This window comes from Trachemys scripta, chromosome 1 (genome assembly GCF_013100865.1).
Source record: "Trachemys scripta elegans isolate TJP31775 chromosome 1, CAS_Tse_1.0, whole genome shotgun sequence".
In the NCBI taxonomy this organism is placed as follows: domain Eukaryota; kingdom Metazoa; phylum Chordata; order Testudines; family Emydidae; genus Trachemys; species Trachemys scripta.
In genome coordinates, this window is record NC_048298.1 from 286,922,561 (window position 1) to 287,066,739 (window position 144,179).

General features: G+C 43.3%; 2 protein-coding genes and 1 long non-coding RNA gene across 5 annotated transcripts; 1 reads left to right on the plus strand and 2 right to left on the minus strand.

Annotated features, from left to right (window-relative positions):
* Positions 1–14,331: 14,331 nt before the first annotated feature.
* Positions 14,332–41,673, minus strand: LOC117871631. Its single transcript, XR_004644310.1, has 3 exons — positions 41,541–41,673; positions 15,350–15,498; positions 14,332–14,851 (listed from the first exon to the last, which is right to left on the minus strand). It is a non-coding gene; the product is annotated as an uncharacterized LOC117871631 (long non-coding RNA).
* A 5,677-nt stretch (positions 41,674–47,350) lies between these two features.
* NUFIP1 (nuclear FMR1 interacting protein 1) lies at positions 47,351–80,093 on the minus strand. The gene is made up of 10 exons (XM_034758448.1): positions 79,818–80,093; positions 78,945–79,033; positions 75,608–75,712; positions 72,833–72,895; positions 72,409–72,485; positions 59,394–59,486; positions 55,053–55,318; positions 52,888–53,022; positions 50,964–51,205; positions 47,351–47,756 (listed from the first exon to the last, which is right to left on the minus strand). The coding sequence occupies exons 1-10, from the start codon at positions 79,993–79,995 to the stop codon at positions 47,421–47,423; spliced, it is 1,584 nt and encodes a 527-aa protein (XP_034614339.1). The 5' UTR covers positions 79,996–80,093; the 3' UTR covers positions 47,351–47,420.
* A 120-nt stretch (positions 80,094–80,213) lies between these two features.
* Positions 80,214–110,474, plus strand: GPALPP1 (GPALPP motifs containing 1). 3 transcript variants are annotated; one of them, XM_034758451.1, is made up of 8 exons: positions 80,214–80,366; positions 87,722–87,854; positions 89,748–89,846; positions 100,789–100,897; positions 107,209–107,343; positions 107,517–107,681; positions 108,074–108,172; positions 110,141–110,474. In XM_034758451.1, the coding sequence occupies exons 1-8, from the start codon at positions 80,282–80,284 to the stop codon at positions 110,354–110,356; spliced, it is 1,041 nt and encodes a 346-aa protein (XP_034614342.1). In that variant the 5' UTR covers positions 80,214–80,281; the 3' UTR covers positions 110,357–110,474. The 3 variants fall into 3 exon arrangements, with proteins under 3 accessions (XP_034614342.1, XP_034614340.1, XP_034614343.1); XM_034758449.1 differs by having other exon boundaries at positions 80,215–80,366; positions 87,716–87,854; XM_034758452.1 differs by lacking the exon at positions 80,214–80,366 and having other exon boundaries at positions 87,728–87,858.
* The last annotated feature ends 33,705 nt before the right edge of the window (positions 110,475–144,179 follow it).

Genomic DNA, 144,179 nt, shown 5'->3' on the forward strand with positions numbered 1-144,179 from the left:
GTCAAGCCCACGCGCTAGCTCAGGGCGGGCAACACACAAGGGTTCAGGGGGGGCTCAGAACCTTCCTGAAGGCTGAGCACTCACACAGTTAGTAGCTAAGGCCCGGCCCTCAATCAGGGCGGGGCGGCACACAATAGTCCAAGGGGGCTCAGGTCCGTGCCGTAGGAGCTGAGCACTAACAGTTAGTAAGCCCAGGCCCTTAGTCGGGGCGGGGCAATAAACAATAGTTCAGGGGGGGGCTCAGATCCGGGTCGCAGGAGCTGAGCACTAACAAGCTCAGGACGCCCCAGGCCCTTAGTCAGGGCGGGGCAACAAACAATAGTTCAGGGGGCTCAGAACCTTGTGTCAGGAGCTGAGCACTAACAGAGTCAGTAAGCCCAGGCCCTTGGTCAGGGCGGGGCAACAAACAATAGTTCAGGGCTCAGGACCTTGTGTCAGGAGCTGAGCACCAACAGAGTCAGTAAGCCCAGGCCCTTAGTCAGGGCGGGGCAACAAACAATAGTTCAGGGCTCAGGACCTTGTGTCAGGAGCTGAGCACCAACAGAGTCAGTAAGCCCAGGCCCTTGGTCAGGGCGGGGCAACAAACAATAGCTCAAGGGACTCAGGTCTGTGGATCAGGAGCTGAGCACTGGCAAACTCAGGACGCCCCAAGCCCTTAGTCAGGGCGGGGCAACAAACAATAGTTCACTTGCGATGCCGGAACGCTGGCTGGAGAGGGAGGCTGCCACCCGTAAGTGGGGTGGCAGGGGGGACACAGGCCCACCCACTCCACTGTGTCCCAGCCCGGGGCCCTAAGAGCGGCAGTCAGTCTGCCGCTGTGTCGGTGGGGTCCTGACCGCAACACACCGACATTGACTCCTCTGTTGTAGCCAGACTGGGGTTTGTGCTGCCTAGTTTCTCCAGCAGCACAGCTTCCTCATACCGCTCCTGACACATGCCCCCACCTGACTAACTGGGAGGCTTTTAACTAGTTTCAGACAGCCCCTGATTAGCATCAGGTGTCCCAATCAACAAGGATTTGTTTAGCCTGGGGCTAATATATCTGTCTCCCACTACTTTCCTATAGCCATCTGGCCTTGCCCCGTCACATAAGCAAGACTGCCATCAACAGCCAATATTGAGGGTGGCTTTGGCAAAGTGAATGCCTGATCTCCCAAACTATCACCTGGTCACTTGCTGAGACACAGGTTTGATACAGGAATGGGTGGGTGAGATTCTGTAGTCTGCATTGTGCAGGAGGTCAGACAAGATGATCATAATGGTCCCTTCTGACCTTAAAGTCTATGATTCTATGATTTCACAGATACTGAAGAGTCATCAAATTATAGTGACTTTTAGTCATTATAGACCTGGGCTGAATGAAAATCAGTAGCCAAGGGGTGAAAGGCTCAGTATTCCCAATCCATCTGCTCTTATCATAGTGATATTGCAAGAAGATTACAGGCATTTAAAAGAACTTTTAAGTAACACAGTTCCATTGGCTAGTATACATTAACTACGGAATATTAATTATTGTTACCTTTCTCCTCCCTAAGCCTACAGTTTTGGTCATATTCACATCTTGCATTGTCTTAAATTAGATTGTCAGCTCCTTGGGGCAAAACCAGTGTCTTTTATTAATTTTTATAGTGCTTAGCACAGTTGAGCCTGCGTGCTAAATGCCCCCCTTATGCATTACCATAATATAAATATTTAAATAGAACCTACTGCTGATTTGACCCAAAACAATCTATGAGGTGGAATATTTCTAATGTAATTAATAAATATAATATGTTCCCTCTTAATCCCCTTCCCACAAAAGGAACAGAAGGCCAAATTGCTGAATAATTTCAATCACTTTTTTCATGAATTGTGGTGATTTTACACTAGCAGAAGCAATTTATCCTACTAAACTTCACTAAAGATAGTTTCTCTCATTGGTTTTTCCAGTGGCATAATGTTTCATATCACTAAAGCCAATGACTAGCTTTAATACTCTCTCTGTCTCTCTCCTTTTCTTATTGAGCTGACTTGTGCTGCTTCTTGGATTTAAGATCAGCTGCAGTTTGAATGTAGATTCTGAGCAAGGAAACCCAGCAGGCACTGTGGGCTGGTGTCTGGCAGGATTCCTGTCATTGTAGTTTGTAGCTGTAGAATGCCCAGTAGGTTTTGCACTCTTAGGGAAAAAAGAATCATAGAATATCAGGGTTGGAAGGGACCTCAGGAGGTCATCTAGTCTAACCCCCTGCTCAAAGCAGGACCAATCCCCAGACAGATTTTTGCCCCAGATCCCTAAATGGCCCCTCAAGGATTGAGCTCATAACCCTGGGTTTAGCAGGCCAATGCTCAAACCACTGAGCTATTCCTCCCTCATGTGAAATAGCCAAGAAATAAAGATTTCTGTCTTGGTGGTTTCAGTACGGGCTCAGTTAAGAAGTGAAAGATTTTATTATTCATATTTTCTTCTGATCATTATGGCCAACAATATAAACATTAGCAGCTCAAACCAATGTAGGTGCTAATACCCACTGCTGGACCAGTTGCACTTTGTTTCACTTAATGCTTGGCTTCCTTGTTTGCTTGGCTTCTGTTTAAACACAATGACACTTTTTTCCCTAGCTGCATTCATATGCTATATTGTTATGCTGGTGGGGGAGAGTGAAACAGCTGCCCTTCATTTAGATCAAAGGTAAGAAGCAGTTACTCTGTAAAATATAAAGAGCTTAAGATGGCTGAAACAGCAGGAACCATCACCTAAAACACAGGCCACATGCATGACCAGTCAGAAACTGAGTTATGTGGGCAGAGGAGTTTCACTGGGTATTATTTTGCAGGAGGTGGATGGTGTGTAAGCTGACAGACAAGGCAGCAGAAAGCTAAGGCCAACCAGAGAAACACTTGTAGCATGACCTGAGAGAAAGCTAAGAGAGGGGGCTTTTTGGGTAGAGCGCTGGCTGGCATAGGTGCTGACTCCATGGGTGCTCCAGCCCTGGAGCACCCAAGGAAAAAAATCAGTGGGTGCTTAGCACCCACCAGCAGCCAAGCTCCCCTCCTCCCCCAGTGTCTCCAATCTGCTGGTGGCCCCACTGATCCCCCCTCCCTCCCAGCACCTCTTGCACATCGCAGAACAGCTATTCCGTGGCATGCAGGAGGTGCTGGGAGGGAGGGGGAGGAGCGGGGATAGGGTGTGCTCAAGGGAGGGGGTGGGAAAAGATGGGGTGGGGGCAGGAAGAGGCGAGGGTGGAGACTTGGGGGGCAAGAGTGGAGTGGGCATGGGTCTGGGCGTGGATCAGTGGCGGGAAGAGGCAGGGTTGGGGTGGAGGATTGGAGGGAGGCGTGGAGTGAGGATGGGCCTGGGGCGAGGGGGATTGAGCACACATCCCTCTCCCCGGGTAGAGGAAGTCAGTACCTATGCTGGCTGGAAAAAGAGGCTTGGAATATTGAACAAGGAAACTGCCTCCTGTTGGATTCTTACTGCATTTAGGGAAGTAACTTTATGTACTGTGGCAAAGCACCTCCTCCGTTTTGCCAGACTTAGCAGTTCCCCCTCTGGTGGTGGCAGGCCTGGAGTAAACCAGCTCCAGTCTGGACAGTCTTTGTCTTCCCTCTCTGTGTTTACTTGTCAGTATTTTCAAGGTAGGCCTCAGAGCAGGCTTAAAGAGTACTCCTCCACCAAACAAAGAGAAACAAATTTACAAACACAAAAACAAAGGGGGATACCTTTCCCTGCCCCCTTGCTGGGGTGGTGTTGTCCTGCTGTTGGCCCCGGGGTGTCAGTCTTTCCCCTAAGCATGCACTTAGCTTTGGTTGTTTCCCCCTGTAGGGGGGAGAGCAGCCTCTAACCTTTGAGAAGCCTATCTCCCTGATGCCATTAACCTTGCAGCAACTTGTCACTCCTCCCTCTCTCACCAGAGGACAGGTTTTAAAAGGTCTCAGGCAGCCCTTAATTGAATCATAGAATCATAGAATATCATAAAATCATAGAATATTAGGGTTGGAAGAGACCTCAGGAGGCCATCTAGTCCAACCCCTTGCTCAAAGCAGGACCAATCCCCAACTAAATCATCCCAGCCAGGGCTTTGTCAAGCCTGACCTTAAAAACCTCTAAGGAAGGAGATTCTACCACCTCCCTAGGTAACCCATTCCAGTGCTTCACCACCCTACTAGTGAAAAAGTTTTTCCTAATATCCAACCTAAGCCTCCCCCAGCCTTTGGACCTGAGGTAGCCCCATCTCAGCTTGTAGAAAAAAGGGCCTTTATCATTCTAGGACTAACATACCTGCTGTCCATTCTCGCATCCGGGCAGAGTTCCTCTGGGCAGCATCCGCTAGTTCCCTTGATACCTTCGAGGAGCAGTGGGCGCTGTCCGGGGTTCTCTGCTCAGTATCCCCATCAGGTTGCTTTCGTTTAGCCCTGTGACCTCACTCCTGTCCCTGTTATATCTTTCGTTGTCCCCTGTAATTAATTGAGATCCCGGACCTTGTGGATCCTCCCCTGAGGCCTGGTCTACACTATGAGTTTAGTTTGAATTTAGCAGCATTAAATCGAATTAACCCTGCACCCGTCCACACAACAAAGCCATTTACTTTGACATAAAGGGATCTTAAAATCGATTTCTGTACTCCTCCCCGACAAGGGAAGTAGGGCCGAAATCGACATTGCCATTTCGAATTAGGGTTAGTGTGGCCACAATTCGACGCTATTGGCATCCAGGAGCTATCCCACAGTGACCACTCTGGACAGCAATCTGAACTCGGATGCACTGGCCAGGTAGACAGGAAAAGCCCCGCGAACTTTTGAAATTCATTTCCTGTTTGCCCAGCGTGGACAGCACAGGTGACCATGCAGAGATCATCAGCACAGGTAACCATGAAGTCTGAGAATCGAAAAAGAGCACCAGCATGGACCGTACGGGAGGTACTGGATCTGATGGCTATATGGGGAGAGGATTCTGTGCTAGCAGAACTACATTCCAAAAGACGAAATGCCAAAACATTTGAAAAAATCTCCAAGGGCATGATGGAGAGAGGCCACAATAGGGACTAACTACAGTGCCGTGTGAAAGTTAAGTTGCTCAGACAAGCCTACCAGAAAACCAAAGAAGCAAACGGAAGGTCCGGGTCAGAGCCATAGACATGCCACTTGTACACTGAGCTGCATGCAATTCTAGGGAGGGCCGCCACCACTACCCCACCTCTGACCGTGGATTCCAAGGAGGGGGTAATCTCAGCCATGCCTGAGGATTCTGCAGACGGGGAAGATGAGGAGGAGGAGCTTGCGGAGAGCACACAGCACTCCCTTCTCCCCAACAGCCAGGATCTTTTTCTCAGCCTGACTGAAGTACCCTACCAATCCTCCCAAGGCGTTATCCCAGACAATGAGGCCATGGAAGGGACCTCTGGTAAGTGTACCTTTGTAAATATAAAACATGGCTTAAAAGCAAGCGTTTTTTAATGATTAATTTGCCCTGAGGACTTGGAATGCATTCGCGGCCAGTACAGCTACTGGAAAAGTCTGTTAACGTGTCTGGGGATGGAGCGGAAATCCTCCAGGGACATCTCCATGAAGCTCTCCTGGAGGTACTCCAAAAGCCTTTGCAGAAGGTTTCTGGGCAGTGCAGCCTTATTCCATCCTCCATGGTAGGACACTTGACCACACCATGCTAGTAGTAAGGAATCTGGTATCATTGCATGATGAAGCCTGGCAGCGTATGGTCCCGGTATTTGCTGGCATTCAAGCAACATCCGTTCTTTATCTCACTGTGTTTTCCTCAAGAGAGTGATATCATTCATGGTAACCTAGTTGAAATACAGGAATTTAATTAAGGAGACAGAGGTGGCCGTTTGCCTGTGGCTGAAAAGAAATCCTTCCCTGCAGTTAGCCAAGCGGTGGGTGGGGGGGCATTGGCGCTGAGCTTTTCACGTTTGGCTAGCAGGGATCTTCCCTGATACCAGTCACGCGGTCGGGAGGTGGGGGTAAAGCGATCATCCCAGAGAATTGGATGGGTGGTGGTGGGGTTTAGTTTGGTTTCTGCTGCTGCACATTAACAGGAAAACTGCAGCACTCAACGGGCTTTGCTTGGTATGGGAAAGGAGGGCATTGCTTTAATGAAGGTTGCAGAAGCCGAAAGACAATGGCTTACCATGGCTGCATGCAAGCCGAATTCTGTTGGCCGGCCCTGTGTCTGTGATCTCTAACACCAAAGCCACAGGCAGTCAATATAAGATGCAAAATGCGACCTTGTACCAAAATCACATATGCTATGTAATGTGAATAGTGTTGTTCACCGTGAAAGAGTATAAGCATTGTTCCGTAAAATGTATCTTTTTAAATACTTCTCTCCCTTTTTTCCCTCCCTCCCATGGCTGCAAATTTTTCAAGCCTCCCTCCTCAGTCCTGAAAGCTATCTCAGATAAGGCGGCGAAAAAAAACACACGCGAGACAAAATGTTCTCGGAAATCATTCAATCAACCTGCGATGAATGAGCTCATCTGAATGAGTGGAAGGACACAGTATCAAAGTACAGGAAAGATGCCAGTGAACGTGAGGACAGGAGGGACCAATGTGAGGACAGGAGGGACGAACGTGAAGAGAGGAGGGACGCTCGAGATGAGAGGTGGCGGCAGGAAGATCAGAGGTGGCGGCAGGAAGATCAGAGGAGGCAAGATGCAATGCTGGGACTACTGCGGGATCAAATGGATGGTCCGGCATCTGGTGGAGCTTCAGGAGTGGCAGCAGGATCACAGAGTGCCGCTGCAGCCCCTGTATAAGCGCCCTCCCCCCTCACCATGTTCCATAGCCTCCTCACCCAGACATGTAAGAACACGGAGGGGGGAGGCTCCGTGCACCCGCTCACTCCACCCCAGTGGACAGCCCAAGCAAAAGGCTGTCATTATTTTGAACTTTTGAAGTGGCCTTTTCCTTCCCTCCTATCCTCCTCCCAAACCCCACCCGGGCTACCTTGTCAGTTCTCTCCCTATGTTTATAATCAATTAATAAAGAATACATGATTTTTAAATGATAGTGACTTTATTTCCTTTGAAAGCAAGCTGTGATCGAAGGGAGGAGGGTGGTTTGCTTACAGGGAATGAGTCAATCAAGAGGGCGGTTTTCATCAAGGAGAAACAAACAGAACTTTCACACCGTAGCCTGGCCAGTCATGAAACTAGTTTTCAAAGCTTCTCTGATGCGCAGCGCTTCCTGGTGTGCTCTTCTAATCGCCCTGGTGTCTGGCTGCACGTAGTCAGTGGCCAGGCGATTTGCCTCAGCCTCCCACCCTGCCATAAAGATCTCCCCCTTACTCTCACAGAGATTGTGGAGCATACAGCAAGCAGCAATAACAATGGGAATATTGGTTTGGCTGAGGTCTGAGCGAGTCAGTAACATGCGCCAGCGACCCTTTAAACATCCAAATGCACATTCTACCACCATTCTGCACTTGCTCAGCCTGTAGTTGAACAGCTCCTGACTACTGTCCAGGCTGCCTGTGTATGGCTTCATGAGCCATGGCATTAAGGGGTAGGCTGGGTCCCCAAGGATAATTATAGGCATTTCAACATCCCCAATGGTTATTTTCTGGTCTGGGAAATAAATCCCTTGCTGCAGCCATTTAAACAGATTAGTGTTCCTGAAGACGCGAGCGTCATGAACCCTTCCCGGCCACCCCACGTTGATGTTGGTGAAACGTCCCTTGTGATCCACTAGTGCTTGCAGCACCATTGAAAAGTACCCCTTGCGGTTTATGTACTGGCTGCCCTGGTGCTCCGGTGCCAAGATAGGGATATGGGTTCCATCTATCGCCCCACCACAGTTAGGGAATCCCATTGCAGCAAAGCCATCCACTATGACCTGCACATTTCCCAGAGTCACTATCTTTGGTAGCAGCAGCTCAGTGATTGCTTTGGCTACTTGCATCACAGCAGCTCCCACAGTAGATTTGCCCACTCCAAATTGATTCCCGACTGACGGATAGCTGTCTGGCGTTGCAAGCTTCCACAGGGCTATCGCCACTCGCTTCTCAACTCTGAGGGCTGCTCTCATCTTGGTATTCTGGTGCTTCAGGGCAGGGGAAAGCAAGTCACAAAGTTCTATGAAAGTGCCCTTAAGCATGCGAAAGTTTCACAGCCACTGGGAATCATCCCACACCTGCAATACTATGTGCTCCCACCAGTCTGTGCTTGTTTCCCTTGCCCAGAATCGGCGTTCCACGGCTATAACCTGCCCCATTAACAGCATGATCTCCAAAGCGCCAGAGCCCGCGGTTTGAGAGAATTCTGTGTCCATGTCCTCATCACTCTCGTCGCCGCGCTGCCGCAGCCGACTCCTCCTCGCCTGGTTTTTCAGGTCCTGGTTCAGCATAAACTGCACGATAACGCGCGAGGTATTTACAATGTTCATGACTGCTGTCTTGAGCTGAGTGGGCTCCATGCTTGCCGTAGTATGGCATCTGCACTGTTCACCAGGAAAAAAGGCACAAAACAGTTGTCTGCCGTTGGTTTCCCGGAGGGAGAGGGAGGATGTACCCAGAACCACCTGTGACAATGTTTTTTGCCCCATCAGGCATTGGGATCTCAACCCAGAATTCCAATGGGTGGAGGAAACAGCGGGAACTATGGGATAGCTACCCACAGTGCAACGCTCCGGAAGTTGATGCTAGCCTCGGTACATGGACGCACACCGCCGAATTAATGTGCTTAGTGTGGCCACATACACTCGACTTTATACAATCGGTTGCCAAAAATTGAATTCTGTAAATTCAGAGTAATCCCATAGTGTAGATGTCACCGAGTATGGGGGACTCAGGGCCCTGCACCCCCAGCTTCCTGTGATTCACCATGACTCTCAGCCAGCCAATAAAGCAGAAGGTTTATTTAGACGACAGGAATACAGTCCAAGACAGGTCTTGCAAGCATAGACAACAGGACCCCCCTCAGTTGGGTCCATCTTGGGGTCTCAGGGCACCCCAGTCCTTTGGGAGGTCAGAGCCTCATCTGCCTCCCAGCCATCTCACCAGCCAGTTTCTGAAACTCTCCCTTCAGCGACCCCTCCCACAGCCTTTGTTCAGTTTCCCGGCCAAAGGTGTCACCTAGCCTCTAACCCCTTCCTGGGTTCTCATGTTACATGCTCAGGTATTCTCCGTCGGTCAGTCTCCCATCCCCCAATGCAGACTATCCTAGCCACACTCCCCTGTCAGCATTCAAAGACCACAGTAAGAACAGGCCAAGTTCGTCACAGTAGACATACCCTGAGTCTGGGTGAGGTCTTTTAGCTAGTGGGCGGGCTTCAGCCTGCCCACTTCCCAGATCCCAACAGGACCACCCTCTTGCAGCCATCCGGCCTGACTTTGTCACAGTACATTCTGTCTAAATAAACAGGATTTCATCAAAGGAATACCTGACTATCATCAATTTCTCCTCCTGATGAATACAACCCACAGGATCCTGAATATTGGCCTACTGCTTAAGTCAAAGCAGGCAACAATGTCTATTTATAAAGAGATTTTTCCCCATAGCACAGAGTTAATATAAAATATATTGCATAGTGCCTTTGTAGATTTCAGAGCACTTGGGTCAGATTCGTCTCTTAAAACCAGTCTAACTCCACTAGCTTGACCAGAGTAACTCCAGGTCTACAGCCACACACAAAATCAACATCAGGTCTCCTCTCTTTTACACCGTGAGCCCCACTCCAATGCCTGAGAAACCCATTGTGGATTTCTGAACTATTGGTGAAATTCACCACAGCTTGGAGGGCCCACACAAGTCCCTCGAGAACATTTAAACCCCACGCATATTGCTCAGTGCAGAGGGAATCCCTGTGCCAGCTCTGAATAGATCAGCATGGGAAACCCAGTGGCAATAAGGCTATTCCGTCTGTGCTTACCTGAATCTACATCCAGCAGAGAAGGACTCCCCCATTTAAAGGGTATGAAAGTTGGAAGCTCTCCAAGAGTGGCAGTGACCCTGCTGCTCAGCTTTCTGGGGACCAGTCTTCACTAGAGAAATAAACAGCATTGACTGTCAATTGCACGTGAAAGAGGCAGACCAAAGTTCTAGGGCTTCCAGATAAACAATACAGAGATAGCTATTAGCCTGTTGTTACTAATGATATTATATATATTGTTATGATTTAACTCCTTCTCTACCAATCCTGGACATCTCTTCCCCATTCCGCCAGAGTTTTCTTGTACTGTGCTTTAACATGCAAATTTCACTGAAATTAATGGAATGAGAAGATGGTACAAATATGAGGACTAGATGAACAACTTCAATGGGTCTAACTCACATGACTAATGGATGAGTTAAGGCTTACTGGATCAAGCCCATGCCATTCAATATAAGGGTATTTGGAATATTGGTACCATAGCTGTAGTGATGTGGCTAATATTCCTGTTGACCTAATTGCTTATTACTTTAAATTATTTATTTTATTTTAATATAATTTTCAAGCTTCATTACAGCTTGTGGGTTAAGAACTAAGAGTGGCTGCTTATCAAGAAGGGGAGGAAGAACAAATGGGAAGAAGGAACAACTTTTGTGATGTGGATGTCATGTAAGTCTCTGAGCCCAACTTTCATGCCGCTGAACATTTTATTGCATGCATTTCCCATTCTTGATGGGCTGAGCCCAAACTGTCTAGGGATAAAGGATTTTGGAAACTGATTGAGTCTCCAAAGACTTCTGTTACACTGACAACTTTGGGGGTGCTGTCAGATTTTTCATTCATAATCTCCATTTTTTTTCTGAAGTGAAATTTGGCATCTAAAACACATCACATCCCTAAATCTGTGTATGTGCACCCAAATATCTAAGTGGTTATTACAAAGTTATTTGTTTTTAAAAAGATGGCCCATTTACATTGCCTTCTTGCATTTTTACAAGCATTTCTGATTTTAGCCTTTTATAAAAGCTATGTTGCCAAGCTGAAGAGAAAGCCATGTTTAACAGTATTTGCTGTCTGAAGAAAACAAAATCCAAACTGACTCTGATTTGGAAGCTGAAAACCATCGGGTGGTTGGTTAGATAGGATTCTGAATTAATAATTCACTAACTAGCCTTGCATCTCCAAAGATTTGGGGTCTGATCCAGCAGCCTTTACTTTCATGAGTAATCCGAGAAATTTCAGAGAGGGGGATGGGAAATTAGTCATGCTATCAAGAGCTGAATTTGGGGCCTGGGGATCAAGTCTTGCTTATATCAAAAGTACAAATGAGTTCAGCAGTGCAGTTTTCTCTGAGTTGCCCCAACACTAACCCATTCTAAAAAGAACAAATCTTGTTTGCTATGATCATTTATCCAACCCTTTCCTATTCTTTTAGTCTCTAATTTTAAAATCAAATTTTCTTTCAACACATTCATATCTAGTGGGGTACTGCAGGGGTCAGTCCTGGGGCTGGAACTGTTCAATATTTTCATCAATGATTTGGACAATGAAGTAGAAAGTATGCTTATAAAATCTGTAGATGACCCCAAGCTGGGAGAGGTTGCAAGCACTTAGGAGGACAGGTTTAAAATTCAAAATGACCTTGACAAATTGGAGAATTTGGTCTGAATTGAAATTCTATCAAGACAATTGCAAAGTACTTCACTTAGGAAGGAAAAATGAAATCTCTACTCGGCACTGATGAGGCCCCAGCTGGAATCTTGTGTCCAGTTCTGGGCAACACAATTTAAGAAAGATGTGGACAAACAGGAAAAAGCCTAGAGGGGAGCAACAAAAATGATAAAAGGACCTATGAGGAAAGGTTTAAAAAAAATGGGCATGTTTAGTCTCAAGAAAAGAAGACTAAAGAGGGACCTAATAACCAGGACCGGCTCCAGGCACCATCTTCTCAAGCAGGTGCTTGGGGCGGCCGCTCCAGAGAGGGGCGGCAGGTCCAGGTAGTCAGCGGCAATTCGGCGAACGGTCCCTCACTCTGCCTGGGAGTGAAGGACCTCCTGCCGAATTGCCGCCGCAGATCGCGACCGCGGCTTTTTTTTTGTTTTGTTTTGGCTGCTTGGGGTGGCCAAAACCCTGGAACCGGCCCTGCTGATAACAGTCTTCCAGCCTGTTAAAGGCTGTTATGAAGAGGACAGTGATCAATTGTTCACTGAAGGGAGGACAAGAACTAATGGGCTTAATCTGCAGCAAGGGAGATTTAGATTAGATAGTAGGAAAAGGTTTCTAACTATAAGGGTAGTGAAGCTCTGGAATAGGCTTCCAAGGGAGATTGTGGAATCCGCATCCTCGGAAGCTTTTAAAAACAAGTTGGACAAACACCTATCAGGGATGGTCTAGGTTTATTTGGTCCTGTCACAGCGCAGGGGGCTGGACTTGATGACTTCTTGAGGTCCCTTCTAGCCCTACATTTCAATTTTATTTTTTCAATCTCAGATTTTTTAAAAATTCCTCGGGGGGGGGGTGGATTTTTAAGGCTCAGGAGGAAATAATGGGTTTTACTTTTGATGATTTTCATCTCGGAGATGTGTCATCAAAGGATTTCCAAGTCTGGATCTCAATAAATGTGCACTTTACAATCAACACCAGTGCTAGGAAATTTACACACTAGAGCCACCAGCCTGTTAATTAAGTCTTCTTTCACAACAAAGAAATAATGTAATTAAGTCACTGCTTTTATTGTGGGCATTTCCAGTAGTGCACTACTAAGCATCTTGTAAGAGAAAAGACACATTTGCTGCAGACTCATTAACACTTCAAAATTCATTTCATTTGAATGGGCAACATTTTTCAATGTATAGGCAGGATAGATGTTCATTGGGTCATTGTGATGTCAAACAGTTTCAATGTATTATTAAAATCCAATTTAAACTTCATATCACCTCTGAAGCCAACTGATTGATTTATGTTTTACTGGCATTATGCATTAATCTGTCACAATTATAGGATATCACTAGGGTGGGGTTGAGATTGTAGCTACCCAAGTTTAAAAAGAAGTCAATACTTGGATTTTGATAGCAACTTCCATTCTAGGGTCTCAAAGTTCTTTACTGGCATTTGTTACATTTCACAACACTCCAGTGAATATGGAGTACTATTGTACTGACTAGCTAATTCTCAGAGTTTAAGTGATCACCCAACAAATCAATGGTAGAACCAGGACTAGAAGCTAGGAATCCTTGCTCCTAATCACCTGCTGTATTTACTGGGCGACACAAAACCATTAGTATCTCACCAAAGAAAATGCACAAACAATGAGACCATACTTTCAAGGCCTTAACAGACCTTTGAGTTACTGGGTGCAGATGAATTTCTCATGGCTCTTCTGGGAATCCTCTCCAATTTATCAAGATCCTTCTTGCATTGTGGGCACCAGAACTGGACACAATATTCCAGCAACGGTCACACCCATGCCAAATACAAAGATAAAATACTTTTCTACTCCTTAATCAAGATTCCCTTGTTTATGCATCCCAGGATCGCATTAGCTCTAGATGTGTGGGTCTAGAAAAACCTGTAACATTTCAGAAAAACAAACAAACTTTTTTTCCATTCCGCTCCCACCCCCTCATCCCTCAAGGCCTGGTATGGAAAAATTGGAAATTTTGGGAAAAGTTTAAAAGAAACTTTTATGTGAAGAATTTTATCTCAGAATGAACAGTGAAATAATTTTTAGAGTTACTTTTAAAAGTGGTATTACTGCTGCACTCGAGTCCTTCAGAATGCTAATAATTAAGACTACGTTTTAGTCAGAGGTATTTTTAGTAAAAGTCATGGACAGATAACAAAAATGCACGGCCCATGGCCTGTCCATAACTTTTACTATATACCCCTGACTAAAACTGGTGGGGGAGGGCGGCCCTGGGGGCGCCACAGGTGCTGGGGGGGATGGCCTGGGGGGAGCGGCCCATGGGACGCGGCCTGGGGTGTGTGAGCCACGGGTTCTGAGGAGGCGGTCGCGGCCTGGGGGGTGCTTGGAGGGGTGGGGGGGGTGTCACGTCCCAGAGGGGCACCATGGGTGCTCAGGGGAAGTGCGGGTGCTGTGGGGGGTTGCGACCTAGAGGGGGCGCAGGTGCTCGGGGGGGGGGCATGGGTGTTGGGAGGGTTGGTGGGGGCTGGGGCAGGCTCCTGGGAAGCGGGGACCCCAGCTCCTAGCTCCAAGCTCCATGTGCTGCCTCCACTCTACCCCAAGCCCCAGTTCTGCAGCTCCCATTGGCTGGGAACCACAGTCAATGGGAGCTGCAGGGGCAGTGCCTGCAGGCAGAGGCAGCACGTGGAGTTAGGAGCTGAGAGAGGGGAGTTCCTGTCGCCCTTCCGGGAAGCCCTCCCCCCCCCAGGTAAACACTGCCCTGAGCCACAACCACAGCCCTGAGCCTTCCCCCCCCAACTCCTGCTGCTGGGGAATGAGGGGGGGCCGTGACTGCCCTAGCCACGACTGATGTGCCTGACCCAGGGGCTGCCCGAGGTGATCAGGTGACCCCTGGGCCAGGCGCTCTGGCTGCTGCAGAAGTCACGGAGGTCATGGAAAGTCACAGAAGCTGTGACCTCTGTGACAAACATGGAGCCTTACTAATAACTAATAAGTATTTCAAATGAAGTCACATTATTTCAAAACTTATAATATTAGCCAATTACAAGTTCCTATATTCTGAAGATCTATATACCATATATTTATCAGTGTAAACCCCGGAGGCATATTCTTACAGCCCCAATAAGCAGCGGGCACTGCCATCTCTACTAGAGAATAGGAGTGAGTACAAGGGTCCTTTTTGTGGATTGCTGCCTGCCGTCCTCTGGTGACTTCTGTCCTAGAAGTGGAGTTTGGTGTAGGACAGCTGCTACCCTGAGGCTGCTGTCCTCCAGACTTGTCCCAGTGAGCAGACCACTCATCCCAGAGATATCACTTCTCCTCAGTGGACTGGGAGATTGACACCTGCTGTCAGAATAAAATGATAACTTTAAAATTCTCTAGCAGAACAAGATGGGTAAGTGTGGTGATGTCATTTGAAAGTTTATTTAAAAACAAAGAAGTTCTTTATGAACCAGTGCTAATTGAACATCTTAAAGTAGTTAAAGGTGTACGACACACTGTACTTGGTTCACCTGCAGAACTCTCTGAAGATTCAACAGCCAATTGTGTCTGCAATCACTCTAGCTGAATCAGACAAACCACTTTTGTCAGACATTCCTCAACATACGGCCAAGACAAAATCAATTGGTTTTGACAATCTACATGCATTTGCACTCACAAATCAGGATGTAATAAAAGTGAAGGACTTTATTTATAGGTGAGAAGAATTTTGCTGCAAGCCAATACAACCTGCTGTAAACCTTTTAGATTAAAGGTAGTAATGTTAGTGATGACAGCATTTTACAGTATCTGACTAAACTATTAAACAAGCAACATACTTAGGACTAAATATTGGCAAAGTACCTTCGAATGTTGCAGAATACAGAATCTCTTCAGGTGTTTGGTCCAACAATGCAATCTGTGAATCTGCCAAGCACATTGCTCCTACAACATGGTGGCAATACAATCACTGGCTCCTCTTGCTTCCCAATTGCTTCAGATTCCTCCATCTTCTGCAGCATGTGAAAGAAACTGGTCAATGTTTGGAAATATACACACAAAAATCAAGAAACAGACTAACATATGAAAGACTTGAGAAACTTGTTTCAATTCATGCAAATCATCAGTTTAATTAAGTACATAGTGAAAGCTCAGAATCAGAAGTTGTGGATCTTTCACACGCAGATTCTGATTAGAGAAGCCACAAGTTAAAATTTAAGCTAGCATTTCCATGATTATATTAGTAACTAAACTGTTTTAAGTTATACTACACTTGTTTATAGGATGGTTAATTTTGCCTACTGTTGTGACACTTACAATGATAATGCTCTACTAAAGAGCCTGGTGTTTACTATAAAGTTTGGATGTTTACCCAGATTCATTGCTGGTCCTTAATATTGTGCTGTGTTAACAACATTACATTGAATATATATAGGATGTTCATTTTCTGAGCTTTTTCTCTAGAAACATGAGTGTTTTTTATATCTGCATTATAAATCAAGTCTCTTTTTACTTACTGTTTCTGGGTCTTGTAGATATAATCTTCCTTTTTGTTTACAAGTCAAAGTATTGATGCTTTCTATTTTCAAAAAATTATTTCCCCCCCTTGTTTAAAGATATGTCAACAGGCAACAAAATACACTTAAGTACCTGAGCATGAAGCTCCATCTCTAATACTAGGTATATTTGTTGTTATTCAAAAGTAAAGAATGTATACTTATTTCATAAATATACCTAACAGTACTTTATGTTCTAACTAAATTATGCATAACACATTCCTCATTCTTAAAGAAGTAATTAATGTTTACCTTAGATAAGCAAATAAGTACTGCAGATATTTCTATTTTTTTTGCCAAATTTCCATTTTTTTTTCTGAAAAAAATAAAAAAGGCTGTTTTTTTCTGCATGCCTTCAAAATTTCCAGAAATTTTATTTCTCTCTTTTGGCCACAGTACATACAGGGAGCTCATGTTCAGCTGATTATCCAACATGCCCCCCAAATCTTTTTCAGAGTCACTGCTTCCCAGCATAGTTTTCCCCTCCTATAAGTATGGCCTACATTCTTTGTTCCTATATGCTTACATTTACATTTAGCTGTATTAAAATGCTTTGTATTTGCTTGCATCCACTTTACCAAGTGATCTAGATCGCTCTGTCCTTCATTATTTACCACTCCCCCAATTTTGGGGTCATCTGCAAACTTTGTCAGTGATGATTTTATGGGTTAAGGTCTTTTCTGCCAGGAAACATTTCTCTCTCAAACTCTTTTTCTATATCTATTGCTCCATTATATTGTCTATGCTCCATTACATTTCCTATTGCATTGTAATGGAGTATAAAAAACAAGTAACCTTTCCAAGCTGGAAAGGTTGTTGGAAATGTGTTGGATGCTCCCCTCTAATTGTGTTGACTGAGGGGCAAATAAAGGGGCCATAGAAGGGAAGGAATAGACTGCACACTGCATACTCCAAATGCTCCCCTAGCCAGTCAAAGCCCCAAGCAGACATACCATGGAGTAGAGTCTGTGCAAGTTGGCATGGGGAATATTGGGCCTAGAAGGGGGTGAAGCCAGGAGAGTAGCCACTCTCTATGGTCTGCTTTCCAAGGATCCAGTGGATTTCTGAGTGAAAATTCCTACAAAGGGCCCAGAAACATCCACATTGACAGTACTGCAGGGCTTCAGCTCCCTGAATGTTGTAAATAAGACATGAGATGTTTCCATTTTAACCACTTGAGAGCAACTGGGAAACTTGGCAAATGCAAAATGAAATCAGGAACAACAAATTGTGTAGCAAAACTGTCAACACATTTTCCTTCATGCTTTCCAGAGACCACGGCTCTACTCCTCTGAGTCAGGTTCTGCATAGCATACATTAATCTAGCCTAAATAAGATCCTGTTAATTCCGCTGCCAAGTATTTACTTTTGAAGGCCATATTCACTTTGGATGACACTTGTCACCATGATACCTATTCTTGAAAATAGGCATTGTGAAGTGCATTGGCATTCTACCGGATTTTCTGTGCTCGTGTACAAAGAAAGCAGTTTAAAGGTTTTGGTCATGGTAATATAGATAATTCCCCCAAACCAAAACTTGGTTAAAAGCTATTTTAGGCTGCTACTGCTCAATGTCACCCAATTCAAAATCAATACTGAAATTTGCATGAATATGTATTGTATGGATTGCCCATTGGTCCACTTCTCCCACAAAAAACCCTCTACACCGTACTGCCCTCTGAATGAGAACCACACTCTCCACCAAGATTACACCTACTTCTGTATTACAGCCTTTCTTCAAATCTGCTTTTGCTGTGATGCCTGCAAATCACTCTCCTTTGGCATCAGTTAGGCAAGCGGTGAGCTGAGATGTCTGCTTTTCTGCTCAATTGTTTTACCTATCTTCCCAACCCCCAACTTCCAAACCCCACATTCCTGTTAATCTCTTTCCTCTTCCTGCTGCATCTGATGAGAGTGACATTTTCTAAATGGTTGTGTAAGTCCAATGGGGCCTAAATTGGAAACACATTAGTCCACTGTTCTGACTCCATGTGGCAAAGTCAGGAGTAAAATAGGCTGATGTTGAAGCTTGAGACATGACAGCCTCAATGTTGTCTGATATTTGCAGGTAGGTGACAGTGCATAATGCTCAGATATGATCAATGTTAGGTAGTACATCTATTCAGTGCAGCTGTCCAGTGAGTCTGAAAATGGAAAGCAGATGAGGCCAAAGGGGGAGTCATGGCTGCCAAGGTGGCCAAGTCATAGAATCATAGACTTGTAGGATTGGAAGGGACCTCGAGAGGTCATCTAGCCCAATCCCCTGCACTCATGGCAGGACTAAGTATTATCTAGACCACCCCGACAGGTGTTTGTCTAACCTGCTCTTAAAATCTCCAATGATGGAGATTCCACAACCTCCCTAGGCAATTTATTCCCATGCTTAACCACCCTGACAGTTAGGAAGCTTTTCCTAATGTCCAACCTAAACCTCCCTTGCTGCAAATTAAGCCCATTGCTTCTTGTCCTACCCTCAGAGGTAAAGAAGAACAATTTTTCTCCCTCCTCCTTGTAACAACCTTTTACATACTTGAAAACTGTTATCATGTCCCGCTTCAGTCTTCTCTTCTCCAGACTAAACAAACCCATTTTTTTCAATCTTCCCTCATAGGTCATGTTTTCTAGACCTTTAATCATTTTTGTTGCTGTTCTTTGGAATTTCTCCAATTTGTCCACATCTTTCCTGAAATGAGGTGCCCAGAAGTGGACACAATACTCCATCTAAGGCCTAATTAGTACAGAGTAGAGCAGATGAATTACTTCTTATGTCTTGCTTACAACACTCCTGCTAATACATCCCAGAATGATGTTTGCTTTTTTTCAATGGTGTTACATTGTTTACTCATATTTATCTTGTGATCCACTATGACCCCCAGATCCCTTTCTGCAGTGTTCCTTCCTAGGCAGTCATTTCCAATTTTGTATGTGTGCAACTGATTGTTCTTTCCTAAGTGGAGTACTTTGCATTTTTCCTTATTGAATTTCATCTTATTTACGTCAGACCATTTCTCCAGTTTGTCCAGATCATTTTGAATTTTCATCCTATCCTCCAAAGCACTTGCAACCCCTCCCAGCCTGGTATCATGCACAAACTTTATAAGTGTACTCTCTATGCCATTACCTAAATCACTGATGAAGATATCGAACAGAACCAGACCCGGAACTGATCCCTGCGAGACCCCACTCGTTATGCCCTTCCAGCAAGACTGTGAACCACTGATAACTACTCTTGGGGATGTTTTCCCAACAATTTATGCACCCCCTTATAGTGGCTCCATCTAGGTTGTATTTCCCTAGTTTGTTTATGAGTAGATCATGTGAGACAGTATCAAAAGCCTTACTAAAGTCAAGATATAACACATCTACCGCTTCCCCCCATCCACAAGTCTTGTTACATGACATGACACCCAACATTATTGTTAGAAGAAAACCACGTGTCCCAAAGTGTTGTCAATATTGCTGCCTCCTCCCCAGAGTTTCAATCCATGTACCACGCCTGTCTATTACAACATCAGCCACTAAACTTCTGAGCACATCTGTGCTAGGGAATCAGTTACTGCTATCTTTTGCTAATTTTTATATAGCAACTGTGAAAGCTTCCCAAATAAGATGCAATGCCACAATTAAACTGAATGCATTTAATAGGCAAATGCATTGAAAATTGCATTCTTATTTCCCTGGGGCTTGCTAGAAAAATAGCTACTATTAATGAGCTATATTCTGCACCCATTTACATTCAGTCAATTCCAGTGAAAGCAACAAATTGTCTGGGTGTAAATGAGAACTAAATTAGGCCTATAATTTTCCATTTAGCCCTATTTTACAGCCTGCCTTGGTTCACTGAACCAATCAATTAATCATTATAAAAGCTCCATTTATATTTCACTCTTCGCCCTGGTACTTCAAAGCACTTTGCAAATATTGCCCAAATAACAGCTGTGCAGCCACATCTGGGCTAGAACAAGCTTGCAGCTTCAAGGACAACAGCCAGCTGCTTTCTGACTCTTCTGACTTATTTTTTCCTGACATATTAACTGGAAAATAGATGAAGCTATGGGCCACAGAAGCGTAGACCAGCACAACTCATTTCACACAAGTGTTCCAGCCCAAAACCAAATCAGGGTCCCAAAGATTAAAGGTAAACATGTGAATCATTCCACCCTCTGCCCCTAAACTTTAATGGGGAAGCATTACTCAAATATTCAGAAACAGTTTAAATAGGGCACAGATGTAGCGATGGATCACCACACAAAGCTCCAGTCCACTCCACAAGCCAGGAACCAAAGGAATTGTGACAGGCTCTTTCTGCAGTTGTAGAACGAACTTTCACAAATGTTAGTATTTTGGAAAGAGATACAAATAAAAATCATCGGCCACTGTGCAGAACGTCCTGTGAAACATGACTGCCTGTTGCAGCACTGCCAGCACCCGCTGGTTTCACTGACCCATTTGCTACTTGAATTTAACCATCACAAATGACAGATCACTTCAGACAAATTCCCTCGATTTCTGTCACTTGAAAAACCAAGGAACGTAACATTCATCTGGTCGAGTGCCCACTGCTGTCCATGGGAGTCTTTCCATTTGTTTCAATGGGCATTGGATGAGGCCCATTGCTAGATTTAAACTTCAGTATAAGCTTCTCATGCTAAAAGCCCTGTGAGAGAAACAGCGAGGCAGCTCTTACCTACAACACAGGAGAGACACACTGAACTATGTACTCCAGATCCAGAATTTTGAGTCAGGGAAACCAGGACAAAATCCTTACCCCTCTATCCCTCAGACAGGTGGATAAAATAACATGAAAATAGAAGAGAGTGTCTGGCATGGTGAATTGGCAGGATACAGGGAGGGAAGGGAGCCCCTCTTGCTTAGTACTAGTAAAAAATGTTCCTTTCAAACTTTTTAGGTTGGAAAATCTTTTTTCATTGAACATTTGTTTGGATTTTCCTTTAGAGGGGCCTTCCACACATTCTCTTTATTCCACCCCTCCCCCACATCTTCCCCTTTGCAGCCACATAATCCCCTAAAATGATCTAAGGCTTTGGGCATGGAGCATGCTAGAACAGAAGTAGGGGGAAGCAGAGCCAAGAAGTAGTTAGACTTCATATTGTGCTCCCCTCAACTGCCATGCTTTACCCATGTACAAAGAGCAAAACACAGTGTACATGAAGGATGGGAAGGGATGACAGGGGAGGAAGAGAGAGCGTAGCTGTGGGCCTGGATTAGGACAAGTGTCACCACCAGCTGTGAGGCAGAGGCACAGACGAGGGAAATATTAGGTACTACACCTCTACCTCGATATAACGCTGTCCTCGGGAGCCAAAAAATCTTACCGCATTATAGGTGAAACTGTGTTATATCGAACTTACTTTGATCCACCGGAGCACGCAGCCCCGCCCTCCCGGAGCACTGCTTTATCGCATTATATCCGAATTTGTGTTATATCGGGTGACATTATACTGGGGTAGAGGTGTATATAAGTAATATCGACAACTTAATGCTCAACTGTCAAGTGTCTCTCTTCCCTTCCCTGCACTTTGGAAAGTTCCTCCCAAAAGAAAGATTCAGACCTGCCCTTCTCATGGACACGGATTTCTCTGACGAACCCAGCCCTCAGTTGCAAGCACATTGATGTACAAGGTAAGAGAGCAGTTCCATAGCAGACCTGCATTTAGATGCTGTATAAACGGGAGCCAAATATTCTGACCAGTAACACACAATATAAAAGATATTCCTCCCTCCTCCCCAGAAAAATCAAAAACAAATTTGTTGCGGCAGAACTCCACTTGTCACACAGAACGTATTTGGCCTCATCCCTAGTGATTCCGAGCATTCTGGTAAGGAAATTTAAAGTAATCATGTGGGTGGGAGGTGGAAACAGACTCAAGAATTCACCACATATCCCATTTCCTTGGGGAATAGCATTACAGTTAGACCTTGGTAAGTCCATATGTCGGAGGATGGAGCCAAGTCATGAGGTCTAGCTTGAATCTGTAATCGAAAACATGAGCCAAACCATTGCAGCTGACTATACACATCTGAGAAAGTAAAAATACCCTATAAAAGGTCCCTGTGGCCACCTTTTAGATAATGCCAGAATAGTCTTATTGGGTTGAATCTTTGTCAACCACAGACAAAAGGTCAGCCAGAGACATGAGCTGAATCCAAGCTTCGCTTAAGCCTCCACTACTTTAGCCATTTTAAGTGATGCTAGCAGCAAGATGGAAACTTTACTGTACTAGCACACAGTCTATAATATATACCATATTGATAGTCACTTTTACTTCCAGGATATTAAATCACAGACAACTAATCATTAGTTAGTTGCCATCATACTAAACAAAGAAACAAAATAAAAATCACACAAAGCATCTATTTCTCTTTCCCAGTACAATTTGAAAGCACTTTAAAGTGTGACACTGACACCCTCTGGGGAAAACTTTCCAATTAGAAACATATCTGCTGATACAAATTCCCCCTCTTCTTTTTAAATCTGCGCCTATATATTTATCAACTGGAATAATAATCGTCTCCAGTGGTAATCAGTTGTGATGTCACAAATAAAGGATTCTAATTTCAGGCGATGTCTCAGGAAGCGCTGATCAATAGAGTGTTTTCATGCAAAAATAATAAATAAAACCCAATAGTGAGGGAAAGATTTGTGCAGTATAAGACTGATCTACAATACTGTATCTCAATAGAAGGATTTTCTATCTACCTTAAGAAAATCCAGAGAGCCCATAACTGTAGAATATAGGCATTAATCTTTCTCAAAATTTCACGAGACATCACTGGCTCTTTAAAGACTTATTAAAACAAAATGAGGACGGTTATACTGTTGTGTTGTATGGTCAAAAGAAGATTACCAAATACTATACTGTTTTTCTGCAGTGGGTTTTCTCCCTGCACTGAACTGTACGTCTCATCTAGTAAAACTACAGTTGATAACATGGCAATCAGATTGTTTCGCATGGGTTCTATTGGCCTTTTGTTAAAATTTCAACTGGAAAGTGCATTTACATTTGTAATGTGTGTCGTGCTGCCTTGTCAGTGCTGTCCTTTGGGATAATCAGGATTTGAGGAGAGCGGTAATAGACGGATGGGGAAGAGAAATAATTCCCCTTGTTAAAATAAATGAATTAGTTTAATATAAACATGAAAAGGACCAAAGGGAAAGGAAACTACCATTGTTCAATGTTTTATTACTTGAGCAGTGGGCAAGAAGCCATTAAAAATAAACTGCCAACCTGTTCTAGAAAGCCTTATAAATTTAATCAGACCTTTGGGATGTCTTCCTTCTTATAAATTACAGCATTCTACAAAATCTCACTTTTGCAGAGAAATACAACCCATGGAAGGGTTGGCAAAAATGAATGGAAAAAATATTGCTTTTCACTGCTGATGTGATGCTTTACAAAATACTCAACCGTTTGTGTGTATACAGCAATTAAGCAATAACATTAATGGAATTCAATCCGCACCAGTAACAAACATAGTCTAATACTGACTGATAAATACTGAGAGACAAATCAAAAAGCTTTATTTTTAGCAACTTACACGCCTCAGAAAACATCACTATTATGACACCTCATTAGGGGGAAAGGAAGCTTGTAAACGGAATGAAGCAGTTACTTGGACCCTGTCCTCCAGCAGAGCTAATCCAGGGTGGTTGCTGTAATTGAATCCATTGTGGCCATTGTAGATGCTCTGAAAGCTCATTCTGGTTCCAAACAGTCTTTGTGAGTGGTGTACTTGCCCCCCCCAAAAAATATTTTAGAATTCTTTACAATGGGCTTGATCATCTCAGTGCCAACATGGAATCCAGACAGCTGTTTTAGAACTTTTAAAAATGTCGTAAAGAGTAAATAAGTGGTCCCCAAACCACGGTCCATGGGCAGCTGGCTGCTCAGATGGTTCTGGCTCTCCTCTGCTTCCAGCTCGATACACTGTTACTTTTCCAAGTATACAGCTACTATAATTGTTCCAGGGACGTTACCCAATGGAATTACGAACAGGAGAGGTGGTGGCCCACCAGATCAGCTCTCTGTCAAGAAGAGATCCACATGCTGAGGAAGTTTGAGAAGCCCTGGAGTGACTCCATTAGAGTAAATAATGATGTGCTATTTCAGACCTGCAAGTTATAAATGATGATGATACTGTCCAGACAAAGAAATGGTAGCCACTGACACCATTATGTGAAAACTGCAGGAAAATGCCGCATTTTAATGGCAATCGCCATCAGTGTGTTGGACAGGAAAACCTTCTTGCCTCATTTTGCAATTGATACCTTTCAGGGAAAAGCCTCGTGAGAATTTGTTCTCTACGACTCAGTTGTAATAAGTAATTTTTTTCTAAGAAATCCACCACCAACAAAAAGACACATTGACATCAACCCTAAATCCTAATTATATTCTGTTTAGAAGGGGGAGCAGCTGAGAAAGCAGTAGAGCAACTTACTATTTTACTGTGCTTTGTGCCTTGTTTTTCTTTATCATACCTACTTGGGAAGCTTAGTGAATTCATATTTGTGAAGTGCTTAGAGACCCGTTTATGAAAGAGCCGAAACAGAGAGAGAGCACAGCAATTGAGTGAGCTGCCAAAGTGAGGCGATTTGGCTAGAGGGGGAGGAAGATGAGGGATTAGACCAATTTAAAAAGACACCAACTCCTCAAGCCAAGCAACCGACAAGAAAAATAAATACACCTAAACTTAGCCCTGGTCTATACTACAAAATTACTTCGGTATAACTACGTCGCTCAGGGACATGAATAATCCACACCCCTGAGCGACGTCGTTATACCCACCTAAGCACCGGTGTAGACGACGCTATGTGGCGGGAGAGCTTCTCCCACTGACATAGCATCTGCCTCTTGCAGATGCGGATTAACTAAACCAATGGGAGAAGCTCTCGCCTGTCAGTTTAGAGCATCTTCATTAAAGCGCTACAGCGGTGCAGCTGCATCAGTGTGATGCAGCATTTTAGGTGTAGACCTGCCCTTAGGTCACATCATAAAAAGCCACAAGCATGAAAAAACGCAGCCAGAAGACCAGCAGAGGGTGGGGGCTATCCAGTTTATTTCATTGAGTCTAACATGTATGGTTACCTGCTCTGTGTGTGTGTGTGCCTGCATGCAGTGCAAGCTATTCACAACCCTCAGAGACAGCGTATGGGCTCTGGGGGCCAAAGTGGCTGAACTGGAGTATCAAAGGGAGACAGAAAAGTAGAGGAGACTTTTGAGGATGCAGTAGAATAGTCCCACGTCCTGTCCAACAGCTCCTATGCTGTTAAGGAGGAGGAAAGTCTCAGGGGCTGGAGAACATCAAGCTGGAGTGGAGGCAAATGATCCCATAGTTGGGTCCCACCTTCCAGATGTCATGATATCCTCTCACACGGATGATATCCCTCTGGGGACAGGGACCCCAATTACTAGGAAGAGACCTGGCAATAGTAGTGGGGGATTTGATTATTAGAAATATAAATAGTTGGGTTTATGATGACCAAGATTTTGCATCGTGAAGTGCCTGACAGGTGTGAAGATAGTGGATCTCATGAGACACCTACATAGTTTTATAGGCGGTGCTGGGGAGGAGCTGGTGGTCATAGTACATGTAAGTACCAATGACATACAGAAAGGTACAAGAGGTCCTGAAGGCTAAAGTTAGGCTGCCAGGTAAGAGATTAAAGTCCAGGAGCAGTGACAGTTAGCTAGGCAGAGCTGCAGGGTGTCAATGCGTGGATGAGACCATGGTGTAAGGAAGAGGGATTTAGGTTTATCAGGAACTGGGGAATCTTTGGGGGAAAGAGTGGCCTATGTAGGAGGAATCAGCTCCACCTTAACCAAAACGGAACCAGACTGTTGGCACGTAGAATTAAAAAGGTAGAGAATTTTTCAACTGAAGGCTGGGGGAAAACCAACAGCTGCGGAGGAGCACACAGCTTGGGTGGAGACATTCCTTAGGGCTGAATGTATTGAAGGAGGAACTCTATATCCAGGGCCAAAGACTGTATACCAGAAGCATTGCTGCCCCATGTCCAGGCAACCCTCCGTTAAGCAAAGGGGAGGCAGGAGGGAGGGAACTAAACAGCAGCCTCAGATGTCGTAAAAAAAGGAGAGCTCTGATTGGTTCTTTACCCCAGCGACCAGATGCCTGGGAGAGAGGAGGTCCCTCCTGCTCCCCAGGTGTCAGCTTGAAGGGAAGAGAGAGGGCTAGAGAAGAAGGGAGTATCCAGCTCCCCGATAGATTGTTTTTCCAGTTTTCTCAATCTCAGTTGGGAAACTCCATCGAGTTAGGCCCTGTCGGAAACTATCACACCACTGCGATGGAAGTGAGTGCCCGACACACCATACGGTTTGCCTTTTTGACCGCTGCTGCACATTGTGTGGAAGTTTTCAGAGAACTATCCATGGCAATGGTGGGCTGCGAGACAGTTTGTTTACATTAACCATCCGTAGGCACGGCCGCCCGCAGCTCCCAGTGGCCGCGGTTTGCCGTTCCCAGCCAATGGGAGCTGCGGGAAGCGGCGCAGGCGCCTTGCCTATGGATGATCAGTGTAAACAAACTGTCTCGCAGCCCACCAGTGGATTACCCTATTTGAAAACTTCCACACAATGTGCATCAGCGGTCAAAAAGGCAAACCAGGCATGCCAGATATGCTAAACATTCATATGCCCCTTCATGCTTTGGCTACCATTTTGGAGGACATGCTTCCATGCTGAAGACGCTCATTAAAAAAAAATGCATTAATTAAATTTTTGACTGAACTCCTTGGGGAAGAATTGTATGTCTCCTGGTCTGTGTTTTACTTGCATTCTGCCATATATTTCATGTTATAGCAGTCTCAAATGATGACCCAGCGTGTTGTTCATTTTAAGAACACTTTCACTGCAGATTTGACAAAATGCAAAGAAGGTACTATGCAAGATTTCTAAAGATAGCTATAGCACTCGACCCAAGGTTTAAGAGTCTGAAGTGCCTTCCAAAATTTGAGAGGGACGAGGTGTGGAGCATGTTTTCAGAGGTCTTAAAAGAGCAACACTCCAATGCAGAAACTACAGAACCCAAACCACCAAAAAAGAAAATCAACCTTCTGCTGGTGGCATCTGACTCATATGATGAAAATGAATATGTGTCGTTCTGCACTGCTTTGGATCGTTATTGAGCAGAACCCGTCATCAGTATGGATGCATGTCCTCTGGAATGGGGTTTGAATCATGAAGGGACATATGAATCTTTAGCACATCTGGCACGTAAATATCTTGAGGTGCCGGCTACAACAGTGCCATGCAAACACCTGTTCTCACTTTCAGGTGACACCGTAAACAAGAAGCAGGCAGCATTGTCTCCTGCACATGTAAACAAACTTGTTTGTCTGAAAAACAACAACAAGGAGTCTGGTGGCACCTTAAAGACTAACAGATTTATTTGGGGATAAGCTTTCATGGGTGAAAAACCTCACTTCTTCAGACACATGGAGTGAAAGTTACAGATGCAGGCATTATATAATGACACGTGAAGAGAAGGGAGTACCTCATAAGTGGAGAACTAGTGCTGACCGGGCCAATTCAATCAGAGCGGATGTAGTCCACTCCCAATAATAGATGAGGAGGTGTCAATTCCAGGAGAGGCAAAGCTGCTTTTGTAATGAGCCAGCCACTCCCAGTCCCTATTCAAGCCCCAATTAATGGTGTTAAATTTGCAAATGAATTGTAGTTCTCCTGTTTCTCTTTGAAATCTGTTTCTAAAGTTTTTTTTGTTCAAGAATAGTTACTTTTAAATCTGTTATAGAATGTCCAGGGATATTGACGCGTTCACCTACTGGCTTTTGTATGTTACCATTCCTGATGTCCGATTTGTGTCCATTTATTCTTTTATGTAGGGACTGTCCAGTTTGGCCAATGTACATGGCAGAGGGGCATTGCTGGTGCATGATGGCATATAGAACATTAGTAGACGTGCAGGTGAATGAGCCCTTGATGATGTGGCTGATGAGGTTGGGTCCTCTGATGGTGTCACTAGAGTAGATATGGGGACAGAGTAGGCAACGAGGTTTGCTACAGGGATTGGTTCCTGGGTTGGTGTTTGTGTGGTGTGGTGTGTAGTTGCTGGTGAGTATTTGCTTCAAGTTGTGGGGTTGTCTGTAAGTGAAGACTGGCCTGCCTCCCAAGGTCTGAGAGAGTGAGGAATCGTTTTCCACCACTTGCCACACCAACAGCCCAGCAAGTCCCCTTTAATTTGAATGTGAGTGGCTGCATTTACCTCCCACTGATAAGTAAGAGCAGTGTTTTATACTAGTTCTGTGAACAACTATTTGATAATCCTACATTTGTGAAGGTCTAATGATTGTTGTGCAGTAACCCTGACAGGGGGTTGGGATTGCTGAAATGGATTAACCTATTGTTTAAAAAACAAAAGACAGTATCCAAAGCTAAGAGACGGACCGAGGATGATCGGTTCATATTTTGGGGTGGGTTTTTTAAATTCATTCAGCAAAGCCTTCTTACCAAGAAAGCTATGTAAATATAGATATTGGAACTTCTTTGGTCTCTTGTTTCAGCTCTTATCCTAATTTTTGAAGTCACCAGCTTGCTGTGCAATAAGAACACATTTAGCTGAATGCCGTCATGGCATATGGTGCAATGTAAGCACAAAACTTGGAATACAATCTACCGATGTTCCTAAACCACATCCCATAACCTACTTCCTAGGCCTGCCGCCAGTGTTGTGCTATGAGTCACGAAGGGAAACAAATAGAATGTGAAATTAAATAGGACAAAGCCCCTTTGCAGCATTTCAGAGCAGGACAATCATTGCACTGCAACACACAAATTAAGCCAGGTCTGAGTGACTCTTCTCCAACAGATCCTCATGTTTGTAATAAGAAACATCTCTTTAATTAGTTTCACCTAATGAAATTTGTGTACTGTAAAGTGGGAGTTTTGCTCCTGGGCAGAAACTAAAAACTTCTCTCAGCTCAATTGGGCCATTTTTTTGTAGCAGTCATTAGCAAATTTTATTGAATCCTTGTGTCAAAACAGTAACAACTATTGTTTGCCTAGAACACAGGTCCATTTATAAGCTGCAATATGACACATCTTGGAAACCCCCCACTGAAAAGCACTTCTACAAAATCCATTACTGGCAAAAAAGAGTAATTTCAGATTCTCCAAAACACACAATAGAGAAACTTCAACCTGATTTTTAGTTTGCTGTGATCCGACATTCATTTATCTGTGCCATCTTTCCAGGCATGGCTAAAAAAAAACTTTTAAAAAATGAAATAAAAAGGAGGAGGGAAAGCAGGCACCTCATTTTTCATCTCTCCAACTGAAAGCTCGGGGTTGCTCATTTTCATTACATCAAGGCTCTGTAAAATGAGTAGAATTCCTAAGATGTACATTTGCTCTTATGGAAATATTGACCCATAAGTTTCTGTTTAAATCCTCTCTGATGGCCTCCAGAGACAAACCAATATCCATGGTAACAAACAACTTCACTGCAGAACAGAGAACACATCCAGAAAGGGTATAATAGCTCTGTGTATTGATGACTAAAAGTCTGAAAGCTTTAAGTCTGAAGCATAATGGAAGAGGACTCATATTCAGCTGAATCGCAGAGCTTTAATATCAGAATGCTGTTTTGCAAACATGTCAGAGAGAACCTAAAGAAAAATCAGAGTTTTGCCCAATAGTTTGATTTCACAACTATTTTATAGAAGGAGAGAGAAAAGGTGGTGCTCCATTCTGAGTTTATGGTTCTCCATTGAGCAGCTAAAGAAAAAAAAAGGATCAGAATGAACTACAATGGAGAGGCGGCACAATGCGCAAGAATAAATCACCAATAAAGACAAAGTGTTCGGATCAATAGTTCTTATTGAAATCCTGTTTTCTGCATATATTCACTCCCTTCAGGGGGTTTGTAAACTTCGGCCAAAAGGCCATGGTTCAACATTTCAGACTCTGCTGTTCCACGTTAGGCACTTAAATCCACATGTAGGTACCTTAATGAAAGTAGTCCAATTTTCAGAGCTACCGTGCTATCGTGTGTGTAGGTGCTGCTCTGAGAAGCCACGATACTGTGGGCTGGGAAATGTAAGTTGCAACGGTCAAGCTCTGAGCAGTGGCTCAGACCATTTGCTGTTGCTTGGCCCTTTAGCCCAATGAGTGAAATCCTGGCCCCAATGAAGTCAAGCGACTTCAAGAAAACCAGGGTTTCATCTAATGAGTCTATCTTCTCGATGGACTGACGCCTGGCAACCAACTGGGAGACACAACAGGCTTTCCTGTAGCCCAAATGGCCCACTCTGTTTCTCTGAGGTTAACTGCACAGTGTAGGGTAGCTTTGTCAATAGGCCACCACCCCACTGCCTGTCTCACTGAGCCATGCTTCAAACGGGACCCAGCAGCACTCACTTCTAGACCAGAAAGGATCAAAGCATAGGACCTTAAAAACAAGCCTTAATGTTAGGTTTAGGAAAAAGGTGATTTTAGATCATTTTAAAAACATTTTTCGCTTCTCAGTCCCCAAGAGCCCAGCACAGTTAGACTGCTGGTAAATAAGACAGCAGACACTGCAGGTAGAGAACATAAAACATAGTCCCAGTAATTTCATTTAAAAACAAAAAAAACCCAAGCTAACCCCTTCCAAAAAAAGACCTACCTATTATCTGTGACAAACCCAAAATACACAATGGGATAGGGTAAAAACTATCAATGTTCCTTTTGGAACGATTTGCCTAGCACATAATTTGGCTGCTTGTGGGTAATGCGACCATCCCAAACTCATGCCGATACCGCACCACACTGACCTGTACTCCCCATCTAGAGTGTTATTTCCAGGAGTGTCTCAGCTGTTATTATTGCAAATCAGATGACTATGTCAGAATCAGAAGAGCATCACCCATATGTTAGACAGGAGGAGAGGTCTTTAGTTTTGGAGACAGTTTGAATTCCTAATACCGATGTGCCGCAAAGGAACATTGACCACCGCCCACAAGATGTTTTGGGACTATCGTACTTACCACAACTAGTAATGCCATTGGGCATGGGCTATGTGCCACACCGCATGGAAAGATGATGCCACACCAGACACACCCTTCCTTCTCTGTACATGCCTTCTCATACTACGGCTTCCTGTACTTCCAGTAAATGTTTTTGTCGCATAGCTCTCTGGAGGAATGAGATGGTCTGTAATCAAGAGCTAGTTATTTGAAAATTAACACTCAACATAGCATCTCTAATGATGTTGTCAGGACAATGGCTTTATATCTTGACAGTAATGCAGTGTCTCCTGTCACTATGCAGGGGTACTGGTTCATTATCCATGTAAGTACTAATCAACCCCTGCTGGCTTAGCTTCGAAGGTCTGAAACACATGACCCTTTGTCCCGGTTACCCTACTGACTTTATGTCTTCCCAGATGCATCCCTGTTTGAAGATGAAGCCAATGCCATAATTACCAGTATTGCAGTTCATACTGCAAGGGAGTCCAAAATTATGTCTCACTTCACTAAAACGGACTTTGAAAGAGACACTGTCCTCTAGCAACACAGTAAAGTATGAATTGATCAAAGTGTTTTAAAAAACCGAACTTTTCATCCATATTTGCAAGAACAACAAGGAATCCAGCATACACCCAGGACGACGCCGGCACAGATCCAAAAGGCGTGAAAGTGATTGGAGCTCAAATGCATAATATAAAACAGACCAAAAATCTCCTCCTCAATTATTCTCAGTCAAAAGACATGTGGGAGGCAGGCACTATCTTCCCATTGTGCAATTGAAAATTTCCCCCTTAAATTCCACAGAAACTGGTGTTGCTGAATGATTAAAGAATGAGAAACAGGATGACTTCCTCCCTCCCAGTAAAACTTGACAGTGATGCACTGTGCAAAGGGCAGCAGAGATTCAGATTCTGTCACAGATTAAGCCACAGGCTGCTAGTCCACACCATTTCTGAAACTTACCTCTTTCAAAACAGAACATGTTGCTTTTCTAGGCTTTAATCGGTTATCTGGAATTTATTAAGGGAGAGCCAGTGAACCAAAATTTGCTTCCCATCAAGCACACACACAAAAAAGCCATCAAATAGCTTTTGATGAATGCCAAACGAGGTTTTCATCAAGGCCAACATTTTCAAACCTGGATGACTGGAATTAGGTTCCTAAATCCATATTTAGGTACCTAACTAGCAGTGACTTGATTTTCAAGTGTGCTCAGTAACCCTCGCTCCCAGAGGAGCAAAGAAGCTAGCTGGAGAAGAGTTGTACTTCTTTTAGCTTATCAGTGCAGCTACTAACAAACAAGACGTGGTTTGCTGGATCACAGCTCCTCCCATTTCTTTTTTTCTCACGCTGCTAACTATGACCCTGCTGCAGAAATTCCATTCCCCATAAACATAAATGGACAGTTCAAATGAATGACCATTGGACCCTATACTTGAATACGATCAGTGACTAGAGAATATTATGATTTTTCACTGAATGGTGCAGGATACAGCATAGAAACACTGAGGGTCAGAGTGCTCAAGATTCTCTAGTTCCTGTTCACCAGCAGTTGCAGGTGTGGATCAGACTGTATGGGACACTGACGCAATACAGTAGCACATTGAACTTTTCCTCATTAGCTAATTACAGAGAAACTTAGATGACCTTATTATATAAAAATAGACACAAAAATAATACGGTAATTCAGAGGACACAAGTCCAGATCTTCATCAAACAGTAGTGATGTTAATGAATGCAAAATCCTGCCGACAAAATGGCAGTTCTACTGAAGTAGAAATCAAAGCTCTCTCTTACACACACTATGCCTGAATTAAGTGTTTCCATATTCCGAGTTAGAGCATACTGTCAAAACAAAACAAAAAACCCCACAACCTTCAGACCAAGAGGAAGCCTGATTATTTTTCATGCACCCAGAATGCATGAGTCCACATAGAAACCCAGTTATGCTCTGCTGCATCTGATCTCCTTTGGCTCATCCCTAGTTTCAATGCTTGTTCGGCAGACTTGAAAAGAAGCATATGCATTTCTTCCACCAAGGCCAAGGCATGCATCAGACAGAAGGGAGGGATGATGTGGGCTGCCTACAAGCTGTGAACGTGTGTGTTCATGCATTTACAAGAACTCTCACATCGTGACCGGGTGGAACAGACTTCTAGTGATTCAGCAGTTAAATGCACCCAGTACATGCAATCAGCAAGAATTATAAATAGAAATGCTGGGTGATTGGATGGCTCAGGCAGCCTGATGAGGTAGATTTATAAACAGAGATCCTGCAGTTATGCTCATGACTGGAACAGGACAACTTTGAATGCTAGGCAATTTTAGTATCTGTCATCCCATTTATATCCTGAATTCCCTTATTAACACTTAGGCTATGTCTACACCATAATCTATGTTGGCAGAACTTATGTCACTCAAGGGTGTGAATAAACCACCCCCCTGAGTGACATAAGTTACACCAACACAAGTGCTTGTGTGCACAGTGCTATGTTGGCAGAAGAGCTTCTCCCACCGACATACCTTCTGCCGATCGTGGAGGTGGGTTTTTATGGTGGCAGGAGAGCTCTCTCCTGTTGACACACAGCATCTTCACCAGACGTGCTGCACGAGCACCACTACATTGGTACAGCTGCGCCACTGCAGTGCAGTACATGTAGACATGGCCTTAGATTGTAAGAAAGACACTGGGGCAAATTCCTCATCCAGCTCCATGAAGTCCGTGTAACCATTAGGCAAACTAGGCGGCCACCTAGGGCGCCAAGATTTGGGGGCACCAGAAAGCGACGCCAACTCCAGCAGCTCCCCGACCCACCCCAGCTCACCTCCACCTCCGCCTCCTCCCCTGAGCGGGCCGCCGCATCCTGCTTCTCCCCCCTCCTTCCCAGCGCTTGCACCACAAAACAGCTGATTTGCACGGCAAGCCTGGGAGGGAGGGGGGAGCAGGAGGAATGCATGCGCTTGGGGAAGAGGTGGGGATTTGGGGAGGGATCCAATGGGGCAGGAAGGAGGCGGAATGAGGGCGGGGCCAGGGGGATGGAGAGGCGCAAGGTGGAAGTTGCGCCATGGGCACAAAATATCCTTGTACCGGCCTTGGTTGCACCTGAGTTAGGCTTTGCATATAACTGAGCAGAAGTGATGGCTTCGTATCAATGCTAATAACTAAATATCTATCAATATGATATACAGCAGCGAGACAGACATGGCATGGTGGTCTGAACACAGGACTTGTGGGGGACAAGAACTATTGAGTTGAAATCCCAGCTCTAGACAGAGATTCTAGCTGTGGGTGGGAATCCAAGTCACTTAATGGGTGACTATCCTCAGATTGTACCTGGTCCTTGAGGGTCAGGATTAGCAAATCATCCAGTAAGGGTATAATTTTAAAACTATGATTTTGTTGGGGTGGAGTATTGAGAGTTCCTTCCAGAATCCTTGACTCTACACCAGGGATAAGCTCCCACTAAGTTGTCTGAAAGGAACGACTCCTCAGACTCCCACAAGGCAGCAATGGGGACACTCAGGACTAGGCAGCGGAACAAGTGGATCTCTAGGACATACTGCAGTTGACAAAGGGTGGGAAGGAGCAAAAAGCACCATCAGGAGCCTTTATTAGACTGTGGGCATCAGCAGGGAAAGGATGAAACAGAAACTCCCACATAGGAGAGGTCCAGAGCATAGGGACGCCTCCTCCTCCAATAATGCCTGATATGGGGCAGGACACAATAGGTACTAGCATTCTGAAAACCTGTTTGGATAAGTACTACAACATTCCATTTAATCACTTATCAAAGCCTTTTAGTCATGGAATTTTGCAATACTACTCATGATATGTATTTCCACTACTTCTGGGTTTTAGTTGGGCCAGAAATTCCATTCCAAAATCTTGGTAGCATCTACAGATGCCAACAGAATTCAGGACCCATTGTCCCAGGCACCGATGAAGTCACAGTGACAGTCCTTGCCCTGAGGCGTTAACAGTCTAAATAGACAATATGCAAAAAGGATGGGAGAAAGGAAGTAGTTTAGGAGGAATTTCTGTGCCTCCATTTCTTGTGTATAAAATTGGGATAATACTGCCCTACCTCACAGTAATCTTATGAAAGGTAAATTAGTGCATGCAAGGGGCTTTGAGTTCTGGATGCTATTTAAGGGCATTGCAATTTTGCCATTATGAAATTATACAGACCTCTGAACCATGCTGCATTATTCTAGTAACAAACAGGAGAACTTGGTTGTTGACTTTTGTACATCACATCGAATGAGTGAATTTTCCTTCGTTCCTAGTTAGCGCGGTACAGTCAATTAAAAAGCATTTCCCCCTTTGTATTCTTTGCTACAAGTATGAAGCTTATTGTCCTATTTATCACCACTGAACTGTATTTAGATGAGTTATTTATAGGCTTGAAAAAGATGAATCTAAGTGGTGAACTCAAACTGGGTCAAACAAATGTCTCTTTGGTCTTGGCCTTTTAGTTAGTTTAATGCAGCTAGACTGAAAAACTACAGTCTCCCCTAAATACTTGCAGTAGAAAGCGCTCACTGTTTGTGTGTTAGAGGGACACGTGGTGGGTAGCAACTCTCTACAGTTCCCTAGACCAGTGGTCTCCGAAGTGGGGTGCACGCACCCCAGGGGGGTGCGCAAGAGCATCCTTTGGGGTGTGCGGCAGGAGGAGCACCGCTGGAGCAGCACCATTTTTTCTTTTTCCCCTTCAGCAGTTCGGCCAGGAGTCCGAGCCGCTTTTCTTTTTTTTTTATCTTTGTTTTTTTTGCTTCAACAGTTCAGCCAGGAGCAGGGGGTGCATGCTCAAAAATTTTTTACTGATGGGGTGCGCGATCAAAAAAGTTTGGAGACCACTGCCCTAAACAACCTGCTTTTGTTTTTTTTCCATTTATCTTTAATATTTCAGCTAGCCAGATCAGTGCAGTGAGGAAGAGATATTAGTCAACTATGGAATTTCTTGGAGGGGTATATAAGGTTAGTTATTATAATCGCAAAGAACACACAAGTGACATGAGGTGTTAATATGGAAATGACTTTGTTACTGCCTGCATTAAGCTTCGGAGCATGTCCAGTGCAAAACTAGAAGTTTCCAGAAGCCTGAGCAGACTCAGGTTTGACGGGAAAGAGTGAGAAACTCATTAACTGTGTGGATACAACTCTTGGCCTAACTGTGGAGTCTTTGTTAAACATTTCAGGGCACATCTGCATCACAGTTTAAAGCACCACTGTACATTGTAGGCTCCTCTTCTATTCCTTTTTGTCTGTTTTTCCTTTATGGTCACAATGACAAGGTTGCCAAAAAACTAGACCAACCAAGTACCACATATCCAGCTTGACAGCATCTCTAAGGGTAGGACTACACTGCATTGTAAAGTCAGGTCTGTGGGACCTACACTTGTGGACTCTGTTTCTGAGCCCCTGCTTGAGTGTCCATACCACATTGTAAACCTGAACCTGGGGCTCACAGCCGTGCTAATGCATCCATATTGGACTATGCAGATCTTCTGACTCAGAACTGTGGCTTGAGCGCCATCCACACTGGAAAGTGACAGAGTTTGGACTGGAGTTTCAATGAGACTCGGGCTTTGACTTGGGTTCGGAGTGCTTGCTGACGCGAGTCACAAAGGTGTATGTGTATGGTAGTGGGGGTTGAGCTCCAACCTGAATCTCAGCCCAGATTGACAATGCAGTGCAGATGTACTCTAGGTCTGTATTCAGTCTGCACAAATGAAGAGACTGAAGCAACCCCGCTGTTTATGGAGCTCTGGCCCAGAGACTACAGATCCAAGGTTGCTCATTTCAAGATGGAGCACAGAATGCTAAACCCTGTAGTATGCAGAGTGCTCTATGGCTCAAAAGCTTGTCTCTCTCACCAACAGAAGTTGGTCCAATAAAAGATATTACCTCACCCACCTTATCTCACTACAGCCCTGCAGTGAGATGTCTCTCCCTGTTAATAATGAAGGCAGCAATAGGCCACATTGCCAAATTAGAGTCATGCAATCTCTTTACAAAGAGTGAAGATACACACTGAAGTAGTACAAGAGTCAATACCACTGTTGGCTGAACATTTCAAATAAAAAGTAGATCCAGGGGGTTGGGGGAAGAGTGAGTCACTTAAACAGATGACACACTAGCTTGTGACTATAGCTTTTAACACAGAAAGCAACTGCTACTTAAGCATTTAAAAAGGAAATCCTCAGTGTATTTCCTTACTGAAGTCCCAACTGAATTTACTAATCCCATGTAGGGAACAATTTGTAGTTCATCTATACACTAATTTTGAAAAAGACTATGATTCAAATGTTTAAAATAGAATGAGAGAGACAACTTTATATTACCAATTTTCTCATGATGTGTCACATTGCATCAGGCTTTATTAAAATGGTTACATTTTGGGTTTCCCTGGGGGGTTTCAAACATCAGAATTGTGACGGGTTGGATCACAGAACCCCCTTTGGAAGCTGCCAAGACCACTTCTGCCCCTGCTGTCCTGCCATGTCAGCTTAGGACTTCAGTGCCCTGCCCGGTTTGAGCCGGACTCACTAGCCTGCTACAAACTCAGACCCAGGTCTGAACCATGTCCCCTAACAGCTGTAGGCTTCACTGAAAGCAGCTTACAGAAGTGTTCTTGTCTTTAACACTCAGATGCCCAACTCCCAGTGGGGTCTAAACTCAAATAGATCCATTTTACCCTGTATAAAGCTTATACAGGGTAAACTCATAAATTGTTCACCGTCTAACATTGATAGAAAGATATGCACAGCTGTTTGCCACTCCCAACGCCCCAGGTATTAATATATACTCTGGGTTAATTAATAAGTGATTTATTAAATACAGAAAGTAGGATTTAAGTGGCTCCAAGTAGTGACAGACAGAACAAAGTGAATTACCAAACAAAATAAAATACGCAAGTCTATGTCTAATACAGTAAGAAACAGAATACAGATAAGATCTCACCAGTTCCAGTAAGCTTCCTTTTACAGACTAGTCTCCTGCTAATCTGGGTCCAGCAATCACTCACACACCCCTGTGGTGACTGTCCTTTGTTCCAGTTTCTTTCAGATATCCTTGGGGTGAAGAGGCTCTCTCTTTAGCCAGCTAAAGAAAAAATGGAGGGGTCTCCCACAGGTTTAAATAGACTTTCTCTTGTGGGTGGAGACCCTCTCTTCTCTCCTATGCTAAGTCCAGCTCCAAGATGGAGTTTTGGAGTCACATGGGCAAGCCACAAGTTCATGCATGACTCAGAACTACAGGTAGCAGCCATTGTTCACATGCTACCTTGAACGTCCTCAAGTAGACTTCTTATGTGGATTGGAGCCTTCCAAGATCCATTGTTCCTTAAGTGCTTCTTGATTGGGCACTTAACTTTGCAAATTCCTTTCTAAAGAAGCTGACCAAATGCCTTACAAAGCTTACTTAGAAATCAAGCAAGTATACAGCCAATATTCATAACTTCAAGTACAAAAATTTTATGTGTGTACAAATAGGATGAATAGATTCAGTAGACCATAAGCTTTACAGAGATATGTTACATGGCACATGTAGCATAAAACATACTCCAGTTATGTCATATTCCATAAAGCATTATGGGATACATTGTCACAAGAATTATAATGATCTTCATGTACAGCCAAATTTTGATTGCCCTTCCAAGTCACAGCCACTGTCCAATTTACTGGCAGACTCTACTTGACTTCCTTCAAAGGCTATTAGAATGGCCTTAATTCCTCAGAAAGAAGTTCCATTTATTGAAGTCCTTCCACGACCTTCACTTGAAGGCCTTGCAAACAAACATCCCCAGGAGATCAAGAATTAGTAGTATTTGCATGGGGAACTCAGGCAAAAGATTAAGTGACTTGCCCGTAATCAAACAGGAAGCCTGTGGCAAACTCATGGTTTGAACCAAGATCTAAGTTCTAGTCTAGTGTCTTAAGCACAAGACCATTCTCTCTCACTTGCAACAAGGCACCCCCAATTGAAAGTGCACTTAGCCCGTCAGTCCAGAGTCAAACAATGCAACCCAAGACTCTTACCTGGCAAGGTTGAGAATTAACACTAGGCTATGGGCTCAGTCTCCTTTGAAGGCATTTTTACAGACCCTTTTATGCAGGTGTCTGCATGTGTGCATAATTAATGAGCCACGCATATTTTTAATTTTTTGCACCAAAAAAAGCTTCTGCTGAAAAGTTGCTGCAGTTCTGCCTTTTGCCCACCAGGGGGCGCTGTGGCGATAGACCACAGCAGCTGCTCCCAGCCAGCTAGGGAAGAAAAAGAGCCTGCCTTCTTCACAGCGCCTGTTGGGCCGGGTCAGGAGCTACAGGGAGACTGACAGTGTGGGGTGCTGGGGGGGTTGTCAGACAGAGGCTCAGGGCTAATGGAGGAGGACAGACTGTGGCAGGGGCCAAATGGGAGTGGAGGCACAGGGCTACAGGGGCAGGGAGGTGCAGGGCCAGATGGTGATGGAGGAGGGAGTGCAGAGCTACATAGGGACAGTGGGTGGCTGTGTAGGGGCACAGACACATGGGGACAGGGGGCGGGGGAACAGGGACAGGGGAGTGGCTGGGTGAGGGCACAGAGACATGGGGAGTGGGGAGGGGTGCAGGGCCATGTCGGGATTGGGAAGCAGGTGTCTGACTGTGGGTGGAGAGGCTAGGGGTCAGCCAGGGTCTGCCTGGGGAAAGCTCCCTAACAATCCCTCCAGCCCCCCCAAAAACCTGTTCCATACTTTTCCCACCCATACCTAACAACCCTCCAAGTTCACACCCTTCCTTCCCATCAATTACTTCCCTCTCCCTCAGCTCCTCCATTACCCCTGACTTCCCCCAGCCTTTGCACTGTTTCTGGGGGGTGCAGGAAATATGGCCTGTATTGTAGTTCAAATGAATTAGTTCTCTACTAATATGCCTAGTAAGGAATCTATTTGTCAGAAAACATTTTCTGAATCTTTTTTGTTGTTTGTATTGTTACCGACATATTTGCTGACAGGTATTTTGAAATAAATGACCAAAAATAATTGAAACTGGTGCGATTATATTGTGTTATTTTGACAAATAAAATATGCAGAATTTTGCAGAATTTGAAAATAGTGTGCGCAGAATTTTTAATTTTTTGTTGCCAATTTTTAATTGTTTTTGCATGGAATTCCCCTAGGAGTAAAGCATGCATGTGGCATACTATAGCTCTTGTACATAAATGATCAGAGATTCATATTCTCTCTAATTTCAGAGATGCAGCCCAGAGACCATGGTTACTGCATGAGGGGAAAATCACACATCCTCCCACAAAGGACAGAAACCTTTTCAATCTAAATAGCCTATCTAAGAATCTGTTAAATATGGGCCAGGTTAATCACTGGTGTAACTGTTAGAGGCAATGGAACTACCCCAAGGATGAATTTGGCCCACCACCTTTGCCTCAACAGTCTCTCATTAAAACTAGAAATTTAAAACAAAGCCCTTGCCCTTAAAGCTGACAGAGGTGCTTAGCCTGCTCCTTTTCCATACACCAAATCACACCATAATGAAATGCTAAGTTTCTGCTTTAATTGGTCCCATAAATATCAGGTACTACACCTTTATGACACCATTACATTTATTGAATTCTATGCAAAAAGCAAAGATTTTTTTGAAACCGGGTTTATACTTTCTTCTTCTTCAAAAAGGAAGCCTGAAAAGTTGCTGCTCCAGCCCCATCCCACCTAAGTTAAGGTATTTTTTACTTCAGAAAGAAACAGAAGTGTCAATTCTGGTCCTCCTTGACTTTGCTAGACAATGCCAAGGCAGTCTCAGGCATGGATTAGGAGCTCTCACACCTTAACTAAATGCGTAAACAGCACTGCAAAACTCTTACAGACATGGTGTCTCTCAGAAATGTGAATTAGAAACTGAAGTTAAATAGGTGCCAGCAAAATCAAGGGGGTGAAAAATAGTAAATATTAGGGTTTTTTTTTTTTTAAATCCTATGTCTTCACAATATAAGGCAGGCAAATTTCAGGACCTGTTTTGAGTAGATCTAGAGAGACAATACCTACCTAGTGATTAAAAAAAAAAATTAATTTAGAATTAATTAGCCTTAACTGAAAAGCGAGGCATGCAGTTTGGGAGACCAAAACGTCTCCGAAATGTGGTACTGAGCAATTGTATCATATTTGTGACTCAACATTAGGAAATAACCTTAACTACAGAATTGCCTTGGACAATATACTAGCATCCTCCCTTTCACATCCTAAACCTTCCCCATTTCATTTGGTCTTTTGACCAACCGTGCTATCAAATCACAGTTCATTCTGCAAGTCTTCTTAACGGGAGAGCTATTTATTTCCCCACATTAAGTTGGCATAGGAAGCAGAGTTAAAAATACACCTAACGCGCGCATAGGGCAAAGGGGTTGTCCTCTAGTAACAATAAGTAGATTAGTACAGACAAGTAAATGCTGACATTGCTAGCTAAATACATTATGATCCTGTCCAAAAACAGGATCTTAACTTACCTAATTCAGATAGACCAGCGGGGCACACTTGAAAGAGGTTTCAACAGCCTGATATATGCAAAGCGCATACTCTTTTACGATGACAGAAAGGTAACAGTCCCATCACCAATGCAGAGAGAACTATTTCTGTGAGTTCTTTTTATGACACAAGTAATATTCCCACTACCTAAGAGAAAACCCCACCTCCCCCCATCCCCCTTTTAATCTAAACATTAGTCCATATTGGTTAAGGAGCACATGCAACTGCAAACTAGGTTTGCATGCATAACAACAACTATGCCACAAGTGGCCAGTTAAATTCAGAACTGACAGTTTGTCTATATAAATACTCAACTTGCATACAGAATCACAACTATACATGCATTTTCAAAGAGAGTCAGACACTTAATCTTATGGACTGGGAGCACAGTTCCAAGAGACACTATGGTTAATGGGGTTAATTGTTAGTTGCACATTCATCTTGTTTTATTTTTTTCTTTCCTGTGATCTTACATTGCTTTTCTTTTGATTCTTCGGTCTCCCTTGTCAGTGAGGAGTCCTTAGTTCAGACCCTTACAAATTAATCAGTCTCAACAGGAACAGTTTTTCCTGATGAAATCTACAGTAAAAAAAATATGTTTTTTTAAAACCTACTACTGTGCTTTGGAACGTCTTTCAGCGTGTCACATTCTCCTGGATGTTAGTTTTGTTTTACTGGGCTGGTATTTATTTTAAATGACAGGGACTTATACAGACAGACCGTATAAAAGTCTATATAGCATGTACAATAGAGAAGAGATGGAAAAATTGTACTCTGCCAAGAACCACCACATCTTATCAGCTACAGACAGGAGACTCTGCCTGAAGAATCCATTTAAGGACAGTCACAGGAGCAGCAGATGGGACGGGGCAAATCACCCACACAAAAAAAGCAGGGAAGTGAGGAAATATTTACAAGTTATTAAATGCTTCTAGATTGTATCAACACAGGAATATTGAAGACTGATACCACTCTGGTTCACTAGCCCCAGTGCCCTTCCAAGGAACAATGCTTAACACGTAGGTACTTTTCATCCATCTCTCTCAAAATTACAAGGGTAGTTAAGCATTCCCCTTGCTTTACAGATAGGGAAACTGCGGCAGCAAGGTTAAATCAATAGCCCAAGGTGATACAAAGTCAAAGAGCTGGTAATGAACCCGGCTCTTTGACTCAAGAGTTTGGATTCCACTGCCTTCTCTTTCAAACACGTGTAGATATGGAATTTTAAACATTTAGCTTCTTACTATAATCTTCTTTCTTTAGTGTTCTCCTCTTTGGCTCTCCAAGATCAACTGCAGTACCTGGTCTTAGCTTTGCTTGGGTACTCATGGAGTCCTAGGATATTCTCCATCCTTCCAAGAGGAACTGTAACTTGCAGAGAACCGCAAAACATTCTTCTACCCTAACAAATTATCCATCTTTAAAAATAAATGGCAGACACACTTCAGTCAATGGTAGCCAACGTAGCCCATCCTGGGTAACCCACTTAGATACTAGTACTAGTTTTGTGTGTGTAAAACCCAATGAAGGCTGGGTTTCTACATGTGTAACAGGACGAATCACCAACGTATTCTACACTAGGTCTAAAAAAAAAAAAAAAAAATTAATGAGGTTAGGAGACCTGCATTTTTGTCCATAAAAGATTTTATAACTAAGTTCGATGGACATCTTGTGAATAATGGGGTTTAGATGATGAACAGAGGTGAGCACACATGCATTGTTGTGGATAGGCAACGTGGTAGTGATGAGAAGATCTTGATATACATCTTTCTAGGTAGGGTCAGCTTATCCCAGTTTTTAGCTCCAATTCTCTGAATTATGCCACAGTATCTTGGTTTGTGATGGGGTCCCCGTGGGCCAAGCCGGGCTGCCCCTGTTGGCCCAGTGTGGGGTTGGTACACCCTGTCACCCAGCTCTCGGGATTCCTTGCTAATTCAGGGAGTTGCAGCCAGGTGGGCTTTGGCTCCCTGGCAGGGCTGTGTAAACAAACGGTCTATGGTCCCTGAGCCCACGGGCTGGGGCAAGAGCAAACAGCAGCCACGCCTAGTGGCCTGTGGAGTGTGGTAAGGGAACCCAGCCCCTCCAGCCTCACCAGGTTCCGACCAAGGGCCCTAGGAAGCCCGGGACTTCCTCGCTAAGGATTTAGGCATCGGCTTCTACTACCTCCCCTGGGTCACTTCCTATCACAAATTGCAGCAGGCATCTCCTCCGCTGGTGGTGGCCTGGCGTCCCCCGTCAGTCTCCGCAGTCAGTGAGTCATCTGCACTGTAGTCTGTGTCCATGGGCTCTGCTGCTTGGAGCATCCTCAGCATCTCTGGAGGAGTCTACAGTACACATCCTTCCTCCTCAACAGCCAGCCCCGACTGAGCTGGGCTGCCTCCTTTTATCTGGCTCTTCCACCTGGAGCGTGCACAGCAGGGGAAAGGGGGCATGGCCTCCTGAGCCCACAATGATTGGTCAGTCCCCACTGGCTGAGTGCAGGGTTGGTACACCCCTTCACATGGCTCTGTACCATTTTTGATCCTGTTTTTAATTCTGAAGTCTGCAACTTTAGAACTGCTACAACACAAGTACATACGAGCTGCAAGAACCTTCATGTAAAATTACACAAAATCACAAGGAGATGCTTACAGTTCAGTAATACAAGGACACGAAGTTCATTTCTTTATACCCGTCACAGACAGAAGCCATCCCATAAATGAGAAGCAAGGTTCAAACAAAACAGGGTTGTCTGTTAAGTCACATCACCATTCACAAACTTGACTAAGGTTTAGACAGCTATAAAAACGGACTTCAGTTTTTCTGGATTAATAAGTGAAACATGGAATTTTAAAAGAAGGGTAATGAATTTAAATCAGACATCTTCTGTAGCTAAGTTACCAAAGCTGAAGGGAGGGGGGGGAGGGGGAGAGTGAAATGTTGAGTATTTTTATCCAAAGCTGAAAGCTCCATTTTTCAAACAGTAATGCCATAATCCAACCAAAATCAATAATGAAACAATTAAAGGCCATGCATAGCATAATAAAGAAATCAGCTGCTGTGGATTCAAAATGCAACTGGTTATTTCTTACACAGCCACAGACAGGCATCTTAATGCAAGTGGGAGGAAAAAACCCATAGTCATACTCCGATACAAAAAGAAAAGGCAAAGCGTCAGAAGCAAAACTGCAGCTGCTTGACATAAGCAAGACAGGAAATTACAGCATTAACATTCCAATGTGAAGGCTAGATAAAAGCATTAGGAAAGCTAATTCTGGAATGTCAGGTGAAACTCCCTGCTGACTTACAAAAGGAACCAAAGTGAAAAAGTTGGGTTTTTTGTATGCAGACCAAGGCTGCTATTCCTGGTTTAATGCAACCTACATGTCTTCCCTAGATTAAGCAGAAGCAGTTCATTCCTGGAGCACCAAAGACAGTTTTAAATATATGCAGTACAAACACCACAAAAGCAAAATGAATGATTGATTTAAGACAGGTAGTCCTTCTATGTTAAATAACAAGGAGTCTGGTGCCACCAGACTCCTTGTTGTTTTTGTAGATACAGACTAACACGGCTACCCCCGATACTTGACACCACCTATATTAAATTCCCAGAAAGGCCCCTAAGCCTTTGGGGGTTGGGGGGCAGGAGGGGAAGAGAAAGACTTCTAATAGGTCTACATTTTGTAGAATTTTAATAATCTTAGATCAGCAAAAGAAGTACAAGCAATTCATAGCAGAGCCTTCCTCACTCAGGACCTCCCTCTGCAAAAGGAGATTTGCCACAAACTTCAATAGGAACAAGAGCAGGACCTTAAGGGGTGGATTAGTTACCAAAAAAGTGCAATTCTGTAGTAATCCTAACTTGCTCATTTTTGTTTACCTCACTGATGCAACTGTTGATTTGACACCCCTCCCTCTCCCACACCCAGACTGAATACAAGTGTATCCAGAAACCAAATTCTGTAAAAGTTCCAATCTCCTTAGCTAAATTTTCGCTGTTTATTTTTCACTGCAGTAAACTGTGTAACAGCCACACTCAAGGTAATAAAATGAAGTGATGGTATGTGGGACCACCATGGGAAGGATGAGTCATCTGGCTTGCAAGTACATATATAACAAGTTTATGATTGCTGTATTTAATAATCTATTACATATACACATTCCTAGGACTCATCACCCTCTTACATGAGTGCCAATATTTATATAATTCCATAAATGTACACAGTATCTTACAAACATAGTATACAGTGTAGCTATATATAGTAGAGCAGTAAAGATGGAATTTTCAGCTATTCCCTTTCTCCTGTACTCCATGAACAAGATTTATTTCCACAAAACTGGCAAGTGTTTTAAAAACTGAACAAGATAACTTAATACATACAGCTATTGGAGAATACAAAAACCCCTACAGTCCTTAGTATTCTGCAGGTTACATACAGGAGTGTACTTGTACCAGAATGAGTAAAGCAAAGAAAGATCAATGCATTTCCTGAGAAGGCAATTTAATTTAGAAACTGAGCCTACAGTATGTAATAATTGTGGCTAAAATACAGAATGTGGGGAACTATTTTTAAGTAGACTAAGTCACTTTCATATCCTATTTCCACTGGGAGTGAGACAAACTGACAGTTGAACTTCACAAGAAGGTGCCTGACAAATGTATACACAATTTAACCAAAAGGTGGTGAACTTATTTTTAAATCCTCAACTAATGCAACTTTAAAGCTCATGAAAGCTTGTATGAGATTTATAACTTCAGGTACCACAGAAAAGAATGAACATTTTGTATGAGTGACATTAATAGCACAATTCCAAGGAAATCCACGGGATGTGTTACTGGCATTTTAAAAATGAATCAGAAAAAACAGGTTATAGAATGCCAGATAACAGTCTTAATTTTATATTAACTAGGGGAGATAAGGAAACTTCCTAGGATGAGTTTCTGTTTAACTCTAAAATTAAAATCTAAGGGCTTTGGAGCGGAGCCCAGAGATGAAGGGCGGAGCAGCTCCGGAGCAGTGGAGTTTTTGCCTGGAGCTTGCTCCGGAGCCGGAGCCCAGCTCCAAAGCCCTTAATTTATAGCACTCATTCCTACAAGCAATAAGGATCCATTTCAAGAGCTAGTTCAGCCAAGCAATGACCAGCTACAGCAGTTAAGGCTTGAGGTGAAGCTATGTCTACAGTTACAGGCAGTTATTAAAGGATGAATAAAAGGTAGCAGTAGCTACTGGTTTGTCACTTAAGGAATGATTTCAAACAACTTTCTACTCTCTACTTAACTCCCCACCTAAAGCTGCCACCACCTTAACTGTGCTTCCATTCTCTCTGCTCAACTGATTTATTGTACTAGTGGTAGATTTCCGTGTGAAAGTTTTAGAGCCAAACCAACTATTTCGTAAATTTTATATTTTGAACCAACAACAGCTGAGAGATGTTTTAAAAATTTATTTCAAAATGTTCAGAGGCCCACTAACCCTCCAGTGACAACTGGTTGTCTAAGCAAGTTAGAGAGCACCATTATCAACTGCATAATTTTGCTCTGATTATGGTTTTAAAACACTGGCATATTCTGTAATGAAGAGTCTTCAATTCAAACCCATGGGCAAACAAACACTGCTACTGAAGAAAGATGTAACTATGCTCCACTACTGAGCTTTTCAAGTAGAAGGCAAAGAGCCATCTGAAATGGATTGTAATTTCCACAAGGAAAGGGTCACTTCTGGCAGAGTGTTCAGAAAAGTGATTTTAATGGTTCTTAAAATACAAAAGATATGATTTATTTTTTTCCTATTCTACTGTCTTTCAAAAAATATTTCAGTGAAGTACAAAAGTTGAGCCTTTGGTTCACCCTCCATGACAGAGGCATACCGTAACAAATGTCAGTTTTCTTCACACTGACTCGCTGGGGTTTCCCATGTCTCCTCGTCTATATAGTGAATCATCTGTGACGCCTGACCTATAGCTGCTTTGTCACTTTGAGATATAAATAATGCATCTTGTTCTTCTTCTGCTAATTGAAGGTCAGAGCTACAAGAAACATTAGATCCATCAGGTCTGGCTGTCAAAAACTCCGCTGCAGCTCTAGAAGCCTGTCCGCTGTCAGTTTCAGCGACTGGTTCTGTCTTTAAGTGAAGTCCAAACATGTCATTTCGGATGACGTATCGAACACACTGCAGAATCACATTCCTTTCGTGTCGTATGTCCTGGGCTAATAACTGGAATGAAAAAGAGAAAGTGATGCAGGTTTCTGTTTCCTAGTCAGTAACAGATGCAAAGTAAACAAGGTATGGCGACACATTAATTTAGATGTATTTGCAAATGTATATAATAAGCTTGCAAGCAAAACCTGGAAGCAAAGAGGCAGGAGAAACTACCCTATTAGATTGAATTCAGGATTTGGAGCCAATCTCAGCTCTACCACTGATTTACTGTCAGAGTCTCATCTGTAAAATGGGATTATTTTCCAGGGATGCTGCCAGGCTTGAAACAGCGATACACTGCTTTAGAAGATGTGAAGTTTTAATTAGTATGTGAACATTATGACCCTGATTCAGTAAGGCACCTTTGTCCCATTGACTTCAAATTGGATAACTCACATGCTTTAGCACTTTGCTGAATCAGAGGGCTAAAGTTCTATCTCTGCATTAGAGCTGGTTGAATTTGACAAAATTCTTTTGAATGAGCTGTCATTCCCAGTTTAACCTACATGGCAGAAAAATTAATACATCCAAATGCCATTAATTTTTCCATGAAAAAAAAAAAAATACACAACGTTTCTTCACTAGACTGCTAAAGACATTATTTTCTTTGAACTCCTACTAATGCTTCGAGAAAGTTAAACTAGTATTTATACAACAGTTGGAAGACTGTAGGACATTTTTGGGGTTGTGAACGCTAAAAGTAAATGGACTTTGCTGAATAAGATGTGAGTATAAAGTATAAATCTGTGAATCTGATCATTTACAAGAGAACTACTGTAAAAAGTTGCACTCAGCTGAACTTGGCATGCAAGATCTGATGGGAAGCAATTTTTTGTTATAAATTTATTTCCAACAAAGAAGTCTATTTAGCCATTTAAAAGGCTGTTTGCTATCCATAATAGCTTTTTAAAAGAGTTGCAGGCAGTTAGTCCATAAAATGAACTAGTTACACTTTTTGATATTTACCTATACATAAAAATGATTGAAGGCAGTTCAGCTTATTGTAATCATCACACACACACACACACACACACACACACACACACACACACAGAGTGTGAGGACAGTGTAACAACATTCTTGTTGCTGTAGTTGGGGTAACTGCAGAATTCCCAAGTGGTGGCATGAAAAAGCAGATGGGATGCACAATCATCCTTTAATAAAGTTTGTTAACTGGCCATCTGTCTCATTATATTTAAACCATACGAGCAACTAGGTGCACAACACCTTTTTAACCTGCTGTATGTATTGACAAATATTGGAAGAAATAGGACGTATGGGTTTTGTTATTCTCAGTCAGTCTGTATGCTATAAATGTATCTAAACATACATGGTCATACGTGGGACAATGATAAACATCCTGGGTGTACTGAAGCTGATTTAATGAACGCCAACAGAAAGCTCTGCAGCACCACCACAAGATCTGCTTTTAAAAAAACCACATCATTTCACACACAGCATGTTCTTTCAATAAGCAAATCCCTTTGGAGGGAGGGAGAAGGGTGGACAGGTTTTCGACAGACGTTCTGACTTTGTTTCTCAGAATTTTCACACCACAGACCACTTCCTACAGTGGCAATCCTCTTCTGGATGCCTCCCATCACAAACACCCACTCCAATCTACATTTTTCTTGCTACAACCATAGTGATTAACATATGAACAAGTAATGTTAGGACAATATGAAAGTGAGAAGACAAAAATAAATATGCTTTACAATTTAACATCTGTTCCATCCACCTAAGATCCCCAGCCCACATATTATATCTATGCAATTTATTCCTTCTCTCTGGCGGCAGAACTTGACATTAGTAGCCATTCCTTTTTTAGGCACAGTTCTTGCTGTTCTGATCCCCAACACTGCTTTATAGATTGGTTCCATCCTTAGCATTGCCACACCACCAATTTCAGTATTGCTTGAAAGGAACCAGGGTTGGGTTTTTTCCAACTTTCCTCTGCCGCATGGGGCAATGATCGCCTGTTATGTCCAGATGATCCTATCTCACCTAATCTATTCCCTGCCACTGCAGAGGCCTTGGGCATTGGTGGCACCTCAGTCTCTCCTGTTTCTCTCTGCCTCTGGCACACAACAATTTAGTACCTGTAATACACAGGAGGACAGACTAGATGATATAATGGTCCTTCCTGGCCTTAAATTCTATGAAATGACAGCTGAATCTGCCAGAGAAATGTAAAGAGCAACTGTGCTGGATGAAAGTTGTTGTTGGTTTATTTTGCTTAAGTTTAGTTGGTCAGAATAGCCTCTGCATACCCCAGACTCAGTCTCAGCTAGAAAGAAAAGTCACAACATGAAGACTGACTGCTTTGGTCAAGGAGGCTTCACCTAAATCTTCACCTAAATCTTCAGAACACCAGTGATATACAGGCCAGTTTGCAAACCAGTGAAAAGTATATTTCTACATAGAAGAGGCCTGTGTATGCAGGAGGGAACCATAGAATCATAGGACTGGAAGGGACCTTGAGAGGCCATCTAGTCCAGTTCCCTGCACTCATAGCAGGACTAAGTATTATCTAGACCATCCCTGACAGGTATTTGTTTAATCTGCTCTTAAAAACCTCCAATGACAGAGATTCCACAACCCCCCTAGGAAATGTATTCCAGTGCTTAACCACCCTGACAGTCAGAAAGTTTTTTCTAATGTCCAAATGGGGAAGAAGGAGAGAAGAGGGTTGGATAGGATGCCTGATGTTCCCTGACAACCGTTCTAGCTGATTAGAGATAGGTGTTGATAGGGCACAAGGCCACCATCCAGTCTGTCTCAGCCAGAAGCCGGGTACTCACATCCTCACTCAATGTAGGACCTCACATCAAGGGGGCAGAGGGAAGGGAGAAGAAGGGAATCCGAATAATGACTGGACCACATAAAAGCAAGCCTGATTTATAATGTGAATCTTTAGAGCAATAATAATAATAATATTTTTTGTCCTCAGTGTAGCTTCCAAACTATGTGATTAAGTTTTCAATTCTGGCTCACCAAAGCAAGCCATAATCTGAACAGTACCATGCAGTAATCTGTTTACATATTTGTGCAACATTTTTGCTGAACTGCATGTTCATCCAGCCACCACCTTAAAAGAGCTGCTGCAAATATAGACAGCTTTATACTGTAATATGACTCATGTATAGTTAAAGTAAGACCCCTGTGTGGCAGGCAGCCATTATTTAAGAGACAGAGAGAGAGAGAGAGAGAGATATCCTTTACCATTTCCAGCAGTGTTGGACGACGTTTGGGCAGTACAGGGAGCGACTTCTTCCTCCGTCTGTTAGAACCTCTGCAATGCCCTGTGTTTGTATTTGAGCTCACCAACGTTGCACTTGTAAATTCTGCACATTCCTTGCGGTTTATGCTATTTGGACTTTTAGGGATATTTGAAGCCTGAGGAATATTTCGGAGGATAGTCTGATTTTCCTTAAGAGCTTTTGCTACAATCTTGGCAGGAACTTCTAAAAAAAGAAAGAACAAAACTGTAAACTCTCAAAGTCCTAAATAACAATCACATATCTCCATACTGACAGCTCACCTAATTACTACTACTGGTACTAGCATGCCCTGTTTTAATGATCATGGAGTTCTACAGAGGAGGGGATCTTATCACCATTCCCATAAGAGAAAACAAGCACACAGAAGTTAAGTGATTTGCCCAATATCAGAGAGCCAGTAGAGAGAGTCTGGATCAGAACTCAAGTCTCTGTTCTGCAATCAGTCCCATGTTCCATACATCAGAGCATACTGCTTTCACATTATAACCCAGTTTGCAGTGAAATACATGGCCAAGAAGGATGGCTCCGTGGTTAGGTGCTAGCCTGTGACTTGCAAGATCCAAATTCAATTCCCTGCTCTGCCACAGACTTCCTCTATGACTTTGGGCAAGTCACTCAATCTCCGTGTCTCAGTTCCCAGTATGTAAAATGGGTGGTAATAGCACTTACCTCCCTCGCCGGGGTGTTGTGAGGATAACTACATTAAAGATTGTGACATGCTCAGATATTACTGTAATGGTGACCACGGAAGGAACAAGCTCTGCATTAAATCAGAATGTGCACTCAGTCTCCAAGCACTACAAGAATCTCTAGTGGTAGCACACTTATGTAGAAAGTACTAGAAGCTTGGATATTAGCTCACAGGGTGAGTGACAGCACATTCCTGGCCCTCTTCACCAAACACAATTTTAGGGTAAGGATTTTAAGGCTGTTTTTTTCCCCTCACATACATTTCTCCAAAAGTTATACATTCTCTTTTTGGATAGGATGTATCCCCACCTTTATCTCAGAACAAGGTGGTAGGACAGGGCACGTAACATGGGGGAAAGAAACAAAACAAGAAAAACAACATTGTGAACCTGCCATCCTTTGAGGAAACTCTGGAATGTAGTATAAAAAAAGAGAATGATTATTAATAGACAGGCTATGAACTAGATAAATCAGAGGCCTGATCTTGTAGGCAATTCTAATGTTCTACACTCAGTGAATCCTGGGTATACAAATGGTACATTGTGGTTGCTACTGCAATATAAATAATGAGTGGTCTCTCCTCCAGGGAGCAACAGTTGCTCTTCAAGTAGCCTCAGTGCAGTCTGCTGGGTTTTCCCATCCTTCCATTCATCCCATGTTACCTTTTTCATTCTCCATTTGTGTCTGTGTTCGTATGACGTACACTGAACACTGCAAGCATAACAGCAGAAAACCATCCCCCTTGAGATACGAAACATTCTACCTTTAACACACATGGTCCCTCACTGCCTAACAAGCTAGAGTGGCAGATCCAAGGCTGCTCTCAACTACTCCACCAGCAACCAGAAGTGCCAGGAACCAGGATGTGTTCCTACTCATGAATATCCTGGAAGTACAGCCAGTAAATATTGTGTTTATGTCTTTGGTTAGATCTAAGAATGTAAGTCTCCGAATATAAAAAGCTGCAAATTTACATATTCATAAATGAGGACAAAACTATGGGAAGAGGGATGGCAGGAGGGGGACAGAAAGGCAGGAGAGGCAAGGTGCCTACACCGCATGCCACTTTCCTTCTCAGATTGATTTTTATACGGAGACAAAGTGTCTTTTCTGGTACACTTTGAAAACTTTTGCTGTTCATAAGACAGAAAAAAGCTAGTTAGACCCCAACTCACCCTCTGGCTCGCTCTCGCTATCTGATGTGCTGCCATAGTTGGTCACCAGTGAACTCAGGGCAGAGGTTACCTGCTTCGGAATGACAGTCACTCCCAACTTTCCATCCTCTGCAGTTGCTCCATCCTTGTCCGATTCTGCAAAGAGAGTACCAAGACCTTTCAATGCTCCTATATGTTGACAGCCAGTTTTGTCACTAGACCTTCTCCTGATACTGGACAAGGTTATTCAATACCATTGCTTGATAAAATGCATGCTACTTTCTTTCCATTAACATTCAGGGGCAGGAGTTGTCTAAACACCGATTTATAGCCCTGACAAAGGCTGTAGTGGAAAAAGCAGTTTGATTTCTCTGAACAAGGACTTGGGCTTTTGGCTTCACCTTCATATAGTGAATTTAATTACAGTCTTTGCTATTAATTGCAAATAGCAGACAGAGAGGGAGAAACTTGTTTAGATTTCCCGGATGTAGTCGGGTGATAAATATGTGCAGAAATTAATCTTTTACAGGGGGAGAATTATTTACATTTAAAATTAGAATTTCCAAGGGGAAGAAATTTTGAGATCCCATTGTGAAATCACTTTAAGGGACATTCAAATCAAGCTTACAAGACTACGGCAGGGGTCGGCAACCTTTCAGAAGTGGTGTGCCGAGTCTTCATTTATTCATTCTAATTTAAGGTTTCGCGTGCCGGTAATACATTTTAACATTTTTAGAAGGTCTCTTTCTATAAGTCTATAATATATAACTAAACTATTGTTGTATGTAAAGTAAATAAGGTTTTTAAAAGTTTAAGAAGCTTCATTTAAAATTAAATCATAATGCAGAACCCCCCGGACCGGTGGCCAGGACCCGGGCAGTGTGAGTGCCACTGAAAATCAGCTCACGTGCCGCCTCTGGCACGCGTGCCATAGGTTGCCTACCCCTGGACTATGGCAATGAGATCTTGCAGAACTTGATTACTTAAAAATATGTATTTAGCGCCATCTGTATGCATGAGTGAGTAAAGAGTTTATAATCCAAGTTGTTCACGATAACACAGAATGCCAGGGAGCTAAGATACAGGATAAATGGACCAATGACTTATGAATAGCTGCTAGTGGGCAAAAGGGAAAAATCTACAAAAAGCAACCCAAAGTAAACAATTAATCACAGATAGATTTAATGGGATGCAAAGCTATATGTACCAAGATGCACCATTTCCTTTGGAGGCATCACAGATATATTCAAATGCTGGCATTTAACCAGAAGGCTAATACATATCAGTTCTTTTGCATGGAACCTACATGGAAATTTGGGGGGGGGGGGGGGGAACATGCAAAACCCCCTATTAGTATCATTATTAGAAAGGTGTCTGTTAAAAGTTTTTGTGGAAGCCTGGTTCAATTACAAGAATTAAAGAAACACTACCTGAAATCAGGATTTTGTAACAATTGTATTGCCTATGTATTAACCTCATATTAGATTATTAAACATGAAAATTTAAAAAAACAATTTGTCACTATTTTTGTTTTACTTTTTACATTTCACTCACCTTAAGACAATGAAGTCAGTTTCACTTTTAGATTCTCAGAACAGCAGAATTTGGTTTCAAGCATAAAGGGACTTTCATTTTTTTTTTTAAAGCAATTTTTTTGGGTGGAAACATTTCTAGTCCTTTGTTTTTAAATCAAAGTTTGTTTTTACAACAGTTAATTCTGGACCAAATTTAAGTTAACACTGTCCCTTTAATCTATTTATTGTAGAACACGTAATACTGTACACAAACTTTTCCTTGGCAGGGTTTCCTAATCGCTGACCAGGAGGAAAAAGTTTCAGGTTTCTTCTATCAACATTTTATGTTCTTAGCAGGAATTTCCATTCAAAAGGAAATTCTAATGAAAATCTGGGTACAAGGGTCTTCAGTGAAGCTGGCAGCAACAAATCTATGACCTACTAACTTTGAACTGCCTTGGCCGTAGTGCAAGAAAGTCCTAACAATGTTTTAAGTGGCAGATAGAAGAGTTGTCAAGTATGACAGAGCACTTATCAATGGCATCTTCCAAACCAAGTCTTTGAAAAGACAAGCTCTTTCCAAGTCACCAGCTCTCCTAAAAAGCTGTTACCTACGTAACATTAATTCCCCCTAAAGTAAAAGATTTCTCCAAGCTCCTTCCCTCATCTTACCAGCATCACTATTTGCCAGAATGCCAAGTGGATCCACATCCTTCCTATAGGTCTGTGCATCTGAAACAGATTTTTTTTCAGGTTCCTTAACAAACGTATGATTTTCTGGTCCACCAGCTGAATTCTGAGCTTTCAGCGGAGATGCATCATCTCCATCACCTTTCTTACACTTCTTCCAGAACTGACGCTTCTGCTTCTTCTTCTGTCTTCCTTGCCACCCAGAAGTCTCTTCATCTTGTGGAGCTTTCCACATTCCCTTCATTTTGCTAGAGGAAAGAAAATGTAAAATTCTTAAACAAATACCACCACACAAAGTAAACACCCCCCCCCCCAAACAAAATTAAAAAACCCTGTGCCAAGAGATTAGAGGGATATTTATCCTTCAATACAACATTTTTCAGCTCTCCCTGTCTTACATTGCTCTGCCCTGCTTCAATACTTTAATCTGCCTGTTTCAGCATATTAGTAGCCAAATGCAGTTTACTAGAATACCCATCTACAAGTGCTTTATTTGGGGTTAATAAGTCTCATTTGGCTATTGGCACAATGAACTGAGACATGACAGAAGAAAGAGGAAGCTATGCCAGACACAAACATGGGGGAAAAAAAAAAAAAAAAAAAGACTACAAAGAAAGCGAGACAGAGAAATGGAGAGACACACACGATCATGGGGTGGGACAAGGTATGACCTTGGTGAGAGAAGAACAAAACTAGGCAAGCTTCTTAATCCCCAACACAGTGGTTGAAACAGAGTCCTAGATTTTTCGCTTCACATTACAAAGTCAACATTCTCTTCATTCAGAGAAATAAGGCCATTCAAAGGCAGAAAAACAGAAAGAAAAGTGTATCTCATCAGCATATGCCTATTATTGAAGTCACCTTAATTTTAGCATATACTGCTACAGCACTTTGCTGAATACTGAAGCCTCAGACACCAACCTATCACTCCAATTGCAATGACTGCTTACACATGTGGGTAGGGGAAGGGAAAGGGTGCAGAGGTAGAAAAAGGTAGAATGGACTGCTAGTGAGGGAAGGGGAAAACAATTTTCCTCCTTTAGAGCAGGATATTTCAAGTTATATCAGGGAAACATGGAACTGTGTTTTTAATAAAAGTAAGTTAAATATAGAGCTATAGCGTGCTAATTTTACAAATCACAAATGAGCCTCCAATCTACATATTTGAGATTATGGCGAAATGCTGGAAATGTGTTTAGACCACGGTTACAGTGAGAAGAGCACCTATAAAAGTGTTAATCCATGCCTGCTGAGAATGGGTCTTCTAAGTGATAATTTATTTAGCGTTTTGACAAGAGCTTAATTGCACCTCCAGACTATTATATTAACACAAGAATTCCCATACCAGAGTGGACCAAATGGTTTATTTTATTCACTACCATCGCTCCAACAGTTGAATACACAGAGCACATTAGAGGAACCTTTCTAATACCTGATAAATTTTGAAATACCATACTAAGGGCAAAAATTTCTCCCTAAAACCAGCTGATTAAGGCAATTTGAGTTCAATTCCAGCTGTGCCACATTCGTCCTTTGACCTTAGGCAAGTCATTTCACCTCTTTGCGCACCAGTTCCCCATCCACTAAAGGGAGATAACACTTTCTCCCACACTTTGCCTTTATTTAGACTGCAAACTCATTGGGGCAGGAACTGTCTCTTACTACGTGTTTGTATAGTGGCTAGCAGAATGGGGCCATGAACTCAGTTTGGGGTGTCTAGGCACTCCTCTAACATAAATAGCAATACTTAACCAATGTTTCACAGGTTAAGGGAAGCTGTGATGCTGGAGGTGCTGTCTTTTGACCAAGACATAAAACCAAGGCCCTGACCACTTGTGGTCACTAAAAACCGAGGGCACTTCTCAAGAACCAGAACTGGATGTCCCAGTCAAATTCCAATTTGGAAACTGCATTCTGCCCTCCTCTGCTGGTTCTATTAGCAAATGCATTCTTCACTTCCTGTTCAGAATTACAGCATAACAGTGCAGTATTAACCAGCTGCTACATTCCACCCTACATTTAAGTGACAGGTGAAGTAGTCCTTCTCTAGCTCTAATATACTCCATAGGGATGTTGAGAATTAACATTTGTAAAGTACTTCAGAGGGCCAGAATTCAAGGGTGGTATAGAAGTATTAAATGCTTTTGAAATATCTTACTTCTCTATTTGCCTCAATAGGAAAGCTTCCAGAGAGCAAGCTGAATTCTTTTCTGTCTCACACAACAGTAAATTTGCAAGATTAAGCACCAGTTCCAGATTTTTATTGTTGACATTCATTCATACCAAAAACTACAGCTTTTTGGGCAGCAGATTGAGTTTATAGTACTAACAGTTAGGAAAGAGGCTTTTTAAAAATGCCAGGGTTATAGAGATCACTTAGTGAGAACAAACAGGAAACCGTTTACATCATATTTCTGCTCACTCTTCTGACCAGAAGAAAGATTTAAGTAGAATTGCTGAGTGACACCTAAGGGCTGCTGCTGAGTCACAGCTCACTAGTGAAGCCACATGCCTTAAAACAAAAATTATTAAATACCACTGATTTTGTTACTTTGACAAGCCAGATTCAGTTTTAACTTTAGTTACTAAACAAGTAGGAGCATCTCAATGTCAGCTTTCATGCATTCAATGCTTTAAATTCACAACTAGTACTGAGAATCAAGCACTTGTTGAAGTGCCCCTGCAACTGCAAACCCCTCCTCCCCACGCAAGGAGAATCCCATCTTATTTCTTTAAAAGCAGGGGGCTTTGCTATGGGCCAGAAGAGATAAGTAAAGGCAATCTGAAATGCTACCAGAGATATAAGTGATGGGAGTGGCTTCTGAAGCTTTGTCTACATCGGGGTACGCAACCTATGGCATGCGTGCCAAAGGCAGCACGCGAGCCGATTTTCAGTGGCACTCACACTGCCCAGGTCCTGGCCACTGGTCTGGGGGGCTCTGCATTTTAATTTAATTTTAAATGAAGCTTCTTAAACATTTTAAAAAACTTATTTACTTTCATACAACAATAGTTTAGTTATAGATTATAGACTTATAGAAAGAGACCTTCTAAAAATGTTAAAATGTATTATTGGCATGCGAAACCTTAAATTAGAGTGAATACATGAAGACTCGGCACACTTCTGAAAGGTTGCTGACCCTGGTCTACATTAAGAATATTTGCAAACAGTTGACATTACCAAATTAGGTTACACTGGTATAAATCCACTTAGCATTTGTGCAGCCCATCTGCCTGAGGGATTTGCACTGACATAACCAAATCAATGTAGTTACACTGGTGCAAGATTTTTTAAGTGTAGACAACTTCAAGGCCCAAGCCCACTTTCCCACAGCAGAAAGAAAGGTCCACAAAGAGGCAGGAAGGAGTCTGACATAACAAGCTGGGAACATTCTTGCTGCCCCCACTCAGATCCTCTGGTCCAATAAACCAGACCCTGGAGGTTTGGGAGATTATAACACCTTTAAAAAAAAAAAAATCCCTCCCTACAGCAGTATTCAAGTAAAGCCACTGATGAAGCTCAACATGAGGCAGACAGTATGCAAAAAGGTGGGGTGGGGGGAGGAAAGAGCAGAGGCCACACATATGGAGATATGGAGGGGGGGGGAAAAATAGATCAGAGTACATGAGGGGAGTGAACAAATAAAATCCAAGAGGAACAAAAAAAGAGCCCCAGAGGAGAAATCAAGATGAGGCAGGGTGGAAGAGATGAAAATAAGAGTATTGAAGGTACTTTCAGCTACCAAAGCAGTTTACAGTGACAATTAGATAGCTTAGAAACTCAGATATATAATTCCTTCTTAAGTTTGTTATTATTGCTCTGACCCCACCATTTGAAAAAATGAAGGGGAGTGGTGGAGGGAGGGGAAGAGAAATATAATCTAGAATCATAAACCAACTCACTTTTCCCCCCCCCCCCTTTTTTTGCCAGGGGGTAGTGAATTAGACCGGTCAGATTCAGGCACGCGGCAAAGTCACACAATGCAACTTCTCTTTCAAAGACTCAGCGTCTAGTACTTTAGCCTAATGGCTATTCTGCAATTTGGTTTTCTTAAACAAGCCAGAGTGGAACTCTGCGAGCACATCAAAGTTGCAAACGTATTGTTTCAACCAGATCAGACTCACTACAATCGACTGTAGAATACTGTGAACAACGTATTAAATTTGTAACATGTTGGTGGGTTAAATGAAGGATACAAGTCCACTCAGTTTATATAAGTGTACAATGAAAGTTACAAGTATTTGCATAATAGGTAAAAAGAATCAAAGATAGTATTTTTGGACTAACTACTAGAGTGAACAAAATTGTCAGAGAAAGCTTACCCAAACTGTGTTGTTGTCAGCACTTCTCCTCTCTCCTCTTTTTCTATCTGTAATGCTTTCTTCTTTTCAATGTTTGCCAACGTAGGAAAGTTTCTAGAGCAAATAAATATATATGTTTTTAAAATGTTTTACACACCCCTGCTCTAACCCACATTTGCATTATGAACAGCACAGGAAAGATTTAGTTGCACACACAAAAAAATGAAATATTAAAATCAAATTGTTTCCTCCTGAAGCAGGGATTGGTAAGAATAATACATATACCTCTACTCCTACATATGTAGGTGCAGATGGACCTTGAAGTGCAGAAGCTTTTTACACACACGCCCTCTATGATAGCATAGGATTATGCCCTACAATTTTTTATTTTAAGTGTTTCATCCAATCTAGTTTTAACTGTCTTAAAGGTACAATATATGTTTAGCAAGATAGTCTCATCTCCATGTGAAAGAGTTTCTGCTTATCAGTCTCATTGATGTGGGGTTTTGAGATGAAATAAAAAACAAAAGTGTATCACAAAAACAGTCTCTGGATGCATATTCAGCCACAACACTTTCAGTATCTAGATGTCATTGCTCTGTCAAGCACTTTGAGACAGCAAAAGGCTATACATAATAATCTAATTCTATTCTGTTCTTTAGGAGAGTAATTCAGGTCATTAACATTTTATAAGTCTATTAAGATGGAAGAGTGAGAAGCCTAGAACAGCTATACATATATATTATCAAAAACAGTCTTCAGACCTAAATATTTAGTCTTGTCACACTCAACTCCTTTTATTTTATAACAGCAGAAGTTAAGTGCTAAAAAGTCACACTGATGCAAGACAAGCTGAAGGACAAGGATGGAAAAAGCAGAAGTGGTTTCTGAAACACCTGTCTTGAACAGAAACTCTGGTATTAGGAGGTTTTCACAAATCACGCTTAGATTCATTTTTTCATAGATTCCAAGGCCAAAAGGGACCACTGTCATCATCTAGTCTAATTTCCTCTATAACACTCCCCCAAATAATCCCTCTTTGAACTAGAAACTTTCTTTCAGAGAAGCATCGAGTCTTGATTTAAAAGTTGCCAGTGATGGAAAATCCACCAAAATCCTTGGTAAGTTGTTCCAGTGTTAATTACCCTCAACTCACGTACACCTTATTGTCAGTCTGAATTTGTCTAGCTTCAACTTCCAGCCACTGGACCTTGTTATACCTTTGCTAGATTGATGAGCCATTCAAAACACATTCACTGTGCCATTTATTTTATTATGAAGAGATGATTTTTAAAAAAAATCTTTCACAGTATTGACTGGTAATAGGATATGAAGCCTGTTACCTTCAGGTCACCAGTTCAAGCGCAGCCTAGATTGCTAGTCACCAGAAGTCACAATATGATGGCTATTCAGTAGCCTATATGCAAAGTAGGCAACATCAGTCCAGACCCTAGTGGGAAGGTGCCCACATTTCAAAAACTACAGTCACACTTAGCTTCTTTGTTGGCAGAGAGATCAAGAAATGAAAAAGCATAAATAACTACACGCTTACGGAGACAATCTTTCCACATCAGTGCTGGGGCACATTTCTGGGAAAGCTTAAACTTTTGAACATGCCATACAGATTCTGAAAGCTTCAGTGTCCAAACTTGTCCACAAAGTACCCAAACTACAGAAAAACAAATCTTTCTGGCAGAGATCTTAAGAACATGAGCACGGCCATACTGAGTCAAACCAATGGGCCATCTAGCCCAACATTGTGTCTTCCAAAAGTGGCTGGTGCCAGATGCTTCAGAGGGAGTGAACAGAACAGGACAATTTATTGAATAATCCATCCCCTATCATCCAGTCACAGCTTCTAGCAGTCAGAGGTGTAGGGATATCCAGAGCATGGGGTTGTGTCCCTGACCATCTTGGCTAATAGTCCCTGGTGAACCTATCATCTGTAAACTTACCTAATTCTTTTTTTAACCCAGTTATACTTTTGTCCTTTACAGCACCCCCTGCAACAAATTCCACAAGTTGACTGTGCGCTGGGTGAAGTAAAACTTCCTTTTTTGTTTGTTTTAAACCTGCTGCCTATTCATTTCACTGGGCAATATCTGGTTCTTGTGTTATGTGATGCGATAAATAACACTTTCCTATTCGCTTTCTCCACACCAGTCATGATTTTATAGACCTCTATCATATCCCCCCTTTAGTCTGTTTTAGCAGCTGAACAGCCCCAGTCTTTTCAATCTCTCCTCACACGTTCAATACTCATAATAATTTTTGTTGCCCTTCTTTGTATTTTTTCCAATTCTAATATATTGTTTTTTTGAGATGAGTAGACCAGAACTGCGTTCAGTATTCGAAGTGTGAGCATACCATGGATTTATATAGTGGCATTATATTTTCTGTCTTATTTTCTATCCCTTTCCTAATGGTTCCTAACACTGTTGGCTTTTTTGACTGCTACTGCACATTGAGCAGATTTTTCAGAGAACTAACTCACTCACTCCAAGATCTCTCTTGAGTGGTAACAGCTAATTTAGACCCCATTATTTTGTACGTATAGTTGGGATAATGCTTTCCAACGTGCATTACTTTGCATTTATCAATACTGAATTTCATCTGCCATTTTGTTGCCCTGTCACCCAGTTTTGTGAAATCCCTCTAACGCCTTACAATCAGCTTTGGACTTAACTATCTTGCATAATTTTGTATCATCTGCAAACATAGCCACCTCACTTGTTTACCTCCTTTTGCAGATCATTTATGAATATGTTGAACAGAACTGGTCCCAATACAGATCCTTGGGGAACCCCACTATTTACCCCTCTTCAGTGTGAAAACTGACCAAGATTCTTTCTGATCTTTTAAACAGTTAATGAACCATGAGAGGATCTTTCCTCTTATCCCATGACTCCTTACTTTGCTTACAAGCCGTTGGTGTGAAACCTTGTGAAAAGCTTTCAGAAAAATCGAAGTATACTATATCCACTGGATCACCCTTGTCCACATGTTTGTTGAAACAAAAAATTCTAATGAATTAGTGAGGCATGATTTCCCATTATAAAAGCTATGCTGACTCTTCACCAACATATTGTGTTCATCTGTGTGTCTGATAAATGTGTTCTTTCCTACAGTTTCATCCCATTTGCCTGGTACTGAAGGTAGGCTTACCAGCCTGTAATTGCCAGGATTGCCTATGGAGCCTTTAAAAATACCAAAAAAATCTGGTGTTACCTTAGCTATCCACCAGTCATCTGGTATAGAGGCTAATTTAAGCGATAGGTTACATATCATACTTAGTAGTGCTGCAATTTCATATCTTAGTTCCATTAGAACTCTTGGGTAAATACACTCAGGTCCTGGTGATGTATTACTGTTTAAATTTATCAATTTGTTCGAAAACCTCCTCTGACAACACCTCAATTTGGGTAAGTTCTTCAGATTTTTCACCTAAAAAGAATCTTGTAAAGAAGTTCAAGTTAAGGAAGACTGCTTCCTGTATAAGCATAAATGCCCTATCAAGTCAAGAAAAGGGTAGTTGGGGAGGGGGGTGGGGAGAAACACTCCTCTAAGCAGAGAGAGTATCTGCACTATAGAGGCATCTCTTCTCTTTTCCCAAGATGAACTTGTTTTTGATTTACAGACTGTTAACATTTCTCAGGGCATACGTCCAAAAATTTGGACAAAAAACAAAACAGTTTTTGCCTCTTTTTCAAAGGGTAGTAGGACAAGGGCATTCTCCCCCCGCCCCAACTAATCACCAGTCAAAGAGAGAGACTCAAAAAACAAGGAAGGGCCTTAAAAAGGTCAGGTACAGGCTCTGTCCAAGCAGTGGAGAAAAAGCACATTCCAGTATCTAAGCGCCTAAAAATACCCTGTCCATCACCTGGAAAAGAACTGGTCTCGGTAGATTGATTTAAATCAAAGCAATTGAAATCACTGATTTTAATCATTATTTAAATCTGCAAGCAGGAAGCCTTGATTTAAATAATTGATTTTAATCTTGTTTTGCATTTGTACTTTTTACCCCTTTTTCTAAAGATGGGCTGATCTTCATTGGTTGGTAAGCATTAAAACATACTGATTTGCAACTACACCGCTACCTCGATACAATGCGAATTCGGATATAACGTGGTAAAGCATTGCTCGGGGGGTTGGGGGGGGGGGGGAGAGGGGAGAGAAGAGAAGAGAAGGAGGCTGCACTCTCCGGTGGATCAAAGCAAGTTCAATATAATGCGGTTTCACCTAAAACACGGTAAGATTTTTTGGCTCCCGAGGACAGCGTTATATTGAGGTAGAGGTGTATATATAGCCTTTGCACTAAATTTGGTGCTTTTTACTAACTAACAAGGAGGAAACACCATACCTACATACATTTTTAAGCAATTATGTAGCTTACAGACATTTGTTCAGATTCTTAATTTTTTCCTTTTACATTATGTAGAAAATGGCGAATGATCCATTTCTTACTTCCTAGATTAATTTTCACCTGTGATTGTAAATTTAAATCCAATTGAAAAAAACCCACAAAAACAGCATTTTAAAATAGTTTAATGAAAAACAATCTTAAATGTACTGGATTCATAAAAAAAATTAATGAAAAATTGTTTTTCATTTAGAATTAACTGATTAAACAAAATAACTGTAGTTAGTGAATTTAACTATTGTTTCTGGTCCCCAGGTCCTTCAAGGTTTCAAAACTAGCAGATCTCAACCTCTCACACATCATTTTCATTCATAGACCGGAAAAAGGAAACAAGCTTCCCTGCTTTTTCAACTCCCAATTAGTTTCTTAACTTTGAAAGAACTAATCATTAAATTGAACTAGTTGAATAAACTAAAGAAAATATTCTCTCTGCACCTGCAGAAGTGACTATTGCTGTCAAAAGCTGGTTTAGCCCTTTAACGAACTCTGGGTACTGCTTAGCCAGTGATTTCCATACGTTCAGTGCTTTGGCTTTAAAACTTTAACAGCAAACACAAACTGCTTAATAGTACTTTTTAAAATTATTTAAACAAAATTAATAGATTAGCTTAGGCCTTTACCTAGGCTGTCAATATTAAATACAGATTTATTTAAAAAAAAATTGAAGTATTTAATTAAAATAAAATCAATGGTCTCAAGTTGCAGTGGGGGAGGCCTCGGTCTAGATTGCATATTAGGAAAAACTATTTCACTAGGAGGGTGGTGAAGCACTGGAATGGGTTACCTAGGGAGGTGGTGGAATCTCCATCCTTAGAGGTTTTTAAGGCCCCGTGGGGCTTGACAAAGCTGGGATGGCTGGGATGATTTAGTTGGGGTTGGTCCTGCTTGGAGCAGGGGGTTGGACTAGATGACCTCCTGAGATCTCTTCCAACCCTAATCTTCTATGATTCTAACATGTGCTAGCAGGTTAGCAAGTTGTGGCATGCCGTACACTCCCCTTACTTCAACCTGTTAACACATTAAAAATACTATCTGCCTCATCTTTGCTAGACTTTCATCACGTTACCAAACAGGGGATAAGAAAACACTTCTTGTTCTGGTGTGGCTGCACCAGCAGAGAGGAAACAGGACCACTCTAGCAGTAGAGTTTACTTTAGGTAAAAGACCACAGACAAACTAACGAACTTTTGGTCAGCATTAATACTCATTCACGGAGCACCCAAGTGTGCACCACAAAGAAATGTAGAAGACAGTCCCTAACCTGAACAGCTAGAAACATGACAAAATGGGCTGGGAGAAAAAGTAGAGCAAGGAAAAACAAACAAAATCAGAAGGAGATGATCAGCCAATGCACATTCTACTATACCTAGGCCTGAAGTCCAACTGAAAGGGAAATGTAAGAATTTCAGATTACTCCAGAGTTGCTTTGCTATAACCTTCACAATCTTTCCCCAAGAAGAGATGGCTAGAGAAAGGATAGTTCGATTCCTTATGAACCAATGGAATACACAGGTTTCATTATGAAGAAGTACTTCCCATATTACTCTAGAGGAAAATTCTGCCCACAAAAATAAAAATTCTGCACACAGTATTTTAAAATTCTGCAAATTTTATTTGTCAATAAATAAATGTGTAGGCTCCAGCATGGCGGGGGGGGGGGGGGAAGCTGCTCGCTGCACAGAGGTGGGAGATCACTCTGCAGCCCTTGCTCCTGGGACAGGGATTTGGCGGTGAGGCTGCACCCGACCCTGATGCAGCACAAGGGGTGCGCAGGCAGACTCAGCCCAGCAGGATCCAAGTGTGGAGGGGTTTAGTGTGGTGTGAGAGGGTTCTGTGTGGGGCAATCTGGGTGCAGGCAACTCAGTGGGGGGGGGGGGGGGGGGGGCNACTCAGCCCAGCAGGATCCAAGTGTGGAGGGGTTTAGTGTGGTGTGAGAGGGTTCTGTGTGGGGCAATCTGGGTGCAGGCAACTCAGTGGGGGGGGGGGGGAGTCCAAGGTGTGGGAGAAATAAGGAAGCACAGGGGTTCATTGGGGGGGTTCTTGGTGCAGGGGCAATGGGACGCTGCAGGGGGATGGTTGGAGCTCAGTGAGGGGATCTGGGTGTGGGAAGATGGGGCTCAGTGGGGTGGAGGTCCAGGTATGGTCCAGATGCAGGGGGGTGAGGTTCATGGGGGGGTTCAATGGGCCTGCTTAATGGGGGAGCCCCAGTTGCTGCGAGGGGATGCCAGGCTTCTGCTTCCCCTCCCTATTCCCCTATCCCATTCTCTTCCCCACTGCCTCCTCCTCATTCCTTCCCCCTTCCTCTCCCCACTGTCCCCTGCCCTATCCCACCCCACCACCCTTCCCCCATTTCCTCTGCCCCATTTCCTTGCCCTGCTCCACCACAAGCACACACCGTTGTACAGAAAACAAGATGGCTCCCAGCACACAGAAGGGGAGCTCAAACACCACTACGACCCAGGAGACAGCATCAAGCTTCAGAGCCAGCAGAACCAAACGGCACCCTCCTTCACCCAGGCAGCTCTGCGCTCGCAGAAATGGGGGGATGGCAGTGTGCCCCCCCCCGACCCTTCACTTGTTTGGGGGGGCAAGGCTCCCCCCACTTTCTCCCCCAAACTAGGTGCATTGCCCTCCCCACTAAAATTCCCTTTGCTTCCCCTGTATTTTCTGCAGGGAAGCAAATAAATCTGCAGGGGGATATGAATTCTGCACATGTGCAGTGGTGCAGAATTCCCCCAGGAGTACTATATCAAGGAAGCAAGATGAGAACAATGCACTCTGAGATAGTAAGGAAGGCAAACATATTCATGGTGAATAATTCTTATTACCCTGCCTCTCTCCCTGCATACAACTGCCAAAACAACAAGTCAAGAGACTTTTCCACATGCTGGAGGGAAATACACAAATGAGATTTACTAGCTTTATCAATAAAGTCCACATCAGAGCCCTCTATTGGCTGCCTGTGTTGCCTTTGAGCACAGAGGCCCCAAAAAGCACCTCACCACACCTGCCTAACTTTAGGTTTCTGAGGCTGAGGAGGGGCTTATCAGGCCCCAAGACTACCCAAACAGCCTCAGGACTTTCAATGAAACAGCAAGTGCAAAGTCCATAGTCACCACCACAATTAAAGTGACATTTCCTAGATTTAAAAAGTTCTGTTTGGGAAGGCTAAGAAGAGACGAAAGTGTCAGTTTTCCTATAGCAGGTGGGTATGCATCCTTGGTGTAGGTGCATTCTCACTAACATGTTTTAGTAGAACACACATTCTTGGAAGATGGAGCAACTAATATAAAAAATAAAATATTCTGATCCTACAAAGTAACTATTCATAGTTGAAAAAACTAGCAACAGAAGAGGAATTAAAAAGATCCCTTAAGAGTCTTAACACAGAAATGAATACAACTGTTGTCTATTTATGAGCTCACCAATGATTACCTTAAAAAAAAAAAAAAAAAAAAAAAAAAAAAAAAAAAACACATCTCTCCTGAGTAACCACAGGAACTTTCAGAAAGAAAATTGTTTTTCTAATATCACAAACCCAGACGGCATAACAGCTCAGATTCCCTCTGGTGCTCCCTTTTCATTACTGTGACTCAACAGCATAGCTTCCGTTCTAAATTGTTACTTTACTGGAGGCCCAATTACTGCTTCACAAAAGCTACAGTTTTTCAGGTATTAATAGAGCATCCTCATTTTATAAAACGAGTATCAGAAGCCACCCAGGTAGTCATTTTGTTGCACCTATTTATTATAAATAAGATGCCCACACAGGCAATGAAAGCACTGAAATAAACCACAGAACTACACCACCTAGTGGACTTGTTTTAGAACAAGTTCTGAGTTACACAGCCTTATTATTCCTATTCATTATAGCTCAGCAACAAGCCCATTTCCAAGTATTTTTCTCAGGCAATTTTATACCAAGTTTCTACAGTAACTTACTTGCAATTTGACATTAAGAGTATCTGCACTCACATACTGAGTAGAAAAATTTGAGTCCTTACACAATTCAGGTATAAAATATTTCATCAGTAAAAGTTTACTTAGAATTAACTGTAGACACCTTTATAGTCAACTCAAATTCAACAAGGAAATCATACAGTTTTACTTTATAAAAAGTGAATAGTTTTTGCAGGGTACCTACAAATTTGCCAATGCCCTTACTCAATCCAGTTCATACTATTTTCCCCATCTGTTAGTGTCTAGTACAGAATGTTTATACACACATAAACCTAGAACTTTTCCAGTGACTAGGCAGCCAGCTAGACCATGCAAATTGAGGGCCGGGCAACAGGTGTTTGGCTTACCTGCATACCCCAACAGAGGGCTGTTTAGAAACATAGAAAGTGCCATACAAAATCAAACCTGAGGTCTATTTAGACCAGTATCCCATCTCCACTGGCCAGCACCAGATGCTTCAAGGAAAGGTGTAAGTAAGCACTAAGCAGTAGGCAGAGGTGTGATAATCTGCCCACACACACACCCCCACACACATTAGATCTCATCCTAATCTCTAATAGTAAGAGATTGTCTTAATTTCTAAAACGAGGCTTAATATCCCTTTCACAGAATTTATTAACTACTACTTCATGAAAAAAATCTATTTTAACTTGTTTTTTGAAAGGTAAAGCACAAGAGAAAAAAGTACAACCTTAATGCTGCAATAACACCTATAAGCCAACCAGGTAAGGGCCCCATTATGCCTAGCATTGTACAAACATAGTGATAGTCCCTGCCTCAAATAGTTTACAATCTGAAAGACTAACTGTTACACTTCCATCTCCAACTTCAGAAGCCGGAAAAGAGAAGCTCTCATTCTAAGGGAATACAATAAAGTAATAATCACCGCTATAACTATTTTTCCTTTCTTTTTTTTAAAAATACCACAGAAGATCTAAGGAGATCACCACACATTGAGCACACGACTGTAGTTTTCTCCCGAAACAGGACAAACTCAGCAGTCGCTACTTCAATGTACAGAAGACCTTAAAGTTGGTTCTCAGGATGACCAGTTTCAAAACCAAATCTAAGGTGCAGACTAGTAAAGTTCTACTGTATTATTTAGAACCATTAAATATTTACTTGGGCATTCTGTTAGTCATGCTCCAGTCATCAGCAAGATAGAACCCTGTAAGTTAACTTCCTGTTCTTTTACTGAAAATTAAACAGTCTTTAATTTCTGAACCGATGTAGAGGTACTTAGTCTGATGTACAAAATGCATCTCATGTGCTACAAGTATTTTGTAATAAAATCCTAAACAAAAAAAACCGAACAGCATTTTTAAGTGTAGACCAAACAGTAGCCATGTCTTCGTGTCTGAACAGCTTAAAACCCATTACATAAATGAATGTTTCAATTTACTTCTTACTATAGATGTTAACACTTCGTGTTTTGCTATCTGACCTTCCTAAGGGCAATGTTAGAGAAGATAAAGTATGACTACAAACAAAACGGGAGTCTTGCTGTACAAGCAAACTGATCTGACATCAGCACAAGTTGGAAATTTGCCCACAGATATAGCCCAAAAAGGAGACTTTTTGTATCCAAGTGATGAAAGGAGTTGCATGTGAAAAATCCACTATTAATTTTCAACTACCCTAAAATACTAGATTTTTACTTGGAGCTATCCTAGTGCCACAAAAATCAGTCATGGGTTACAGATATGATAGGTTAGATTTAAAGATATTTTTATTTAATGAACTCTGCAACACATTGTATTTACATAATGTGGGGAGGAGGGGGTTCTAGAAGCTTTGCTGAAAAAGAAAGCCAGTTTGCTATGACACCAAATTCCAGGTAACATGAAAGTGGGCCAAGAAATTCCTTTTGAATTGCTTTAGGATAAAGAGGAAGCTTTGGTACCTACAGCAGCTAATAGTCACTGAAGTTATCAGACAGAAATCAAGCTTGTTTTTTCCCCTATTAACTGTTACTCCTTGCGGATGCGCAGAATTCCCCATCTGTCTCGCATATTATATTTTCATGCACAAAAAACATTTCCCTCAGCAGTGCTGCAGTTCCACTTTTTGCCCACCAGAAGCCGCTGTTGCACCGGAACAAGCAGCTGCATTCATGCCTCTGTTCTAGCATCACAGCAGCCTCTGGTGGGCAAAATGTTTTTTATGCAGGAAAATAAACATTTCTATGCCCAGTGCTGCTGAATTCCCCCAGGAGTAGAGTCCATCACAGCATCCTGCCTGAGAAGTCAGGTTAGGACAGGGCGGAGCACACAGAGCTGCAGGGGAGTCACAGACTGGGGTTCAGAATGACTAGTGGGAGGGGGGACAGACGGGCATGGGCTCGGGAGCTAGTGGGGTGACAGCGTTGAGCCTGGGGATGGAGACTGCAGAAACCTATGGGGATAAGGGATGCTGGGACAGGGGCGGATGTACCTAACTGAACAGGAGAGGCTTGGGGTCACCCCTAGCTTTTCAGAAACTCCAAATCCTGCCAGCATGACTTCCCATCATCTTACCTGCCAAAGTCTGTCAGGCCATAGCAATTTTTCTAGGAAAATCTCTATTTGTAGCAGAGATACTCAGTCCCCTTTGTCAGACAAACTTGTCACTGGGCCTCCCTCTCTCCCTGCCCCCTCCTTGCCACTGTTATGACTGAGATATGGTGGGAGAGGGAGGGTTGGAGGCGGTATCCTGACAAGTAGAGCTTGTAGATCTACCATAGAGAAGGGAAGATCTCCTCCATCTGGCAAACCTCTTTTGATTCTCTAGGGGTGAGTCCCGAACTGATGGACCGTGGCAGGTTTATTAAGAGAGAGTGTGCAAGCAATTCTTAGTATGTCTCCAGAAGGAGAAATCAGAGAGCCATGTGGGAGAACAGAAGGCACAGGGTCAGAGCAGTGGGCTTCCCTGCACCTCCCAGCCAGCCTACCCACCAGTTCCCAGCCCAATATCCCAATGCCCACTTTATTTCCTCAGTTCCATAGTACCTTTTTCATCCTACACCAAATCCACTGACCCATTCCTCACAGAAAGTCTGTTCATGCTTCCATTGTTTTACTGCAGGGTTTTTATGTCAGTAAATCTGAATAAAAAAAAGTCCTCAGGTGTGAATATTACAGAGTAGGAAGTGGAGAAGCAGTTCTGGACACACAAGATGTTCTACACTTGGACCACAGCTCAGAGAGCCAGGAAGCTGTAGAACATGAAAGAGCTACAGTTACGTGCCAAGGGATGTCTTCCAGGGACTCTCTGGGGTATCTCCCATCCAAGCAATGGCCAGGCCTATTCTTATGCAATCTAGTAACATCATAGTCTATTGCAATATGACTGCAAGCTGGAGCCAGTTTTGTTTCTGAAGCCATTACAAAGAGACGTCCAGTAATAAAACCCACCTCTCTAATATAATGCTATAAGCATTACCACTAATTTTCTCTGATATATGTATAAATAATGAATAAAATAAAAGGAAGAGAGACATTACACACCTATATAAATATAAAAATGTTCATAACCCACAATTGCAGCCAGAGAAACAAAATCTAGAACATCTGTGACAACCTGAACTATCTTTGAAAATTCAGTAGGATCAAGTCCAGACCAGTACAGTGTCTATCTTCAAATATCCAGCTGTTTTTCTTTCAGCTTATCTGTGAGTGTAGGCATTATCTCCATTTCACAGATGAGAAAGTGGTCATTCCTATAAGTGCATTAACCACAGAATAAGCTTAATCAGTTTAATCTCCTATACCTTTTGATTTAAAGTGCTTTACACCATTACAAACGGGAAAAGGTTTTTGTAGTAAAAAGAGGTACTGAGCAGCACTCATCCTTGAATAAATGCTCTTTATGAACAGGGACATACACAAGGGGGGGAGCAAGCAAGGGCACGCCCTCCTCACCCCACCCCCCCTCAAAAATCTCCATGTGTCCCTGCATCAGCCTGCAGCCAGCCGCCCTGCTGCTTCCTCCATCCCCAGGCTGCAGGGACACAGTGAGTGCTGCTGCCAGGGGGAGCCACTGCCTCCTCACTGCTGGGCATCCCCAGCCGAGGCATCCAGAGAAATAGGGGGGAGGGGAGGGGAAGAGGGAAGGAGAGCGCGTGAACCTTTCATTTGTGTGTGTTTAACGTGGCCTTCCAAAAGTGGTCAAATTTAAATTCCTGCGCACGTCCCTGTTTATGAATTAGCAGAGCTTGCTGCATGATAATCAAGAGATACAGGTTAGAAAAAAAGTTAGGTACAAATTTAAAGTCTACAGAAATTACTTGTCAATTTCTGGAAGTCTGCACCCAATGAAGTGTACTATAGAGGTGATGAGTACACCATTTTCAGATGTTCACATCTTCATTATTTCAGACCCAACTATTTCCAACTTCATTCAGCACACATTCCTCATTTCAGGAATCTGAGCTTTAAACATGACATGTACAAACAGTATGAGTTATCTAAAGACAAAATAATGCATCTTAAAGATTGAGGCATATATTTTTCTTGCTGGCGTAACTTAAGAGTTTGAATCTTTTCCCCCCCCAAGCATTAAAAAAATTATTAAGTTAAGGGCTAGGAACCCCAAGGGAAAAGTGCATGGAAGTGATGAGAAGTTTTGGAATTGAAAGCCTCTTACAACTTAAACTATACAGTCTCTGAGCTTACTCACCTTTTTCTTTCCTCTCTCCATTTAGCAATCTCCTCTGGAGTATCTAACTGTATTCTTTTAGCACCAGGAGCATGCATCTAGGGAGGACAAGTTTTCAGAAGCATTACAAAAAGTGACTGAATATTCCCTTTATGCAATTACACAAAATTCTGCAACTTTAAAAACCCAGACATTGATGAAGTTGGGTGTAGCATATAGAAAATGAGAAGACTAAAAATGATACATGGTGATTTTCATTTCTATTATGTTGTCTTTTACATGCTTTTCATGTTTAATTTGGGATTGAGGGTCACTTTTAAGGCTGAGACTGGAATTTGTCATTCTAGAGAAATATAACAATGCATAAAGACAGCCAGAGGAGAAGCTAATAATCAATTCTACAATTTTCATGGACTCTATTTTTGAAGCAGTTTGGGGTACCTACATTCTTCCAGTGAATCTGAACCAACTTCTCATGTGCACTGAAACCGCAACCAGGTTCTGCACACTGCAAGAGAAGGAAAAAAAAAAGAAAGAAAGAAAGAAAAAAATATATACTCCAACACTATTTGAATGGAATTATGCACACAAAAAGAGTCAAGATGTAGCCCACTTATTTTTAACTACATTGCATACCACTGCATATATTAGATCACTTTCTTGAATGGGGAACAAAATAACAACTGCCAACATAGTCTCAGTTACTTGCACAGAGCTCTGAAGATGTAAAAGGCTAAGTACCAGTACTACAGCATTAACAATTAAATTAAAAAAAAAAGACATTCAGTTACTCAGTGGCCTAAGAGTAATACATTATGTTCACTATATTTTACAATATTTATTCTCCACAGTACTCATTTATGATGACATCTTAGGATTCAGAATGCACTCAACAGTTTATAACAGTGAAGATCTTCCATCATTTCATGCAGGAATTGGAGCAGCTGGCATCCAAGAATTAGTCTTAGACCCATCATAAAGGACTTGCCAAAATTGTACACACACTGTAGTCATCCCTGTTCTAGGGCAGGAGACCGTCAGCATTTCAAATTGGATGCAAACAGCACAAGCACATTGTCAACACATCTTAGGTTCATGCTGTACTGGATACCTATCGGTGGCCAAAACAAGGCAAATCCCTCTAGCAGTGTCATCCCCAAAGACTTCAGTAATTCACGCAAAATTGTATGACTTTTCACAAATCACAGATAATTTCAACTACTGATTACCAATTTTACATTGACCATTATGAATCAAAGACCTACATGACCAGCACCCCAATGCCTATAAGTACAAGCAGAACCTATGTACTCACTTAGGGCTTCCATTTTACATCGTAATCAAAAAGAACACCCGCAACAACACAGTGACTCATTGCACCATAGGTGCTGACTTTTGGTTTTGCTGGTGGGTGCCCCATCCTGGCTCCGCCCCCTTCGCCAAGGCCCCACCCTACTCCACCTCTTCCAGCCTCATCCCCCTAAACACCTCCTTCTTGCCAACCCCCTCCCCTAAATGCCTCCCGCCTGCCGCTCACTCCTTTCTGCCCTCTCCTGCCTTAACGGCAAAGTGTGTGTGCTGGAGGGGTGCTCTGCCAGTTTTGAGGGGAGGCTATTTTCAGCATATTTATATACTTTCATTCTAGTTACTGAAAGTGTGTATCATTGGTATCTCCCCTTCCTGATGTTTCCCAGTTCTTGCTCTCCACCTGTGTCCCTTTTCCCATCTCTCTCTCTCTGCTCCCCACCTCCCAGTGGCTCTGTTTAGCGCTCGCTCCCACCCACGCACTCAAAGCAGTTCTGTCTCTGCGCTGGCCGCAGAGGGTGGGGTTGGGGAGAAACTGGCCACCCTGAGACAGAGAGGAATTTAATTCAATAGCCCAACATAGAAATGGCCCATTCATTTATCCTGCTGTATGGCTGCTGTGTCGCTCCAGCTCCTCTCAGTCCTCAGGGCTGCAGCCCACCCCTGCTTTACAGCTCGCTCCTGACTCCCTCACACACTATATAACTTTTGTGGGAGGGGAGCCCCTGGTGGGACCATGGCCAAAGGTGGGGGGGTGGAGGGGGGTTGCTTCCGCCACCAGGCTGCAGCAGTCCAGCATCCTGAAGCAAGACGAGCTCAGATGTTCCCAGGGAGAAGCAAGGCAGCGTCTCCTGAGTTGAAGCTGATACAGGGGGGTGGATGCAATGGAAGGGATTCCCTGGGAGCTGCGGGGGGGAGTAGGGGGGGATCAATCCTTTCTGACATGGGGAGGAGGGGACGCTGATGGGGGGGGGGGGGAGAGGGAGGGGAGAGAGAGATTAAGTTTATCTCTGTGAGGAAAAGCCCCTCAGGCAGGCTTGATCTGGGCGTGGAGGGACAGCTTTGAGCTGGGCAAGCATTATTTTGCCAGGGATGAGAGCACGCACAAGGGCAAATTTTTCTTAAAAGGAGCCATGCCCTTTGGTTTGTTCCCCCTGCCCAGCACTAAGGGGGTCCGCAGCTGGTTTCTCCTGGCTGCAGGGAGGGGCACAGGTCCTGGGGGAGACACCGGGGTGGGCTGAGAATACAGTCCGCGAGAAACCCCCCAGCCTGTACTCCTCCCAGTAGACCCCTGGGGCCAGCCAAGAAGCTGCCTGCCCGTCTCCCTCCAGCCCCCTGCCGAGAGGCTGCCCACCCCTCCGCAGCTAGCCCAGAAGCTGCCGTGCCCTGGCTGCTTGTCCCCCCTAGCCTAGCTCCCTCTGCCCTGAAAATTAAAAGGACTCACATCTGCCTGCAGTGGGAGGTGGGAGCCTGCTGGGAGCTTCAACAGCTTCAGGGGAAACAGCCGATAGGCAGGGACTTCCCGCCAAACAGCTGATTGGCTGCAGCCAGCCAAAGAGCTGATGAGGGCTACTGCGCATGCTAAATAGCTGATTGGCAGTTACCAACAGCTGATCTCCCCAGTGGGTGCTAAGCACCCACTAATTTTTTTCCATGGGTGCTCCAGCCCCGGAGCACCCACGGAGTCGGCGCCTATGCCTTGCACTATTTGGAGTCAGTGAAGGAGAGGACTCCAGAGAAAGTGCCACCTACCACCTCCCGTAGCACATGATTTTCCGTTGGTGATCTCCCATTCAAGCACTGACTGGGACCAAAACCTGCTTAGCTTATGAAATCACAGGCCAAAATGGTATGACTGTAAATTGTAAAAATAAGCTGCTTTATAAGACAAACTTTCCCGCACATTTAAACTAACCTGTGTGTGCTGTGCAACATGTTCATCATACTTTTCTTGGTTTTTATAGCCACGATCACAAGTATCACAATAATGAGAGAAAACTGGTTCTTTTTTCCTTTTGTTCTGTTAAAAAGAGTGACACTGTTATCTTCATTTCTTCAAAAAATGAAGTTACACTTTATTTTAAATAGAAACCAATATGCCGGAACATGCTTACATGAAGACATTAAAATTATTTTAGTTGGTGTTTCAATAGTCAAAACATTTGATATATAATCTAGACCTGGGGACAACAACCTTCAACCTTTCAAAAGTGGTGTGCCGAGTCTTCATTTATTCACTCTAATTTAAGGTTTCGCGTGCCAATAATACATTTTAATGTTTTTAGAAGGTCTGTCTCTATAAGTCTATATTATATAAGTAAACTATTGTTGTATGTAAAGTAAACAAAGTTTTTAAAAGGTTTAAGAAGCTTCATTTAAAATCAAATTAAAATGCAGATCTTATCAATTTAGTGCAGTGGTTCTTAACCTGGGGTGCACACCCCCCTAGGGGTGCGAGATGCCCTTCCTGGGCGTGTGAGACATGCGAGATTTCATTAGAAGCTGGGGGTGGCTGCAGAGCACTGGGCCAGGAGCAGAACCCTGGGCTGGCAGCCGGTACCCCAGGCCAGCAGTGGGCTGAGCAGGGCTGGAGGCCCGGACCCCGGCTGGCAGGGGGCCGGGCGGCTGGAACCCCAGACCAGCAGAGAGGTGAGTGAGGCCAGCGGCTGGTATCCCAGGCCGACAGCAGGCTGAGCAGGGCCGATGGCTGGGACCCTGGCTGGCAAGGGGCCGGTGCCCAGAACCCCAGATCGTCAGCGGGCTGAGCGGGGTGGCAGACAGAACCCCAGACCGGCAGCAGGCTGAACCTCTCAGCCTGCCACTGGTCTGGGGTCCTGGCCGCTGGCCCCGCTCAGCCCGTGTCCGACCTAGGGTTCCATTCACCCAGGCAGGCAGTGGGCTCAGCGGGGCCGGCGGACAGAACTCCGGCTGGCAGCAGTGTGCCAGTAAAAATCGACTCACATGCCGCCTTTGGCATGTGTGCCGCAGGTTGCCGACCCCGATCTAGACTGAAAAATGACAAAAAAAAAATATCAAAATTATTGTGTTCCATATCTCGCAATTTCCAACCCAAATGTGCTCAGTTTACAAGTAACATCTTTTTACTAAGTATCAGAGGGGTAGCCGTGTTAGTCTGGATCTGTAAAAAGCAACAGAGAGTCCTGTGGCACCTTTAAGACTAACTGATGTATTGGAGCATAAGCTTTTCGTCAGATGCACGTAATGGAAATTTCCAGAGGCAGGTATAAACATGCAGGCAAGAATCAGTCTGGAGATAACAAGGTTAGTTCAATCAGGGAGGGTGAGGTCCTCTGCTAGCAGTTGAGGTGTGAACAGCAAGGGAGGAGAATCTGCTTTTGTAGTTGGCTGGCCATTCACAGTCTTTGTTTAATCCTGATCTGATACTGTCAAATTTGCAAATGAACTGAAGCTCAGCAGTTTCTCTTTGGAGTCTGGTCCTGAAGTTTTTTTGCTGTAAGATGGCTACCTTTACATCTGCTATTGCGTGTCCAGGAAGGTTGAAGTGTTCTCCTACAGGTTTTGGTATGTTGCCATTCCTGATATCTGACTTGTGTCCATTTATCCTTTTACGTAGTGACTGTCCAGTTTGGCCAATGTACATAGCAAAGGGGCATTGCTGGCACATTATGGCATATATAACATTGGTGGACGTGCAGGTGAATGAACCGGTGATGTAGCTGATCTGGTTAGGTCCTGTGATGGTGTTGCTGGTGTAGATATGTGGGCAGAGTTGGCATCGAGGTTTGTTGCATGGATTGGTTCCTGAGTTAGAGTTGTTATGGTGCGGTGTGTGGTTGCTGGTGAGAATATGCTTAAGGTTGGTGGGTTGTCTGTGGGCGAGGACTGGCCTGCCTCCCAAAGTCTGTGAAAGTGAGGGATCATTGTCCAGGATGGGTTGTAGCTCACTGATGATGCGTTGGAGAGGTTTAAGCTGAGGACTGTAGGTGATGGCCAGTGGAGTTCTGTTGGTTTATTTCTTGGGCTTGTCTTGTAGCAGGAGGCTTCTGGGTACATGTCTGGCTCTGTTGATTTGTTTCCTTATTTCCTTGTGCGGATAGCGTAGTTTTGAGAGTGCTTGGTGAAGATCTTGTAGGTGTTGGTATCTGTCTGAGAGATTGGAGCAGATGCAGTTGTACCTCAGCACTTGACTGTAGACGATGGATTCTTGCCTGCATATTTATACCTGCCGCTGGAAATTTTCATTACATGCATCTGACGAAGTGGGTATTCACCCACGAAAGCTTATGCTCCAATACATCTGTTAGTCTTAAAGATGCCACAGGAATCTTTTTACTAAGTGTCACCACTGCCAACATAACCAAAATGCCAAAGTGGCCTCATCACAGAAATAAAAGTTCTTGCAAGATTAGTACATCTCAACAATAAAATCACGTGCACAATGTACAATTTAAATAAGTTGATTAGCGCATCCCTCCCTTGAATGGATCCAGAACTTGCAGACTTGTCTCATCATGAAATGCTCTCATTTATAACATAATATTTAACACAGAGGTGGGCAAACTATGGCCCGCGGGCTGGACCATCCTGTCTGGCCCTTGAGCTCCCGGCCAGGAAAGCTAGCCCCTGGCCCCTCCCCTGCTGTCCCCCCTCCACTGCAGCCTCAGCTCACCATGCCATCAGCGCTCTAGGCAGCAGGGCTGCAAGCTCCTGCTGGGCAGCGTGGCTGCCAGTCCTGGTGCTCTGAGCGGCATGGTAAGGGGGCAGGGATAAGGGGCGTTGGATAAGGGGCAGGGAGTTCCAGGGGCAGTCAGGAGGCGGTTGGATAGGCATGGGAGTCCCAGGGGGCCTGTCAGGGGACGGGGGTGTGGATAGGGGTCAGGGCAGTCAGGGGACAGGTAGCAGGGGGATTGGATAGGGGGTGAGGTTCCAGGGGGGCAGTTGGGGCGGGGGGGGTCCCAAGAGGGGGTGGTCAGGGGACAAGGAGCAGGGGGGGTTGGATGGGTCAGAAGTTCTGAGGGGGGCAGTCAGAGGGTGGGAAGTGGGAAGGGACCAGGCTGTTTGGGGAGGCACAGTCTTCCCTACCCAGCCCCCCATACGGTTTCAGAACCCCAATGTGGCCCTCAGGCCGAAAAGTTCGACCACCCCTGGGTTAACATATGTTACAACATATGGTTATAACATAATCGTAACTGGTGTGGTAGGATTAAGACTACTGTTTCCCAGAAGTACAACTGAGTTACGAAGCGCCACATAATAGCTATTATAAGTACCTTTTGCTTGAAGTTTCCACCTGGAGAATGTTTAAAAAATGCAGGTGTTGGTTCAGCTTGCCATTCTTGGGTAAAATGGCAATTTCCACCTTCAATAAAAAAATATTACAAGAAAAATGAAGTTACACATAGCTGTTCTTCAATATAAAGCAGTTCACTCTAAATAACCTTACAAAAATATTTTGAAGAAAAACACAAATATGGAAGTTTTTTGATCCATCTGATATTCCTTACCTCATCTGTGTAATCACATTACACTACTTGTTATCTTATACTCCTTGGTGTCCAATACATCATTGCTGAGACCTCTCAGGATCTCCCTTATTCTATCAATGCTTTTAAAAAACTGCCTGAAAATTAGTGCTACCACTTTAAAAAAAAATCTAAAATACTGATTTATTATTATTAATAGTGCAGATAACACATGGATTTTTTGGTTTTTTTTTCAATGACATCATCAACATGGCAAACCCCAAAAGGACACAGCCTCCTTGGAGATATATTATAGCATCACCAAATCTTTGACAAATAAAAGACAAAAACCTGGGTTGGGAAACTTGGGAAAGAGCGTGGGAACTACCTCGTCCTTCTTTCAGTCATAAGCAAGAAGTAGCCAGCACTGGAGGAAAGCAACAACCACCTAAGCAGAGCCAAAAGCCAGAGTGCACGTGAAAAGCAGGGTTGCAGCACCCAGGACCACTCCTCACCCCCGAGATGCAGGTGGGGAGAAACCCTGCGCGCCCCACAGAAGGACGGATATGGGGGGAACGGGGCAGGAGCCCCTCGGAGGGGGGGTTTCGTTGGGTGAACAGGGAGGAGGGAATACCCAGCCCAAGTGCCCCTCCCTTTTGCCCCCGCGGGGGTCTCCCCTACCTGGGTTCGGGGCTCTCGGCAGCTCCCCGTACGCCGATGACGGCTGGTACCATGCGCCAGGCGGCGGATAATCCGCAGGCGGCGGCGCCCAGAAGCCGGGGTCCCAGGCGGGGGGCGGGCAGAACACAGGGGGCCTGAACATGGGAGGCGGCGGCGGGTACCAGGCGAACGGATTCATGTCAGGCCTGAAAAGACCTCTCCGGCCACCCGTGCTGCCCCTGCCAGCGGCGCTTACTTCCACATGGGGGATACAGGCGGCCGCTGCATTATACGTCACTTCCGGCACTACTGTAAACACCACGCCCCAAAGCCAGGCTCGGAACCCCGCCGGCCACACTACCGAGTAACGTCATCGCACAGCGCCGGAAGGGCTATGGGGACCGTCAGCCGCCTATGCGCCGGCGGCTTTGTCTGGGCTGCAAGCACCGCTACGCCATACGCATGCGCGGCGGTATTGTTGTGCCATGGCCCGAGAGCTGATGGGGCCGGCGCTGCCCCCGGGCTTTGCCTGCTGTGCCGAGGCGGACCCGGACGAGGACTTCAGCCAGGGTGAGGACGCGATAGAGGACAGGGTTTGGCCTGGGTTTAAGCAGCAACTCGGCGCGGCCCGTGAGGCGGGGGCGCCTCAGAGGGATTCGGTCCCGTCCCAGCCTGGGGCTGTGTGTAGCCCCGGCCCCGCGCCCGCCGTCTCCTACCTGAACGTGCCCGGGCCAGCGGGACCCGTCAGCAGCCCCGCCCAGGCTGTTCGCCCGCTCGCTGGGCGGCACTTGCTGCGCTGCGGTGGTTTTCAGGGGATTTCCGCCTCCCTTCGACCCGTTCTCGGGGTCCGCAAATGAAAAAAGGTTGAAACCCGCTGCTGAGTGACCCCTCTCTTCCCTGCTACGGCCCTGCTGTAGCTAAGGCCGAGACAAGCTGCTTGTTTCACAGTTGATTTTCGGTGTCCTCTAATTCAAGTGAATTTTTTCTTTGTGACACTGAGGGCCACAGCTGCAACTTGCTGCACCCAGTTTTCAGATGATTTCATACAGATTATCAAAGAGAAACCCACCCAACCACTATATTTTCTTGTAGTTGTGTTCTAGGACCTAGGATATTTTACATCAGGGTTTCTCAATGCACCACAACCCCCTTCTGACAACAAAAATTACCATACGACCCCAGGAGGGGGCACTGAGCTCGCCCGAGCCCTGGTGACCCAGGTGGGAATGGAGAGCCAAAACCCAGAGGCTTCAATCCCAGGCAGGGGGCCTGCATCCTGAGCCCCACTGCCCAGGACTGAAGTTGTCGGGCTTCGACTTTGGCCCTGGGCAGTGGAGCTCGGGCTTTGGCACAAAGCAGTCCAAGCCAGCCCTGGTGACCCCATTAAAATGGGGTTGTGACCCACTTTGGGGTCCCGACCCACAGATTGAGAACCGCTGTTTTACATACATAGGGCTGCCATATAATTTACTATTTTCTCTCTTCGGGGGAGGTATTGTTCGTGCTATTGACTTTTTTAGACTTACTACTTTTTTCTGTATCAGCGGGGTAGCTGTGTTAGTCTGAATCTGTAAAAAGCAACAGAGGGTCCTGTGGCACCTTTGAGACTTTATGGGTTTGCTAGCATTTACTTGTCCTTTACCACAGATGACAAAATGCAGTTAGACAGCAGATACCTCAGGTTTGGTTCACCTACAGTAGGTTGCTTTATCATACTTCACTGTTTGCTGCTTCATTTGTCTTAAGAAGGGACTATCTTTTAAACTCATTTATTGGGGAGGATGCTTAAATTATGTCTTAGCCCAAAATTTAACTTTGTGTCTGAAAACAATTTTACTTAATTCATTCTATCCATGAGTATTCTTACAACCATATTTGAGCACCCACATTACCCCTTGAAAATCACATCTGATGTGCTTTGCAATGCATAAAATCACCAGACAAATATGAAATACAGCGTTTTATATGTCTTGCTGCTGCTTATGCTGATCTATATTGTGCTAGTTGTTCTGAAGAAGCCTCTCAGAAAACAGTTAAGATGCTGGTATTTGCTATGTATTGTTGGAATGCCCTTGAGAAAGATCTAATGTGGCTCTGCAACAAATTCTGTAAAACGTTGTCTGCAGCTCAGATAAATGGATTTAAGCTAAACCTCATTCAGTATTATGAGATGATTCTCTAGAGGAGTTTTAATATGGTTACTTAACATGTGTAAAATGGTCTTAAAAGGTTGTTATATGGAGGCCGATTATGTTAACCACTTTTAAACAGTATTACTTTATTCTTAGTTTAAAGGCCCATTTAGATTTGTTGGTAATTTGTTTAGAAGCGGCTTCCAACAGTTTAAGGCAGGGGTCGGCAACCTTTCAGAAGTGGTGTGCCGAGTCTTCATTTATTCACTCTAATATAAGGTTTCGTGTGCCAGTAATACATTTTAACATTTTTAGAAGGTCTCTTTCTATAAGTCTATAATATATAACTAAACTATTGTTGTATGTAAAGTAAATAAGGTTTTTAAAATATTTAAGAAGCTTCATTTAAAATGAAATTAAAATGCTGAGCCCCACAGACCGATGGCCAGGACCCTGAAAATCAGTTGAAAATATGTTAAGGCCTAAACTTATTATTGTATCTGAAACAGGGATCGGAAACCTTTGGTACATGGCCCATCAGGGAAATCCGCTGATGGGCCGGGACGGTTTGTTTACCTGCAGCATCTGCAGGTTCGGCCAATTGCAGCTCCCACTGGATGCACTTTGCCATTCCAGGCCAATGGGGGCTGTGGGAAGCGGCGGCCAGCACATCCCACGCTGCTTCCCGCAGCTCCTATTAGCCCAGATCCGGAACGGCGAACCGCAACCAGTGGGAGCTGCGATCGGCCGAACCTGCAGACGCTGCAGGTAAACAAACCGTTCCGGCCCATCAGCGGATTTCCCTGATGGGCCGCGTGCCAAAGGTTGCCGATCCCTGACATTTAAATAAAAAATAAATACTGTATATACGCATAAGCCGAATTTTTTTAGTAAATAAGGGAAGCACCAGAGAAGGGGGTCGGCTTATGAATGGGTATAGAGAGGGAGAGGTGGGATAGAGGCCCTCCCTCCAACAGAGGGAGCAAGGGGAGGCAGCAGAGCCAGAAGGGAAGAGGCGGGGCCAGAGTCTCTCCACTTCTGGACACGCTGCTCTCCCCCCAGCCTCCGAAGCAGCTGCAGCTCTGGGGCTGGCAGGCTGCAGCCGTGCCGCTCGGCTCCACCCACCAGAGCAGGCGGTGGCCGCACGGCCTGCTGGAACATGCTGCGGCTGCGCCGCCCAGTCTGGCCCGCTGGAACAGGTTGCGGTCGTGCTGCCCAGCCTGCCGGAGCAGCTCCAGCCAGGCCAGAGACATCCTCCCCAGATAAGGTGGGAAGGGATGGGGGTCCCAGGCTAGGGGTGGGGCCATGTGGGGTTATTCCCCTGACTCCCAGCTTCTCTCCCCACCCCCCACCCCCCCCAAAAAACCCAAAAAAACATTTCCCCACCAGTTGCTGTCCTGGCCCATCAGGGTAAGCAGCTGGCACGCCAGGACGCTTTGTTTACTTAGGTTTATCTCCGTGCCTGCGGACACTCAAGGTAAACAAACCATCTCGGCCCGCCAGCGACTTATCCTCGTGGCCCAAAGTTTGCTGACCCCTGAATTATAGGGTCGGCTTATGAATGAGTCATAAAATTTTCCATTTTTACTTATCCATCTTGGCGGGGTCGGCTTGTAAACGAATCGGCTTGTGATCGAGTACTGTAACTCCTCACTTAACGTTGTAGTGTGTTCCTGACAAATGCAACTTTAAGTGAAACGATGTTAAACGAATCCAATTTTCTCATAAGATTTAATGTAAATGCAGGGGGTTAGGGTCCAAGGAAATTTGGGGGGGCAGACAAAAAGCATTATATACTGTATATAATACCGCTTCTCTCCAGCTGGCTTTGAAGGGGAAGGCGACGCTTCTTTCCGGCCGCTGGCTGCGCGGCTGCCTCTGCTCCTTCATGGGCCAGAGGACACAGGAGGAGCAGGGACAGCCAGCAGCCGGAGAGAAGGGTGCATTCCCCTTCAAAGCTTCGCTTCTGTCTGGCCGGCTTTGAAGGGGAAAGCGCTGCTTCTCTCTGGCCGCTGACTGCGCGACTGCCCCTGCTCCTTCTGAGTCCTCCGGCCCATGCTCGCAGGGCTGCATTCCGAAAGGGGCTTTAGAGCTGCAGGCCAGGGCCCCGAGGCTTCCTTAGCCTAGGGCCCTGCAGCCCCTAAAGCCCCTGCATTCTGGGTGGCCCTGCCTGCTGGGGGGGGGGGGCAGCTTCCCCGCTCACTCCCTCCCTCCCAGAAAGTCCTAAGCGCCGCCAAACTGCGGGGGAAGCGCTGGGAGGAAGGGAGAGGGAGGAGGCGGAGAAGAGGAACTTGTGCAATGCTCCCTTGTAAAGTCAGCCAAAGGACATTATAAGGGAGCATTGCACAACTTTAAATGAGTATGTTCCCTAATGGAGCAGTGACGTAACTTCGAAACAACGTTAAGCGGGAGGACGTTAAGTGAGGAGTTACTGTATATACGGTATGCTTAATCCATGAGCCTCTATCAAAAACTTTTGAGTTAAAGGCTGCTTTTCTATATACGGAATGAATTGGGGGGGAAACAGCCAACCTCTGAGGTTAAAATTTAATAATATGGCACAACAGGTTATATGCTGTACTATGGTCTTATTTTGTTTAATTAGAAAAATTGATATGCTGTTTTGTGTGTTTAATTAAATTGTAGTTAACATCCTAATACAGCAGGAAACAAATCATGAGCAAGTTAATTATCTAGTAAATAACCAAGATATCATACACTATTTTCTAACATACTAAAAATGTACAATTAATAAGAATCTGAAAATATTAAGCTACTGTATATAATGTATATAATTATAGTGTACCCACCTAAGTAGCAAAAAAACAATTACTAAATCTAGTGTAAAGGCTCTATTTAGTTGTAAATCAACATGTTTTAATTGTCACATCAGCCAGTGTGAATGATCTTTTTTAGAAAATAACTGAAGTACAACTGGAAAAGTTGATTAAAATTGCTGATTTAAATCGAGACTTTCCACTTGGTGATTTAAAACATAATTTAATTGCACGATTTGAAGCACCTTGATTGAAATCAATCCATCCTGTTAAAAATAGTTCTCAAGCCTAGGTTAGACCTAGTTTCATTCATTAGCATTAATATTTTCAACTATGTTAAAAACTCAGTTATTATTAACACAATTCTTCCGCGGATGTAGCATGGCTGCCCAGTTTTGTGTAGTTTTGTGACATTTCATACAAATTATTTAAATAATTTGCAAATTTACAAATAATTAGTAAATAGAGTTCTGCTTCTGACCAACACACTCTTCCCTAAGCAGTGGTGAGAGTAGGACATGGAGCTCTATAAAACCTGGCAGCTGTACCTGGAGGGAAGGGAAGGAGGGGGTGCTGGAAAGTGTCTAGGATGGATTAAGATGTTGGGGCAGGAAGCTGGTACATGCTGGGATTACTGGGGTAAGTGGAGAGATTGTGTGGAGGCTGCAGTTGCTGGGACTCCTGTGGTGCATGGAAGGATATTTGATGGGGGGAACTGGTGCAACTTGCTAGGGGATAAGGATGTCTGCATTCCACACCTGCCACTGCTGTCACCACTTCCCAGATGTTCCTTCCTGGGCCTTGCTTTTGTTTGACTGACACATGATGTTTCTTTTCTTTTGACCTGATCTGAACAACTCTTCAAATATGTATTTTTTTTATTTGTTTGGTAGTTGAATTTATGAGTGAGCTTGTCCTTCACTTTTCCTCGGACATTTTCATTTCTAGACATCTTTTTTAGCATCTACCTTCTTTAGAGAAAATGATGTACAAAATTGTGCACTTTCAAGCTTGTAATTCCATCAGAAAAGGTTAATTTGATACCTGAAATCAGAAGAGTGAAGACAACCATTTATTAATGTCAACATTCATGAAATGGATTTACTACTTCACATGCACAGTTTGGTTATGTGTAATTTTCATGAGGCAGTATGTCAGCAAATATTTAATAATCCTTTCTTTTGGCTTCATTATGCCTACTTATTCTTTTTGCATATAACATACACAAAACAACTACATTAAAAGGGCACTATTAAGGTTTCAATGTTAAGCATTCAAACGTTAGGAGATGCTAAAGTAAGGTTCCTTTTATAGACACAATGTTCATATCTCTTCCAAATTTTAAGTCCCTGCTTCAAAGGATCTGTTAAAAGGAAAGATTGTTTTGCCTATGTTAAAAAATTCTTCCAATATATATTTCCTTAGCTCTGTTCCTAGAAAATGCTGAACTATTTTGGCTGAAATTTTCCAAATATTTCAACCTGAGACAGACACCAGGCATGGAAAACTTGAGCCCAAATGGTTAATATTTGGTAAAGTGTTAAGTCTCTGAAAACAGGGTCTTATAATGGGAACTTTTGGGCAACCTTAATAATAAGTAGCATTAGCCGCCCCGTTTATAATTGCCTGTCACATCTGTAGGATACTTTACTCATTTAGGTCTTATCCTCCAAACATTTATACATAAATTTAACTTAGACATGTGTAATGCCGCTGAATTTAAGTTGTGAAAAGTTGAGAATGTGCATAGGTGCTTTCAGGATCAGGGTCTTAAACATATATATATTTTTAAATAACTGATAAAAAATGGGCATGCATTCAGTTACACTGATCAAACAAACCAAAATGGGTAACATATTGACAGTAGTCAATATAATATATTGCTTATTAACCCTTGCCTCTTTCCTGTGTCTTCCAAAATCACATCTTATAATTCTGGGGCGGGGCAACTCTGACATGAATCACCAGAAATATCTGGTATTGAAGTGGATTCATGGGTCTGTTGTCTTGGTTCATTTCCTTTCCATGCAAACAAGAAGCTGAAATGAGAGACAGATCAGTGGTTGCTTTGTAAATGGAATGTGAAGAAATGATGAGTTGTGTAATGTCCTCATTAATCTTTCTCATTCTTGTCTAAGGCTACGTCTACATTACGGGGGGGGGATCAATTTCAGATACGCAAATTCAGCTATGGGAATAGAGTAGCTGAATTCGACGTATCTGATCCGACTTACCCCGCTGTGAGGATGGCGGCAAATCGACTTCTGCGCTCCCCCGTTGACGGCGCTTACTCCTACCTGGGCTGGTGGAGTACACACGTCGATTCGCGGATCGATTATCGCGTCCCAACGAGACGCGATAAATTGATCCCCGAGAGATCGATTTCTACCCGCCGATCCGGGCGGGTAGTGAAGACAAGCCCTAAGACTTGCCTAATAAAAGTTGAGCTCCTAGATGGCTCTGGTTTATTTTGCATAATTTAAAAGGTCACAGCTCTTTAATTGTAGATGTAATTTTCTCTCAGCCTTCATTTATATGGCTTCATTGTACCTGATTTTTTTTTTTGTTCTAATTCTTTGGCTGTAGTAAAAGTTCACTGTACCTCTTCCCAGCCAAATAAGTTTCCCTTCCTGTCTGCCTTAAAAATCAGTGTTTGAAATTTCAAAAGGCCCTGTAGAGTTTATGCCTCAGAATGCACTGTGAAATTATAAAAAGCCCAGTAGTGTCAGAGCCATTCAATCCTGTGATATCAATTATTTATTTAGACCATAATTCAACAAAGCACTTAAAACACATGCTTAAATCAATTTTTATTCAGCAGATCATTAACGCTTGTTCTTACGTGCTCGGCTGTGTCAGGACCGTTGTTAAATCATTGTTAACTCTTATGTAGAGACAGGACTGTTTGAATAAAGTTAAATCCAGCGAAATACATATTTTGATGATACCAAAGTGGTAATGTTCTTTTAAAGTGTTTAATCAAATATCCACACTAAATCTTGATGTTTAGTTGCAGGTCCAGTATTGCCTCCTGGCTACAAAAAAAGCTCAGAAATGCATGACAGTGATGAAGGCTCCAAGTCTCCTCCTCTGCTCAGAGAAGCAAATAGAGATTCTGAAGAGGAGCAGGACACTGATCCAGTACCCAAGTCAGTCTGTTTGTGTGTGATTCATGTATTTACTCTGGTAAAATAAGCAGAAATTGGACCACTTCATACAATGAGTTGACTGAATTAGCCCAGATGCAGAATCGGAAAGGGGCTTTATTATGCAACTAAAGAAAGCAAATGCCACACCAAGATAAAGTTTGCTAACATTGTCTCCTCATCCTTTCCAGGGTGATAGTGGCTGCCTAATCTGTGTGTCTCCTTAGATTGTGACTGGCTTGTTCAGTGCAATCTGAATTGTTCATTTCATTTTAATTTTGTATCTAGCTTGACGTGTCACTTAACTTTTAGATGGTACTTTTAATTTGTGAGTATACACAACAGATGTGGATGATAGACACTTTATTAGAAATTTGAAAACTTAATATTGCGTGAATTCTGTTTCGAAAGTACAGCACGTTTCCCTGCAGAAAGTAATAAGCAGCTTGTTAGTATAACTACATTAAAGTTGCTGTGATGGGCCTGTTCATGGAAGTGTATTTTGATAAACTATATCTTTGCTAGCAATAAGCAATGGATCTATAATAGACTTTGGGTGGACTGTGAATTTTGAAATTAGTGTTTCCTAATATAAAAGTATATTAAGAAGCATATTGGAGGTAGAAATGAAATTTTGAGGTTTTAAAAAAAAGAAAAAGACCAAAATTTTCAAACCTACATACCTGAACTTAGACTCCTATATCCATATTTAGGAACTTAAATAGAAGTGGCTCAATTTTCAGAAGTTCTAAGCACCCACAAATCACATTGAAGTTAATATGTAGAGGTGCTTAGGGTCTTTGAAAATTAAGCCACTTCTAACTTTAGGCATAAAGTCTTGAAAAATGTGGCCTTTGACTCTACATGAATATAAACATACTAATGGGAGATACTGCACCTGTTTTAGGAACAGGTATATGGTAAGAATAGTCAGATTGTCATAACATCAAAGTTATAGATCAAATGGATGATCGCAGGGAAAATTAGCTTACCAATGACACAGTGAACAATTTTCAACTCCCATTAGGCCTGATCCAACTCTGATTCTCTGACAAGTTAATAGGATTCTTTCTGTTGACTTCAGTGGGAACTAGTTTGGGCTCCTAGATGCAGCGTTCATGTTAAAAATGTTTAAGATAAACAGATAATAGAGTTATCTTCTTTTTAGACTATCTATTTAACTTAGGTATTTGTAACATGCCTATCATCATAATACTGTATATAGGGACCAGTCTGACTCCCATTGAAGTCAGTGTAAAGATTCCTGTGCGTGATCAAGCCCTTAACAAGTGAGGGTATATGATTATTTTGATTTGAAGGGCGGAAATTTTTTTTTTTAATAGCAAATCTCAGCAAACTGCACATATTCAGATTTAATGGGACTAGTCAAATGTGCGAAGTTTAAAAACATGCAAGTGTTTGCAGAATTGGAATCTTAGAGGGCATTATATTATTTCCATGTAATGATCATTAGTGTAAATACTCCCTACTTTTCCCCCCTGGTTTTATTTACTGATTGTTCAGTCTAAAATTCGATTTGGAAAAGTACTAGTCAAAATGTATAGAATGATGGTAAAAATGTAGCAAGAAATATGCTGGTGTTAAAATTACTTTATGCATGCAAAACAAGCATTACCGTGTTTTACTATTTGATTTTCTCTTTCTGCACCAATAACATTTTTTTAAAATGTCACTGCAGTGTAAGAATGAGGCTTACGCTAACAAATATTTAATTGCTCCAAATTATTTCAGATTCTTATGCTGTGTTTCCGTGGTAACAGCAAGATAGTACATAATGTAAGACTTTTGGAAATCATTTTGTTTTTTTTCCTTTAAAGTGTAGATAATTGCCATCTATGTCAGCGTAATTATTAAGCTAAATCACTGTATTTGTAGAAAACAGAAAAGAGCTCAGGAAGATGATGATGACGATGATGGCTTTTTTGGACCTGCTCTTCCTCCTGGATTTAAAAAGCAGGATGATTCTCCAGAGAGGTAATTAAAGCGGAATAGTGTTCAGGCTTCTCTTGTTAGAGCCACAAAATATTTTATTGAAAATAATTGTTTTATCAGTGACTACCTTAGTTATACTTAAGATTTATGTGATTAGAATTCCTTCTTCCACATAGCAGTGTTCCTTTGTAATTTGAGTACAAAATTCCCCATGTATCCTCTGGAAAGTCGAAGAGAAGAGGAAAATTGTATATGAACTGTCTCATCATATTTTGAATATCAAATTTCTCCCACCTTCTAAGATAAAGCTCAAGAAGAGTATGCATGTTAGACAGGCAAACTGTTGTATAGAATATGCTTGTGTTTTTTCAATATTTATTTTGAAGATTTTATAGGTATTGTCTAATACCTATAACTACCTTAGGCCCAAACTCTATGAACTCCTCAGGCGCAGGGCCCACCTGCATGGAACTCATTGCAGGACTGTGACGTTAATTTATTTCTATGTAATATAATATGACATATATTATTGCAATGGTTGTTCTGTTAATACTTTGGGATCATTAGTTTTCTTCATGTAAACAATGCTGAATGGAGTATGTTTGTTAAAATCATATTTTACTAAATCAGCATTGTTTATAGCCTCTTTGTCAGAAACAAAGCCCATTCAACCAAACTCAATGATAAAATACCTATTGGAGAAAGCTAGTTGTTAATTTTCTGTTCAGAATTTGTTAACTGCATCTGACAGCCTCCTAATCTTCACATCAATCTCCGCTCTTTCCAGTGTAATTCAAAATGATATTCTGTATGAAAATCACTACTTTCAAGAGAACATTAGTAGATAAAATGTTCAGCAGAAACTTCCTTGCAGATTTGCTTTTGACATCTGTGCTGTTTGCTTCCTCAGTGCTAGAAAGAGTCAGTAGATAGAATGATCCAATATTTACCTGTCAGAAATAATGTCATTGTTAGGAAGATGAGCCAGTCTGTTGCTGAACAGTTCTGGTTGTAGCATTATTGTCTGCAAGAAATTCTGTAGTTGAAAAAGTGTGTCTCAAATCTGATAACTTTTATTGAGAGAGGATTTCTCTATATTAAGAAATACGACTGTCTCTCCTCCAGGTTTAAATCTGTTAAGATGATTTGGGGAACCTCTCTGTGTACAATGTATAAATTCTGGTTAATTTTATGAGATTGTATCATTGAGTGCTGCAATGTGTAGTAGGTCTACCATGGGCTGCCAGGATCCATGACATCTGTCTCATTCACACAAACCCACCAGTCTGGAAGAAATTACAGAACAAATAAAATCATTAATTTTAACAACTGAACTCTGGCTGAACAATGGGTATGCTAAGGATGGTGCTTGGCAGAGCCCAAAACATGAGCTTTGTGACCTAGTGGTTGGGGCTAGCAGCAGAGTCAGGGTTGTGGTCACACCAGTGGTCAGAAATCACACCAAGGGTCAAAGTCAGAGTCTGCAACTTGGTCAGGGCAAGGAAGCAGGCAACAGGAACAAGGCAGGGTAGATAGCAGGGACCTGGTCTCAGAGATCTGGGCATCAACAGACCTAATGACTAGTTGCTCAGACGAGGCATGGGACAGGACGTCTTGTACCCAGTGGCGTCCAATCGGCTGTCAGCTGTTATCATGCTGAGTCAGTGGGTGTAGCTTCTGGGATGAGGTATTAGCAGCAGTTCTGTTGTCCGCCCTTGTAGCTCAATGGTGCAGAAGATAAGGCTGTTGCTCAGCAGCCCTGGCTTTGAGACCTATGGCACCTGACAGTGTCTGAGCTGTGAAAACTAATTCTGCCCAGGTTGTCTGAAGGGAAGAAGGTTGGAAGAGTGGAAAAATCCCTTAACAGGAAACCAAAGAAACCAGGTGGTAATGCCTTTAAAAACGCAGAGGGATTCAGACACAAGGAGAAGCTTGGGCAGGAGAGGGGAACAAACAGAACTTGTTTTTGTAGTAAAGGGAACCTTTGACTGTGGGACGAGCCAAGGTCAAAGGAGGCTGGCTGGAGGGAAGAGAGGGAGACGAGACTAGAGAGATTCCATGTTCCAGAGGAGAAGCCATGTGCAGGAGAGCAGAGAGAGAGGAAGGATCCCAAACTCCATAAACAAACACTGAGCCAAATCCCAAAGAATGCACAAGAGAGGTGAGAAAACTGAGGCAGGGATGGCATGCAGGTGTTGTATTGTTTTGTCTAGATATGTATATATCTTGTGCTGTCTGTAGTAAAGAGTGGCTGGTTTAGGAACTCTTTCAAAGCCTGTGCATTGTGTGCTTCAACTATCATGTCCCTAGAGAGGTGAATGTAAACTAGATTTCCCACAAAGTTGGCACTCTGGGAAAGGCTGTGCTTATGATACTGGAGAACCTGGGGGAGCTAGCACGAAATACAGGGCATAGGCAGTTGAACATCCAGAAGGGGATGTAAGCTGGAAAATCTGCACATCCAGAATGTGGCCAGTGACCCAAAGGACTCTGCTTAGACTCAGGAAGCTTAAAAGCACATAGGCTCAAAACAGCAGCGTGGTGAGTGTCCGACAGGCAGAGTTATACCAGAGCTGCCACATCTTTAATGCAATAAAACTGTCTCCAAATGTGTAGTTAAAAGTAGTATAAATAGCTGGTATAATTATTTCAGGATAACATATGGTATCTCAGCACTTGCTTTCATTATAAAGGCCATTACCCGCTGTCAGGGTTCCCTCCCCTCTCTGAACTCTGGGGTACAGATGCGGGGACCTGCATGAAAAACCCCTTAAGCTTATATTCCACCAGCTTAGGTTAAAAATTTCCTCAAGGCACAAATTCCTTTCCTTGTCCTTGGATGGTATTGCTGCCACCACCAAGTGATTTACACAAACATTCAGGGAGGGGCCACTTGGAGCCCTAACTCCCCCAAAATATCTCCCCAAACCCCTTTACCCCCTTTCGGGGGGGGGAGGAGCTTGAGAATAATATACCAACTGATAGGTTAACAAAGTGAGCACAGATCAAATCCCTGGTTTTTAGGACACTGAAAATCAATCAGGTTCTTAAAAGAAGAATTTTATTTAAAAAAAAAAAAAAAAAAAAGTAAAAGACTCACACCTGCAAAATCAGGATGGAAGATAACTTTACAGGGTAAATAAAAAGATTTAAAACACAGAGGATTCCCCTCTAAGCTTGACTTCAAAGTTACAAAAACAGGAATAAATCTCCCTCTTAGCATAGGGAAAATTCACAAGCTAAAACAAAAGATCATCTAATGCATTCCCTTGCTATTACTTAAAATTTCTGTAATTTTTAGATGTATCAGTTCAGGATCTTTTTAGGAGCTGAGTTACCTGCCTGGTCTCTCTCTTTGTCTCGAGAGGGAACCAACAAAGAGAGCACAAACAAAACCTTCTCCACTCCTTCTTTCCCTCCCTCCCCCCTCCCCCATTTGAAAGTATCTTCTTTCCCCATTGGTCCTTCTGGTCATGTGCCAACTAGGTTAATTGAGCTGATTAACCCCTTACAGGTAAGTGATTCAGTACCTCTGGCCAGGAGGGATTTATGTTATTGCAAACATAAAGGTTGTTACCCTTCCCTTTATATTTATGACACCTCTCATCCTTCAAATCCCTCCTCAAGGAATGATTTGTGCTGTCACACCTGAAGTCAGACAGACAATGGCTAGGTGGGAGAGCAGCTGGGGAAAGCAGATTTTATTATGTATTAATTTGTTTTTTTTTAAATCTTTAGATTATTTGGGACCATCTAGTTGTGCACATCAATAACAACTCTATGTGACTGTTACCCTTCCTTTCCCCCTTCTTATTGTACAAACTCACGTAAATGTGAACCAGCACCCTGCACGGTGGGGTACTACCTGGGTACTACCACAGCACAAATAATACTGAAAACATGTTTCATTGGACGAGACGTTCTTTCAGCCATATACAAATAGGATCTCTAATAAAACAGCCAAAGTGTCTGATCCTGAAAGCTTTACACAGTAGGTCCTCTTGATGTCGACGGGACTACGCATGTGAACGTGGCTAGCAGGGTTGGGCCCACAGGGGGAAAGGCAGCCATTTAAAGGTGAACTAGAGAGCAAAGAACTGTGCACCTTTCACTTCTACTTTCTGACATAGAGTAAATTCCGCTTATTAGCAATCCCTCGGTTGCCAGCAAAAGGTTGGTACTGTATTACTGTCAGTTGCTAATAAGCAAAAGGCAGGTTTTCAAGGTAGTACCCAGGGAAAGAAGCACTTGGACATGCCTTTCCTGACTGCAGTCCTGTAAGCCTGGCTGCAGGTAGGGCAGCAGCAGGGATGGAAGCTGCAGTCTGGATGCTGGGGCTTTCTCTGGGGATCAGAGATGCTGGGGACCCGTGGGGCTGCACCATACCTCTCCCTGCACTCTCCAGGGGTTGGGGCTCAGCATGTCCCAGCACTTCCTTTCTTCAACAGTGCAGACCCCCAGCAGGGCGCAGCCTGGAGAGTGCAGGGAGTGGTACCATGCAGCTCCGACATCTCTGCTGCATTTCCCCTCTCCACTGTTCCCCTGACCACAGCCTCCTGTGCCAGCCCGCAGCCACTTACCTCCTGTGTGGTCCCTGTGCACAGGATGATTTGCCAAGCTGCTGTCCCAGAAGGAAGTACTGGGATGGACTGAGCACCGGCCACAGACAGTTTTCCAGGCCTGCCACCAGGGAAGCATGTTCAAGCCCTGCAAGCTTGTGTGCAGGGTGTGCACAGCACATCCCAGTGGTTCCTTCCCTGACTGCAGCCCTGCAAACCTGTGTGCAGTTAGAATCTTTCTTTAAAAAAAAAAAAAAGTTACTAATAAGCGGCATGCTGTTGCAAATATCAAATTCCATTAACATTGATGTTAATGGGATTGGATTGGTTACCAGCAAAATGTTGCCAGTAACCAAAAGTTGCTAGTATCAGGATTGCTATTAAGCATGATATACTGTATTAAGAGTGTCTTAAAGTCTTTTGGTCCACTCTCCTCCCGGATTTTTTTCTGCTTAGCAACTTGCTTCTAAACAGTCAAATTAAACAAAGCACAATTAGGGCTAACATGCATTAACTGAACATTTGGGGCCAGATTGTGCCCCATCCTGTGTGCTGGCACAAGGGAGTAAAGGGGCATTAGGGATCCCCTGGCACTTTGAGAGTAACAAGCTTTGCAGAGCTACCATCTCCCCTTCTTGAGCAAATGTGTGAAAAGGGCAGGGACCACGCAGAGCCTTGTGTCTCTTCTACCACTCCCCAGTGCACTGGCAGTGTAACTATGCTGGCACATTGGAGAACACATGAGGTGACTGGTATAGACCTGATGCCATTTACTCCCTCCCCAGATCAGTGGGGAGAGTGGGAAAAAGATTGTGATGGCTAATTAGTGTCTCTCTCCTGGGCTGTTCCAGGGGCAGCAAAACAACACAGTGCCCCTTATGCTGGTCAGATTACAATCTGCTCAATCTAGTCCATGATTACTGAAATAAAATGATTCATGTTGATTTCAGTGCATGGATATCCCAATGTATGAATGGCTCATAAGTGTATGAGGATATACTGTTTATGCGTTGTATAATATATCCCCACTCCTTTCAAACATCTTTATTTCTCAGACACATCTTTCAAATTTGTCAAAGCATATATTCTTAATTGAGCACTGTATATATGACAATTTTCAGCTTTTAAAACACCTTTTTTGAGTTAGTCAAGTACAAAATATAGATGAACCGTTTTCTTTAGTTTTGAAAATAATATAACAGCAGCCCTGTTTTCTGCCTCAGTCCATAGAAAAACATCAAAGCTGTGCCAATCAGCAGAGCTTATTAACAAGATTTCACTCAGATTCACACTTGCTGTTCAGAGATCCTCTGGGCAGCCAGCAAGCTGTCAAAAATCCTGTCAGTTCTATGCTGCTGAGGAAAGTCCTGAGCAGCAGCAGAGTTACTCATGCAGAAGACACCACAGAAATGGAGGCTGTGGGACGTATAGAGTATTGAAAACCATTTTCCTACCCCCCTCCTTGGAACAGCCTACAAGGTGGGAGGGGGTAGAGTAGCTGAGGCTTTGCCCCTCTCTCAGGCTTTGTCTATGTAGGGAAGTTTTATGGGTTATACAGGTATAACCCCCAGCATAGATACTCTGCTCTGGACTATGAGGGAACTTCTCCACTGCAGCTGGGGTGTGATTCCCAGCACAGGTAGACAGACTTGTGCTAACTCTGCCTCAGCTAGTGTGCTAAAAATTGCAGTGCAGGCACTGCAGCATGGGCAGCAGCTAGGGTTAACCACCCAGGCTTGGACTAAGGGCTTCGGCAGGCTTGGACTCAGGCAGCTAGCCCAAGCCGCTGCCAGTGTGGCAACATCCACACTATTTAGTGTGCTAGCTCAGGCAGAGCTAGCACAGGTCTGTCTACCTCCACTCACGATCACACTCCAGCTGCAGTGTCATAGCCAGAGTAGCTTTCTCTTGTTTGGCGTACACCCCTTCCTACGCAACATAAGCAAAACTGACAAAGGCACTCTTCCACCAAAATAAGGGGTGCCACCAGTATAAATGTATTTGTTTTAAATTCACACTTCCATTATACCAAAAAGCCTTCCTGTGTGGACACTGCCTTAGTAGTGAGAAAGCAGAAGAGAAGACAAAAAGCTGCTTCTCTCTTCCAGCAGCTAGATGGGGGTGGAGCTTCACATTTAGCAGACACTTGTAAGCCAGAGGCTGCCATGAAAGATGGAACTCTCTCTAGCTAGGGGCAGCACCACAGTAGAATTCCCTTCCTGGCACTCCTGCTACAGCAGGCTGGCTTCTCGGGGGAGTATTGACCCTGAACCTTGCAGGTGCCCCCTGTTTACACATATGCCCCTTGTTCTATCTCCTTTTTGTCAGTAGGTGTAATCCTCTGACTATAGGAGTCTGGTAAGGTTTTGCTTGAAGTCTTGGCAATAGCATCACTACTGCAAGGCTTGATTGATTAGATTATAACAGATTTAATAAAAGCATAATTCAGTAGCCCTGGGGCTCATTTCCTCTGTTCCTAAAATCTCACATTCAGGGTTTCAGCCAGCCGTCTGCAGGAGTCAGGAAGGTATTATTTTTCCCCCAGTATATTCTGGCTTGGTGTTTTTGTTTGTTTGTTTTAATCTCCTTTGAAGCATCAGGCATGGCCACAACTGGAGATAGGACATTGGATGTGGAGGGCCAGGACTCTGAAGTGTCACTGAGCATTTTCTCTCTCTCAGGTGCTTGGCTGGCTGGTTCTTACAAACATTCTGAGAGTCTAACGCATAGACGCTGACTCGCTGACTCCGTAGGTGCTCCGGGATTCAAGCACCCACAGAAAAAAATAGTGGGTGCTTAATAACCAGGAGTCAGAGCTTGAGTGTGGAATGTGATGAGTTCTGTGCTGTTAACAACTTCTGCCCTTAGCAGGCAGTTTGTTTATAAACAGAGGCAGGGTGATTAAGATAACAAAAGGCTTGTCATTACATTAAGGATCCTTAGATGATCCTGAAAGCATTCCCAGGCACTCCTTTAAAAGATAGGAAACAAAGGGTAGGAATAAATGGTCCATTTTCAGAATGGAAAGAAGTAAATAGTGGTGTCCCCGCCGAGGGGCTTTTGCTGGTCTGGGATCAGTGCTGTTCAACATATTTATAAATGATCTGCAAAAAGGGGTAAACAGTGAGGTGGCAAAGTTTGCAGATGATACAAAATTATTCAAGATAATTAAGTCCAAAACAGACTGTAAAGAGTTACAAGGGGTCTCATAAAACTGGTATTTTTTTGTAACAAATTTGTTAACAAAATGGCAGATGAAATTCAATGTTAAATGCAAAGTAATGCACATGGCAAAATAGAAACCCAATGTGACGGTTTGGATCACAGAAACCCTCTTGGGAGCTGCCACCTGATGTGCCAAGACTACGTCTATCCCTGTTTTTCCTGCCAGCTCAGGACTCTAGCACCCTGTCTTGCTGAGCCAGACACTCCCGTCTGCTGCAACAAAGACCCAATGAATTACTTGCCTCAAAGCTGCAGGTTTACCTGAAAACAGCTCACAGAAGTGTGCTTGTCTTTAGCACTCAGATGCCAAACTCCCAATGGGGTCTAAACCCAAATAAATCCATTTTACCCTGTATAAAGCTTATGCAGGGTAAACTCATAAATTGTTCACCCTCTTTAACACTGATAGAGAGATATGCATCGTTGTTTGCTCCCCCAGGTAGTAATACATACTCTGAGTTAATTAATAAGTAAAAAGTGATTTTATTAAATACAGAAAGTAGGATTGAAGTGGTTCTAAGTAGTAACAGACAGAACAAAGTAAGTCACCAAGCAAAATAAAATAAAATGTGCAAATCTATGTTTAATCAAACACTGAATACAGATAAGATCCTCACCAGTTCCAGAATGCTCCCTTTTACAGACTAATCTCCTTTTAGCCTGGGTTCAGCAATCACTCACACCCCTTTGTTCCGGTTTCTTCCAAGTATCCTGGGGGGTGAGGAGGCTCTCTCTTTAGCCAGCTGAAGACAAAATGGAGGGGTCTCCCACAGGTTTAAATAGACTTTCTCTTGTGGGTTAGGGTTACCATATTTAAAAAATAAAAAAAGAGGACACTCCACGGGGTGCTGGCCCCGCCCCTTTCCCACCCCCGCCCCAACTATGCCCCTTCCCCGCCCATTCCCTAAAGTCCCCGCCCTAACTCCCCCTCCTCCCTCCCAGCCACGCGAAAAGGGCTGCCCAAGCGCTACCGGCTTCACGGTTTGCTGGGCAGCCTCCAGACCCTGTGCCCCCAGCCGGCGCTTCCCCAGCACAGCTGGAGCCCGGGAGGGGAAGCGCCCAGCCGGGGGCGCAGGGTCTGGAGGCTGCCCGGCAAACCCGTGAAACCGGTAGCGCTCGGGCTTCGGGCAGCCCCTATGCCTCCGTCCCTGCGCCCCGAGCCGGGCACTTCCCCTCCTGGGCTCCAGCTGCTCTGCTCTTCCCCTGACTCTTCAGCTCTGTTTAAGAGCCAAGCTGCCCGAAGCCCGTAGCGCTGGCTCAGGCAGCTTGGCTCTTAAACAGAGCCGAAGTCTGAGTCAGGGGAGGAGCAGAGCAGCCGCGGGAGAGGAAGTGCCCGTCCGGTATTTTTCCTGGACATGTTTGGCTTTTTGGCAATTCCCCCCGGATGGGGGTTTGATTGCCGAAAAGCCGGACATGTCCGGGGAAAAAACGGACTTATGGTAACCCTATTGTGGGTGGAGACCCCCCCTCCTCACTCCTATGCAAAGTGCAGCTCCAAGATGGAGATCTGGAGTCACCTGGGCAAGTCACATGTCCATGCATGACTCACAGTCTTTACAGGCAGAAGCCATTATCCACATGGTATCTTGTATGTCTCCAGGAAGACTTTTTATGTGGATTGGAGCATTCCAAGATGCGTTGTTCCCCAAGTGCTTCCTGATCGGGTACTTAACCTGGCGAATTCCTTCCTAAAGAAGCTGACCAAATGCCTCACAAAGCTTACTTAGAAACCAAGCAAGTATACAGCCCATATTCTTAACCTCAAGTAGAAAATGATATATGTGTACAAATAGGATGAATAGATATGGTAGACCATAACTTTTACAGAAATATGTTACATGGCACAGGCAGCACAAAACATATTCCAGTTATGTCATATTCCCATAAAGCATTATCAGGTACAGCGTCACACCCAACACTACATACAAAATGATGGTGCCTATATCAAGAAAGAGATCTTGGAGTCATTTGCTGTACTCTGGAAGCACTGTGTTTCCAGAGTACTGCCAATTCATAAGAATCCTCCTCACTGTGCCTGTATCATTCTGAACTGTGAAATGCTCATTCTCCTGCTTCAGAAGACACAAAAATTATCTCCAGTCATCAATGGGACAGGCACAACTGAATAATGTAGCTGTCCTTAATGTGCATATCAATAATACCAGAGAACCTAGATGTAAATAAGATTGCTGACAGTTTCATCCAGAAAGCTACAGTGAGACATAATGTCTTTAAACTGGTACGTTGGTGAAGACGGCTTGTAGGTGATTGCAATCATCTTAATATACTGTAATTCATGATAATGTAATTATATAGTTCATAATAATTGAATCATTATTCAAATAGTAAAGATACCAATGATAGACACATTCAATAACTAGAATATGAAAGAAATGTATAAATATGCTGAAAATAGCCTCCCCCCAAAACTGGCAGAGTGCCCACACACACACACTCTTCAAAAGCACCCACGGGCAAAAACAAAAGTCAGCGCCTGTGGTCTAACGGATCATCATATGCAAGGTCAGGAAGGAATTTTCCCCAGGTCAGACTGGCAGTGACATTGGGGGTTTTCGCCTTCCCCTGCAGAGTGTGGGTGAGAGTCACTTGACAGGATTATTGGGGTATATCTCATTTAATCATTTCCCTGACATAAAAGGGGTCTCAAGCAGTGATGCACCTCAATCCCTCCTATTCTTGGCCTGTGGCACATAATAGTCTAATGATCCTCTTGTCTAATTTGGGTTTAGTGTGTGGGTGCTGGGTAATGTTGTTGGCCTGTGAATATACAGGAGGTCAGACTTGGTGATCTGCTGGTACCTTCTGGCCTTAAACTTTAATGAGGTACTTTTGATTGCACAAAATGTGCAGATCATATTGATAAACAGATGGAAAGTATTTAATAGAGACAGTGTCTACTTGTGGGGGGAGGGGTTAAGTGATAACTTTAAAAATCTCCTGGAATGTGGAGATGGAAGTGTGATGATATCCCTTTATGAATGTAATGCATAGAAAGTGTATGAATATTAATGAAAATGTGACTTTTACAAGAGAATACACTTTCAACTTTACCACTTCATTGAACTGTTCAAATATTGATTCTTGCTGCAAACAATAAAAAGTTGTTACTTAAATGTGCTTTTCATGCTGATTCTTTTTTAAATTAGAGAAAGAAAATAAGAATTTTTTTTTTTTTTGAGGCCTGTTATAGGTCCTGCTTTACCACCTGGTTTTAGGAAACCTACACAGTATAGCGAGGATAACAGCTGTTCCATAGGATCTTCTGTTTCTTCAGAATTCCATACCCAGGTTTGTAAAAACTGAAATGGCACAGATCTATCTTGTATTTATAGTGCATTGGCATCTGAAGGATTTTAACGAACTGATAGCCTGATCCAAAGCCCATAGAAATAACTTTTTAATACAGTAGATCTTGTTTTAGACCGTAAACTCTATAGGGCAGGGATTTGTCATGCTCTGTAGGTGGAAAGTGTCTGGCTCATTTTGGGTGCCACTGCAGTATAAATAATCAGTGCTAATGAAGTAGTTTCTGAACTGTAACTGCAGAATCCTGTCTGAAAGGGGTCATGCAGCAGAGAAGTAAGTTTCTCTGCCCACCTTTTCATTTATATTGTGCTTGAGCATGCTAGGCACCTCGAGGAATTTTAAAAAGAAAATCTCTGCCCTGTAGAGCTTACAATCTAAGTTTAATTATCTAACAAGTGCGTTGGGAACAAACATGAAGAGGGGGAGTTGTTGACGAGCAGGAGGATAGAAGTAAGGAGCTGGACAAAGCAGAGGAAATGTGAGGTCTGGGGAAAAGGAGGGGTGGAGGTGCAAGCAGCAGGTGTTAAAGTAACTGTGGCAAACTTCTTATTCTTTGCCACTCAGGGTATGTCTTCACTACGCGCTGGATCGGCAGGTAGTAATCGATCTATTGGGGATTGATTTATCACGTCTTGTCTAGATGTGATAAATCGATCCCCAAATGTGCCCCCCGTCGACTCCGGAACTCCACCAGAGCGAGAGGCAGTAGCGGAGTTGACGGGGCAGTCGCAGCCGTTGATCCCACGCCGTGAGGACCTGAGGTAAATCGATCTAAGATACTTCGACTTCAGCTACGCTATTCACGTAGCTGAAGTTGCGTATCTTAGATCGATCCCCTCCTCCTAGTGTAGACCAGCCCAAAGTCTGCTCTTTCTTGGTTTTGCTGGAGGATGGGTATTATAGACTGAATTAAATAAAAAAGTCAGTCCTGTGGACTTGTAGTCAAAGTGTCCCCTCATTTTCTCCCACTGTGATAGCCTCTCCCCTAGAGCTTCCCTTCCCAGGACCTAAAATGCCAACAAATCCCAAATAGACGGTATTCACTTCCCTGTCTGTGGGAGACAGACACTGACAGTCAGATGGTCAGCATGTCTTGATGGACTCTAAATTACATTCCTGGAAGCCTGAGACAATACCCATCAACAGTTGAGTAGTGAGGGATACAGTGAATTCCCAACCACCCCATACCTGGGAACTTCACTCTTGCACCAGGAACAGAGGCAGGAATTTGGGGGTGCTTCCCAAACTACCATCTATCCCTGCACTCCTGTGGTGGTTGGAGAGAAATCCTGAAAGTTGTTTAGTGCTGGGCTCAGAAGATTCTTATACTACATATAAAGAGCTGTTAGACTAGTTAGTATGAGATGTCACACTAGTTTTGAAGGAGCAGGGGTGTTGAATATTTAACAATGACAGTTTCTTCATTTTGTACTGAGCTTAAACCCCAGAGTTTTAAAGAGCATGTCTAAAAATCTCATATCTTCTCAGTTGCTCCTCTTTTGTGATATGACAGTGGTTCTTCAGTTGCTGTAGTCTTGGAGGGTAGATGAGGCCTGAATTGTATGTTTAAAATATACACACACCCCTTTACATGCTTCCTTTATCCATCATAAAGTAGTAAAAATTGGGCACAGCCCTCCCACCTCCTCCGTTGTATGTTATCTTCAATTACAGGTCAGATCATGGTGTGCTTTAGGAGGGGAAAGGGTCATTTTTCTTCCCATTTATTCTCCTCCCTAGTTAAGATTTCTTTCAAAATTGTGCTCATTATTCCTTCCCATTGCCCTTCGTGTCTTTCCTCTTTCACTACTGAGTGCCCAGCTCCTGCTGGGATGTAACTTGCAGGAAACTCTGCTCCAAGGTAATATATATTGGTAGGGAAGGTGTAAGATATGACAGAAGTGGTGCCAGATGTTTAGTGTCATAACTAGGGCTGTCAAGCAACTAAAAATTAATTGCTATTAATGGCACTGTTACCATTTATTTAAATACTTTTGGATGTTTTCTACATTTTCAAATATATTGATTTCAATTACAACACAGAATACAAAGTATACCATGCTCACGTTATTTTTGATTACAAAATATTTGCACTGTAAAAAACAAGAAATGGTATTTTAATTCACCTCATACAAATACTGTAGTGCAGTCGCTTTATCATGAAAGTTGAACTTACAAATGTAGAATTATATACAAAAAATAACTGCATTCAAAAATAAAACAATGTCAAACTTTAGAACCTAAAAGTCCACTCAGTCCTCCTTCAGCTAATCGCTCAGACGATCAAGATTGTTTACAATTTGCAGGAGATAATGCTGCTCATGTTTTGTTTACAATGTCACCTGAAAGTGAGAACAGGCATTTGTATGGCATTGTTGTAGCCAGCGTTGCAAGATATTCACATGCCAGAAGCGCTAAAGATTCATATGTCCTTTCATGCTTCAACCAGCATACCAGAAGACATGCGTCCATGCTGATGGCAGGTTCTGCTCAATAACTATCAAAAGCAGTGCAGACTGACATGTTCATTTTCATCATCTGAGTCAGATTCCACCAGCAGAAGGTGGATTTTTTTTAATTTTTTTTTTTTTTTTGGTGGTTTGGATTCTGTAGTTTCCGCATCAGAGTGTTGCTCCTTTAAGGTATCTGAAAGCATGCTCCCAAAAACTGAGAGGGACAAGGTGTGAAGGTACTTCAGATTCTTAAACCTTGGGTCGAGTGCTGTAGCTATTTTTAGAAATCTCACATTGGTACTTTGCGTTTTGTCAGATCTGCTGTGAAAGTATTTTTAAAAACAAAAATGTGCTGGGTCATCAGCCACCCCTGCTATAACATGAAATATATGGCAGAATGTGGGTAAAACAGAACAGGAGACGTACAATCATAGGTGAAAGTAAGCCGGTATGTCGTGCCGGACTGGACCGGCTTCTCTGGCGGTGATTTAAAGGTCCTGGAGCTCCGGCCCCTGCGGGGAGCCCCAGGCCCTTTAAAGCACCACCCAAGCCCCGCTGCCAGAGCTCCAGCGGCGCTTTAAAGGTCCCGGGGCTCCCCACAGCAGCCGGAGCCTTTGGCCCTTTAAAATAGCTGCCGGAGCCCTGCCACTGCTACCTCAGCCTCTGCTGCTGGTAGCTCAGGGGTGATTTAAAGGCCCTGGGGCTCCCAACCACAGCCCCAGGGCCTTTAAATCTTGAAAGGCCCTGCCTCTTCCAGTTAAGGCCACGCCCCGCTCAGGACTCCAGCGTACCGGTAAGTCCTTTAAGTTACTTTCACCCCTGCATACAAGTCTCCCCCAAGGAGTTCAGTCACAAGTTTAATGCATTTTTTTTTTAAACGAGCGTCGTCAGCATGGAAGCATGTCCTCTGGAATGGTGGCCGAAGCATGAAGGGGCATATGAATTTTTAACATATCTGGCATGTAAATACCTTGCAATGCCAGCTACAAAAGTGAGAACAAGCATTCACACTTACAGGTGACATTGTATATAATAAGCAGGCAGCATTATGTCCTGTAAATGTAAACAAACTTGTCTTAGCGATTGGCTGAACAAGAAGTAGGACTGAGTGAGCTTGTAGGCTCTGAAGTTTTACGTTGCACTCAAAAACAAACAAAAAAAAAAATCTACATTTGTAAGTTGCACTTTCACAATAGAGAGATTGCACTACAGTACTTGTATGAGGTGAATTGAAAAATCTTGTTTCATTTTAGAGTGCAAATATTAGTAATCAAAAATATAAAGTGAACACTACACTTTGTATTCTGTGTTGTAATAGAAATCAATATTTTAAAGTGTAAAAAATCAAAAATATTTAATAAATTTCACTTGGTATTCTATTGCTTAACAGTGTGATTAATTGCAATTAATTTTTTTAAAGGCATTAAATTTTTGAGTTAATCATGAGTTCACCACCACACTTCACATGAATCAACTGATTCAGCTTCCAACCTTTTATACCAAACCTCATTGAGACAACAGGGAGGCTATATTATACATGCTAGATCTCAGAAGAGCCCTAGCCTTCTACCTGGATAGGATGAAGGTTTTCAGGATGTCTTCTAGACTTTTCCTTGCTGTTGCAGAGAGATCCAAGGGCTCAGTCCAGAGACTCTCCACCTGGGTGTCAAACTGGATTAGACAGTGTTATCAACCTTGTAATATGACCCCTCCAGATACTATTCGCATGCCCTCCACAAGGTCGATCTCCTCACCCATCACCTTCTTCAAGAACATCCTATCTCAGAAATCTGTAGGGCAGCAACATGGGCATCAGTCCACACTTTCACAGAACACTACACGATCACTGGAGACTCCACCTCCTATGCCATTTTCAGCGCCATAGTAGAGTCATCTGTAACTGACCCGACTCCGAAGTCCCAACCTGCCAATAAGGATAGTGCTCGGGAGTTACCTGTAGTGAAGCACCCATACGGACGCTAATCAGAGAAATTACTCATTTTGTGCAGTAATTATGGTTCTTCAAGATGTGTTCCCCATGGGTGCTCCGCAAACCACCTTCCTTCCCTGTACTCCAGGGTTCTTGTCGGGGACTCTGCAGTAGAGAAGGAACTGAGGGGGGTTAGCCCGCATCTGCTGTCTAATCAACACTACTACTGAAGTTCTCCAATCAGCAGTGCAGGGAGGCAAGTACACCTGCAGTGGAGCACCCATAGTGACAAATCTCGAAGAACCATCCTTACTGCAGAAGGTGAGTAACTTCTTTTACACTGAAGTCTGGTGGTGGGTTTTTTTTCCTCTCCACTCTTTTCTGCCACTGTCTCATCTACTGTTTGGAAGCCCACCTGTCAGCTTAAACTCAGCATGCCAAAACCATCTCACCCCCAAAATAAATCCCTTCTCTTCCCTTCTCCATCATATTAGATAATTCCACAGTTGTCAGTTTTGTGGGCCCACAGCCTTATTGTCATCCTACTCTCTTGCCTTCCTCCAACGTTCAGGGTGTATCTAAAGCCTGCCACATCTTGCTTTACAAAATATACAGCTTTCTTACTGACTGGGGGGAGGGGAGGGGGGGGTGGGAAGAGAGAGGGAGACACCCTTGTCCATTGGGATGGTTCTCAGGGTACCTAGGACTATTGATCATGTTGTTACCCCCTGCCTCTTGCAAGTAGCCGCCTTGCCCACAGTGGCTCTGGTACTTCCCTACCACCACCAGCTTGTTCGCCACTCAAGCTTGCTCCTCTGGGCTGTGCCAGCCCTGTTGTTGCTTTGTAGGTTACCAATAGATGCCACCACTCTCCTCTGCCACTTGAATGCATCTATCCCACTTAACAGGCCCCATCTTTACATCAATGGCAAACTCCTTATTCTCATTTTCAAGGCTTTGCACAACTCTGCTACTTCCTACAGCTCATCACTAGTCACTTGGCAGTCTCTTTCGCAGAACTTGTCCCCTTCCATTTCCACCTAGCTTAGTTCTTCTTAGATGGACTTTTGCACCAGCTCCCATTCAGCACTCTACACCTGGAATGTCTCCTTTTATTCTGTACTCCATCCAGCCTTCTTCAGTTCTAACTTTCCCAACAATCCTTCAAATATAAATTCCATTTTAAACAACGTTGAAAGGAAATTAAAAAACACACACGCCACACAAACCAAACTTTAACTAGGAACTAGCACAGCATGTGCTGTACCAGTGAAGCAATTCCATAACTATATTCTGTTTATTCCTTCCTTCTTTCCACCCCCACCCTTTCCTGTTCTCCTCCTCCCAACATCCAGTCGTACTATGATCAGTTTAGATTCTAAGCTCTTTTCTTGTTATGTAAAATGCTATGCACACCTATGGCAATACATTCAGAATGTTGATGGCAGTAATGGAGGATATATTGGTGCCCATGATATCAGAGTTGTACATGTACACTTCACTTGTTTCTGATGTTAATCATTTATCACTGGAGCTACAGGAGAGTGAGCAGAATATCAAAAGATATCTTGATGTTAAGTATTCTACACATCTTAAACAAAAATAAAGTGCATTATTAATGTCTCTCTGGCAAGAATTCTATTGACCACCACTGATGACACTTTCAGAAGTGTAGAGATTAGAAATAATTTGGTTTCTGTTAAGGGCAATGGGAGTTAGAGCTGGGACAGGACAGCTTTTAAATGCTTGGATATACAAGTAATGTGTATTTATAATACACCTGTTTCTTAATATGAATTGAAAGAAATTATTGGTCATGGGCCTGTTTGAGAAGACAGTTGGGTTTATAGCTAAGAATATTTCTATAGTGACCTATTATGGTTGATAGTGTCTTATTTTATTTTTGGAAGGCAACAGATAGTAGTGAGGAAGATGATGCTGTCATAGGTCCAATGCCTGCAAAAGGACCAGTAGAATCCAGTGTAACTAGAGACTTTGAACGCAGAGCTCAGCGAATGAAAGAAAAACTTACTTCTTCAGATGATGTAAGTTATTCATTTTGACTGTGTATGTTTTCTTGGCCTAAAAAGATGTGAATTTTAGCAAGCTCAGCTGTATGTATTGAAGATGCTAAATGACTGTAGCACTTAATAAAATGTTATCTAGAAGAATCCACAATTTATTTATTAACATTCCCACTATGATTTTCTTCTTAAAGGATGGGTCCAAGCAAGTTTCAAGGGAGTCTTGGATGACTGAGCTTCCACCAGAATTGAAAGGCTTTGGATTGGGCCCAAGAACTTTCAAGAGAAGAACAGATGAGAAATCAGGAGATAAGTCAATTTGGACAGATACTCCAGCCGACAGAGAGAGGAAAGCCCAAGTGAGCGTTTATTCATTCATATAAACATGCAGACAGTCTATATGTTATCAGTCTTCTCAGAGTTCGCCTCTGCTATTCAGGGATAACCTAATAAAAGTGCTCATGTTCCCAAACACACAAATTTCAGACCTAAAAGTAGTTATTTTCCTTCTTACATTAAACATTATATCTGTCTGCTACGGCCTGGGAAGTCTATTGTTCTGTATCAATTTAATGAACAGCCAGTTACTGTTTCTTATCAAGCAGAACAAAAATGCCTGAGGGGCAGAGGTACAAAGGCTCTATATCTTGACCCGCTCCTCTAATATTTAAGCAAGATAAGTATAGATTTCTTTGTCACTTACTTCAAGTATGCTGCCTGCTAATAATTGCAGTCTGCTTCCATTCATCAGGAAATGCAAGAAGCAAAGAAGTCAACCAGTAAAGGTGATGAAGAAATTGTATTATCAGCGAGAGACAAGAGACTGGCTGAGCAGCTGTCTTCATACAATGCAAGTATAAGTACAAAATGCTTTTTCTTTTAGGTTTCCTTTAATTCTTAGCTCTCTTTTGGTTTCTCATTCCTTGCACTGTTGGTTTCCATGGTGATATCACTACATTCTTCTCTTCTGGGGCCCAAACCTGCAGCCATTTAAGCCATTAGAGAATTTGTCATTTACTTCAACAAGAGCAAGATTGGGCCCTCCCGCTGTTGCTGAAAAATAGTGTCAGTGTGTGTGTAGGTTTTTATATGCCTTTTCTTAGATGAGTTTCAGTTTGTGTTTTACTTAAACGATTCCTATAAACTTCCATTGCTGGGAATAGACAGTTTCAAGTCAAACAGTAAAAGACATCACTGAATTACAGGCATCCCTGGAAGAAAACAGCATTACAGGTTTAATCGAAAGGTTAAAATACAGAACCATCCAAAGGAGGCTCAATGTGCCTAAGAGATCAATACCATAATTGTCTGCCTTTCGGGCAACATTTTTACTTGGAAATATTACTTAGTTTCTGCAAAAGCAGTTGTAGTTTTCATGGACAAATATTGGTAATTAAAAATCTGAGCCTCATAGCTTCACAATAACTTCCCTCCCCCACCCACTGCTGTCTCACAGCGTGGGCTATTGTCTGTCCTACAGCTGCCCCTTCCTTTTCTCCCTTGTTTACAGCCATCAGCTGGAAGACAGTCAAATCTCCTAAGAGAAAACAATTAACTGAGAGAACAAGCAACCTTGGTTTATATTAGAAGAATTGAGTTTATGGGGCACTCTTAATAATTTATTTGCAGTTCGTTAGGTGATGCCATCTTTTTAGATTTATAGGGCTTGCAGATCCAGAGCTATTAGTGTACAGTCTTGAATTTTCTCTATTTCCTGCTGCTTGTTCAGTTGTGGACATTACATAAATGCAGTTTTTTTAAGTTGTATTCTGTTATCTCCCCTACCAGAGAGAAACTTGCATATACTATTACTGTGCAAGGTCAGCTGATGCCTCTTAGAATGTTTTGAAAAATGTTCTGCGTTAAAACAAGTCTTAGGTCATTTTCAAATGGCTTTTCTTCCTTTTTCCATTGATTTCCTACCAAGGACAGTTTCCTGGAAAGTGCTTTATATCTTAAAATGGTTTCTTTTCAGCATCTGCAGTGATAACTTGGCACTATCAATCCTCTGGTGTAACTATTAAAGTCAGTGGAATTACACCAGGAATGATTCTGGCCTGTGATTTAATGATTTTCCACAGCAACAGTTTGATATCACAGAAGATGGTGACTACAACTGGGGAATAAGCAGAAGGAAAAATAGAATTTAACAAAGAGCTTGTCATCATGTAGATGTCATTAAAAATACAGACAAAGATAGAAGTAGATTTGCTTATAGACCAAAGTCAGGCCTTTGCACAGGTTTGCAATGGGATGGGAGTCCAAGGAACTGCCTAGCCATAGCAGGACATACACATTTTGCTCTCAGAGGATGGTGCAGCATCCCCTGCTTGGGACTGATGTCGCTCCTGTTTAAAAATCAATGGGAGTTTTACCATTGACTTGTATGACAGCAGCATCAGGTTCTGAAAAACAGCATAAGCCCCTAATTCAGCAAAGCACCTAAGCCAGTACTTAACTTCAAGCATGTGAGTAGTCCTGTTGACTTCAGTGGACTAATCAAATGCTTAAGTGTTTGCTGAATTAAAATCAATCTTTAGTACTTTTTTCCTGTAACTTCATATTCGTTTGTCTACAGTGAGTTTCAGAGGTAAGAACCCCATTTTAAAACAGTATATAAAAGTGTTTTTTCTAATTTGAGTTACCCGGCACTCGTCTACACTGAATTTCATTTACTTTCATGTTGCCCAGTAGCTTATCTTGTCTTTCTGAAATTCCTCAACCATCCTGACTCTTGACACAGTTTAAGTCATTTTTGTTTTTGCTATATTTCACCATCATTCTGCAATATTCACCCTCCTTCTTCCCCTATTTCCAGGACTCAAAAAGATCAGAATCTCTCATGGATATGCATCATAAAAAATTAAAGAGCAAAGCAACTGAAGATAAGAAGCCTCAAGAGAGAAGGCCATTTGACCGAGACCAGGACCTCCAAGTCAATCGATTTGACGAAGTTCAAAAGAAAGCCCTGATAAAGAAATCCAGAGAGTTAAACACCAGGTTTTCACATAGCAAAGGCAATATGTTTTTATAATACAAAGATATGAAGTTTTCTTTCAGGAGAAATCTATTAAACTTCAGCAACTTCCAAAACAAAAGTACATTTTTCTGTAAATACTTGTGTGCAAAATAAATTTCTTTATGCTTAAAAAGGAATGTTGATATGTCAATTATTTTTTCTTGTATGTAATATGCTATTTAGGAAATGCGCACAACAAAATTATACAGTCTGTAGTGTATAAAAATCAGAAATGATATTTAGTTCAAAATTGTTGCAAGATAAGTTGGTTAACCACATTTTTAAATCAACCTAATATTCAAAAAGGAAAAATTTAAAAGTGGTTATTGGGACCCTTTGGGATTTACCCAGGCCAGTAAAGCATTCAGTCACCACCTGCCCTGCAACTGTCAAAGCACCCACAGTTATGTTGCTGTGGCTCACAGCCCAGACAGCAACAAACAGCGTACAAGCATGCAGGTCTCACCCAGCTTCTGCCACCCAGTTACTCATTGCAGAGGGACCTCCACAACCCTTCCAGCCCCAAGTTCTCCCCAGAGACATCTTTCTGCAGTGCTCAGTCCCCTTATTGTAGCACCCACAAAGCTATCAATTTTTCTGCTCCTTTAACAAGGCAGTATACAGCAGCGGGTTAACTTACCTGGGGTTCTCTCACCCTTCCCTTCAACCATAGCCCTGAGTTGGTTTATATAAAACTAAAAAGTTCATTAACATAAACATAGGTTTAAGTGATAGCCTATTTTTTGCAACCATTTCTATCAAGACTGAAATGCAACAAACTATAGTCTTTTTGTTCAAAAAAGTTCTCATCATAGTCATTCTTCCAGCATGGCTGGCTAGTCCTGGCTGAGGATCAATTACATAGCCTGAAGTGCTTGATTTTCTTTGTCTCCTGTGGTGAAGTATAACTTAGGGGATCTCCTTTCCCCCCCCCCCCCTTTATAGTCCAGTAAACATTTGAAATGTATAATCTTGAAGTGTATCCCCAGATAATGTTCTTTTCCCCTGCTGGCTCCTCCCAAACTTGTGACTTTTACAATGCACATGATCTTCTTGCAGTCTACGATACAAATGGCTGGTCCACTTTCCCTTGTCACACTTGGCTTGAGGTGTCAGCCCCTTTCCTTTGTCTGGCAAAACCTCTGTATCAACTTCCCCTGATATGCCTGGTGTAGACATTTTTAGTTACCAATTTCCAGCACGTTAGTATAATTCTTTGCAGGTTAATTGTACATATATCAGAATATTGACCAGTGAATTATTAGTTTTCTGATGACATTAAATGTCCCCATTGGATTTAGTGTGCGAGGTACACTGAGCTGGCCAGACCAGCTGAGATTCATTGCTCCATACTAGGGAGCTCCATACCAGCTGGCACTGAGGTGCTGCTAGGGTCAGAGTTATATTAACTAAATGCGGATTTAAAACTGGCCTTACAACAGTGTTGAAAGTTCATTTTTCTCCTGCTGTTTCTGAGATACTGGGTCCGATCTGAAGTCCAAGGAAAGGCTCCCTTTGATGTCAGTGGGCTTTGAATCAGGCTGTTATAGAGCACACATCCTTGGAGTGCCCCCTTGCCTCAGTGTCTAATGTCACCAGTATCCTCAGCTCCAGCACCTCCTACAGGCTGCCTGGGTCTTCCATGGCTCAGCCATCCAGCCAAGCCCACAGTTCAAACTCCTTCTGAATACTCAGAGTCCCAGTGGGCAAACAAAAGGTCCTTCACCCCTCCTGGGCTCAACTCAGTACTTTCTCACTCTTGCTGGAGTTCCAGCTTCCCTGGCTTTCCCCCTGCTGGGAGTCCAAATACAACAAACAGGTGCTCTACCCCTGCTGGCTTCTTTTTCCTGAATGCCCCAACTCAGAGCTCCCTCCCAGAAGCCTACCCTGCTTCCATTGGCCTCTTCAGTTACCCTCTTGGACCACCACCCCACAGACTGCCTTCCAGCTCTACTCCTGTAGTTCAGCTCTCCAGCCCCAAACTGCTGGGCCTCTCTAAAAGCACCCAAAAACTGGCCTCCCAGACCTGACAACAAGCATCCCCTATTGTCTCCCTTCCCTAGTGCTTTGACCATCTTCCTTCGGGGGATCTCCCTTTTACCTCTAAGCCATAACTCAGAGCTCCTCCCTTACAGGAGCCAGCACTGGTTCTCCCTAGCTTGTAGGCCCAAGCCTTGCCTGGGAACAGCACTTTCCTTCTTACTCACACCTGGGATCTCCCTTCCTACCTGAGCCATCTCCTATTTATGCTGTGCAGGCAGAATTATAGAACTCAGCTTCTCCTTTGATAATTGGCTAACGAGCCACCATCTGGAACAGGTTCCAGCTCCTGGGTGTAGTTAGAGGGTCATCATGGGCCAGTTAAGTCTTGATTCACCAAGCTGGGAAGGGTTGCAAGCATTCTGGAAGACAGGATATAAGGATTCAAAATGACCTTGATAAACTGAAGAATTGGTCTAAAAATTAATAAGATTAAATTCAGTAAAGACAAGTGCAAAGTACTTCACTTAGGAAGGGAAGATCAAATGCACAACTACAGATTGTGGAATAACTGGCTAGCCAGTAGTTCTGCTGAAAAAGATAAATTGAATATGAGCCAACAATAGAATCATAGGACTGGAAGGGACCTCAAGAAGTCATCTAATCCAGTCCCCTGCACTCAAGGCAGGAGTACATAATAACTAAACTATACCTGACAGGCATTTGTCTAACTTGATCTTATAAAACCTCCAATGACGGAGATTCCACAGCCTCCCTAGTTAATTTATTCCAGTGCTTAACTACCCTGACAGGAAAGTTTTCCTAATGTCCAACTTAAACCTCCCTTGCTGCAATTTAAGCCCATTGCTTCTTGTCCTATTCTCAGAGGTTAAAGAACAATTTTTCACCCTCTTCCTTGTAACAACTTTATATGTACTTGAAAACTGTTATGTCCCCCGCCCCATCCCATCCCCCCCCGTCCTCTCTTCTCCACTCTAAACAAACCCAGTCTTTCCAACCTCTCCTCATGCTTTCTAGATCTTTAATCATTGTTGTTGCTCTTCTCTGGACCTTCTCCAATTTGTCCACATCCTTCCTGAAATTTGGCACCCAGAACTGGACACAATACTCCAATGACCCCTTATCAGTTGGGAATAGAAATTAATGGGCAGAAGGTTTAAAACAAACAAAAGGAAGTACTTCTTCACACAACACAGAGTCAACCTGGGGAACTTGTTGCCGGGGGATGTTGTAAAGGCCAAAAGTAAAAATGAGTTCAAGAAAGAACGGAATAAGTTCATGGAGGATAGGCCCATCAAGGCTAATAGCCAAAATGGTCAGATATGCAACCCCATGCTATGAGTGTCCCTGAGGGAATAGACAGGTAATGGATTTCTCTATAATTTTCCTGTTCTGTTCATTCCCTTTGAAGCATCTGGCACTGGCCACTGTCTGAAGACAGGATACTGGGCTAGATGAACCTTTGGTCTGAACCAGTATGGCCATTCTTATGTTCTTTTATTATCTTATGTTGCCTCTCTAAAGTCATTGAACTTTGGAAGATATAGGCAAGGACAGAGGCCATCTTTGGCATCCATCACTAGACAGAAGGGGCTAGAGCTCTGCAAGCTGAGAAAGATGGGCCCTTCAATCAAGGAGGGGCTGAAGCCACTGGAAATTGAAGATAGGCGAGAAACCTGCTTAGGCCAAGACCTTTCACCTAGGAAGATAAAAGAAGTAATCAGCTTAACCTGCAGCACAGACGATATATATTAATTAGGAAATCCTTTCTAACTATAAGGATAGTTGACTACTGGAATAGGTTACCAAGGGAGGTTGTGGAATCCACATCATAGATGGTTTTTAAAAACAGACTACACAGCTGCCAGGGGTTGGGTAGGTTTACTTGGTCCTTCCTCAGCATGGAAACTGGACTAGACTTCTCAAGGTCCCTATGATTCTGTGACTTCCATGAGAAAAAACACAGTTTGTATTTGTAAATTGAGCAAATTTGATTTGGAAATCAAGATATAATAAACATGAAGCCTTACAATATTGTTCCAGTAACTTTAGTACACAATCACACTTTAATCTTAGCAAAGTTACAGAAATTTGCAGTTACATCTGAAAATCCAGGCCAGCACACATTCACTTATGTCCTTTTATCACTCGTACCGCTCTTTCTTGCACAACAGCATAAGCAAAAGTCAGCGAAATAACCTGTATTATTGACATTAACTCTATTTTAAAATTGTCTGATTCAAGTTCATAGACTTTGTCTTTATTTTAATTCCCCTGATCCTTTTTAAGGAGGCATTGAGAGAACCAAAACTTGTCCATGTAAGTAATTTGGTAAAAAGACTTAAATGACTTATTTGAAGGTGATGTGAACTTTTCAATTATTACCTGATAAATTTATCATGGCTCACATCATAGTTCAGAACAGTTACTGTGATATACTGTGTCTGGGTTTCTTTACCTCAACAGATCAGCAACCCACACACTGCCATGTTTTCAGTCATTAGTTTATTGAGGTGTAATACATAGGTCCTGAGGGTGCAATGAATCTGTGTGCTGACATTTTTTGTCATTTTCAATGCAAAAAGTTAATGTGCACAATAGTTAGTTTCTAAAACAATAATTGAAAAAACAATGTAGCCTTATCTGCAGAACGTTGTTAAAATCAGTTGGTTTTGAGGTAAAGCCTCTTAGTTTTTCAGGGGAAAAGAAGGTTTGTGTTAGGGATTAAACCACCAAAGAGATCTGAGATTTTTTTTTTTTAAATAGGCTTAAATCAGTGTCACAACAAATTACACCTCAATAGGCCATTAGCTTCTGGACAATCTACATTCTCACTGGTGATTGCAAGAACTACCTCCCCTACAGTTGGAGATTGAATAACATTCCTGTGGCAACTATGACATTGCTGACATGGAAGTGTAACATTAGGAAAATATTTAATATATTTTAACTTCTTTGGGCATTATTTTGCAGCTAGAGACAAGGAGGAGGAGCTGCATTCTCTGAACAGCCAATTCTTTATGGCCCACAGAAAATGCTCTTTAAACCACAGTTTGGGAACCGCTGCCTTAGGCAAATCCTATTTGTATCAGGTGTCATTTTATGGCTAAGGTACTTGACTGAGGGCTCCTTGAATGAGGATTTCTCATATGAGCAAGGTTTGCAGGATCAGGTCCTTCACCATAAAAAGTCCCTTGATGTTAAAGCTTGGTTGCCACTGAAGTCAGTGGATAAACTCCTAGTGATTTCTGTGGGAGCTGCATTTAGTTTGTTACTGAAGTGAAGGGTTATAACAAAAATACTGACAGATCTGTAGCTACAGCAGCACAAATAGAGCATTACAGTCATTTTGCACTGCTTCAGCCAGTGCGCCTTGAAGTGTGGGGTACAGAATTCTAATTATCAAAGCCTTGATATACATTTGGGAAGTCATCTCTGATCTGATTTTTTTCCCCGATGCCTCACTTACTCTGGCTCTGATGAAGCATATGCTATAAACCGCAGTGGGGGGTAATAGCTGAATTTTTATTGAGAGTTTAAGCTTTTAATTTCTTTGTGTAAATTGAGTGAACTTTCAAGTTGGGTTAGTACCCAAATTAATCTTCCCCTAGTAATGCCAAATCATCTCCTAGGACACTCATTAAAATAAACAGTAACTCACTAAATTAAAAGCTCTGAAAGCTTGTGAAGAGATGAGCTGTTCTCTACAATTCGGGCAAACCAAATAGCATTTGTGCTAAAACTCTACTGAGTGATATTCAGAATCTCATTTAAAAAACAGTGTTTAGGTCATGAAAAGTCCCCAGTATAATTTCTGGGTAACATTTGTGGTAACCAGCTCCTAAAACGTATGTAATAGCCTCTCTGTTGCTATTCTATGCTGCCAGCCTATATGGTAGCATTTCAATCTATGACTGCTCAGGAAATGTCAAAGGCAGGTTTAAATGGACTTATCCTGGGTTTAAAATGCTTATCTCTGTTTTCTGTAGCTGAGTATATTTTTAAAAGTCGTCATTAAAAACAATTCACAAAAGTGATAGCCTCCTTTTATGAACTATACTTTTTAAGACATGCTTGGAAATCCAACCATAATGAAGCCAATAGAAAGAAGCATGCACTATGGCAGGTAAGATGTAAATGAAGAGGGTTAAGAAGGAATATTAAGGGGGAATGGCTGGATACACAAATAAAATAAAAACATTGTTCATATCAGAAGCCTGTAAGAGAATTAATTGGTAAATCTACTATGTTACCAGGAAGCAATAAAGGAGAAAAGGGACATCTCAGAGACTTTAAATAATTTGTTTGCATCATCTTCACCACAAGGCAATGAGATACCATGATGAATAGAATAAAGTAGACTGAGATGTCGATCTGCATTTCCAATAGAAACATGCCATCTCTTGCATACAGTTACAATGTACAACTCATGTTACTTTCACCTGATGATGTGAACTTTACAAATAGTAAAGAGCTAGTGAGGAAATGCAGATTTTAGACTCTGATAATGTAATTTTGTCTGTAAATAAAGGGTAATTTATATTTCTCAGGTTAGCAATGTCAGAGTGTTTTGTTTTTTGATTATGCATTTCTGTTCAGTGGAATTTTTTCCTCTCAGAATAAAAGATTGTTCCAGGAATTGCCTTTTAGGTTTATTTCTACTATGTAGAACTTCTTTCTTTAAGTATGACTTTTAATATTAACTCCATACAAAATTATAACTACACAACTATATCAGCTGTACACTAAGACTGAACATGATAGTTAGCACTTAAAAATCTGAATTTGCCAACGTTAAAGTTGGGCATATGCAGCCTTAACTCTGACCCCTTGTTCATATGCATTATGAGTCTTCAATTACATGATTTTATATTATTCTCAAATGAAATAAGAGTATACATGTTTTTTATAACTGGACGCAATGTATAGTATCTTGTAATATGTTTTTCATTCTTGTATGCTTACATTCTTTTAATTTTCATGGTGGCCTGATATTTCACATTCAATTTTCAAAGGCTCTGAGCTCAGCCAAAATCTAAACCATTGTTCAGAGGAACAATGAAAAGCACGCCTCAATGTCATCTTTTTTTCCCCAGCTATTTGTCAAAAAAGATTGCAAGAATTTTTTTTGTTTGAATAATATGGAGAATGCAGTCTAATAATAATACTAGTGCTTCTGGCTAGGGCTTGGCATTGTTTAGACAAGCACTTGTAAAGCTTCCCTGTGTGATTCTGCCAGTGCAGATGGTGTCTTTGTGTCTGAGGTCATTCAGGCGTGAATGTACTACCCTAAACCTGTCCTAAAGGTACTTTCCTATTAAATGCACTAGAATCTCCTCTGATGCTCTCAGCCCCATTAACCAAACGGAATTGTAGTTTGGATGAAAGCACAGAAATTCCAGATGCATATGGCAGATTTTTTTTTCTCCCCCCTGACATGGAGCTCCAGGCATTTACCTCCATTTACTCATAGTTGAGTTAGTTTTTCCACAGTCTCTTGTGAGCTGCAACTAGCTCTCCAAATGAGTTGCTAAAACCCTTTCTCCAAAAAGAGATGATCCTGTCCTTTGTTACATATTAGAGGGCTTGATTCTCTACTCTGATACACTGATTTTAAACTGCTGCATTTTCAAGGAGTGTAATTGAATGTATTCTGCTTTTAAACTCAGTGTAATAGTAGTGAAACAAGACTCACCCCCATCCCCCCAAGTCTTTTACAATTGAATCTTAAGGCTTCCCAGATAGATAGCAACAGAGAATGCGGTCACGCTACCATGAGCAGCTGCAGTTGTATTTTCTTTCAAATGAGCAACCAACTTTATAAATATTCCAAGTGCAACTCTCATAAGTGGACTTTGAGAAAGCAGTGTTTTGTTCCAGCTGGGCCTTGAGTGGGCCTGACTGGTATATAAGGGCAGTCAGCTGCGAACCAGCTGAGCGGCGAACAGCAGAGGCTAACAGCGGGAGTTTGCCTGGGAGCTGTCCGAGAGGAGGTACGCTAAGTGCTGCATTAGGGGGGCTGTGTTGGTGAGTATCTGAGTGTCTGCTGCTGGGACAGTTGGTCAGTTTGACCGTGTGCTTGATTGCTTGCTTGTTTGTTTGAAAAGTGTGAATTGGGAGTGCTTTGTTCCAGCTGGGCCTTGAGTGGGCCTGACTGGTATATAAGGGCAGTCAGCAACGAACCAGCTGAGCGGCGAACAGCAGAGGCTAACAGCGGGAGTTTGCCTGGGAGTTCGCCTAGGGAGAGCGCACTGAGGCTTTCATCTGCAGGTTTCTCCGAGTAGTTCCTGCAACAGTTGAGGAAGCTCCTAAGAGGACGGTGATATGGAAGGTGAGCGATCAGCTGTTGTAACCTGCACAGGTTGTGCCATGTTTGTCTTTCTTCCGCAGGACAGAAGCGACTTTGTCTGTACAAAGTGCAAGCTGGTCTCCATACTGGAGGAGAAGGTTCGAGGGCTGGAGAAACAAGTATCGACTCTGCGTTGCATAAGGGAAAATGAAGATTTCCTGGACAGACGTCAGGAGATGCTTCTACGGCCACAATGTTCTGAAGATTCAGAGCAGGCGCAGCAGGGACAGAAGGATTGTGAGGAGGTTTGGCAGCATGTGACCTCCAGAAGGAGAAAGAGGAGCGTCCATGCACCAGCAATGGAGATACAGGTGAGCAATCGTTTCCATGTTCTCTCTACAGGTGCTAATGCGGAGAGTGGACTAGATGCTCCATCTGAGGGAAGGGAGCAGAAGGAGACTCCACCGATTGGAAGGCAAAAGATGCACTGTCCTAGGGATGGGGGTTCCACGACCACCACTCCCAAGAGGAGGAGGAGGGTGGTGGTGGTCGGGGACTCCCTCCTCAGGGGGACTGAGTCATCTATCTGCCGCCCTGACCGGGAAAACCGAGAGGTCTGCTGCTTGCCAGGAGCTAGGATACACGATGTGACGGAGAGACTGCCGAGACTCATCAAGCCCTCGGATCGCTACCCCTTCCTGCTTCTCCACGTGGGCACCAATGATACTGCCAAGACTGACCTTGAGCGGATCACTGCAGACTACGTGGCTCTGGGAAGAAGGATAAAGGAGTTTGAGGCGCAAGTGGTGTTCTCGTCCATCCTCCCTGTGCAAGGAAAAGGCCGGGGTAGAGACCGTCGAATCGTGGAAGTCAACGAATGGCTACGCAGGTGGTGTCGGAGAGAAGACTTTGGATTCTTCGACCATGGGATGGTGTTCCAAGAAGAAGGAGTGCTAGGCAGAGACGGGCTCCACCTAACGAAGAGAGGGAAGAGCATCTTCGCCAGCAGGCTGGCTAACCTAGTGAGGAGGGCTTTAAACTAGGTTCACCGGGGGAAGGAGACCAAAGCCCTGAGGTAAGTGGGGAAATGGGATCCTGGGAGGAAGCACAAGCAGGAGAGCGCAACAGGGGAGGACTCCTGTCTCATGCTGAGAAAGAGGGACGATCATTGAGTTATCTTAAGTGCCTATACACAAATGCAAGAAGCCTGGGAAACAAGCAGGGAGAACTGGAAGTCCTGGCACAGTCAGGGAACTATGATGTGATTGGAATAACAGAAACTTGGTGGGATAACTCACATGACTGGAGTACTGTCATGGATGGATATAAACTGTTCAGGAAGGACAGGCAGGGCAGAAAAGGTGGGGGAGTTGCGTTGTATGTAAGAGAGGAGTATGACTGCTCAGAGCTCCGGTATGATACTGCAGAAAAACCTGAGAGTCTCTGGATAAAGTTGAGAAGTGTGAGCAACAAGGGTGATGTCGTGGTTGGAGTCTGCTATAGACCACCAGACCAGGGGGATGAGGTGGACGAGGCTTTCTTCTGGCAACTAGCAGAAGTTGCTAGATCACAGGCCCTGGTTCTCATGGGAGACTTTAATCACCCTGATATCCGCTGGGAGAGCAATACAGCGGTGCACAGGCAATCCAGGAAATTTTTGGAAAGCGTAGGGGACAATTTCCTGGTGCAAGTGCTGGAGGAACCAACTAGGGGCAAAGCTTTTCTTGACCTGCTGCTCACAAACAGGGAAGAACTAGTAGGGGAAGCAAAAGTGGATGGGAACCTGGGAGGCAGTGACCATGAGATGGTCGAGTTCAGGATCCTGACACAAGGAAGAAAGGAGAGCAGCAAAATACGGACCCTGGACTTCAGAAAAGCAGACTTTGACTCCCTCAGGGAACAGATGGGCAGGATCCCCTGGGAGAATAACATGAAGGGCAAAGGGGTCCAGGAGAGCTGGCTGTATTTTAAAGAATCCTTATTGAGGTTGCAGGAACAAACCATCCCGATGTGTAGAAAGAATAGTAAATATGGCAGGCGACCAGCTTGGCTAAACAGTGAAATCCTTGCTGATCTTAAATGCAAAAAAGAGGCTTATAAGAAGTGGAAGATTGGACAAATGACCAGGGAGGAGTATAAAAATATTGCTCAGGCATGCAGGAGTGAAATCAGGAAGGCCAAATCACACTTGGAGTTGCAGCTAGCAAGAGATGTTAAGAGTAACAAGAAGGGTTTCTTCAGGTATGTTAGCAACAAGAAGAAAGTCAAGGAAAGTGTGGGCCCCTTACTGAATGAGGGAGGCAACCTAGTGACCGAGGATGTGGAAAAAGCTAATGTACTCAATGCTTTTTTTGCCTCTGTCTTCACGAACAAGGTCAGCTCCCAGACTGCTGCACTGGGCAGCACAATATGGGGAGAAGGTGACCAGCCCTCTGTGGAGAAAGAAGTGGTTCGGGACTATTTAGAAAAACTGGACGTGCACAAGTCCATGGGGCCGGATGCGCTGCATCCGAGGGTGCTAAAGGAGTTGGCGGGTGAGATTGCAGAGCCATTAGCCATTATTTTTGAAAACTCATGGCGATCGGGGGAGGTCCCAGATGACTGGAAAAAGGCTAATGTAGTGCCCATCTTTAAAAAAGGGAAGAAGGAGGATCCGGGGAACTACAGGCCAGTCAGCCTCACCTCAGTCCCTGGAAAAATCATGGAGCAGGTCCTCAAGGAATCAATTATGAAACATTTTTTTTTTTTTTTTTTTTTTTTTTTTTTTTTTTTTTTTTTTTTTTCTGGCTCTGTGGATGAGGGGAAAGCAGTGGATGTGTTATTTCTTGACTTTAGCAAAGCTTTTGATACGGTCTCCCACAGTATTCTTGCCACCAAGTTAAAGAAGTATGGGCTGGATGAATGGACTGTAAGGTGGATAGAAAGCTGGCTAGATCGTCGGGCTCAACGGGTAGTGATCAATGGCTCCATGTCTAGTTGGCAGCCGGTTTCAAGTGGAGTGCCCCAAGGGTCGGTCCTGGGGCCGGTTTTGTTTAATATCTTTATTAATGATCTGGAGGATGGTGTGGACTGCACTCTCAGCAAGTTTGCAGATGACACTAAACTAGGAGGCGTGGTAGATACACTAGAGGGTAGGGATCGGATACAGAGGGACCTAGACAAATTAGAGGATTGGGCAGAAAAAAACCTGATGAGGTTAAACAAGGACAAGTGCAGAGTCCTGCACTTAGGACGGAAGAATCCCATGCACTGCTACAGACTAGGGACCGAATGGCTAGGTAGCAGTTCTGCAGAAAAGGACCTAGGGGTCACAGTGGACGAGAAGCTGGATATGAGTCAACAGTGTGCTCTTGTTGCCAAGAAGGCTAACGGCATTTTGGGCTGTATAAGTAGGGGCATTGCCAGCAGATCGAGGAACGTGATCGTTCCCCTTTATTCGACATTGGTGAGGCCTCATCTGGAATACTGTGTCCAGTTTTGGGCCCCACACTACAAGAAGGATGTGGAAAAATTGGAAAGAGTCCAGCGGAGGGCAACAAAAATGATTAGGGGTCTGGAGCACATGACTTATGAGGAGAGGCTGAGAGAACTGGGATTGTTTAGTCTCCAGAAGAGAAGAATGAGGGGGGATTTGATAGCAGCCTTCAACTACCTGAAGGGGGGTTCCAAAGAGGATGGAGCTTGGCTGTTCTCAGTGGTGGCAGATGACAGAACAAGGAGCAATGGTCTCAAGTTGCAGTGGGGGAGGTCCAGGTTGGATATCAGGAAAAACTATTTCACTAGGAGGGTGGTGAAACACTGGAATGCGTTACCTAGGGAGGTGGTGGAGTCTCCTTCCTTGGAGGTTTTTAAGGCCCGGCTTGACAAAGCCCTGGCTGGGATGATTTAACTGGGAATTGGTCCTGCTTTGAGCAGGGGGTTGGACTAGATGACCTCTTGAGGTCCCTTCCAACTCTGATATTCTATGATTCTATGATTCTATGATGTCCCACACGCTCAGCTGGTGTCAATCAGCATAGTTCTGGAGCTCCCAGCACTCTAGAACACATGGAATTGCATCAGCTGAGAATGTGGCCCTGGATTTCAACATACTCACTTAGGGCCTGATCCTGAGAGGTGGTGACTTAATGAGATTTGCAGATACTTCTCAGGTTCTGACCCTCACTAGGCATTCAGAGACAGTTTTTATAATAATTTGCCTGTAGAGCCCTGTCCTTCACTTTGAAATGGCTGCGAAAGAATACTGGTCTACCCTATAAGGTGACAAGATAAGAGTTGCGTCACCCTTCGGTATTCAGTCATGTACAGAGAATTAGCATAAACTTTTGATTATTTGTTTAAAAGCATCTCAGTTATATAAATTAAGTGGATGTTTAATCTCACTGATTCTCAGAGCATCAGATCAAAGTGAGATGGTTTCTGCTGTGGTAGCACAAGGGTGACCAAAGTGCAGGCTGTTGGCTATCCATGGTGTTGGTAAAGCCGTTCTGGTCAAGGATTCAGCACTGCATTTAAATGGTCACATAAGCATGGTGCTGAGAGCACCTGTACTGCAGAGCCCCTCTTGCTAGGGACCTGCTTTTTCTGTGGGTTTAGAGTCAAATAGCTCCTTTTAAAAACCTCTGGATCGCAGCAGAGAACACCTCATAAAGAACTAAAGAGCCTGTGCTACAGAGAGCAATCCTGCACAGGCAGGGAGGTGAAGTGGGTGGCCAAACCATCTCTAGAGAGCCTATTATCCAAATCCTTCCCTCCCTATGTCAAACCCATATTTCCCCATGTGAGGAGAGAAACATGAACCATTTAGGTGGAGGTCCCTAAATTCTGCTGTACATTCCTCTCTAGAGTAGCATAAATGTGGCAGGGGATAGGGCTGGCATATAGGCAGACGCCAAGGATTCACAAGTCTCTAATCCAGGTGATTTCTAGACCAAACATGTCAGCTCGTTCTGTCTCTGTATATGCCTCCCACTTCTTCCCTCAGTGCTGGCAGCACAGCTGTCACTTGTACTCCTTTGGCAAGGTGCGCACATAACCCTGTCAATGGGAGCACATGTGGGGTATGAGTTGTTGCCAGTAGTATTGTTTTGCACCTGGAAGGAACATGGTACATCAAACAGCAGTTCCCTGTTGCCTTCCCCTTCTGTCCCCTATAGCCTCCTTGTGCTGCAGAATGGATTTTGCTGTAAGTACAGCAAAGGAATTGTTGGTGACTCTGCATAGCCACTCCAGCCAGACAGGGTTTAGAAGGACCTGATCAGATGTACTGGGAGTTAATGGTGCTCAGCCCTTTGCCAGATTAGGCCCAGTATACATTTCCCCTTTGTCCTGCCCTGTAGCACTAGGCTCAGTTGTTGGCATCATTAACACCAGAGCAAAGTGCCAACTATTCTATATCTCTCTGCAAAAGAGAGGGGAATGTATGGCCCTATGGTTTCTATCTAACCTAATTGATTTGACTACACTAAACATAGAGGGCCTGGTTCTTATTTACACTAAAGCAACTTTACACCATTCTGGTAGTTAAAGAGCCTGATCCTTTCCCCCTCCGTCTGATTGCTTTGCAATGCTCCTTCTGAAAGGCCAGTGGCTTGCAGTGACAGTTTTAGTAAGGCACGCAACAACTTGCTTGCCTTAGGGGGTCCACGCAACAACTCGCTTGCCTTAGGGGGTCCAAAATGGTGTCTTCCATGCGGCGTGACTCATTCGTACAGTGCGTGAGAGGTCATGCTGTGTGAAGGATGCCATTTTGTTCTGGAGGCCAGATGGACAATGCACAGCCAGTCAGGCTTGCAATGCATGCCGTGCATACATAGATGGCATGCCCCCTGGAAGCAGCTGAGGATTCCCTTTGCCTAGGGGAGTGCCTGGGTGGTGGTGGACTAGTGTAGCCAATTCTATACTACTCGCTCCTGGTCCCTCCCACCACCTTTCCCTGCACTGGGGGCATGTCTAAGGCAGGAGTGCGCCAGTCATCCTGGCTCAGCAGAATGGTCCCTAGGGGGATGGTAGAGCCATTGCAAGTTAGCACAGCCATTTTGTATAGTATTTCAGGAAAAAAGGAGTACAGTTGGGAACAGCAGCTTCTTCTTATAACCTGTTTCCTGATTTGTACAAAATGATGTCAACCTGGAGGAAACTGTTCTGCAACCAACAAGGATTCTTTCCAGTTTCTAAGGCCTGGTCTACACTAACCCCCAATTCAAACTAAGGTACGCAACTTCAGCTACGTGAATAATGTAGCTGAAGTCGACGTACCTTAGTTCGAACTTACCGCGGTCCAGACGCGGCAGGCAGGCTCCCTCGTCGACACCGCGTACTCCTCGCGCCGAGCAGGATTACCGGAGTCGACGGGGAGCACTCCTGGGTTCGATTTATCGTGTCCAGACAAGACGCGATAAATCGAACTCAGAAGTTCGATTGCCTGCCGCCGAACCAGCGCGTAAGTATAGACAAGCCCTAAGATAATTTGTATCTTTTGTGAACCAGATGAGCTCAGACTTTCAAAGCACATATGCAGGCTACAAATAATTTGACTGAAATGAAAGCCAAGAGTAAGATTTAATATGGATGATCTGCTTTAGGGTGTTGTACTGATACATGTTTAGTATTGAGTGCTTTTTAATTACTAGATTGGAATAACACAGTCTTCATGGAGTTTCTGCTCTTCTACCTTTCCTTGCTTACAGGAAGCTCTGTTTACTTGAAGTGTTTTTCAGAGGTGAGCAAGTAACCATCCAGTATGATTCCAGATATCCAAATTCAACTTTCTCCAAAAATCCTAGTTATCTGAATCCAGAGTGTGTCCCCCACCATGTTGCCCTGTTAACTAGTTAGTTAATCACTTATGTTTATCCAAATGCCTGGTTATCCAAAAGTTTTGGATGTCTCCCAGGCCATTCAGATACATGGGAGTCTACTGTATTTAAAACACTGCATTGCCTGTTACCTTCATGTAAGCACACATCCATTCCCCACATGTGCAAAGAGACAGACATGAAAAAAACCTTCAAAGAGGTTGTAAACTTGCACACAGCATTGCACAGCTTGCTCAAGATGTTACTTAAAATGAAAAGGCCTGAACCTACAAACTGCACAGATGACCCAATTGTGCTCTGACTGAATTCACTGGGAATTTTGTAAAGTACAGCTATAATTTTCAAAGAAAATTTGTGTGATCAGGTGCCATTCTGGTTAAGCCACCGAAACCCATAACTATGAAACATCATATTGCCTAGACAGTACTGAAATGTAGCTAGAATAACTTGACTCACCTATACCTTTACTAAGATAATACTATGGTTTGGACTAGCAGAATGTGTCATTCAGATATGAAAGGAGCCAACAGAGTGCTCAGACACTGACTGCCTCAGGGAATGAAAAAGTCAAGACCACCAAAACTTTGTGTTAGGCAATGTGATGCAGATGACAGTCTCCCTAGCAACCATCGAAAAATTCTGTTGCTATAAAATGAAATCTAGATAGCTATTTATTCATGGGTCAGATGTTGTTTATCTCTCTACCATCTATTACAAAAGTCACCGGGCTTTTAATTGCCTCTTCAAAATCAGCAGGAAAGAGGAAAACAAAAGAGACAAAAGTAGGCACACATGGGCACAAAGTGAATGTAGTATTTTAGTGATTTTTTTAAAAGTTTTTACTATTGTAAAATGCCTCAGCATTGTGTTCCCAAGGGTAGTGAAATCAAGGTTAATGCAGAAAGCTTTGCAATCTTCATACAATGCTTGTATTCATTATTATGCTGTGTACATGAGCAGAGCTTATTACGTGAATGTAAGCTTCTGACAGAGCTTGTGAACGTACATTGAGTTGTTTGGCAATTACACTGTCCCCTAATCAAGTGTTGACATTTAATTGCTTTTGTATATCCTGGGGACTTGGCTGTACAAGGGCAGCAGGTATACAAGCTCCAGTCTGAGTTTTTAAAACAGGAGCCAGGCAATAAGACCAAGGCAATAATACTCCATTTCGGAAATGGCATAAGTTGCAAATGATGGACTGTGTTCTGGCATTAGTCCATGTACAGGACTCCCCAGTTAACTCAATGGAGAGTTCTGCATAAAATAGAGGGGAGGATATAGTCTGATGCAAGTATTTTTGTCTCTTCATGAATTATAAACAGAACTAGCAGTGATGCCTGTAATTAAGGTTGTCTCACACTTTCCATTATAAGACTCTGTTTTCATTTGCTTATAACTTTGCCAAATAACTGCTTGGCCTGAAATTTTCTATGCCTCAGGATGATTTTTTTCTCTTTTTTAAAGATTTTTTCAGAGAACAAAGTTGGTACTGTTTTGCCAATGTAAAAAAAATTCTTATAACCCTTTCATTGAGAAGTTCTTAAACCTCCATCCATTGGAGCAGGAACTACAGATTTGGTGAGGAAAGTGTCTTTCACTGGAATCCAAAAAGTACCTTTTGCTGTCTATGTGAAAATCTACTCAAATTTGGCTAGGTAAGGAGCCTCTGAAAAATCTCAGGTTGCACATGCTCAGTAGAGACTGGTTAGAGTTTGGCAGCTAAATTCTTTTGAGATTCCATCTGCACTGGGATACTGCAACCAAGGGTGATAGGCTGAGCAGGACTGCTCCTCCCACCAGCCTGTGCAGTGCCAGGCAGCAGATTTGTGAACAGGAAGACTGTCTGTCCTGGGCTCTCAGGATCTTGCTGCCAGTACCCATGAAAAAGAAGACATCCCTGCTCATGTCTGGCAACAAACTCTTGTGGTCAGCTGTATCAAAGGATATTGATATATCTAAAAGAATCAGCATAGACAGTTTGTCTTGTCCATTGTTAGGAGGATATAATCAGCAAGCACAACTATTACATACCAAGGCTTATTACCGAATTTCCCAGAGTCAAGGAAATCTGAGGAATCAAGAAACAGCCAGTGTTGCCCTGTCATAATATTCTCAGTAACCTTCCCTAAAATGGGAGATGGGACACAAGTTGATCATCAGCCTTTCAACAGCAAGAGTTAATTTTTTTTTTTAAGTGTAGGCCTCATGATAGCTTCTTTCAGAGCTGCTGGAATCCTGCCAGCCATTGTGATGGGGTGTCCACCTCATTGAGGACTGGAAAGGATTAAGGTGGCCAAGTAAGCCTATTAACTCCACAGGCTGCACCTAGAGGGAGAGACAGGGAGCAGGGAATTGATTGCAAGCAGGCTCAGCTGGGCAGGAACAGGTGGGGCCCATAAAGCCAAGAACCTGGCAACAGACAGAGGCTGCTGAGAAAGGCAGCAGTCACAACCTGGGAAGAGGAAGGAAGGTTTGGAGCTGGCATTCCCAGAGAAATGGGGGAACCAAGAGTGGTAGGAAGCAGTCCAAGGAAGAAGCAGTGAGGGCTCAAAGAATAAAGCCCTACTAGGTTAAGGGTCCCTGGACTGGAACCTGAGTAGAGGGTGGGTTCTCCTACCAGCCAGTGAAGGAGTGGTACTTGAGGCAATGAATGGAAAGACTTTTTGATTTTGATATACCCCAGAAGGGGGGAATGCTGAGTGACAGGCTGAAGGGCTGTGTCATGAAAAGGATGCTCTGGTTCATGGGATGAGAGGGGAGCTACAGACCTGAAAGAGAGATGATGTGATGGCATGTGACCATGGGAAGAAGTGTTGGCCTCAAGAGCTAATCCCCAGAGTGACCAGGAGGAGATGCCTGACAACCGGTAAGTGGTGCACACCCATAGAAAACCAGTGACATTCTCAACCTCAAATCTACTCAGTGTTTTCTTGATGGCCTTCACCAGCCAGGAAGGACAAAGATCCACATCACATGTTGTGCCACAAAGCTGCCCCAGCACCTCTATAGTGATAGTGACCAATACTGGCTGAAAAGCAGACAGAGAAGACACGGTATTTGGCTCATCAAGATACAATTATGTTTCCATGGCAGCAGAAAGCTCAGTCAGATTCTGAACAATTTTATCTGTAAAGTCACAGGAAAGTTTTCCACAGTGAGAAAAAATTTGATTTAGCAACCATGCAGAGACTGTGAGGATTCATCAAGTTCTCTACCACTCATAACAGTTCCACTGTGCCACACTTTGCAGCTGCTATGTTTGGAGAAAATAAATCTTTTAGTTTCCCACATAGAATCTTAAAATCTCAGGATGCTGCAATTGGTATAAACTACTTCAGAAATTCTAAGTAGTTTGAAAAAAAATATATCAGGCCCGAAGTGTCTCATGTTGTACACCCAAAATTAGTACGCACTTTTGTCTATCGGGGCCTTAGTTTCTCCATGAGCCAGTTCACCATCTGTAAAATGGGGATAATATTTCCACCTCACTGCAGTGTTGTGAAGATAAATATCTATGAAGATTTTTTTTTTTTTAATTTAAACCACAATGGCCAGTTACGCTAAACATAAGCACTTAATCAGTCCTATCTAGGTCCTGTAGTATGTCATAATCCTCAACTCTATAGCACAATTCAAAAAATCTTCCTTTTTTTATTAATACAACTTTTTGCCATTCCTTTTTACATTTTTCTGTACTAGGCTTTTGAATTCCTATTTACTTAAGGGTATTTCTATGCCAATCCTTCTTCCCCCTCCCCCCCAGCATTTTTAGCTGCTTTGTCTACCATTTCATTCCGTTATCCTAATATGCTCTGGGATTCAAGCTAATGCTACATGTATCCCCATCTGTACTAACTCTGTTATTAGACATATAACTTCATTGATTAAATCACTTTTACATATGGAGACACCCACTTTTATTGCCATATGGCCTGAGATTGAATCTGAAAAAATGATGACTGCTGCTGGGTGTACATCCCAGAGCCAATTTAATGCTAGCATTATTGCTACTAGTTTGGCTGTAATGACCACTACATAGTACATCTAAAATAAATCTGACTATTTCCCAATTGTGGTATACAATATGTTGTCCCTATTCTTCCTGGTTTTTTTTATTGTTTTTTGGACGTGTGTGTGTGTGTATATAGACCACCTACTCCACTTTTCATCTACACACTGGTACATTTCATTTTTGATACATACTGTCTATTATTAAGTTTATAAAATCTAAATCCACATTTGGACATGTGACTTCCCATCCATAAATAGTTTTCTCACGACTAAAAGTTTTGACTTCATTCAGCTTTTCCTTGTGTCATAACTATAAAGGGAAGGGTAACAGCTCTCCTGTGTACAGTACTATAAAATCCCTCCTGGCCAGAGACTCTAAAATCCTTTTACCTGTAAAGGGTTAAGAAGCTCAGGTAACCTGGCTGACACCTGACCAAAAGGACCAATAAGGGGACAAGATACTTTCAAAGCTTGCGCGGGGGGGGGGGGGGGGAGAGGCTTTTGTTTGTGCTCTTTGTTTTGGGGGTTGTTTGCTCTTGGGACTGAGAGGGACCAGACATCAATCCAGGCTCTCCACATCTTTCTGAACAAGTCTCTCATATTTCAAACTTATAAGTAAACAGCCAGGCAAAGCGTTAGTTTACCTTTGTTTTCTCAACTTGTAAATGTACCTTTTATTAGGGTGTTTACCTCTGTTTGCTGTAACTTTGAACCTAAGGCTAGAGGGGGGTCCTCTGGGCTCTTTAAGTTTGATTACCCTGTAAAGTTATTTTCCATCCTGATTTTACAGAGATGATTTTTACCTTTTTCTTTAATTAAAAGCCTTCTTTTTAAGAACCTGATTGATTTTCCTTGTTTTAAGTAAGGGGTTTGGATCTTGATCCACCAGGAGTTGGTGGGAGGAAGGAGGGGAATGGTTAATTTCTCCTTGTTTACGATCCAAGGGGTTTGGATCTGTATTCACCAGGGAATTGGTGAAGAGTCTCTCAAGGCTACCCAGGGAAGGGAATTAGCATTGAGAGTGGTGGCAGCGGACCAGATCTAAGCTGGTAGTTAAGCTTAGAAGTTTTCATGCAGGCCCCCACATTTGTACCCTAAAGTTCAAAGTGGGGAAGCAGCCTTGACACCTTGTCTTTCAGCTCCTGCATCCACACTTTAACTCAAACAGCATGTGGAGTTCTAACATCGTGTGCTATAGCTCACCTATTGAATTCCCCACAATCCCCAAATGTGTTTGGTACTTCATCATTGCAGTTCCCATTAGCTTTGGCCCAGAAAGTTAGGTCCAGTAGTTTCACTCATAGCGTAACTGGCATTTCACTAGACGCTATCTGTAGCACACATATAGGTGTTGTAATAAATGTATCACATGCAATTCATAGTGCCTTGGCTTGTATTAAATCTCTAATTTTTTAAGTTCTGATTTTGATGCTGACCCAAAACCTTGTCAGCCATAATTAATTAGTCTGATTAAGGCTCTATATACCATCAGTAGTGTTTTCTTATCTGTCTCCCAATTAGTCCCAGCAGGACTTAAGCAGGTCAATCCTTCCTGTACATTTATCTTTAACATAGTGTATATGATCTTTCCAAAGTAATTTAATATCAGATATTATCCCTAAGAACTTGAATTTTTTAACCATATCTATTTGTTCTCCATACAGATAGTTTTTTATATTCCTTTGTAACTTTCCTTTTTGGAAAGATCAGTCCTTTGATTTTAGCAATGGAGAACTTGAAACCCCATGCATTTCCCCCATCAAAGGTCTCTCATAACACTTCTGTTGATTCTGTTTTCTGACACCTCACTATTCCCGCTCTTAAACCACAAAGCAGAATCATCTGCAAATAGAGTAACACCTACCCTAGCATTTAATTTATTTTTGGACATCATATATCAAATATTAAATGAGGTTGGGCTGATAACACTTCCCTATGGTGTATCATTTTTAATATTATCTATAATTAACATAACTTTCCTTGCATGGCCCTTTTACTCCAAAATTTTCTAATCCACCCATACATTCTTCTCCTTATCCCTATTGCATCTACTCTGTATAGCAAGCCTTTCCTCCATAGCATGTCGTGTGCCTTTTCAATATATAGGAAGACAATTACCCTGAAACACTTGTCTTGTACTTTTTTGTATTTCAGTTTCTAATTTAGCCACATGATCAACAGTGCATCTTCGTCTCCTAAAACCAATCTGCACCTTATCTGTAATGACAGTATTTTCCTTTTTGGAAACCAATCTTTCATTCGCAATTCTCTCAATAATATTGCCCAGACAGGATATAAGAGCACTTGGTTTATAGGCAGCCACTTTTGTGGATAGTGTGCTTGGTTGTCATATTGGAATTACCCCATCCATATCACTCTTTTTTCCAATAGTGTCAAATAATTCCATGACGACCCTCAAACTGCTTTCTCAGAGAGCTATTTAAACATTGTTACATGTATTATCTTTACCTGGGAATGTATTCTCACTGATATCAATAGCTTTCTCAAGTTCTTGCATACAAAACCATTCAGTGTAGTATCATCATGTTTAAGACGACTAAATAATAAATCGTGATTCTCTTCAATGAATTGCCTTTTAATCCAGTGGAAAGTTGCACTTTGGTTTTCATCATTCCTCGCACTCTGGAAAGTTTCTGCTAAAACTTCTGCTTTCTCATTATCAGAATTTCTAACTACGTTGTCAGTCCCAAAATGACCTGGGATGTGGCTACTCTTAGTCTGAATTCCATTCATTCTTCTAATTTGCCCGTGTATTTCTGATGTCTTGGTATCTTTGTTTATCTGCCCACAGCACTTACTCCAAGTCTGATTTTTGTATAATTCTTTGTGCTATTACCTGATTTCTTTTACACTTCATTAGATCGGCACTATTCCTTGTGTTTGTTTATTGATTTTTGCTTTTTTTATAGGATTTGTTCCTTTTATAACTGCCATTTTGCACTCCTCATTCCACCACGGAAGTGAGGCTTTTAGTTTTGAGGTACTTCAATAACTTAGTCTGGCTACAGTAGCTGCTGCTATAAATCCCTTTGTTACACTATCACTGAAATTCTGTCATCACTCACACAATGATTATTCAAATTCAGTACACTTGTAAATAGGGCCCAGTTAGCTTTCTTAAACTTACAGGTGGGTGATTTTCCTTTACCTTCAACCTTACCTTGCCTTTGAAAAGTAAGGAGCATAGGGAAATGATTGCTCCCCATTCCTTTTTCCTTATATATTTTTCAGTTGCATTTACTTCTGTCAAGGCTCCTTCCCCACTCTGAACTTTAGGGTACAGATGTGGGGCCTGCATGAAAACTTCTAAGCTTAACTACCAGCTTAGATCTGGTCTGTTGCCACCACTCCCAATGTGCTAAGTCCCTTTCCTGGGTAGCCTTGTGAGACTCCTCCACCAATTCCCTGGTGAACACTGATCCAAAACACCTTGGATCTTAAAACAAGGAAAAATCAATCAGGTTCTTAAAAAGAAGGCTTTTAATTAAAGAAAGAAAGGTAAAATCATCTCTGTAAAATCAGGATGGAAAATAACTTTACAGGGTAATCAAACTTAAAGAGCCCAGAGGAATCCCCTCTAGCCTTAGGTTCAAAGTTACAGCAAACAGAGGTAAACACTCTAGCAAAAAGTACATTTACAAGTTGACAAAACAAAGATAAAACTAACACGCCTTGCCTGGCTGTACTTACAAGTTTGAAATATGAGAGACTTGTTCAGAAAGATTTGGAGAGCATGGATTGATGTCTGATCCCTCTTAGTCCCAAGAGCGAACTCCCCCCAGAACAAAGAGCACAAACAAAAGCCTCCCGCCCCGCCCCAGGCAAGATTTGAAAGTATCTTGTCCCCTTATTGGTCCTTTGGGTCAGGTGTCAGCCAGGTTACCTGAGCTTCTTAACCCTTTACAGGTAAAAGGATTTTGGAGTCTCTGGCCGGGAGGAATTTTATAGTATTGTACACAGGAGGGCTGTTACCCTTCCCTTTATAGTTATGACAACTTCCAATACCTTCTGTTATAATTCTCAGGTCTGAGCAGGAAAAACTACCATCTGCTGCATTTAAATCTAGTTGGGGTGCAGTTGTTTAAAACCAATTAACTCTTCTAAGCATGCACCATTTTTATCAGTCGTCTTACTTCCCCACAATTTATTATGAATATTTAGGTCACCACATATAGTATATGGTCTTTTAGCATTCTTCACTGTTGCTTGTAGCTCTGAACTTTCTAATTTCCCACATAGGTTACAGATATTATAAATCCTTAAAGAAATATTATTCTTCTGCATTGTGACCTCAACAGCATTATAGTCTAGGCTTAATTCTTCATTCTCTAGTGCTATGTAGTGTATTCTTTCCCTTATGAAAGTACAAACTCCTCCTTTTCCTAGTTTTCAGTCTTACCTAAAGGCAATATACCCGGGAATTTTAAAAGCAAGCGTTTCAACCAGCCATGTTTCCTGGATACATAAAGCATCTGGTTTAGTTTTCATTTCCAGGATATTTTCTTTTACTTCTTGACCATGTACTATCAGACTATGTGCATTCCAACAAAAGATTGTGATCCCCATACTAGTCATATTCATGCAATTTTGAATGAAGGTAATGGTGAAATATGATCCATTGACAAGTTGCTAACATACAAGTATTTTTCCACTGCCCTTGCTATAGGTGTTTTTTTTTTTTTTTTTTGGACCCCTCGTCTCCCCATTTGGGATTGACAATTTATCACTTCTATCATAAATGCAATAAACCTTTCTTTTTTCATTACTGGTAGATCACCCATTCCTTCTGCAGTGTTTAGCCTCATTCTACAAAGAACGTGGTATGTCTGCAGGTCCCCTTTTCCTGTGCTGATTGTATCTTCTTTCTCCACCTGATGTTTTGAGAGTATCCTTACAGCTTCTGCAATTTTTGTCTTTATCTCTTTAACTTGCCTTTCCATGATATACCTGCTATATTTTGAACTGTGATTACCACTGCAATTACTACATTTGACCTCTATCCCTTCTATGTAATTTTCATAAGCGTATTCTCCCCCATTCTTACTGCATCTTGCTTTCCCTTTACAAACAGCTGCTATTTGCCCATACCGTTGGCACTTATAACAAGCTGGTTTGCCCTGAAAGTATAGTATTGTCATCAAATTAAGTACAACATCACCACTGTGAGTTGGAATCCAACCCAGGGCAGAAATCTGAAATAAGGAAATCTACCTCTGTCAAAGGGTATATTTTATTTTGGAGACATGTAATCTGAGTACAATACAGCAGATTAGTTAGGAGGCCCTAAAACTATTATTTGAAAAGGGAGGGGTGGAAACTATACAAGCAAATGCTTACTGGGAGGAGAGAGTGATTGGATGGAGAGTAGGTGAGAAAGTGGTGTCTCAGCACCGTCACTTCTGCTCTACCTCTAAGTCCCCAGACCGCAGCATCCTCTTCTGGGCACGGCCCTCCAACTGTGCCCCACTCTGCTTTCGCCCCCATTCTGGGGGAACCGTCTGTCTCTAGTCCAGATACTTGCCACTGTGGCCTACTGTAGCTTTTGGCCTAGCCCTTCATCTCAAGGGGCAAACTGCAGTCTAATACTGACCATCCCCCTCTATGGCAAGTAGGAGAAAAGGTGAGGGGCCCAGCCCACCCACTACTCCAGGGTCCAACCCAGGAACCCTATAGCCCGTGGCCACATGCTGCCACTCCTCCAACTGCCGCCACCTATTTCCCTGGGCTACTTCCCCAGAGCCCTAGCACCTTCCTGGCCCCCTGTATCAGGGGCCTCAGTCTGGCAGACCTCAGTCTGGAGCTCCCTATTGCTCCCCCGACCCTGCCCAACACTATTGTCAAAGTTAGACTCAGGACTCCTAGTTTGTCAGAACACTCTGTTTTATTAGCACGGTGCTCTGCTAATACATTCAGATAATGTGAGCCCCCATGCAAGATTCAAACAGTCTTATTTATACAGATAAAAGGGTGTGAACTAAGCAAAGGGACAGAGAGAGCAAAATTGCAAAATTTGCATAGGGCACAATATGCATATCCTTCTTCCTTATTAATGCTTATCGATCTAAGGCTAATGCTTCACCAATTGCCCTTAAGTGGGGCAATTCATTAAGCAGTTAATGTCTGCTTTCCTGCCCCCTGGCTTGCAGCATTTCTACTTAAAGGTACATACAGCATTCTCAAAAAGAACAGGAGTACTTGTGGCATCTTAGAGACTAACAAATTTATTAGAGCATAAGCTTTCGTGGACTACAGCCCACTTCTTCGGATGCATATAGAATGGAACATATATTGATGAGATATATATACACACACATACAGAGAGCATAAACAGGTGGGAGTTGTCTTACCAACTCTGAGAGGCCAATTAATTAAGAGGGGAAAAAAAAAACTTTTGAAGTGATAATCAAGCTAGCCCAGTACAGACAGTTTGATAAGAAGTGTGAGAATACTTACAAGGGGAGATAGATTCAATGTTTGTAATGGCTCAGCCATTCCCAGTCCTTATTCAAACCGGAGTTGATTGTGTCTAGTTTGCATATCAATTCTAGCTCTGCAGTCTCTCTTTGGAGTCTGTTTTTGAAGTTTTTCTGTTGTAATATAGCCACCCGCAGGTCTGTCACTGAATGACCAGACAGGTTAAAGTGTTCTCCCACTGGTTTTTGAGTATTTTGATTCCTGATGTCAGATTTGTGTCCATTAATTCTTTTGCGTAGAGACTGTCCGGTTTGGCCAATGTACATGGCAGAGGGGCATTGCTGGCACATGATGGCATATATCACATTGGTAGATGTGCAGGTGAACGAGCCCCTGATGGTATGGCTGATGTGATTAGGTCCTATGATGATGTCACACATTGAATCTATCTCCCCTTGTAAGTATTCTCACACTTCTTATCAAACTGTCTGTACTGGGCTAGCTTGATTATCACTTCAAAAGTTTTTTTTTTTCTCTTAATTAATTGGCCTCTCAGAGTTGGTAAGACAACTCCCACCTGTTTATGCTCTCTGTATGTGTGTGTATATATATCTCATCAATATATGTTCCATTCTATATGCATCCGAAGAAGTGGGCTGTAGTCCACGAAAGCTTATGCTCTAATAAATTTGTTAGTCTCTAAGGTGCCACAAGTACTCCTGTTCTTCTTTTTGCGGATACAGACTAACACGGCTGCTACTCTGAATACAGCATTCTTTAATTCATTCTATTTCTTTAATATAATTCATTTCACTTTCACACGATTTTATCTAAGGTATTCCTCTAAGGCAGCCAGTCCTTCTCCCTTATGCTCTAGGGAGAAACTGCCCCTGCTCTGTTTAGCAGCCATTCTTATATGGCCCACCCTGTCCCTGGTTGGCTGCTCCAACAATTCTTCTCCTGATTGGTTCTCTACAAGCCCTCTTCCCATTGGTTGGGTTTTTGTGAAGCCTCCCAAAGGGTTGTCTTAACCCTCCATTGACCTATGGGGGGCAGCTGCCCCCCTACACCTGCCTATCTCAGGGGTCTGAGCCCCTCCCCTATTTTAGCTGGCATCTGGGGGTCCTGAGCCCACTTCCTACCCTTGAGTGTTCAAGATATGGGGGTCCCCTGCCCATCTGTGGGGGGTCTGACCCTCTTTTCCTACCCCCCCAATGTGAACCAGGTTCTGGATGGGGCTTGCCTTTCTGGAGGTGTCTGAGCCCCTCTCCCTACCCCATGTCATGTAAGCTGGAATCTGGGGTGCCTAAGGGGGTTTAAGCCCATCTCTCTATCTGACTCCTGATGTGAGCCAGGATCTGGGGAAGCCCTGCCTGGGGGGGGGAGGGGAGAGAGAGAACGGAGCTTAGACCATAGATTCCAAGGCCACAAGGGTCCATTGTGATCACCTAGCTTGACATCCTTTTTAACACAGAACTTTCCCCAAAATAATTCCTAGTGCATATTTTGTAGGAAAACAGCCAATCTTCATTTAAAAATTGGCAGTGATGGAGAATCCACCTCGACCCTTGGCAAATTGTTCCAATGGTTCATTATCCTCACTGTTAAAAAAAACTGTGCTTTTTGAATATGTCTAGCTTCAACTTCCAGCCACTGGATCATGTTATACCTTTCTTTGCTAGACTGAAGAGCCCATTCTTAAATATTTGGTCCCCAGGCAGGTACTTACAGACTGTCATCAAGTCAACCCTTAACATTCTCTTTGTTAAGCTAAATAGATTGAGCTTTTTGAGTCTATCCCTATAAGACATGTTTTCTAATCTTTTAATCATTCTCGTGACTCTTCTCTGAGCCCTCTGCAATTTATCAACATCCTTCTTGAATTGAGGACACCAGACCTGCACACACAGTATTCCAGCAGCAGTCAGATTAATGCCAAATAGAGGTAAAATAACCTCTCTATTCTTATTCAAAATTCCCCTTTTATGCATCCAAGGATTGCATAATTTGCATTAGCCCCTTTGGCTACAGCAACACACTTGCAACTGATTATCCACAAGATCCCCCAAGGCCTTGTCTACACTGCAAAATTATGTTGACCTAAGTTATGTTGGCATACAGCCACTGCAGTAATTAAATCCATTTTGCGTGTCCACACTATGTTCCTTGTGTCAGCGGTGCGCGTCCTAACTTGCAGCACTTTAACTGCTGCAGAGTGCAGTAGACAGTAGGTAGTTATCTCACTGTGCATGGTGTTTTCGGAAGGGTATGCAATGCCCCATGGGGGGCCAAATGAGTCACATAAAGGTGTCTGGGAACATGATTTCAATGTCCCATAGTGTAGTGTTCTCCATCCCACAATTTAACCTACAGCCGATAATGTTTCGCGCCTCTTCAAAATCCCTGCAAACCTGCATGTCCCTCTTCACTGTCCACCATCTGTCTGAGACACATGGATCATGCACAGCTCTTCACTATTGTGACGAGTGTTGCAATTATGGGGCACCTGATCCAGAGGAGCTGCAGGGAACATGACGATGTCTTGGAGGCTAGATTACTGTGGGACATAGAAAGAAACAATTCAAGCTTGTTGTTGGTATTCATGGAGCAGCTGCAGATGGTGGAGCGTTGGTTCTGGACCTGAGAAACAAGCACTGAGTGGTGGGATCAGATTGTAATACAGGTTTGGGATGATGAGCAATGGCTGCAGAACTTTTGGATGCGTAAGGGCCATATTCCTGGATCTGTGTGCCCAGCCCTCCAGCGCAGTCTGGTCACCCTATGATCGGCCTGTAGCTCTTACATTCACCAAAATGAGATTTGTCTGACAGTGGAGAAGTGAGTGGCGATTGCTCTGCGGAAACTTTCAATACCCAATTGCTACTGATCAGTCAAGAATGAATTTGGAGATAGGAAAATGCACTGTGTGCGGGGCTATTCATCGCATCCTGCCACAAAGGACTGTGACTCTGGGCAATGTGCAGGACATAGTGGATGGTTTTGCAGCAGTGGGGTTCCCAAACTGTGGTGGGTAATAGATGGCATACATATCCCTATTTTGGCACCAGACCACCTTGCCACAGAGTACATCAACAAAAAGGGCTATTTTTCTATGGTATTGCATGTGCTGGTGGGTCACCAGGAATACTTTTACCAACATCAATGTGGGCTGGTCAGGGAAGGTGCATGACAAGCACATCTTCAAAAATGCAGGCTTGCACAGAAATCTGCAAACAGAGACTTTCTTTCCAGACCAATGGATTATGACTGGAGATGTTGAAATGCCAGTAGTGATCCTGGGAGATCCAGCCTACCCCTTACTCCCATGGCTCATGAAGCCGTACACTGGCCACCTCGACAGCAGCAAGGAAAGCTTCAACGCCTGGCTCAGCAGGTGCAGAAAGATAGCTGAATGTGTCTTCAGCTGTTTGAAAGGCTGCTGGCACTGTGTACTCATGAGATTAGACCTCAGTGAAAAAAATATCCCAAGGGAGTGTGCTTCATAATACCAAAGGGGGAAAAGTTTCCGTCAGGGTGGATGGCAGAGGTGCAATGGCTGTCTGTTGATTTTGAGCAGCCGGATACCAAGGCTACAAGGAGAACTCAATGCAGAGCTATTCGGCTCAGGGAGGCTTTGAAAGATCATTTCAATAGTAAGCCACAATAATGTGTGTTGATGCAGTGTGCTGTACCTGCCATTGCTGGGTTGCATCCCAGTAAGAACCTTGTAATGAGTGCTGTGTGTGTGCAGTATTATAACACTGCAAATGCACCTGCTGCGATTATCTGTGAATAATGTCTGCTCCAGCCAGCGTATGTTGTGAACTAATGAGGATGAATTAAGTTTCCATAAATAGACTTTTATTCCAAACCCATGCAAACAGACACACGCATAACTGAATAAAACTTAATCAATAAAGGAGAAGGAGCTTTTGAAGGGGAAAGAACAGTCACTTCCATTTCACAAACACGTACACCAACCATGTCTCTCACAGGTCAGTGATTTGCAGTTGTGATTGCCTGTACTCTCTCCCCCAAGATAGAGTTGAAGGGGTAGTGCAGTGGCCCCAGATACCACAGGGAAGGTGGAGGGTGTAGTGGCATCCTGAAATGCTATTTTCCATGGGGTGCAGAGGGAGGCTAGCATGGGACTGTTAAACCAGAAGGTTAACAAGAGTCTGCAGCATCTCTGTTTGCTGCTTGAGAAGTGCTAGCATCTCCTGCTGCATGTTCTTCTTTTCCTGTGCCTTTCTCCTCTCCACTCTATCCTTGGCCATGCTCGGGTGACCAGATGAGAGGAAGAAAATATCGGGACATATGGGGGCAGAGCAACAAACAAAGAAAGCTGAGTCCTGCCCGGGCTGAGCAAAAAAAAAACAAATGCCAAAGATTGGTCGGGACACCGAAATATTGGGATGGTCCCGATTTTTATCGGGACGTCTGGTCACCCTAGGCTATGCTGTCTGTAAGGGCAATCCTCCAAGCCCTGTGCTCGGTATCCAAAGCAACAGAGGCTTGCAGGCTCTCTTGTCATCCTACTTCCTCTTCCTTCTTTTCATTATCTCACTGAGCTGCTCCACTGGCATGGGTGGAGAGGCCCTCAAGGCCACATTTCTAGCTGCAAAAGGTACAATGCACAGAGATACTACTGTGAATGTATTCACAAGATAAATGGCAGGGAAGGAGAAGCAGATAGCAACTATAGCTTTATTTGGTTATTTCACTACCTCTTCTACCATGATTTAAAAAGAGTAAATGAACTGATGTGTCCATAGGCGCCAACTTTTCCCGACGACGGTGGGTGCTCGCGCCCCCCCCCAGCCCAGCCCTGCCCCAACTCCACACCTACCCTGCCCCCATCCCAACCCCTTCCCCAAAGTCCTTGCCCCAACTCCGCCCCCATTGGACCCCTTCCCCAAATCCCTGCCCCAGCCCCGCCTCTTCCCCGAGTGCACCATGTTCCTCCTCCTCCCCCCTCCCTCCCAGCGCTTGCCACCGCGAAACAGCTGTTTCATGGGGGGGAAGCGCTGGGAGCTAGGGGGAGAAGCGGCATGCTCAGGGGAGGAGGTGGAGGCAGAGGTGAGCTGGGGCGGAGGGGGGGGTGAGCTGCCAGTGGGTGCAGAGGACCCACCAATTTTTCCCCATGGTTGTGCCTGCCCCAGAGCATCCATGGAGTCAGCGCCTGTGGATGTGTCCCTGAAATATCAAAGCAAATTGCCTACTTGATGTTCCTTCTCCTGCATGAGGCTCGCCTGTGCTGGACTGTAGGGACTGACTTGATTGCTCCGAAGTCAAAAACAGGTCCTAGCTCGCTGCGCCACTGGATCCCTGGTTGCCTGTCCCCAATCCTCCTCCTCTTCCTTGTCCAATACCTCTTCCTGACTGTTCACTCGGAGGGCCTGTAACTCTGGCTCCTCCGAAGTTTCCACGAGGCTTTTGGGGGTGGTGGTGGGGTCTCTGTCCAGGATGGCATGCAGCTCTTTTAAAAAAATGGTATGTCTACAGCTCAATACCAGCGTGACTGTTAGCCTCCCCTGGCTTCTGGTACACCTGCCACACCTGCTTGGTTTTCATGCGGCACTGCTGCACATCCCTCTTGTTGCCCTTCTCCCACATGCCCCAAGCAATCTGCTTCTAGATGTCAATGTTTCTACGGCTGGTTCAGAGCTGTGCCTGCACAGCGACTTCTCCCCACAGACCCAGGGGATCTACCTCCTCCTGTGTACGCCAGGCACGAGTGCATCTGCAGCGTGGAACTGGCATGGTGAGCTGGGCAGTTGCCAGGTGAGCTCTCCACACCAAGCAAACAGGAAATGGAATTTCAAAATTTCTCAGGGATTTAGAGGGAAGGGGTGTGTAGCTGGCCGCCGGGCAGCAGAGTTCAAAATGGTGACCAGAGTCGTCACAGTGGGGCATTGTGGGACACCTCCCGGAAGTCACTAAAGTCAATGTAAGTAATTCAGTGTCTACTGACACTGCGTCAATCTAACTATGTTGACCTAAGCACTACACCTCTCACGGAGGTGGAGTTATTAAGTTGGCGAGTTACATCAGTGGGAGCAACATTGTAGTGCAGATGCTTACAGAGTTGGGTCTACATAAGCTGCCTTATGTTGATCTAACTCTGTAGTGTAAATCAGGCTTAAGTGCTCTAAAATCTGCCTGCTTACACAGCTTGCCTTGAAATTTGTTATGCCTCATGGGAGTACAGGGTAGGGTTAGTAAGCCAAATGTGAGATCATTTGAGAAAGAGTTTCCCAAGATACAGCCCCCAGAAAAAAAAAACACAAGCATTTCATCAAGTTGAAGTTTGAATACCACTCTGGGCAGAAATCTGAGAATGAACTGTAATCATTTGGGAAAATCAGCCTATATGAAGTCCTTTAAACAAAAAACAAAACAAAAAAATGTAATCTGAGTACAACAGAATATTTGGAAGGCATTGAAAATATTTTTGAAAGGACAATGTATTATACATGCGCACACGTGTCTGGATGGGAGGGGTGATTAGGGGTGCAAGAGGAGGTGAGAATAGGAGAGAGGAGTTTGGATCTGCAGAAAGGACAGAAGTATTATGGGGATGAATGGATGGTAGTTGAGGGAAGAAGGGTTAAGAGCTCAGGTAAGGGGTAGGGCAGAGGTTGGTGAATAGGAAAAGTAGCAGAGGAAGTTGGTGGGTTAAGGGAGGGGACTGTCAGCTCTGAATTCTCCCCCTCCATGTGTGTTCTGGGATACGGGGTATAGGGTGTCGGAGCACCTCTCCCAACCCCTCCATGTGAGCTGGGATCTGGAGCCAGGGGAATTAAGGTAACAGAAATGTAAACATCTGAAATCCTGAAATTGAAGTGAAGACACATATTATTCCTCTGGGGTCGGGGGGGCGGTGGCAGGGGAGAACTGGCCAGTGTGTGTGTGTGTTTCTGCCTTGGAGCAGGCACAGACTGGGTGGACCTGGGGTATGACTGAGGAAACCTGGCTGAAGCAGGAGCAGGAGTCCCAGCTGGGGTTGGATAGTGGGAGTGAGGGGCCCAGCTCAGTGTGCAGCTCAGGCTACATAACCAAGGTAGCATGCAGCCCTCCAGTAAGCTGGTGCCTGTGATGTTTGTATGCAGCAGCATAGGGCAGGAGACAGAAAATAGCAACTTATATGTTAATGGCTTCTACAGATGGGAAAGGGAGCAGGAACTGGAAATGTTGGTGGGGGGAGGGGCACTACATATTGCAGTGAATAGTGGAGTAGGGAGTGGAAAAGGAGAGAGACACACACCAGACTTCTCACATGCTTAAAGTTACTGTAACAACCACGTAATAAAATTGTTACTGGTTTGGGACCATAGACCATGGATAAGAACATAAGAATGGCCCTATTGGGTCAGACCAAAGGTCCATCTAGCCAGATATCCTGACTTCAGACAGTGGTCAATGCCAGGTGCCCCAGAGGGAATGAACAGAACAGGTAATCATCAAGTGATCCATCCCCTGTTGCTCGTTCCCAGCTTCTGACAAACAGAGGCTAGGGACACCATTCCTGCCCATCCTGGCTCATAGTCATTGAAGAACCTATCCTCCATGAATTTATCTAGTTCTTTTTTGAACCCTGTTATGGTCTTGGCCTTCACAACATCCCCTGGCAAGGAATTCCACAGGTTGACTGTGCGTTGTGTGAAGAAATACTTCCTTTTGTTTGTTTTAAACCTGCGGCCTATTAATTTCATTTGGTGACCCCTAGTTCTTGTGTTATGAGAAGTAGTAAACAACACTTCCTTATCTTTCTCTACACTAGTCATTGTTTTATAGACCTCAATCATATCTCCCCTGAGCCATCTCTTTTCCAAGCTGAAAAGTCCCAGTTTTATTAATCTCTCGTCGTACAGAAGGCATTCCATACCCCTACTAATTTTTATTGCCCTTTTCTGAACCTTTTCCAATTCTAATATCTTTTTTGAGATGGGGTGACCACATCTGCACACAGTATTCAAGATGTAGGCATACCATGGATTTATATAGAGGCAACATATTTTCTGTCCTATTATCTATCCCTTTCTTAATTATTCCCAGCATTCTGTTCACTTTTTTGACTGCCGCTGCACACTGAGTGGATGTTTTCAGAGAACTATCCACAATGACTCCAAGATCTCTTTCTTGAGTGGTAAGAGCTAATTTAGACCCCATCATTTTATATGTATAGTTGGGATTATGTTTTCCAATGTACATTACTTTGCATTTATCAACATTTAAATTTCATCTGCCATTTTGTTGCCTAGTCACCCAGTTTTGAGAG

Excerpts from the sequence above, each read along its gene's own strand:
- GPALPP1 (XM_034758449.1), top strand. The coding sequence starts at position 80,282 with ATGGCCCGAGAGCTGATGGGGCCGGCGCTGCCCCCGGGCTTTGCCTGC. Across the intron at positions 80,367-87,715 it reads GGACGAGGACTTCAGCCAGG|TTGCAGGTCCAGTATTGCCT; the intron begins GTGAGGACGCGA and ends CTTGATGTTTAG. Across the intron at positions 87,855-89,747 it reads GACACTGATCCAGTACCCAA|AAAACAGAAAAGAGCTCAGG; the intron begins GTCAGTCTGTTT and ends CTGTATTTGTAG.
- NUFIP1 (XM_034758448.1), bottom strand. The coding sequence starts at position 79,995 with ATGAATCCGTTCGCCTGGTACCCGCCGCCGCCTCCCATGTTCAGGCCC. Across the intron at positions 75,713-78,944 it reads GTGGAAACTTCAAGCAAAAG|AACAAAAGGAAAAAAGAACC; the intron begins GTACTTATAATA and ends TCTTTTTAACAG. Across the intron at positions 53,023-55,052 it reads TCTGGCAAATAGTGATGCTG|AATCGGACAAGGATGGAGCA; the intron begins GTAAGATGAGGG and ends CTCTCTTTGCAG.